The following is a 131080-nucleotide window of genomic DNA, read 5'->3' on the forward strand; positions in this document are numbered from 1 at the left end:
ACAGAAGGATTCTTCCTGTATCTTTCCTCTCCCTACTCAGCGTACATTTATCATGATTTATGTATTCATAACTTCATATGTGTTAGCAAATTTTTACACTTTTTTTTTTATTTTTTTTTTATTTTTTTTTATTTTTTTATTTTTTTTTTTTATTATTTTTATTTTTTTTTTTTAATTTTTTTTTATTTTATTTTTTAAGATGGTTGGCATCTGAATGAAATCACACTTTGCTACACAAGACAACTTCTAAACTTATTTACCATTGTGAAATACATTACTATTGCACTGGTCCGCCAGCTTTGCAAACACCAGAGTTGGTGACCAAATGAAACCTTTATAATAGCTGATTTTTATAGTGCTTTTCTGCAATTATTATTCCAGAGAGGGAAGAATAACCAAAACAGCCATAAAATCACTATCACTGTATTTCCTAATCTTTCTAACATGCAGTGATATCCAAGGAGGAGGCAGCTGGGGCAATACTCCTGGATTTCATCAGAACATTTACTCATGTACATTACCAGCTGTTTCATCTCTAATCAAAAAGATCTGGGCTTGGCTCCACTACAGCTAGATATGATTACTGCTTGGGACCTAACGCTCTTTTTTAAATCCATGTGTGAGTAGTTTTTTCCCTAAATTAACAGTGATGGATGGAGAAATGAAAAAAAAGGCCAATGTTCTTGTGATCAAACTAGTGATTACCTATCATTTGTTAAGCATATAGGTTGCTGATGACAATGCAGTACGTACACTGATTCTGAAATCATGCTGCAGGCCAAAGATCTGCAGAAGTGTTTTTATAGTCTTCAAAATGGCATTATGAAAGTAAATTACTTTTGAATAGTAAGAAAACTAACAGCATTATCTGGCATAAATAATAAAGTTCACCATCTGGTGTTTTTAAAATGAAAACCTTTGATAGTAATTACTTAGAACGCAATGAGGGTTTCCAAAATTTGGATTTTTGGCATGATTCTCTCCAGAAATTTAGCACTCGCATAAGTAATTAAGGCTATAAATCTTACACTGGTTCGATTGTGAATGATGAATCACTGTCTCACAATTACAGCAGAAGAAGAGGCTGCCAAACTTGTATATTTATCGATACATGCTTAGAAAGCACTGGCTTAGGGCAATCTTAAGAAAAGTGCTGTAATAATGCATAATGAGATTTTGTTATTTGCTCTAGAAGCATAAATTGTGATCATTGTTATTGTTTTCCTGGCGCCTGAAGATGGATTTGGGATTGGACATTCAACTGATGTAATCTAAGATTAAGTGGCAGAGCTCTCTTTGGAGCCTCTAGCCTGCAGAAATAGTCTAGCTGGAGTTATTAAAGTATTGTATGTGTAGAGCAAGAGTTTTGCCCTCAGTGTAGCACATAATGCATAAAATAGGTTTTCAATGAAATCCAGTAACATAGCTCTGGGAAAGGCCACTGATGCTCCACATAATCCAACAGCAGCGGAAGGGGAAGTCGCAGCTGGGAGCGGTGTTGGGGTATGAAGCAGACCTGGGCACCCACTGCTATACCAGGGCTGCTCCAGCCCAGTGTATATCAGGCTCTCACAGGGGCCCTGCTATGTTTTGAAACCTCGTGCTAAAAATCTGCACTGAGTTTGGTTACAGCGCAATGCAGTTCGAAATGTGGTTTGCTGCATTTGCCACGCACATACATAGTTGTCATGCTTTGGGACATAATGAGAGAATGATTTCTATTTTCTCCTTCCATGGGCTTTTCATCAATCCTTCTTCCTAGCCTCTATTTCTGTATTTTTAAAGGCCAGTTCATCTTTCTGAGAAGCTCCCTTCATGGTGACAGATCTACCATCAATGAGCCCATTATGTTCCCTGTGAATCCTGACATCCCATGCAGCAAAGCCCAGGGCCACATGTGGCAGACCCACCAAGAGACAAGTACTCACCCACTTGCCGGTGCTGGGATAGTTGTGCTCTGGATCGAAAAGGTGCTGGTGCAGCTGGTACTCCCTGCTGAACTCCGCGGTGTCCGGGGTGTTCTCTAGGCACCCATCATCCACTGCAAAAGCACATTAGAAAGCACAGTGTTGTGTTTAGTGGTTTTGAAATACTGTGCCACTTTTAGCAGCAAACTTCTTAAACGTGGTTTTGCAGTTTAAAAAAAAAAATAAAATCTAAGCAACTGGACAACTGGAAAGTACCTATTTATGTTGTTTGTTTCTCTGTTTCTTTTGAAAAGAGTTTGTCAGGATGTACGTAAACCTTTTTTAAAGAATACAACTTAATGAAACTCTAAAACTAAACAATCTTATTTTCCAAGTTCTCTCTCCTTTTCGTTTCTCTTTTAAATCAGTGATTGAGATTAATTTTACATAGAACTGCATGTTCTGCTGATTTGGATGGAATCCTATTTTCATTTTTTAATGCCCACAGGAGGTGGTAGAAATTGTTTAGGCAATATTTTAGAATTTCATGGTGAAATGAGTAAGAAAAGGCAGCTTCCTGCACTAAGTAGCTCTTGGTAGAGCTACATTTCTGGCTTGCTACTTTGTTGAAAATGGCTGAGAATTGTTTACATGTCTTAAGTTACCTTTAAAAACATGATGTAGCAGAAGTTGTATGCCCTGGCCATTTCTGCAGATCAGTAGCAAACGTAGTGAGTGCAGAAACCTCCTTTATCACAATGAATGATTTTGCAGACAGTATCACATCAAGAATAATATCCTCTTAAGAACTCTTCTTATGGACTATTTACTATTTAAGCAACTTTTCAGGACCAGACCAGCCCTCTGTGCAGAGACTGCTTGTGGGGCTCCATTCCCACTGCCAGCATCAAGTGCTGCAGCCCCAGCAGCTCCCAGCCATGGCCAACCAGATCCCAGCACTTAGAGCATTTTGTGGGGCATCCAAACTGCTGCATCTGCAGGCACAGACATTCCAGAGGGGACCATCTCTTCTGTCCCTGTGTGATCATCTAGTAAAAAACTTGCAGAGGGACTGTTTTTCCTTTGGATACAGGAAACAGACAAGACTAGACTTAAAAATGAATTAATGTAATCCTCTAAGGTTTATTCTAAATCCAGTGGATTCTCCTTTCTCTCTTTTCTTGTTAGGAAGAAAAAAAAAAAAAAAAAAAAAAAAAAAACAACACATCACTAGTAAGAAACAGGGCAAAAGTAACCACGAAGGTTAACTAACCCTGAAACCACTGCAGTTTAATAGTTTCTTAAAAACTGTGTCAGTCTCAGAAGGGTTAACCAACCCAACACACAAGAAAGTGACAACAGAAACATGGATTATCTCCTCACAGTGTGGTGTCTGTGCCTTTGTGTCTTCTACCCAAAGAGAAGCTGGACATGTGTCTGCCCTCTGTGACTGCTAATCAAAAAGTCTTCAAGCTCAAGTGCTTGAGGCTTATGTATTCCTGCTGTGGAATGTGCATGTGTAGACAGTGACTGGAAAAATTGTTTTCCATTAAGCAAATCCACAGACCTGATTGAGGAAGGCCTCCGGTAATTTGTATGCATAATACAGTTTTAACAGTCACCACTTGAATTTCCATTTAAGGCTCCGAAAAACATTTTACTCTAATCCTAGCAGATGCTATCTTCACCCACAGCATACCTATGGCAGAGTTTATCTGCACAGACCGCACTTCTCGAGGAATTCCTCCTGTGCTCAGGTCTGACTGTACCGCTCTGAATAACAACCTTTATTTCGCTTAAGAAAGAAAAATTGAAGGGATTTTCAAGTAATTTCTCTGGAAACCATGCTTTTATTATTATTATTATTTTTTTCCTGGTCACTAATACAAGTTGGATGGGCAAGCAAAAAATGTTCTTCTTTATCTAAGATGCATGTCACTGTGTGTGAGGAAACCTAAAAACCATCATTTGCAACCTGTCAGACAACAGCTACATTGAACAAATGGAAGATGATATGTTCTTTCAGAAAAGACATAGTCATATTACCAAATGGGCTGTAATAGAAGTAAGTGGGGAAAACTATTCCATTTTTTAGTATTTTTGAATGAAATGTAAAAACACTGTTTGCAAAACTTCCCATGACTTTTTTTTTTTTTTTTTTTAAATCAATTCTAAGCTAGTTAGAACAGTTTTAATAAAACTACAGCCAACTGTTCTGCATTATCCAAGGAACGCAAATGAAGACTAAACAGAAAAGATTTTGAAAAGATCTCTTAGCTCACAAATAAAAAATGAGAGACAAAAAAAGAAGTGCTCATTCCCATTCCCAATTCCAGCCAATGGGCGTTTTACTACTACTTTCAGTACTGGAAATCATTCCTTGGCTCAAATAACAGGAAAAAGATCAGTTTCCTTAGGGTATGTCTATATCATGCACACAGAGTGCTGTTTCCAGGTCCTTGAGCACTATCCACTGTGGATGCATCCAGCCTTGAGGTGTGGCAGGGACCCATGGGTGTCCCAGGTGCTGCACCATGATCACCTTCCCCAGCTACTCTGCACTGCTCGCTGACTGGTAATGAGTTGGGGTATGGCCACACAGTGCTCCAATTCTTGGCGCAGATGCACCCTCAGTGAGCTATAAAGCCATGTGGATGGGAGCCAAGGTATCTTAAATATTGACTCATGGTCTGGTTGGAGATCAGGGCAGACATTTTCATTCCTCTTGGCAAAATGAAAGCCTCTAAAATAAGGGTAAACCTCATCTGTACAGAACGATAACTTTTTCAGGATCCAGCCTAAAAATGAACTCTCTCAGGAACAAGATGTTGTTATAAATCTAGCCATCTTTTCTCCAAGGTCAGGTTGCTTTCTTTCTCCACATCTTTTCTAGCAGTCATATATCAGTACAGGAAGTGCACATATTAAAAGAAATCTCATCTTGAACACCTGATTGCTCTACAGGTCTGTTCCTGGCATACAGAATGAAAGGAAAAACCCACTGGTGATAAGCGTTGTGCTGCTTAGTATATCACTAGAAAGCCCAGCAGCACAGCCCGTACAGAAGTGTGAAGGTCATGGCAGAATTACCTGTTTTCCCAATAGGACAGGGGTTTGGAGGGTCAGGATAGCCTTGATCTTCACTGAAATCCTTTGGTATATTATCTCCTGTCAGTTCAGCCACGATGTTTGGGATATTGCCATAAGGACCCAGGTGCTGGAGACCCTCATGTGCTCCGCCTAGCAAAGATTTGTACACAGTTGTTTTACAAGATGAAAGGCATAAGACCAAGTAAAAAAAAAAAAAAAAATTAAATGGAGACAGATCCTAGTTTAAGTTTCAAGACTCTGTTTTTGAAACATTGGCCATGATTTAAATCAGATGACTTCGGTAATGATAATTGAATCTAGGAAACAAAGTCAGCCACTTATTATAAACCTCATTTTCTCAATTTTTAAACTATGCAAGTTGTAGGTAAGTAAATGCAAAGAAAAAGGAATATGAGACAATAACAGAAATTAAAATGTTTACTTCACAATCATCCTCACTCACTGATGATGTTATGGTTCAGTGCCGCAAGTAGTAAATGAAGAAGATACAGTAAGACAGCATTGTACCAAGTTAATGACACTGTAAAAAGAAATGGTCCCATGCATACAGCCTAGAGATACCTTAGTAAATTCAGTCATGGGAGGGGATCTAGGATACTGTGCCAAATTTTGTTGCATACACTCATAAAGAAATATTTTAACATTGAAGCACCTATTGATTACAAATTTGAGTTTCCTGGTGAAAAGAGGTAAAGTGCCCAAACTGTTAATGGAATTCCTGTGTACACACACCTACGTTGTAGTCATTTTGGTGCCTTTGGCACTTTTTCTTAACAGATGAGTTATGCATTTATATTTGCCCTATGGGACTCGGGCACCATGACAGGGTCACTGCAGCAATGTGCCATGCTGTGGCAGTGCAGCAGGTCACCATAACCCCGCAGGGCAGGGCAAGGAGAGATGCTGCCTGCTCCTGGGCAAACACAATGCAACCAGTGTCTCACAGCTAGTGGGAACAGAGAAGGCAGAGTGGCTCTCCTCCTTCCCATGCACCTCAGCCTGCACTCCTCCACTGTGACTTCCACGAGAGGACTGGGAAGCAAGCTCAGGCCAATCTCTCTTTATTCTTTTCTACAATCACTCATGTGCTCAAGGTTGTTGTTCTGTGTGCACACATTACTGGTCAAATGTATCTAAGTATCTAAGCGAAGCCCAGCTGCTTGAGGAGTTTTCTAAATGCTATTGTAGAGCATTCTTTTGAATTTTAGACAAATGAAAACTTAGTTTCAAGTATGAGCTTTTGCTCTGCCATAAAACAGATGCCACACACGCTGCAACAGCTAATGTGGCTATTGAGCACTGAGGCAGCTGTGTAATGGCAGAGCAACACATTGTACAACTCCAGATACGTAAAAGTAGCAACACACAGCCCCCTGATAGACTCCAGCAACAGTGAATGAGAAGAAAAGGAATTCGTACAATGGGAAAACGTGAATTAAAAAGTAAGCGCAGATAAAATAGGGTAAGTAGCATGATCACTGTCTGATCACTATAAAACCTTATTTTCAATTTATATAACTTTCATAGATCCAAAAGGTAGGAACAAAGCTTCTCAAAATGCATCTCCTCCAGAAGAACTCAAGCATTCCTGCTCTGAGTCACAATAAATGCTACCTGCATAAACGGCATCCTGTATGCAGCTAAGCGTTGTAAGCTAAAACTCTGCCTTTCAGAAACTGCTAACTTTAGGCAGTCTTAAGAAATTTCACATCCATTTCTACACTGAGAAGTACTAGTTCTGTCAAGTTATTTGGAGATTGCAAATGACCAATTGGAAGTTGGCATTATAGTACTAGTTAGTGTATAAGCATATGTCTTTCAATTTTATTTGCCTATTTTTTCCCTTTAAATACAAGTTTCTTATTTTGCAATGCGATGCTGAAAGTAAGTTTTACACAAACATAGATGTAGTCCTGTTAAAACTGTTTGCAACTGTGTTATATGAAGTTCTCCCTTATAGCCGACCACAAGACCTGACACTAAAGCCAGAAAATTGTTATGACTTTATCATACATTTACAGTTTATAATCAACACAAAGATGATGCTTGTAAGAACTGTATAGATTCACAGTCATGCTATGGTTATGCATTAAAAATCGTATAACATACATGTAATCTAATGTCACTCAAACATGTAGTGTATAGCATAAATTTTTTCTTTTGTACTGAGCTCCTTCACATGAAGATTGATTGCATATCTGTACTTAAAAGCATCAGATTATGATTCTGCTGTAAACGAGAGAACCACATAATCAATACGTGTTTGAACATCCTATATACAATGTGATTCACTACAGGACAATCCATCAGATGCAAGCATATCTACCCTTGCATGTGGTGCAGACCTCTTGGCACCAAAGCTCCATCCATAAAGAAAACAGAGGTACTTAGCAGGCTCCAGTGTGCTATATATACATGCAAGTTTAAACTGACTGCCAAGAATCCCTTTGACTGAGTGCAAAACAATCTTTTTATATTAATATAAAGGATTGTTTCCTTTAGGTATAAATGTTCAGGATCATTTAAGGGTTTTTCCTTTCTTTCCGAAAGAACTGGAGACAATAGCACCTGCTCTGGTGCCATAATTTAGCACACTTGAATGATTTAATAGCGTTAGTGAAGTTCATTCCTCATTAACTGTGATAAATAGCACACTAAGTCAAGACTGCAATAATAAAAATGAAATGCTATGAATATACCAAATGGGAGTATAATGTACGGTAATGCACAAGCTGCATTAATTTGGGTATTGTGATGTTACCGATCTGAAGAAACATATCAGAATTAAACACGCGGCAGCTAACAAGTCAAAACATTGTAATACAAACATATACACTGCCATGTAAAAAATAGCATGAGATGGCTCTCTTGAACTGGGACCAAACCTCGAGGTAGAGACTGAAGGAAAAAGACAAGAAGACTAAATATTGAGGAACTTTTTGTAACTCCCTGTCCAAGTGCAGCATGAGAGACACCACTGATGAACTGTTTGTAACCAGAATAGAGAAACCCAGAGGAATCATGCAGAGAACACTCCCGTAATGAGAAAGAGCAGACTGGAGAGACCTATGTTTTTCCCATCACTGCTTACTTCTCATATGAACTGGTTTTTGTGCATACCGTATTAGCAAAAAAGAAGAAGAAGAAAAAAAAAAAAAAAAAAAGAAAGAAAAGAAAAAGAAAAAAAAGCAAAAAAAGCAACGGACTCCCTTTTGTGCTTGGGATGTCTCTGAAAGCATGTGGTTATTTTAGCTCCCTACAGGATAATCTGGAAGTTTAGGTCTTTTAGACTGAGGTCTGTATTGTCATAACTCAGCTTTGAATTTCATTTAAAAGATATGCATACACACAGCCACCATCTGATAACGGCTGTGAACTGTTGCAGAGTGAAGAAGAAAACATGGATCGGTGCATCCCTGCATTTGTGCAATTCTGGAGACCTCTTTGATTATCTCACCAACTGCCAATGTCATCGCCATTGGAGATACTTGGAATGACTGAAAATCTCAAGTGGTTTCATTTTCAGCTCATATCTCTGTAGCAGCAATACTATTCATGTGTATGGGAGGACAACACAACCGCTGCACTCTTGGAAGGAAAAAAGAAAAAAAAAAAAAAAAAAAGAGGGGAAGGAGAAAGAAATAAAGGGGAAAGGAGTAAGCAGCCTCATGCCAGTATTAAATACTTTCCCTGATGAAACAGATCTGATGGAAAAGCTGAAATTCTGGTTGCTGCTACTAGTGGAAACAAAAAACAACTGATCAAATCTGTTCTCAGAAGCAATCCTTCACACTGAATACAAACAGCCAGCCCAGCTCTCCGAAAGAGCCATTTTAACAAAGCCAGAGAATGGGTTTTCAAAAAATTTGAAACAATTATAGAACATTTCAAGAGAAATAATGGGGCATGCTTCCTTTTCAATCTGAATAGAACAGTTTCCTGCATCATTGTATAGACAAACTTACCCCATTTATAAATGCAAAAAAGAGGTGGTTTGGCTAATCAGTGTAGGAAAATAAAATAGAACTGATTTTGAGTGTCAGTTGTGAGTAAACATATGCCAGGTACCAAATTAAGACTTTTTATTAGCAGAATAATGCACACTGTCCTAGATTTCACTTTTTGCTCTTAAACATCCATTTAGGAGCAGATTCCTGAAGTAGCCAAGCCCTCCCCAGATACATGAGGAAACATTCCCCTGAGTGAGAAGTGCTCCTCTTACCATCTTGATCTGCACAAGCTCCAAGAACTGTAAGCTGCAAGGCAGGACGGCCATACCTTCTCCCCTTGTGCGAGGCTCTTGTGGGCTATCAGGAGATGAAGTATACAAAACCCGTCCGACATGTCCAACTTTTTGCCATTTTTCCTCCACAATGGTGAGTACAGAAAATGATAGACAATGAAATGCGTTGCTGGAGAGGAATTCTTCACATGGGGAGACTCCTGACAGCTATTTGCAGCCATCTTGCATTTCACTAGGCGTGTGAAGCAAACTGACCTGCCCAAGAACTCCAGCAGAGAGCATCCCAGCTTTGTTATTTCTCAGCTGTGAGTTAATCAGTGATATTTTTAAAAGTGTTAAATAGAGATACATTATCGCCTTTGCTAGTGTGCAAAATGTTTTGCTAATCTAGACTATTAGTTCTTATCACTGGTAAAATCTTCAGAACCTTTTCCAGTGAGCCCTCTCTGATCCAGAGATAGTTAATTTTCCTTCTGTTAGCTCTCCATTCCATCCCGCACTTTTGATATGAACCACTCTGCTCTGCCTACTTTCCTTGTGTCACTGTGTCATTCAAAAGGGATGTCTCATCCCTAATCAAAGGTAAATGTGCCAGTGTGCTTTCTGATGCTCTTGCATCTTAAAATTGTACACCAGCCTCTAACATCCTTTTCTTAACTGCAAGACTCCTCACCATTTAATCTGGTAAAAAAATCCCAAAAGCGAAAAAAAAGCAAGCAACACATTTTCATTTTCCTTACCCTTTCCAACATCACCAAAATCTTTAAAGCCCCTAGTGCTATTTTCTCCTGCATCTTCAGCTAGCTTCATCCAAGAGAGTCCCACACTTTGTTGCTGAGACTTATTAAGGTCAGAAAATAGAGGCAAAGAAGAAATTGTAAATGACCACATTTTCTCTATTCCAGAGAAGTTGCTAAATTAAAGAACAGGTAGAAGAGCTCTCACAGGAGAATCAAGAATGGGAAACCGCAAGCCTAGCCAACTTCCCTACTCATTCAAGAGCAAAACCCAAGAAAACTACAGCTGTACTCGCACAAGTATCCTGAATTTCAGTCAGCTTCTCCTCTCCCTCATGGTACAAAAATAATTATAAAGATTGTTTTTTCTTTTCTCTGCAAAGGAACACATTTCTTTCAATGTCTTTTCTAAAGCTTTAAACACACACATCACACAATTACTGATCTTATTTCCAATGAATGATTCACTTTTATCCCATATTTTAATTACAAACAGTACAAATAATTAATATATGAAATGCTTTTATTGTGAAATAGTTGGAACAAAGCAACGCCCATGCCTCTCTCACAAAGAATTTATGACAGTAGCTTATATGCCATTATTAGTCATTACTCAAATTGCAAAGACAATACAAATATCCAGCTGCTCACTTGTTGACAGAGCACAAAAGAAATCTTACATCTCCTTCAATTGAGCAGTCCTGTAATGGTGATATTAATTTGCCCCGCACCCTGAGCAGAAAGCTTTCTCACTTCACCATGTAGATAAGCTCCTATTTATATGAAGTGCAACCTGCAGCAGCAGGCAGTCCACACTGGCTTCCAGCTTCTGTGCATCATCAGCAGGGCCATGTCCAGGAAGCAGCACACACCTGCACCTGGCATAGAGTGATCTTGCCAAAAACCTTGTGAGGGGCACACGACTTTATGAAACAGAGAGGAAGCAGATGGCCTAATTTATCTCATGAGGTACAGGATGCTATTTCTTTCCTATGAATGCAGTTGTGCCAAATAAAGACCAGAGGCACTTTATTTACTGGCACTGATGTTGGCTCTGTGAGATGTCCAAAAAATCCCTCACTGCCAACCCACCCAGGCATTGGCACCCACTGGAGTAATCAGAGCTAGGAGCAGGCCAAATGTTGCTCTTCAGCACTGTGATAGGGACTTGGGCCAGCAACCTGCCGCACTTGTGCATCCCTGTGGGAGGAATTGGCTTCTTTCAGACACTTGCCCAGTGGCCAGGAACATTCTGCCCCTCGTTCATTCCCTAAGCAGCTATGAGGGCACTGCTGAAAGCATGCACAATGGGAAGCGCAAGGAGAATAGTTTTGGAAACCCCTGGAGCATGCCAGAGATCTTATCTGCTGCACACTGCACCACAACCAAGGAAAGCAAGAATCTCCTCTTTGTCCAGAAGTTTATAATATCTTTTCATAGAACTAAATAAATAAAGGAATATTTTCTTACTGCAAGTTAATTTAAAATCCATATGGAAGCAGGGGAAATGCACATGATGTGAGAACAATTACAAAAAGGTATAAATCCTAATAAATGCACCCAAAGACTTGTTTTATTCATGAGAAAGAACAAACAGGGAAAAATATTAGTATACAAGAACTCATCATAATTTAACTAATCTTCACTGACAGATTTTTAAACACTTCTGGGCATTTTTCATTGATACATAAGATTTTATAATCTTGTGTTAAATTTCTACATATCATCTGCCAACACAAGAAAACAGTGTAATGCAAAGCATCAGATAACCAGGAGCTATCATTTTTCACCTTCTCAGATTTCTTATCTCGCTTATCAGCAATTTCTTTGTAGAACTCTGTTGCATCACTTGCTCAGATGAAGAAAACACACTCTAAAGCACTGCTATCATTTGGCTCCTAACTTTTAAATACAGAATTAGCATTCCATACTGCTTCTCCTGGGGCGTGCACCACAGCCCGATATCATATTTCTGGCTATATTTGACATCATAATTCTGGGAGTAAAATGTAAAGAAAATAATAAGCATTTTCAGTAAAGCCTGTACAAATTAGTATATAGAAAAGCCTTACCAATTTCACTTTACATTACAAATCCAAAATGCCCATATTAAATTTCGAAGTAATATTTACTGGATATTTTCAGTAATATGAAAAGAAAACAGAACAACTACAAATCCCTGAGGGCAGGGACTCATGGAGAGATGCTGAGGATCAATTTTGTTTGTTCAATGTCAGACCCATAGCGCACTGTTTGATGAAGCTCTTGTGCGCTTCAGCAGAAGACGACCCACTGTGAATGTAACTTTATGTTGAGCTGCAGCAGGACTTTCTCTATAGAACAGATACAACAATCCAAATCCCGAGCTATTGTGTGGTCCCTTTGCACCAAACTGACACCGCAAAATAGCCCCAAGGCAGCCTACTGGCTTGTGGGAGGTCTGCTCTAGTGCAGTGGCACTGAGCCAGCCCAGCGCTGGCACTGCTACACAGGCTGCTGGCATGGGGGGTGCAAACAGAGCAAGGAGAATGCAGCCATAATGTGGCCATGTGCATTGATAGGGTGCTCACACGTCACTGCCTGTGCATATTGCACCTCATCACCCAAGGAAACACAAATGCATTGCGGTACAAGCACAGCACACAGCAGCCAAAAAGCAAGTAGGTGGTGGTCAGCCATTCCTGCGTTAGCTTCACAAAGTGCCTTCACCAGCAAAAGTTTGGGGATCTCTCAGGTGAGAATATTGCAGTGTCCTCCTGGGAAGTGAGTGGCAGTCTTGTAGGTGCATTGCAGGGCGGATAGCAAGGCAAGCAAGCAATGTCCCTTTTAATTTTCTCATTAGGAAAATGTAAACTGAATAGAAGTTATTAACATCTGTGAGTATACTGCATGATTTTTCAGAAAGCATATTTTGTGCAAAGTGCCATTTGAACAGAGTCTGTACTGTCAGTTCTTAGTAAAAATATTAAGGTAATGGTTCTTAGAGTTTCATCACCTCAATCAGGCAAACACTAACTCCTTTTTTTTTTTTTTCCTTTTTTTACGAAACAGAAACAAGCATATATTTCCCTTCAAAAATAACTAAACAAAAGCCTTCCTTTTCTCAGTTGCTATACGCAGTCTCTGCAAGAGTAAAGAACACTGTGTTCCCAAAGACACATCATATTTTCATATTCCTACAAAAGATCAGGATTTAGGAGACATTATTTCAATGTTTTCATTGAAGTTTACAGTACCGTGACTCTTTCGCTCTTCAAGCTTCTAAGAAATAAAACCAAAACTACAAAGTTGAACCAAAACCAACAACGAAAAAATCAACAGAGAGGCAACGAAAGACTTTTTACCACACTAAAAGACTTCTCTTACCATTTTGAAGCGCTACGAACTGCCCGAGCTGGACTCCTGGTGCCCCCGTGTGTTTAAGTGAGATGTTAATGCTTTGCTGCTGTCAGATTCCTGTCACAGTCGCACATATGTTCACCTTTCCGTCCCTTCTGCCCCCCGACAAAATGGCACCATTCATAAGCACACAAAAAAAGCAAAAGAAAACAACGCAGTCTCTTGCTCCATAATCTCCCTGCCTGGCAGAAAAAAAGCTTCAGTTTTTGAAATGCTGAAGGCATCTATTTTATTCTTCGATGTTAACAGAGATGCAGCCCCGCTATTCTCAATAGGAAATCTGAATGTTGTATGGCGTTACTCATGCAGTACTTTAGTTAAAAAAACAAAAAAATAAACAAAAAAAAAACAAAATAGTAACCACAGAAACACAGTTACTCATTAAATACCAGCTTGATTTTCTAGATTTGTGTTTTTTCCACTTCTCTATGCAGCATTGCTCAGCCTCTGCCATGCTATTTCTAATCAGATAAAGTAACAAAGAGAGAGAGAGTGTTACTATAGAAATGACAGCAGTTAGCGTGGGGTTGCTGCCCAGAAATGTGGTGAATGCCTCATGCCTGGAGACATTCAAGGTCAGGCTGGATGGGGCTCTGAGCAATCTGACCTAACTATGGGTGTCCCTGTTCATCGCAGTGAGGTTGGACTAGAGAACCTTTAAGGGTCCCTTCAAACTCGAACAATTCTATAATTCTATGTATTTATAGGCTTCAGTATAAGAAAAGACAGTAAATTCTCTTTTTAATTAACAAGTTGTGCATTGCTGGGTTTTTTTGTTTGTTGGTTGATTTTTTTGGTTGTTTGGTTTGGTTTTGTCCATCAGGAAGTAAACTATCTGGTCATTCTGCAAAGGGAAAGCAAAGATGAATGCATTTTCTGAAACTCATCCATCTCCTAGCTATCCTTGGTGCTCAGCAAGTTTGTGACTGTGTTGACTACTGCCAAGTCAGCCCTAAACTTTTTTAGGGGGAAAAAAAGACCATATATAGTTTCTTAAAACCACCAAAAAACAGTGTTTCAAGTCAGAATATCATGATTAACATTGGAAAAAATGTAGATACCAGAAATGGAAAATGGGCATAATTAGGAAACCTGTTTATGAACTAACAGCAATAGCATTTTTATGGATAAAATTAAGCTCTTATTCAGCTGGAAAAGGTTATGATGATAATCACTCAGAAATTTGAAAACATTTCATTATAATAAGGCAGTTAGCATAAACTTGTCTATATTATGGCAGCTTAAATTTGTTTCCAAATTCCAAAGCTACACAACTTATTTTTTCTTGACAGCACCTCGTTCGCAAGAGTACACATGTAATCGGTGAAATGTTGGACTTTTGGAAATCTTTTGGAATCCTGGCTTTGCTGAAACTGATGGCATGTACACTTATCAACACAGCTGTGGGTGTACACTAGAGTTGGTGGTGCAATTTCTGACAGAAACATTTTGTTAGGAAAAACATGTTCAGAACAATTTTCTGCAATAACACAATAAATTTATTAAATTGTGAGTGGCAAACTTTGTTTCCTTTTTTTTTTTTTTTTTCCTGAGGTGCAAGATCTGGTCAAAATGAGAAACAGATGCACTCTAGAACAATCTGTGGGCTGATGGTGATGACACCGGCATGCGATGAGCCATCTTTTAACTGTCCACATTGGTCACTGCAAACTGCAGTCTGAAAAATGGACGGACGTCAACACTCTGGGCAGCTCAGAACTTCTCTCAGATAATACCACTTTCATACCATTTCCACTACTTTCACAAAAATTCCCACTGAAGACAGCATCTCATGAGAGCAGTTAGTGAATTACCATTTTACTACTGATGATGTTCTTTATGAAAATCCTATGAAATATTCCAGTCCACGCCTTTCCAACTCAAACTAAAGAGAAAACTTCCACTGACATCTTTTGTTGAATCTACAGAACTTCTGCCCTTCTCTTTCTTCGTTTCTTTATCTCCTGGTTTTCCTCCTATTATCTTGTAGATCTTTAAGAGTACTTGCATACATTACCAGTGAGGATCCCACTACTGCATTAGGGAAAGCCCAACTGCGTGCCCCTAAGAACATGAACGGATGCCATCTAAAACCACATGCAGCTATCTCTTCCTTAGCTCAACCATAAATCATTTACCATTGCTACATGTACTTCTGGAAATATTACTTACAGGGTCTTTCTCTACCAATCAGACAATGCCACTGCCAGCCAACACCAGCTGGCAGACACCAGCACTGCAGACGCGGGCTTCATGGCTTCCACGTCTCAACCCAAGCTGCAGCTTCGTGTGCCACTGCTCAGTTCTAGTCTTTGTGTGATGGCCACACGGCACCTGATGCACAAGTGAGCATCAGTCTCATAGCTTTGGTGGATCAGTGGGCAGATGGTGGGTCATAAATGCAGCTTTTCAGACATATACCACCTGTACGACTATTGTGCATTTCTTGCAAAACTGGACTATTTTGGATCTCACCATTACCATGCTGGTAGTTTGTTTCCAAAGTAGAACCTAAAAGTCCAACCCACGCTGCAGTTTTCACTGACACTATGCAAAAACAAATATACAAAAAGAATAAAATAGAATACTGTCAACTCTAAAGTCTTTCTTAAGGCAATAGTTAAAATCACTGGAGAGAACAAAATTCTAGTTTTGTTGGATTAATTGTTCAATAATGCGCAGACTATATTAAAAAGAAATTCTCAGTGAATATTTACTGAATTATATGCACCTTTCAAAAAGGCAAGGTAAGAAAATATCATGTATAATGACAGATCATATTAACTTTATAACTGGAATTAACACTTCTGAAACATTCTGAAGTTTTTTTTTCTTCAGCTCCTGTTGTTTTAGCAGATGGCTCTGTAACTCTCCATACAGGCAGACTAAAACCACAAGAAAAAAACAACAAAAGGGCAAGTGGGTGCTATCTGAAAAACTTATGGCAGAAGAACTGATGAAGAAAAATGTTTGACATGAAGGTTAGATTTACATATCTGTTCCAATTTCTCTACTTAAAAAAATATATATATATATATAAATACATATAAATATATATATATACACACACACACACACGTTTGTATCTACATATAGAAAAAACTCAAGAGTCAGAGATTTGCTATTTCTTACACTTCCAAAGTGGAAAGGAACAGGAAAAGGGAAAGGAGAGAAAGAGAGAGATGGAAAGGAAATTTACTAGAATTTTACCAGAAACTGTCCCAACACTGCCAAAACTACCAGCCTGTTTCTCTGCACATTAGCCTTAATAAAGGAGGGAATAGCACAGACCAAATATTACTCTTTATCCTGCTCTCTCTCTCATTTAAATCTGCAGAAAATCAGAAAGAGATGAAAGTGTATTTAGGTCTGCAGCGATCGTGTAGAAATGCACATTCGGGTTTTATCGTCTCCTCAGCCTTCATTAGGGCAATTCTATCTCTTTGGTGAGGACAGTCATTAGATCTTAATGCAAAGAAAAGAAATCGATGCAGACTTTCTACAAACTTCAAAGCAACTACATTATGTGAAAGGGGCTTCGTGTTGAGAAAGAGAAGGGCTGAGATTTTCTGCTGTTTGGATGTTTGCATATTAACAACAATATTCTGAGTTACATACCTTCAACATTTTACTATAATCCCAAAGTAAGGGCCAGTTCATTACAATTCAAATAGCAATGCATTTTGCAGTATTACCCTAATACCCTAACATTTAAGCCAGATGTTTCAGATGGTTTGCATAGTTAGAAAAGACTGATTCCAAGGAAACTTTACATGCAGAAAGTGAGACCAGAAAAACTGTCCAAAACAATGAACCTGAGCCTGTTGCATTCATCACAGCAACACAGTCTTCAAGTGCTATTGTTACATAGCACGGAAATGGGCAGCTGTGCTCTTCCCTCCTCCTTCCCCCCCCAGAGCACCGGATCGCTTGTGCTTCCCCTGATGCTGTAGAGACCTCTGGGAAATGTCCAATCCCCCTCTGTAAGGTTTCTCCCTTTACCTTTCGTGACATTGCAAATGTTTGGTCTCCTGTGGTCCTCAAATATTTCAAAAAATCCATGAGATCTGGGGCCTACAGCTTACATTTGTGTAATGTGAAACATACACATGATATAGATATATTCAATATTAAGGAAGAATTCTGCAAATTGTGTTATTATGAGGTATAAGAGATCAGTAATTTCCAAGATAACGTAGTTCTTTCTACAAAGCTTGTACATAGAAAACCACTGCTTCTTCAGCCCTAATCATTGCTTTAGAAAAGGTGGAAGATAGCTGATTCAAAAGCAAATGCTGGACAACAACACGGTGCAGAAGCCTGTGGTTTTGAGCTTGGGATATTCTGCATAGATACATCTGCAAAGCCATAATTCTTTTTAAAGCATACCAAAAAATTCACCATAAGCAGAAGAAGCCAGATACCTTCAATGTTCTGCGGGCCCACCAAGTTCATAGCCTGGTGTGCTGGGTACTCCACACGGGGCCGGGCGATGCCCAGCTGCTCCATCACCCCATGGAGCAGCCTCTGTATGTCGGCTTCAGAGACCCTGTCTGGAGTTCTGGTGCTGTGGCTGTATGCCGAGGTCAACCCAAACAGCAGCAGGAACATACTGGTACAAAACAGGGTGCTTGCCATCCTGATAGCCAACTGCAGCCTGGGAAAAATAAATGGATCTGATTAGAAATGGTAGTGAAAACAAAGTGGAAATAACTCTCCTCTTGCTACTATACATCACAGCTTGTTACCCCCAGCTTCTAGAGGCAGTTGAAGGTCTGCGGGGGACAAAGGGGAACGGCAAAAAGCTTGTTCCCTTCAGAAAAGAAAAAAACAGAACTGTGAATTGCCCAAATCTGTCTTTCCACTCTGCGTTTCCCTGCAGTGCTCATTAGGCAGCCACTGCAAACAAAATGGATCCACCGCTTCATTTAATGAAAATTGGTTTCCCCTCACATATGTGTTTGTTACGCTGTTTTATAAATCTCTGGGCTCAATATGAAGCCTTCTTCAGATGGGAGATGCTTCCCAAGCTGTACGCTTGCTCTGCCTGAAAAACCAAGCAGTGGGAGCAGCAGAACAATCTCCATCATGGCTTTATTTCTGCCATAAGACAAGAGGCTGCCTACTGCACATACATCATCTTCCCACCTGAAACAGAGAGGGTTCATTTGGTTCCCCTGAATGCCTTTCACTAGACGGCTACAATGTACAACTTAATTAAACACAAAAATAAAATTAAACTAATCACTACTTTCTCAGATTGAATTTTATTCAGAGCATTTGGTTCCCAATGCTCAGATTCCCATCACACTAAGATTACAACGCCTATCCCCAATCTCTTAACCAAACAAAGACCCTCTCGCCCCCCCCCCCCGCCCCCCATCCTCACCCCCCCTCCTTTGGCCGCCCGATTTCCCCGCACCAGACGTCAGGATGTTCCACCGCCTCTCGCCAGGAGCCTTGCAATAACTTCGAGGCAAAAATGGCTGAAAAAAAACAACGCCGGCAATATTCCCCTCTCGCCTGCGCGGCTCCAAGGCACCGCACATCCCCGTCAGCCTCTGCAGGAGGCAGCCTCGCACAGCCCGAACCGCTGTTTGCCGCCTAGAGAAAATTGCCCTTTTTCTACACATAACCCGCGCTACAAGGCGGAGGGCAGCACAACCCGCCGCTGTCGGCGAGGAGCCGGAGGAAACCGGGCGACAGCCCCAGCCCTGAGCCGCGCCGTCCCGCACTCACCTCCGTCCCGCTGTCGGCGCGGCTCTGCGGATGCAGCGTCTCCGCGGCCGCGCATCCTCCGTGCGCAGCCCCGGCCCCCCCGCCGGCCACCTGGCGCCGTGTTTGTCTAACGGGTATTCAGGATATCCTCTGCGACAAGCCGAACGCAACGCTCCGGCAACTTTCGGTTTATGTTTGGCAGATGGACGCCGTTACAGGGATGTCAGCTCTTGTTTCCGACGCCGCGCTCGGCTTCGCACCCGGATTTTTCTCCCAGAATAGGATGCTCCGCAGCCGAACTGCAGGCCGGCGGCATTACGTAACGGCAGGACACAAAGCGACGGCACGGCAGCTTCCAGCGCGTGCAGGTAAAGAGCTGCAGTGTAATCGAATCGGCAAACAGCAGCTCGAGCTGCCGCTAATAGAAAAGACTCTAAAGGGATCTCTCCGTATCTGGTCTGTAATTCTTAGCACTCAGCAAAACAATCATTTCTAATGACTGTTTTATATAATGACTGCTTCGTGTAACTTAACTGTTGCTAATGTGAATTTCATGCCTTTCAATTTTAGAATGGAGATATCTACAGAAACCCCCAGCCTCGATGCTTCAGAGAGCACAATAGACCCAGGAATCGCTCTCAGCAGGTGACTGATGCTCGTTTCCTACCTTCTGGTCCCTTTCTACATATCAGTAACTTGCCCAGTGCAGGTCTCTACTGCTTAATCCTGAACCTGCTATTTTGTCAGCATTTCTGGGAGTAGAAATAACTTGGAATTTGGATTGTAGCATCTTACTGTACAGATGAAAGTTCCGAAAGCTTAAAGTTTCTGAAGCACAAGAAGCAGATCAGTTGCAACTGATAGACTTCTGCAAAGATCTGTTGTGCCTTCACATTACACAAGAACAACTTTCAACACTTACGGAAGAAAATAACGAATAAAAGCAGCAATATATACTCACAAACTACACGTTCCTCCAACTCTTTGCATGACAGCTTAAAACAGAATCTAGAATAATTGCTACTGTACACTGAATAATTGCTACAGACCCCTGCTCTGACACCCACCCCAAATATGGGAAAGAAGGGGGACCAAGAAAAGCAGCAGAACCAGACCTGCCATTGATAGATCACTGTAAAAGCCTACTCTTGCTGAACTATTTTATACCATGCCTTTTGCTAGTAATGAAAATCACCAACACGCATCTTTGAGAGCCAGAATAGAACTATTTCTGATTTCAGCACTTTCAGACTTACTCACTGATGCTTGCGCAGTCTTTGTGTATATGACAACATACGCTAAACTTTTAAGTCACTATAGAAGAATGGGCTCAGAGAAGGAACAAAACCCATGGTTTTATTAAAACCAGAAGTATCCAGTGCTTTCAGCTCTTATATTTTGCCAAACAATTTGCACATACAGAAAGCTAACAAGTTTCAAGTGTTCACTCTTAAATAATCTTACAACTGATGACAAACAGTTTTCATTTTAAAAGATGTAAACAATTGCTTGTGCAAATCGACTTTTGACAGACTATGGCTTCATACAGTCATCCTCCCTTGCAACATCAGCATCTAAAATTTTCTTCTGCTCCATCTAGTTCACACTATTCTATTGCTCTAGAAATAAGTTAAGACTGTCTTTTCGTTGTAAAACATTTTACTGCCCACAACTGAAGATTCTTGGTTCATATTGCAGAAGGCGTCGCCTGAAGAAATTAAGACTTTTCACTGCCTGAGTTTCCACTCCAATAGAAATAAAGAAAATTTCTCAGAAGGAGAATTGGTAATAAGCCCAACTTAAACATCAAAATAGTGCTACAGTATGCCTGAAACTAGGAAGTAAAGGAAATCAACAAAATGCAGCACCAAGATGTGTCTTTTACATGTCTGTTAGGTCTGTTTGTAATTGGTGTTCAGGCTAAATGCCGCAAGATTTGTTCTGGGACACAGTGTGCTTTCAGAAGCTGAGGTAAACAAGCAACAAATGCAAATATTCATAAAAACACTAAAAAAAAAAAAAAAATCAAATCAATTTGAACAAACTGACTAGCAGTTATAAAAGAAGCATAAGTAAAAAAACCTCAACTTAAGCCTCAAAGTGTTACGTACAAGGTACAGACTTGTACAAATCACAAAAACAAAGTAGATTTTCCCAAAGGTTAACCAAGTTACAATAACCCCGTTTCACAATCATAATTAATCCTACAAGTCTACTGGTTTTGCAGTTGGTAGCAGTTTCACTTTAGATATTGGATTCTTTGGAGAGCCTCTGTAACGAGCTTTTTCTTTTCCTGGAGCACTTCTTATGATTGTAGATTTTTCTGGAGCAAAATCTGGAATATTTACATCTGTATTAACTTTTAAGCAAGATTTCACTGTTTCCTGATTGGTTAGATCTTCTAGAACAGACTTTGATGGATGAACAGTCACTTTCTGTCTGTAGATTCCAGCAGTTCTTACAGAACCATCAGGCTTATCTAACAGATGCAGATGTCTGCAGCGTGGTTTGGATGTTAAGTCAAGCTGACTATGAGATGTAGAAACTTGGTCAAGTGTACTTTCGCTCTTGAGTGACAAAGCATTGGAATTCTTATTGGGTTTTTCTGTGCAGGAAGAGAGTGCAGAATCACAGCTCAAAGATTTTACAAGTGGTGAACCAACATCACTAACTATACTGAGCTGAGAGCTTATAGGTCTTTTGTTAGCCTCCAATAAGGAGTTAATTCTTCTTACAGACTGTCGGACAGGAGTACGTTGGAATTTAAGAGGTGGTTTAGTTTTGCTTGTAGAACTTGGGTCATTTAATGAAAGCCTGTTAAACCACTGTATGTGGTCAGAAACCTTTCCATGGTCAGGAACAGTTGATGCCTTAGTTAAAGTTTTAGCAGAATTATCAGCTTGCAAGTATTGGTTGCCCACTTCATTTCCTGGTACAGGCAACTGCAATGCAGGAAGCTGTCCTGTCCCTGGAAGTTTAGCAGTACCTTCTTCTGAACTACAGCATTTTACCGTACCGTTTTCAGCTGTTTGTGAATGTGGTAGCTCTAGTTCCTCTTTTCTTCCAAAGGAATCTAATTTTAAGTCATCTTTTGATGAACTGTTCTGAACAGCCAAATTGTCTTCTTCCTGTGACACAGGTACTGGCCAGAGATCTATTACATTTCTTATATCTGGTTTCTGGACCTGAAGTTCAATCTCAAGAGAAGTTCGGAAGCTTTTTTTCTCCAAAGTTTTCATTTCATCTTTTTTTGGTTGCTGTTTATCAGTATCACAGGATTGACACTGCTGGTGGAACAGCTCTCTGGACTCTACCTTTGCTGGACTCTGAGAAACTCCAGCTACCAATTCTTTCTCTGGACTGAGCCCTGTGAGACCCAGAGTTTCCTTTAATGCTTCATCTGTTACACCTGAGAAAGACGACTTTCTATCAGCTCTCAGATGGTGAAGATTACTTCCAGACCCAGAGAATGCCTGTTTAACTTTTAGTAATGTTTCTGCAGTTAAATTATTTGCTTCTTCACAAAGCTTTAACCTGCTGTCTTGTTGATCTTCAGCTGCAAGTCTGCATTCATCTGGAAGAACTGGTAGCTTTTCAAATACAAAAGCACATTCTGAAGAACTGTTTTCTGGCAGAATTCCCTCATTGCTGCTGATCTCCTGAGAATCTGTAACAGTAGGACTATTCCATGACATTCTGTAAACAACTTTGTTGTGGCATTTTGGAGTTAACAAGTTTTCTTCTGACTTGCTCACATTCTTTGAACCTTAAAATAAAGATTACAGGTGTTTAATGACAACGTCTTGCAATTAAAAATGGCCATTATAGGAAAACTTTTTGCTAATAAATGTTACTATAGCAGCATTGAATTTAAAGGTGCCATTAAACTCTGTCATTTTAGAGATGTGAATTTCAGTTCTTCTTCAGGATGATCTTTTTTCACATCTCATCATGCTTAACCAGAAGAGAACTAAGATACATTAAAAACAAAAGCTTGTCCTAAACCAATTTTTCCCCCACAGAAGCCACTAACATTCACTAGCTTTTAACTTACTTGCTAGAAACATTTTTAATCCAATTATTCTCTATATGAGGTTACTTGTCCTTACAAAAATTTCACCCTCCCACTGTGTTATGTTAGATATTTACCTTTCCTAGAGACTTTTTCATTGATACATGGGCTGAAGAGTACACCTCTTTTTGCACATTCAGCTCCGCTTTCCCAATTCTGTTGACCGGCAAGACGCCTTCCAATATTTTCAGCTCTATTACCGACTGCACATCCTGATGCAACATTCTTGGAAGAAAATTAAAAAAAAAAAAATAGAATTCCATTTATAAAGACCACCAGGATAAAGATATGCAGCAGCGTTTTCCTGGCCATACTTCATCTTTCCTCAGTTCTCTGTAGACCTACACAGAAAGAAGCCTACCTGCAGCAAGGTAGGCTTAACCACTCTCTAAATATAGTGACTGTAAACACAGCCTCTGCAAAATCAGAGGTTCAGAAACGGTCAGAACTACTGATTGCAACTGCATTGGGTTCACTCCAGCTGTCAGATAAGTCCCTATCCATTTGCTTGCTCATTCTATCTCAAGCAGGTCACAAGAGAGAATTAGAATGGGAAAAGAGAAAAAAAATACACCATCATAAAACAAACAAAGCCTCACAAAAACTCTCATAAGTGATGCAAAAGCAATTGTTCACCAACAGCAGACTTATGACCAGTCACTTTCTAAGCATTGGCCACTTAGAAAATATTTCACCTCATTTGTATTGCTAAGAGTGACATTATATGGCATGGAATACTGGTCTTTCTGGTCACTTCAAGGTCAGCTGTCACAACTGTGTCCCGTGCCAGCCTCTTGTTCCACGCCAGCCAAACCCAATGCAATGATCACTTACTACTATGGAAACAAACATACAGCTTCTTGCACTAGATAGCAGATCCAGTTGTACTCTTACCCCACCATTCACAATCAAATCCTTCCAGCTAGTGAAAAGCAGAGCCCAAGACTTCTGATTAAAGTTTGCACTGTAATAAAAGCAGGATACTTACCACATCCCTACTGCTTTTCCCCAAACCAAACTTCAAGCGTAATGACCTACGAACCATTTCTTTTCGGCTAATCTTTGGAGAAAAGCAACCTGTTTTTCCTGATTCAGCCCTGGGAAGACAAAGAAGTGACACTGAAAACTCTTTAGGAGAGCAATGACAACATTCTTACACTTCTTTCCTCTGCTTTGATGACTTCTATTGCCCTCACATCAAGCTTTTTTAGTAGGCGCAGAAAGGTTCCCTTTGAAGCCACTATGATACTTTTTTTTTTTAATAAATATTTTGAACTAGATTTTACTGCCTATGATGATTTTGAAAAATATTATAAAAATCTGTTGTGTTTTTTTTAAAAAAATCATTTTAAAAACTGAATGAGGTTTTTAACCTCCTCCACACAGTCAAGGAAGTTAGATCAATTTGAGAATTAAGGTTAATCACCTGTACAACTTTTTGCTTGCAAGTCTTTTACTTCTTCTGTTCCCTGTGCTAGACAAATGATTTTCACCACACGTTGAAGGAGATAACGAAGCTTGAGGTGACTCGAGAGACACACTAGGGCTTGCTTCAAACTGAACTGCAGGAACAAAATACATGACCTTAGAATAATTAAGTTTTCAAATAGATACTTAACAGATAACATAGCACAGAAAAAGAGTCTTAGTAGACAGACAATTTACTTATTTTCTGCAGTGATGACTTGAAGTTACTTTGACTTCCATTTTGTTTAATATTAAATGGGGCTTTTGCTTGAAGCATTCATAGAAGAATTGGGTTGTAATAAAACGTGCACTACAGAAAAACAACCACTTCAAGCAGCAAAGGGAAAAAAATTAAGGCACTGTATTTACCTGATGCTGGTGTGGAGTTGCTGTTAAAAATACTGCTTGGTAACAGCTCAAAACCAAAACCGTGCTTAAAAGATCTTCTCTTCTTGCTGGACAAGCCCTGAGAGCAATCAGCTGGAAGCTTACGCTTAGTACTTGGAGTAAGAACCACTGGAGTCACAGATGAAAGGACTGAAAATAACAAAACCAAAATTTTCAACAACAGCTTGAAAAGGTAAGAGTTTACTACTAGAACACAGCATTGTTCTTTACCCCAGTAGTTGCTGTAGAAACTTGAAGTGCATGCATTTTGAACAGGCGGAAGCAGCTAAGTTATATATAGCTAAGTTGGTTCCATTTTGTTTTTTGGGGGGATTTTTGTTTAGTTGGTTTTTTTGCTTGGTTGTTTTCTTTGCAAGCTAGTGTACCAGAAGTACCAGAAAGGAAAATCCAAAGCCACATATTAATAATGTAGGCAGTACAAAAAAAAAAAAAAAAAAGCACAGTCATTTTCCTATAAGTTAAGAAGGACTAAAATTGAAGGAAGTCCTTCAATTTTCAAGTCAGAATAAAATGCTACTGAAGCCTTAATGCAAGTTAGATGAAAAGCATAAAGTACTCATACTAGAACCAGCCCACTGCTGCAATAGCTAAACTACATGCAGTATCTTGAACAGAAATCTATCTATATTCATAGTTTCACACAGTTGAAGCAATCATTTCTCTTTAGTTATAATTCTTGAGCGGCACTGTGGGATGTAGCATACAAACCCAGGAGATACTGCATGCGCTCTATTTAGCACAAATACACCAATACCTACCGCTTCTGTCTTGCTGAGGTGTAGTGGAGGGTGTTCTGTTAGATTTAAATTTATTCAATGCTCCACTAACAATATCTGAAATGCAAGACACACCGAGCAATCAAATTCAAATATGAAATTTGTCTTGCTCTACTTTCAACTGAAATTTATATCTCTGAAAGAATGCAAGTTAAAACAAATCAGTTAAATGGCTGTTTTACATACAGGAACCCGCAGCCTAGATCTTATCAACATACTTACATTGCTTTTGCAATGGCAGAAAAATTCTGCTTAGAAAAAAAAAAAAAATACACAAAGAATTCTACTGAATGTTATACTGATCTACGGCTTCCAATTTCTTGATTTGTTATAGGTACACTCAGAAGGTATTCATTCAAGACTTTCTCACAGAACTCACTAAGCCATTCTCTTGTATCTGAGAAGAGGTTTGCACTTTGACCCAAGGCCCAAATAACAGAATGAAATTTTGGTCTTGCAAAGAATACACAACTTTTGTTTTTTAATAAAGGCAAAATGAATCCCAGTAGAATACACATGAGCTTTTACCTTTTTTCCTGTTTCCAAGAGTGTAAAACAGAAGCATTTTTATTAAGCGCTCCTGCAACCTACAGCTGCATTTCTATGTGCTCCTTGCCAAGCTCAGCAAACTGTAATGCTGCAGTGGGAGAGCTATGGTGACAGGTAGCTGTCAGGCAGTTTTCAGATCTCAGATTTGGATAAGTGTACACTGAAATGTAGTAATATTATGTTTTATCACATCTGGAGAAAACAGATGTTGCATATTACCAGAACCTATTCTACAGAATGTTTTAACAAATTCTAACTACTTCTCCTCAAAATTTGAACATTCACAAACATTTCTCACTTTGTAACTTGGGTGACATCCCTTCTTCACAAAATATTACACAAAAGCACGCCTTGGCTAAACATACACAGCAACAAAGCCTTAAAGTCAATTGTTGTCAGGTTAAATATTCCAAGCATTAGCTAAACATACACTCATTTTTATAACAGTACATATAAGATCCATATTATAGTTACAATTAAATTGTGTAGTTCTCGTAATTCTAATGACCAATGTAGCTTCTTAGTTTCAAGGTAAGAAACACAACATCATTTTAAACAAAAAAATGAAATACAAGTCTCAGTGAAATTCTCCTCATCCTTACCTTTTTAAACCAATAGAAAACCACTTTCTTATCCACCTAGGTATAGAAATGGTTAAACCAAGAGCTTTTAGAAATGCGCAAACTCACCGAACTGTATTTAAATCTCTTCTATTAAAGCTGCATTATCTGAAAATAAAATAATCAACTAAACTAGCTCAGCAGGAGTTGTTTCAATTTCAAGTCTCACTGAAATCAATGTTTCCCAATATAAAGATTTGCTTTCCTACATTAAATATTTCAGAACTCAGTAATAATGAACTGTATTCACATAAAACACGTTGGAAAGTGCTTAGAAATTAATAAAGCGGATGAAGAAAATCTGCACATATGCAATATATGCCAAGTCTATGGTGCATTTCCCTAAACACTCATGATCCTACATACACAAGACACACAACTGTGACAATGTCCAGTATATCACATCTGACTCTGAGTTTCCAATTTACATAGAAATACTGTGCTTTCAAAAGTCTAATCCGCCCAGCGTCAGCATATCTGAAGCTGCAAAAAACCCATTTCAGTGGCTAAACCTTTCACACAACTTACTTACCCCCAACGCTTCGGTGCCTCCTCCTCTTACATTCACTGGGAGATTCATTTTCACTGTCTTCATAGCCCCTCAATGAGGGAGTAGACTGAAAGGCATCAACACCTAACATTGCAGGAATCTTTTCCAAGATAAACTCTGGTACCTGTCCTGAATTTATTAAGAAATATTTTTAAAAATTATTTTAAAATTTGAAAAAGTTGCATACGAGTAGGTACAAGATAACTTAATAAACATGTATCACTTACCAATTTCTTCTGCGTAATCAATGAATGTCTGCACCACAGCAGCCTGCAAACGAATTTTTTTTTCTGTACTTGTTGACAACTTTTCATTTTCATTCGAGTGCAAGAGGTTGGGAGCAAAAATCACTGCCAGGTTGCCACTATCCATTCTGTTTTCACTAGATCTTAAAAAAAAAAAAAAAAAAATAGAGTGTACTTTTTAATGCAAATTATCAGGACATAAGCAGCAGAGAGAGAAAGAGGGAGAGAAGGGCAAGCAACAAACACTGTTGAAAAAAAAAAAAAAAAATGGAGCCACTCATTTGTGTGCTCACATACCAAGATTAGCGGGTATGCTTATGCAACCTAGGCATAGCAATTGTACTTGTTGAACTCAGTACGTTATAGCTGCCCATCAGTTTTTGGAAATGCAAGGTTTGAGATTACATTAGTTTAAGTTGCTCCTCAACTTTCTGAAGGATAAACACAGCTATGAAAGACTAAGATAAATTCCAGCATAAGAAGGTTTTGTAAGAAAGCCCTTTAGATTTAGGAAGGAAAAGACTGTGCCAGTTATAGTAAATGGCTGCAAGTAAGAAAGTTTTCAAGTCAAAACCAAACACAGGAAGTATGCCTGAAAAGGGAAGTTCACTGAATTTAGGAATATTTACAGTCACTGCTTTACATTACACTGACCTTAAGGACACAGTTCTCAGAAAGTTGAAGAAGTATCTCAGAGCTTCGATTGTTCTGTCAGTCATTAAGCACGAAAGCAACATAGTTGCAGCTTTCTTCCCCTTTGCTAGCTGCTGAGCTTTGAGAAGGCCATCTTGTAGATGAGGTGGAAGGATTGGTTCTGGCAGCTCTCTAAAGAACTGCTTAAGAAGCCCTGCAACGTCACACGGTAGTGCAGCTGAGAGGCAGTCTTCACCTTGATCCAGCTTACTCTGAAATTGTTCAGAAGAAACATGGTTTTAAGTATTCAGTATACTGCCAGATTTTAAGATCATGCATTAATTCTGTAGGCCACAACAGCCTTAAATAAATATAAATATAAATATATATATATAAATATATATATATATATATTTTTTTTTTTTTAACCCAGCTACACTATAAAGAGATACAGATGATGCTATCAGACAAGAAGCTTTTATTTATTGGTTCTCCACTATTCATATCCTTCTGGGGAGAACATCACTAAATCCCATCACAGTGTCCAGCATCTATACCTGCTAACAACTTCGGTCAGTCACAAGCTTCTTCTGCTAATCTGGGAAGATGAACAATCTATTGAGACATAAGTAATAAAGAAAAAAAAAAAGCTTTAGAGAATACCTTTAAGGCTTTTAAACGAACCAGAGATCCAGACTTTCTAAAGAGTCCTTCGGTATGAACATGCTTTTCCAGATATTCACAGGCATCAACGAGAAAGCTAAGGACAGAACAGCAGTATACTTCTGAACTTCAGAATATATTTTTCAGAGAAAAGGCACTTTATGACAAATAGATAAAACATAATGCACAGGACTGTTTCCCCATGACAGTAAGTGTAGAGACATTCAACAAGGGCAGCCAAGGCTCTGATATCCCCATCTAAGTACTACTTCCCTCCTCTTCCAAGTGGAGCTGTTCCTATTCCCACACACACTTTAACAAATCTGGATTATACCTCCTCCGACATAATTATATATATCATAATTATAGATCATAATTATAGAGCAACCAAATAAGTGTAATTCTAAATAACATTAATTTACCTGGGAATATATCCATATTCTGGCACCAGAGATTGTGGCAGCGCATAAAAAGATGTTCCAAAGACTTTACTCTAAAATAAAACAAACTCAGTGTTACGCAAAGTTGATGGGCTTGTTAACAAGTTATCACAGAAACACACGTATTCCACAAATAGAAGGATAGACAAAAAAAACCTTTCAGAGGATACAAATAAGAAGTATGTTCAGGAAAAGCTCCATCAGCTGTAAATGTTAGAGCCTATGTTGATTCTAGTTGCAGCTAACACCCCAGGTTACTGTAAAATAATATACAGGATTTTTTGCAGCAAGTTTTGCTTATTTTTAGTTTGAAAAGAGTCCGTTTTCTTGTAAGACCACAAAGTTGGTAAGGGTACTTACTAACAGACTCTTCCAGAATCTCACCTTTTCAAATTGCTCAAGTCAAATTTCCCTTTAAAAATACATAAAACAAACAAAACAACCAACACAACAACTTGGAATAACAACTTCCTTAAAAGAAACTTTCTCTTCATTTGAGGCACTCAAGACTGCTCTTTCAATGAGGGTTAATCTTAATCCAACAGTCGAGAGAGAACGTTTCTGAGTTCTTGGGTTCAGTATGCATACTTAAGAAACCATTATAAAATTATCACCTTGTTACAAGACAGAGTATTTGTTACACAGTAGAAAGCATGCAATCTCTTCAGTCATATTACCAGAATATACCTGCAGGATTCACCTTTTTTTTTTTTTTTTTTTTTTTCTTTTTTTGTTGGTTTTAAATGTTTATCTGAGGTAACTACAAAGTTGCCACATTAAATTGTGAGCTTCTATAACTGAAACAACTTATATTTTTATTTGTTTACTCTACCTCTTTTCTACTTAAAATTACAGAAAACACAAGCTCACCCCAACCCAAAAGGATTACTGTCATTCTCAACTTGTACTTCTATTATCATAAATGAATGCAGACTCTCAGTTATCTATGCCTGAAATTCAAAGTGCTGACTACATAGGGAAAATAGTTAATAACTAACCCTACAGGCCACCTTTGGCCTATCTGTCCTACAGAGAACAAACATCACCTGATAGATAAGCTGCAAAAATGCTTCTGTTGTTGCAATCTATGTAGCTACCATAAACACAAAAAGAAAATTAACTCCAAGATAAAAATCTATTTCTGTGTTTACGAAATGATGTAATAGAGAATTCTGGCATCTTGCAATTCAGTACTTAAAATTTGTAACCAATATCTGGACAGTCTGATCCAGTGGGTAGCAACCCTGCAGTGGGTTGGAACTGGGTGGTCTTTGAGGACCCTTCCAACCCAGGCCATTCTATAGTTCCATGACATCACTTGTTTTACTAGGCTTTGGTTGTCAAATCAAAAGCCATGCTTTATTATAAGAACTGAATTGAAACTACGTCTGTTTCCTTGCAATAGGAGATACAAGGCAAAACAAATGTTATTCTCTACCACCTCCTACCTTGCTCATTTATTACTTAATAATCATTTTCTTCCCCCTATAATACTTAAACTCTATAGGCATACATCAGTACATGTTCAGTCTTTATAACCTCTTCTTCCAATACTAAGGAAAAAAAAAAAAAAGCTAGATCCGTTCAATTGACTTTGAAAAGGGGGAGGAAGTTCATTTTGGCTTTACTCTTCCTCTCTCCTTTTCCACATACCCCAACCCGAGCACATAATTTTGCAATATCTTCAGCTGACTTTGACCACGGGTTACTACATTTCATAGCACGGGTTACATTTCATAGCATCCTTAAAGGAAACAGTGCTACAGAAAGCTGACACTGTTAGTGCTACACTACTTGCATGGGGATCTTATTTAGGTTTTGGGTAGTGATGACTGCTTCCCTGATATGAAAAATAGATTCTAGGAGATTAATGTTCTGAATTAGACCAGGAGATTAATGTTTTGAATTACACTTCTGTGGTGCTCAGATCGCTCTCTACTGAGACAACTTACGTTTTAACTCAGAAGTACCAAGACAGAAAATTCTTTCAACGATTTTGCAGTAGGCATTGAAGGTAACAGGATGGATTTAATTCCTCAGAGTGCAGGCACAGGAAGGATAGACCTGCACCAAAACACCCACTGGCACGTCTTATGCCAAGAAACCACGCAAATAAAGTCCAGCAGGACACAGTTCCAAGAAGTCGACTTTAAGAAAAAAAGCAAAGCTTTTGGAAACCACGTAATACCTACATACTCCAGCAAACGGCACGGCGATTAAGCTTTCACTTTCACAGCGAGTAACGCTAAGGTGAGCGAAACGGGGGAACCTGCGGAGCTGCTGCACGGCCCAGGGGCACGCAGCAGGCCCTCAGAAGCACGCGTGCCGGCGGGCACGGCAAGCACGCTAACCGCGGGCACAGCAACAGCAGGCGACAGCAGCCGCCAGCCGCCCCTCAGCCCCCGATCAGCCGGGCTCCGCGGGAGCGGTCCGAGGCGGCACCGCGCAGCACCCACCAAGCCCTCTCGTGACGGCCGCCACGTTCCGTCCCCTACCTCTGCGGCCGCCGCGGGCTGCTTCGCCGCCGCCAAGCAGGCCCCGCTCTTCACCTTGATCCCGTAGGAAGCGCGCAGCTCCTGCAGCACCGCTAGCCGCAGCAGACCGCGCCGCTGCTCCGCCATCCCCGCGCCCACCGCCCCTCAGGTCCCGCACGACACCATAACCTCAACGACTATCCGCCGCAGCCTGGCTCAAACCCAGCGCCAACCCCGTCCTCGCCTCCCATTGGCCGCCTCCCGTTCGAATTTAGGCCCCCGCCGCCCAACGGCCGGGCAGGGCTGGCCCCGCAGCGCCTGCTTTCCGCGTCGCCTCTCTGCCTCGAGCAGCGCCGCCTTCAGGCGATCGCGCTGGCCGCCTAAGGAGCCACCCTCGCCGCGGGACGGCCGTTGCCTCAGCGCCCGCACGGTGGCGCTGTCACCCGCGGAGCCCGGCCCCCGGACGCAGGAGCGTTACGGTTCTCTTTGCTCCCTCTCGCCGAGTTAGCATGTTTTCGAATAAATTTCGGTTAAAATACCAAAATAATAAGCCATAGCACTTTTTTTTTAAACCGAATTCTCAGGAAAGGAAGGCACGCTATCAATCTTGATTATAACTGCACTGTAAATAGGAAGGTCCCTCATACCTTCAGCCACTGACGCCTTTTTCCTGAGTTAACTGTGCTCGTTTTATGTGGTGAGAGCCGCAGTTCACCCCAGGGTGTAAGTGGCAGTTGAAACATAATGGCAGTTTAACCACCATCCCCAGCCTTGTTTGTGCTTTCCAGACTGGGGTTTGCCTACCTGTTCATCACTGCGTCCTCCTACACCTCCCCGGCTGTGCTTTTGGGGCTTTACTCTGTATTGTTATTGCAAACATCTGGAACTTTAAAGTTCTTATTTCTAAGGTAGCTCTTGAACTGTTAATAACAGTTAACAGATGAGCAAAAGTAATAGTTCCTGTAAATATGATCTTAGTGCAGATTTACTGTGTTATTACCTATGCTGACATTCGTATCATATGAAAATACAAAACTCAAAATCCTGAAGTATCACTGAAAAGAAGTACAAGAGTAAAAATAGTAGACAGATAAACAGTAGACTAATTTTAAGGTTGCTTTAGTGAGGTGTATGCAATAGAAAGTAGTCTCATGGACTTCTAACTGGCCTGAGTAAGAATCAGGTAACTAAAACAGCCCCAGTCTAAGTTGTAGAACACAATTTAGTTTAAGCAATCACGATACAACTTGGCTTTCTGTAGTAATGCCAAATTACACAAGAGGGAGCTGTGATCTGCTAAATATTTTAAAACTCATAGTCTTTTTTATTCAGAATTCACATTGAAGAAACCACGATGGTAGCATATTCTGTTTGGTGTTTTTTATTTTTCTAAAAAGCGATGGAGATCTTCATGCTTTTTCCATTAGATATTTAAATATACAATCCTATGGATTTTGTCAAAAGCATTTATCAAGTATTGTAATATCCTTTAGGTGACTATTTCAAAACATTTCTGCTTTATTTACACGTAGGGACTGAGGAAGAAGCAAATAAGAAATAGGCATCTAATTTATGAACCAGTTCTAGCATCTCAACTCAAATCTATTATGCTCTTTCAAAAACAAACTGGAAAAAAAAAATCTATTTGGCCCTTTTTTTAACCTATAGAAATGTCTAAGAATTGACATACCCAGCTTCTGCTTTTTAAGGAATTCTAGTTTTTAAGGTCTGTGGTGAAAAGCCAATCCTGAATGATGCTTATGGCAAAAATCTGTTTTCTCAACAAGGGGGTGAGGTTTACATTCATTTTCACACAAAACGTGTCCAAGGGCTGTCTGAAAGTAATACCCCCTATTTTATTATGTTGGCCCATGACATCAGATGCGGGAGTGGAGATTTGGCAATAGAAGTTGAACCTTCTCACCAACATTCCATTACATGTTATTGTAGTGTGACAGATGGCAGCAGAGGAGCAGTCTGACAAAATGGTATCTGACATGGAAGTGCATATGAGGCAAAGCATGGCATTGAATTCCTCCACTTGGAAAAAATTACACCCACTGACATTCACTGATACTTGCTGAATTACTTTTGGTGCAGCCTACATGAAACACAGATATATTTTTTCATACATGTATGCTCTTTTTTACAATCCATATACAGGAATCTGTTTACATTTTAGGAGGATAAAAGCTCACCTAAATTTATCATGAGGCTTTGTGAGTTTTGAAATCTAATTAAAAACTGAGAGCTCTGGAGTCAAATGTTTATTAAAATGCTTGTTTCAGTAATCACTCAGAACATTCAGTGGTTGAAACAACCAGAAACTCAGCCATAGGAGATAGAAACAAGTTGCATCAACAAGCAAAGTACCAGCAAGGAACAGGGAAAACAGAACTCACTGCTAAATAGTCCTTCCTGAACAAACTCAGAACCTGGGGGGAAAGGGTGCAAGCATCTCTCACTCTGGTACAAGCTTACCTCCTCATCCAAACAAGTTTGGGACAGAAAGATAAGCTAGACCAAGAGAAACTGAAATATAACTGCATGAGGGATATTTACATATTGATGTCTTCAGTGTCTTTTAGTGTAGTTTATTCTGAGTATCCTTCCTCATTCTAGTCTATTCCTGGCTTTATCTCTCAATGAGAAATTATGCACCCAGTTCACAATCATCATCTCTGCAGATTGTTCAGGCTGCATTTATGTTAGTTATGTTTTGTTTCCCTCTTTCACTCCCACCACTACTCTGTCTTGTCATCAGTAAAAACTTTTTCCCAGGACAGAAAGTATTGGTAGAACTGCCTTGTGCAAATATTCAGAATTATGTCAGAAGGAAAACATTATTTCATGTCAGAATACTTTTAGAATTTAAGGCTGACTATATCCCGTGCCTCTGCAGGGGAATCTTGACGAGAACTAATTCAAAAAAATAGTAAGGAAGAACAATGTATCTGAAGCAAGAAAAGCAGAAAGGATGTCTTCTAGACTGACAACATGAATTTCCTCTGAACAGCGAGTTCAAGATAGAGTAATTCTGTTTAACACACCTTCCACTAAGGCTGTGAATTTGCTCTTAGATTACCATCTTGTCCCTAAATGATTTTGAAGAGATATGACAATCTTAAAACCTTAGTTGCATAAATTGTTAACTCTGTGTTTGAGCTTGCTCCTCTTACTGTGTTCCTGTTCCTGAGAATAGATAATCAAAGCTATTTCATTAAAGCTTGAATATTCCACATTAAGAACCACCTGTATTTTGTCTGAGAAATTCCAAATCTCAATTTCTTGATTGGTAGTAATTGAATTTATTATTTACAGTCATTAGTACTATAGGCATGTAGGTTTTTCAAATGAAATTTTGAGATAGCAGAGAACAGTGTTATACAAAACATAATATTCAGAATAAATTTTCTCCATTTACTCTGCAAGACCACATGTTTGAAGGAGCAGAGAAATCATTATATGAGACAAAAGACACCTGCATGTCTGGAATAGAGAGGTGAAACTTCAGAAAAGTCCAGTGATTTTATAGGTAGATTCGAATATATAAAATGCTAAGATCTTGATTTAGTGAATATAGTTCCAAGCTTAATTGCACCAAGGTAATGTTTTACATATGGGCTGGAGATGTACTTCTAATGCACTCAAATCTGTTAATTGCAACAAGTCAGTCTAGGTGAGCAGAATTCAAGTTCACAGTGTCAAATGGAACTCAGTTAGAAAATAAAAAATTGAAAATAATGAAAGCAATAATATTTGTTGATCAGGCTGATAAATTTGCTATCTCCCTTTTACCACATAAGGGGAGAGAGGACTTCTTTGAAGCCACATACTGTCTTGGAAATCAGCCTCTAAAATATACGGGGTGCTTCTAAATCAAGTCAGTTTAGTTGCTGATGATGTCACACCACTCAATTCACTATAGACACTTTCTGCTGTAAGTGCTTGATGGCTGAAGTGCATCGTGGCAGAAGCTAAGATTTTTCTCTTGACACTGTGCATGACATTTTGCACTTACTATACATTTCATTTCATTTTTAACAGCATTAGTAAGAAGCCTGGTTTTTCTCTTCTGATTTTCTCTCACTTTCAGTTCTTGTGTTTGAATGGTTGAATTATCTGAAACTGGCAATTTGTCAGTAATGGAATGATTTAAAGATCACATGTGCTATCTTCACTCACTCTCTTCAACCCTACAATACAAAATGTAAAATAATGGTGTTAAGATAACCCTAACAAGGGCAATGTTTTACGTTCTTCTTCAGTGCAGAAAATTCTCCAATAAAACCAAAACTTTGATCTGTACATTGAGATATATCCTGTACCTTTAAAACAAATGAGGTGTTCAACATGCTTTCTAAGCAAGGTCATGAGCCTTCACACCTGCCGCTTATCATCAATTAACTTCATTCATGAGTTAAAGTATAGATGGATACAAACAAAACAAACCATAAAATAGTTACAGATTTCTGTTTCAGTGACATCACAGACAGCGAGACAGCTTAAGCAACATGGAAGGAAGGAGACCAACTGGTACTGCCAAAAATGGAAATAATAAATAAATAATAATAGTAATAAACTAGTAGTATGCATCTCTGAGTTGCAAATATGGCATTTTAACTAAAAAGATAAAAGAGCTACTTGGTTAGCTTCCTAAACTGTGAAGTCACATTTAAAACAACAGAAATACCCCCCCCAAAAAAGTGTTGAAATGGGAAGGCAGTACAATGCATAGACTGCAGATATGAGATAAGGAAAAAAAAAAAAAAGTTCTTTTTTTTTAGCATATCCCCTTTACAAACTTCCAGGTAGTGAAAGGAGAACTTGATTTTTTTCCTCAGACTCATTCCTCTCAATATTAAATAAATCCCAGATCTTGAGAGAATACTCTGGTAATATCATATTTTATTTCCTTTTTCTAAGCAAACACTGTGCTTAAAGCATTTTGGAATGCTTCTGGCAAGGTATTTTTATGTAAAAATTATAAATAATTAAATAATTGAGGGGCTGGAAAATTTATATCCAAAATACAAACGTTGGGATTTTAAAATCTCTTTGTGTCACGATTCAGTTTATTTGGATAACCACTCTTTCAGAATACAATTGTGTGACAGGGACTGGGGTTATAAGAGACACAGACACTTGGTTGTGTCAGGTTACAAATGGAGCTGCTGAACAATATTGTCACTATTTGCTTTGTGGACAAATTATTTCACATCCATTCTTAGAAAAGAATGATGTGTTGTATATTTTTTCTGCTTGTGCATTAGATTTTCAAGTGTCTTACCTCTATTATATGCATACCATTGTTCAAGAGAAGTATCTCTTGGTTCCCACTTCAGTTGGAAAGGTATGAGTGCACTTCTTATTTAGCTTGAAAAATGAACCAAAGGCACCTCTGAAGAGATGTGGTTTTGATTCAGTGAAGTAATCGTGATAAGAATGCACTACTGAGAAAACTCATTCATTCAGTTTTACTATGTTTGTAGAGTTTAAGAGTTAAAAAAACTTGATTTGGAAGAAATAGAAGTTTCACACAACTATAATTCTAGATCTGGAAAGGAAATTAAGATTACTCATGTTACTTTACTTTTATAGAATACTATTTCACACAATGTTAATTAGTTTTAAGAATGCTTCCGATTCTCATCAAAATGATAAACCCATCTGAATTTACACTTGCATCATTTTAAGTGGTAAGTTCAAAAGGAACATTGAACATTTTTAATTAGCAAAGTAAAAATAAAGATACGATTTCCTTTTTACTCTGAGTTTCTCATACATGCTGTTTATTTTTATATATTCTGAACAATACATTTAATCAACTTGCTTAGAGTGAATTCCAATCTCTTTCAGCTATAAGTACCTACAGCTAGTGGTATATCTTTATAGCTTTATATATCTCTAAACCTTTTTCTTGAATCAGATGGTCTAGCAAATACTGGAAGATAAAGCTCCTAAAACTCAGGACTGCCAGTCGTATATAGCACTTAGGTGCTTGGTACAGACTGGAATGCAGAAGTTTTTGTTCATTTGTATTTCATAAGAAGTATAAATATTATAAAAAGAGAACTCTGACCACTCTTTCAGAGGCAGATGCCCTACTCACTTTTTCCAGATAACAGCACAGCTTTCTTTTATTCCTTGTTTTTATCCTTTGGTGTAAAGCACTTACAGTGAAACCTTTAAGTATGTATTATTAATTTTTCTTCTTTGGGAGAATTCAGATCCACTTGACATACTCTAATTATCCATTCTGCTGCATAAGAGAGGTTATTATTTATCTGCTAGAATGGTGACCAGAAGGGAGGTAAAGAAAGTATGTGGGTTAAAAGGAATAAAAAAATATATAGTTATCTTTTAAATGCTGCTTTTTTTTTTTTTAATCCAGTGTAGAGTTCAGTAAAAAATTAAGTATCTATTTTTCTTCAGAGATGGCAGCCAGAATATCCTAATACTAACTTGATGAATGAGTCATGCTGCTGCACATAATTTTTTTTTCTGACTCACTGAATCTTTTTTTTTTTTTTTCCCCAGTATGTTGTGGAGTAGACAGTCTCTTTTGTATTTTATTATTTTATTTTTTTACTTCCCCCACTCCTTCCCTGTAGACTAATTCTGGTGGTTGGAGAGGTTTTTTCTAACGGGAGAACTATATGTGTTTGACTCTTGGAACACAAAAAATGAAAATTCCATTCCTTGGATAATGCTGTTGTCAGCATTATGAAATTGTATGAAAGAAGGGTATTAACTCTCCTCTGGTTACACTGATAGTAGAACAAGAAGCTTAAACCCTCATATCATCTTTATCATCTGCCTGGTCCAATCAGGAAAGCCTATCAGAAAACTATTGAGAGACAGTTTTGGCAAAGGTTTAGATTTTAGGCCAACCTATAATATGAAATTAAGTAGAAGGAAAAGAAAAAAAAAGCCTTTTTTTTTTCTGGCACATTTTCTAGGCAGATTCACGTCCTTACTTTAAGGATGTAAAATCCAAAGAGCAGGAAGTCTATATACTTCTAGTCCTAGGTGGAAGCTGAGTGGGGCTTTGAAGGGATATTTTTCAGTCTTATGCCTGAGGTGGGACCTCAGCTGGAATGCAGCTGCTCAAATCTTATGTTAGGCACCCAAGCCTAGTCAGATATGTGTATCTGTTCACAGCATGTTTGAAGTGAAAGACTTCTGAAATTAGAAGTGTAACTCCAGATCCAAATCTTGTTTTACTTTCCTAATTTTTGCTCTTTTCTTTTCAATCAGTGTGGCAAGGAGAAAAAAGCAAAGCAAGCTGTGTATGGAAAATTAAAATGAGAACAGAAGTCTATCCAAATTATGCAACAAGGATCATTATGCTATAAAATTTCAAGTGTGGCTGTCATTGAATGATATTAAGGTTTCAACAGTTATTTTCTTGATGAAGACTTAATTTCTTGCATAAAAGGCTTTTTAAGCTTAAAGCCGTGCCAATACATTAGTGTCCTTCAGTTTTTCAAGTCAGTCTGAAAGATGCTGAAGGATTTTAATGGAATGGAAGCATTTTTCTTTGTTACAGATCAGTTGTCTCAGGCTACTTTCACAACAGACTTAGAATGTAAATAATTTACAAATGGAACCCATCGTTGGATACAACGGTCAGTAGATCGTTTTGCAGTTTCCTGTTAGGAAGCAGCCTCTCAATGCAGGCTTAAGGCTTGTGTTGCTGGAGGTAGGGGCAGTGTTCAGGCTGGACAGAAATAACTGTAACTAACTTTCACCTGCACATTCAAAAGAAAATTTTTCTGTATTGTAATACAGCAGAGAACAGAAGCCACAGATTCCCCTTTTTTAAACTCTATTCCCTGTTTCTTCTCTGGAACGAGGTGTTTCTGCATGCAGCGTGGCAGAAATAAGCTATTTTAATGTACCAGCAGTGGGAGTGTTTGAAAAGATAAAATCATTAAATAAGAGTCTCACCTTGATGGTGAGACTCTTGTTGAGACTTGCACAGTGCATGGTGATGGACACATTGCTGGAAGGCTCCATAGTGCATTTCTGGAATCCAAGGGCACCTTTTGACCCCAGGAATAACAGATTGGTGTTGTGTGATTTTGTGCACACTTATTTTGAAGAGCACACATAGGCTTTCCTTCCTCAGTTTTCCCCAGTCATCCAATATGCACCTGATTACTTGACTGCTTGTTTGTTGTTGGGTTGTTATCCCAGTTCTTGGGATGGCAAAACTGGGCCCTATCCTTCTCTTGTTGTGTGATTCTGGGCTCCACTTAAACCTTCATCTGTTAAATGCTCTCACTCTACTGAATGTTTAGAGGACAGTTAGTAAATGTTTTGTTGGTTTATTTAACATATTCCCTCCAGTTGTATTCCATTCTTTTAATATCTGGCATTTCTTCAATCTGAATTCTTTATACAAATCCACATTTTTATTTTCTTCAAGTAGAAAAGACCATTGTTTGTGAACAAAAATCATCATTCTTATTATTATCTTCTTTATTTCTCCTCTTTCCTTTAAAACAGATGTGTCTGCTCAACTTAACTAACATTTTAGCCTATTCACACCAGATGCTGCATAAATCCAATAAGAGACAGAACCTATTAGGAAAAGCCTGGAATCCAAATAAACAAGGCAACTTGTATTCCTAGGTAAATGAGACACAGATCAATAGATAGCTTGTCTAGGACAGTCAATAGCTGAGCTAAGAATAAAATCCAGGTCTCTTGAAATTCAATCCCACTAACCTCCCACTGACCTATGCAACCTCCTTTTTATAACCCATCAGTAATTCAAACTAAGTAGAAACGGTGTTACTGTGTGACTAAGACACACATTTGTCCCATAGAGCCTCATCCTATTACTTCTGTAATATATACAGTGACTTATAATGGCTGTTGAGTCCAGCTCAATTTGAAGAGCGTATCTGTGTAAGGAGCATACTTTAAAAAGTCTTATACAAACAATTCCACCTGCACAAGTGCTTTTTCACAGATCAGGACATGTCAGTAAATATGATTGAGAAAAATATAGGCAGACTTCAATTTTGACAGTGGTAACTGTTAAAAAGACTGAAGAATAAATATCATCAGTTTTTGGATCTGAATAGCCTATTGATGAACTTTCACAGAAAAAAAACATTTTTTTTCTCTGAAAACCAGAAGTTTTTAAACAAAAAAAGTGTTTTTTTGAAGTTTTTTTTTTTAAGTTGTTTAAACAGAAGCTCTGTTACATATTGCAGTGTGCACACTGCACACATATAGTGTGCACGCTGTAATCATACGTAGCAGAAGTGAGGCCACAAGTATTACTCTTGTTATCAAATAAATGACATTGATATCTCTCTGTCATAAATGTTATATGTGAATGAAATTAGAAGTAGCCTTGTTGCCTGCAAAGCCACAGCACTGAAACCTCTTACGCATATAGATACCTTTCTGTTATTTGTGGGTGGATCTTAACTCATTTTATAGACTGAGCTTGCTGTGAGTGCAGAAAAGCTCATACCACCTTGCTGTGCAGGAGTATTAGAACTGGGTCTCTACAGACTGCAGCACTGGTAATGTCTGGCTTGGTCACAATTCAGGGGGACAGGGCTTATTGCTTGAGAGCAATGCCATGCTACCATGGCTATGCAGTTTCCTTGGCTGGTAGATATGTCAGTGGCCCTCCACGTCACACGAACTTACAGGCTTTTGGAAATGTCTGCACTTCTATTAAATTAAACCATTAAATGTTCAATGGTTTATCTCTTCATCTTTATATCTTGTTGTGTGCTATTCTAGCTTATAGCTTAAGTATTGTACAATATATATTTTAACTGTCATCTCATTTCTCATCGTCTTAGATAAATTGAAAACTGACCATATTCAATATTAATGCACTCATCAACCTTACTAACACAGAAAAACTTAAAATTCTAGGTAGTAGAACTGTTTATCTGGTGGCATTATGTCTCTGTTCATCCAATTTTTTTAAGAAGAAAAGTTTAAAAAAATAATGAGGTTGAAGAAATTGAGAATGAGAACTTAAGACAAGGCAGCAACTCAGAAGAAGAAGGAAAAAAAGCTGCTTAGAACACCTAACAAAAGAAGCAAATAAAAACACGTGTCTGTTTCTTTAAATTTTCTCACTGTTTTGTGACTTCAAGAATTTTGTACTGTTTGTCACATGACATTTCCAATTTGCCTTAACGGATTTTTTTATTTTTTTTTTTCCCACTAGCTTTACTCTGCTAGGTAAGCCAGTTATAATTGTTCATATAGAAATAATATTTATATATGTTGCATTATAATGTATTGCAATTTTAATTACTTCTACTCCTAAAAAATACAGAAGATCAGCACTCAATTAGGAAATGTTGAGTTCACCTGTTGGTTTTTTTTTTTCCTGGTCTTGCGACTACATTAATTTTTGATTCTTACTGCGTCTGAAATAAATTACCTGTCTTCTACCTGGAGATGTCAAGACATGTCAAGATCTTTCACTGTTCCACCTCCAGTGAAAGGCTGTCAAGGTAAAAACACTACATGTCATTCTAGCTTCCCACGCTCCATCCAATTTTAATCTATTCTTAAATTTCTATACTACCTTGTGAGCACTGTATTTTTTTTTTCAAGTAAACGTTTATAATCCATTCCTCCTTCAAAAATATAAAGGATAAGGCAAAATAAAGAAATGTTGCACTTTTAAGACTAGTATTTGTAACTATTTCAGGCAGAAGTTAAAGTGAAAATGAGAAATGTCAAATAGAATCAGACTATGAGTTGATGTCAGAAAAAATTTTTCCAGTGCCAGGAATTGAAGAATGGGTTCCATCAGTTCATGTCCCAGCTGCTGGACAGATCATCCTCTTTTCAAATTAGATAATTTTCTCTTTACTAGTCAGATACGTCTTCAAATAGCCAACATCCTGTAATCCCCCAAATGAGCATAATTTCCCTCCTTTGCGTTTTAGAGGAAAAAAGTTGTTTGCATATTATTGTGTAAGCATATTATTTCTTCCATTTTCAGTCTGTCAGAAATACACAGGTTATTTAAATAAGCAAATGTAGAAGAAAATTACTGCAATGTGAATATGTTCTTATTTCAGTAATTTTTATATTCATTTACTTCTAGTTTTATGAGATGTTTTGAGGTAGCTACAGAGATTCTAAACTCTTTCCATTGACTATATACAAAACCATATATTTAAAAACCTGCAAAGATCAAACAATTGCTACACTAGTTAAGTTAGCTGTAGGAAAACCACCAGCCCTGAAGTTGATTTCCTGCTTGAAAAACCCTAAGCTAATTGCAGCACAAAAGCTGTGCTTTAAGAGGTCCTCCCACTTACACCAGTTACACCATTAACATGCATCTGATGCAGAACTGCTTGCATATCTCTTGCATGTTCTGTGAAGATCATATTCTGGTTCTTGTATGTTGTTCGTACTGCTGGATGGGATGATACAGCACGAAGCAGAGGAAGCTCCATACTTTAGTGTTAAAATTTTCAGTTTCAATTGCTCCAGAGAGCATGCATTTAGGTAAAGAGTAGGCAGCTGCTTTTTTTTTTTCTTCTTCAGTCAACTGTCATCTTTACCAAGTCACTTTCCACCTGGTGATTTCTGAAAAGTTAAAATCCTTCCCACTCTCTTCAGGTTAGTTACCAAGATTCACACACGTGGTTCCAGGACAATTCTTTTATGCGACTGACAACGAAAAGCAATATGAAGCGAGCAACAGGTAACTTATGATATTTAGCAGAATTTATTTATTGTTTATTTATTGTTTGGGTTGACTCACTATTTATTCATTTTCGAAGTCAAGACAACAGTTTAATTTGGACATCAAATACACCGTTTTTTCTTTTTTTCCCCACAATTAAAGAGGTGAAGATTAATTGAAGCAAATAACTCAGACTTTAAAAGCTAAAGAAATACAGTCTCAGAAACTTGCTTTGTTATCTTAGGCAATGAAGCGTTCAGAGCTGCTAGGTCTGACGCTGATGAGAATTTTATTTCCAAAATATGATAGGATGCCCTTAAACACAGATGATATCCTCATTATGGGTCTCTGAATCTTACCATCCTCAGGAATTTTTCTTCATGTCAGAGCAGAAAGTCAGTTGTTTTGCTTTTCTAGCTGCCTTCATCTTCTCTTTGTGTCTCTGCAGCTTTTCTGTTTGTGAAGGCCTGAGCATTAGATGCTGTGGGGATGCAGCTCACAGCTTGCTGTCTCTGAGTTCCTATCCTTAGACACTTTATGTGCTGCCCCTCAAAATACAACTCCACAGTGAAGAACAAGACAGCTTCGTAACAGAGCCAGGGCAGAAAGAGAAGGTGCACACTGAAAAGGGACTATGGGGCTTCAGGTGCTGATAAAGATCTCAAGGGCAACCTAACCATTAGCACAGTCACAATGCTACAGCTCAGCTTCTACAGCTAAGATCTGGGCTGGTAGATTAAACAGATTTAGTATAGCTAACTGGAAGAGTATTTAATAATTACAGAAAGGAGCTATGAGTTTTTCTGAGCTCTTTGAATCTAAATGCTCAAAATAGCTCAGACCTGATGCACAGCAGGAGTCAGTGCAAAGAATAGTTGATGTCATTGCTAATGGGCACCCACAGAGATCTAGATTTGCAAATCAAGTATACAGGAAGCTGAAATATCCAGAGTGACTGGCACTTTGGGAAGCATGTTAGTTTAAATTAAGCAAGATTAATTTTTTTTTTAAATGAATATTTGAAGATTTAAATATTGTATAGCAAAAGTGGTGGATGGGAGGTTTTATATAAAGGACTGATTCATTGGCTATATGGCAAATTTTAAAAGGATAAATGTATTTATGTTCTCAGCCAACATATAAGCATAAATATTGAGGAGAGAGATAAGAGAATGCACAGACCAAGTTTAACTGCAAATAAATACAGCACAGTAATAATGACAGAGTGGTTTTTATTGTTTTATGCCTGTAAAGTACATACCTACATTTTTTTCAGTGCATTAGAAAGAAATTTTAGTATTACAATTCAATGCACATGCATTTACATTAAGTATACGGATGAACAGGCTTTCTAAGCAGTGTGCATTAATGACAGAAGTACAATCTTCCATGATTTTCCATAGTGCAATCCAGGCCACCTAAAATTGAGCATCAATTTAACTTCTGGCACAGATAGTCTGAATAACCCCTTAAAAGCGCCTTCCTCAGTCATTGGTTGTAGAGCATCAATTTTGTCTTCCAAACTAGAGGCTTAAAACTGAGAATGAGAATATAATTCTGCTAAATAAAACCTTTACTGCACAGCTACAAAGAGGAAAATCCCCTACCCCGAGCACAAGAAGTCAGAGCACTTAAAACATTTTGATGGCCTGTATGCTGATTTACACAAAGTTAGCCATTTCCAGTACAGCTCCAATTATTCTTTATTAAATTGGTTTAGCCTTACAGAATTTTAAAAAAACCAACATATTTTTGCAAGTATTTTTGTATCACCATCACTACATGTATACCTATGGTAGTGAGGAGATGTAGTTTTATGTATTTTTGAGATGGGACATAGTTTTAAGTAGATTTCTCCAACAGTAATGCCTCCTGTTTATTTCCTTGGAAACTACAACACATACAATGAGCACAATGCCATTATTTGATATGGAAAACTCTCGCTACAAAACACTACTTTTCAACGTAGTTACCACCATTAGGTATGCCTTTGTTCCAGCGATGAACAAGAGCCTGCATGCCACACTCAAAAATCCATACCAGTGGAGGTGACCCATTGTTTCACAGCTGCTATTATGGCAACCATCTTTACGAGGAAAATGTTGCCCATACAGTCCATCTCTCAACAGTCTGAATCGATAGAAGACAGAAGGCATCGAATCTGGACTTACGATGGATGTAGGTAGGACAGTCCAGCCAAGACTGGCAAAGTGCTCCAAGGTCTTCAAATAGCTATGAGGCCTGGTGTTATCACATTGCTATGAATTTTAATGTATAGGCATTGTTTCTCTGCACAGAACACTATTTTTTCTGATCATTTTGCCTAATGGGAAAATGAGACCCTAGAAACAGGGTTCAGGTTGAGATGGAATTTCCACCCAGTAGTATTTCTCCAAAGCTGCTATCAGGCTTTGAATCTCTCCTTTTCTACTGTAATAGAATCCCACACTCAGCCAGTAGATACTAATGATTTTAGTTGCCTCTAGTACTGCTTATGACTAAGTGCAAAACATTCTGTTCTACTTCACTACTCTCCACCCTGCTGAACCACAAGTCTAACAAGATAACCAAGCCATTTCTTTCTCAGAGCTTCTTCACAGTGGAGCTAATTATATACAAAGGCATAAACACTTCCTTCAAGAGGTAGCAATGAAGAAATCATGTTCTCTAGCGTGCTCAGGAGCTGTAACTGCTATACAAGTGTCTAAGCTGGAAGCGAGTTCTTCCAAATAATTTTACAGTCTGAGGCCTGGAAGAGCAGAAGATGACAAACTTCAAAAAAATCTCAATACATTCTAATACTTTTTAATGTTACACATGCACAATGTCACCCAGTGGTGCCAGAGTAGGCAAGACTTCTCTAAGAATTGCACTCATTTCCAGTCACATCCAAGAAATTTCCAGTACAAGAGCTTCTGTTCTACAAACTCTTCACCAAGAAGAAAGCTCACCTGCCTTTTTTTTTTTTTTTTTTTAAAGTTAAAGATTGATCATTCTTTGACAATACAGTGCAACTTCAGTTCTGCCCCACAGACTGTTCTCCTGTGAGTTTGCCTGTGAGCTTGGAAAGTTTTTTCTGGTGTTTCTTGACCCTACATGCATTGTATCAAGTATAAAGGGTAAGAGCTTCTACTGAGCTTCAGTTTTTTAGCTTTAGTTATTCACCTAATTCATGTAACTACTCTTGGGCATGTTAGTGTGCCAATATAGTAAATATATCTTTTCATTTTTTTTTTCCAAATTGATTTTTTTTTTTTTCTTTTCTTGATTTTTTTTTTTCCCCCCATTGAAAACACTAACTGGATTCAGAGAACTAATCTTTAAAACAGTACAAACCTTTGGTAAACGTTATAATTGCAGCTTTTAACTTGAGTAAAAACGCCTTACAGATAGGCCTCATAAATTTTGAATTGCTATTGCTTTTAAGATATATAGTCTGATGGTTTAATGTAATAAATTGTTATTTTAATTATTTATTATTAATTATTTATTATATTATTATTATGTTATTACTCTTTCATTTTTGGTAGCCCCAACCATTTTTCCATGTGCTACTGTCCCTGTTTTTAAAAGATCTTTCTCCAGTGGCCTTTGATATTTCTTTACAGAATTTTTTATTCTTTTTCTTTCTTCACCTTTTAAAGCCAACAGATACCCAGGCTATGTAGGGAACTGGGAACTGTTTCAGTAAGATATGTGTTTTCATATTCCTTAGTGATGTATGCAGCATGGATCTCTACTACTTTCTCTCTGTCTGATAGTTTGTTCAATGACTTCACTAGATTTTTCCTTTGTAGAATTTCTTTACAAAATTTCTAGTCTTATTCATTAGATGTTAGACTCTACCTTTCTGTTTGTATGTCATCTATCTGCTAAAGAAATGTAACTTTCACATCACAGGAAACTGCAGTTTTAGCTAGAATGAGAGAAAAAGATTTTTCATTCCATTAAAAGCTTTCATCCCTGACTACTTCAAGCACAGCTGGCATTCCTATACACAAATCCTAGACTGAGAATTGGACTTAAGATGCTCCAATATTTTTAAAAGTACTTGTAGATTTTATGATTCAACATCTACATTTTCAATTTTTATTTCATCTTCAAACCAGAAATAAGTGCTTTCTAAATCATAAACTCACAACTGAGATAAAGACTCTTAGCTGCTGCAATGTTGATAGCTTATAGTATTTACAGTTGAGTTGAGTTAGGTTAGCTAACTCATTTGAAATCACTGTCACATGTGAGTTTCTCATACTCAGTATGAGACCATAGCTGAGTTATCAAGGAAGCTGACGAGCAATATATGAATAGACAAATTTGAAGCACTGTTTTATCCTCATCATTTCCCAATTCCATAATTAAAATAACTTGAAGGGCAATTCTTTGACTGATCACTCACTGCTCAACACTGAGTAAAGCTTTGTGGTAGTTACATCTTATGTGATATCTATGAGAACTGTATGCAAAAAGGAAGATAACATTGCATTATAATTAGCTCATCTGCTAAAATCACCAGATTTTTAAAAATTTCTTTGAAAGGAACAGTAAGAAAGGCAGAATGACCCCCCTTTGTGAAACCATGTGGCAGGTAAGCATGATAATATATCTCAACACAGAATTCATTAACATAAAAATTCTAGATTTAATCCAAGGCTTCAACAAACATCTGAGGGAAAACACTTCTCAAATGCACCTGTGCAACCTGAAACACCTTAGTGTGAGAAAAGTTCGGGTCTGACTGTTCAGGAATTCTGATTAAGTAGAAGCTTTGAAATAAAGATGAAACTGGTAGTTGATGATAAGATTAACACTTTTTTTTTCTTGGGTTTCATAAAATCACTACCTGACAGGCATAGGTTTCCCAGAAACTCACTTTTATTATGTATCATAGCACTTTTATTTTTTAAGTGCTCATACAGGCTGTCAAAAGCAGAGCATAAAAGAACAGAGTAAGACAACAGTTCAAAAACAATATTACGAACTTTATTTGTATATCCTTATAATTTTCAACTCTTTCCTTCATAAAGCTAGCAAGCATCAACTATTAGAGCAGAATTTTTCCAAGCCACTACTTGCTACCAGATTTCTGCATATTTCAGCTAACTTAATGAAACCATTCCTGGTAGTAAAATTAGGAGAAAATGCAATAAATTATTATCTTCTCTAGATGGAGAAGATGAAACAATAGTATCGAACTATTAGCAGTACCAGTAGATATCAAAGCCATCTTCTCTTGTCAAATTCACCAAGATGAGAGTGTGGATTTGCTTACATTGATAATTTCATTATGTCTACAGCCTATTCACCAAACACCTATTCACAGTTGAACACTTATTTCCAAGCAAAGTTCACACATCTCATGTCCAAAGCAGATGTACCCCTCTGTTCTGTGACACAGCATCTCAAGGTGCTTTTCAGGTTGTTTGTTCCTGCACAGGTGGTAGGGCATGTGCCTCTTCTAGGTGAAACCAGAGCAACAGTTTGTGAGTCATTATGTGAACTAGATGATTGAGCTGACTTGCGTTAGAAAGAAAGCAAGCATGCACAAAAAGATCAGATCTGTTGACTGACTTAGCACACAGCACGGTCCCCCAACCAGCTGTAGACATACCAGGCAGATGTGAGCTGCAGTGCCGGAGTAACCAAAGGCCAGGCATAGACATGACAAAGATGCCTTAGCTTGATATTACCACTGAAACCCTGTGTATTGAAGTTGGAGTCTGTGGAAGTTGTTATCTAAACCCAGACTTGGGATAAAAACAGTGCCAGGCAGAGCACTTAAAGAATGGTATTAATTCAACCATGTTGTATAGTCACGTATTTTGCATAATTTGTGTATCAGCATCATTTCATTTTCTTTCAATGTTTTAACAGTCAGCTTGAGCCACAATACTGCTGGATAAACACCTCTACTCACAAGGAACACCTCAAGTGAAAACAAACAGGGTCTGCTACAGCAGAACGCTGGACAACATAACGGAGAATTTTAGTTTAAACTGCTTCTTCCTTACAGTTCCTCAATCTAAGTGTCACTCAGAGCACACACAAAAAGGCACCTGTGACCTGAATTGCAACAGAGCTGATTTCTCTCAGCTGAGTTGGCAAGTATTATTCAAATACAAAATTTTAAATATTGTGAAGAATAGCTTGTAGTTACCCAGCAGAACCTAATTTAACTGTCTGAGTTTTACTCTCAATACTTTGGTACTGCATATATACAACATAAACAATCTTTCATTCAATCTTTGCTAAAATGAATTAAGTAACAGAAACAGAAGTTGTAAAAAGGAAGCTAATTGTTCTATACTCAATATAGACTGCTGTAAGCTGTATATAATGCATAGAACAACACGATACTGAAAAGGCTTACTCTTCATAGAGCCATAAAATATTCAGACTTAAATTATGATGTATATCACTAAATCTATTTCTCTGCAATTCCAATCAACCACATAATCTTTTCCCCAAAAGCTCAAAGTTTGATTTAAGCTTATTGGATTGCTTGCCCAGAATATGAGAAGTCATAATCTCACCATCTCCAGAATTCATAGGACACTTTACCAGGAAACTTCTAGTGTTCAGTCTGAATTTGCACAGGGGCAGATGATACCTGTTCTCATGCTAATATTTTCAGATTCAAAGAAATATCATAGAGAAGAAGTCTCCTGCAAATCAAAAACTACAACTCATTTCCAGCACTATGATAATCAACCTCATCTAGTACACCTGTCTCCTCTGGGGCTGTACCTGGGACTTATAAGCATTGTGATCAACCACCCACTGCAGCTGTCTCCTCCACAGCTGTTTACAGTCAGCATGCTAACAACAGAAACTCTCTGAATTAGCGCTGGATGGTATTTGCACTATACACTATTCAGTTTTTCCTTTATATCCCTTATTCCAGTCCTTACAGTCATCCAGTTCTTCCTGAATCTTGCAGTCTTCTTCTCTATTAAAAATAGATGCATGTTTTGCTATTGGCAAATTCGATCACCATGTATTTTTATCTCCAGACTAATCTTTTTAATGAAGTTACTGAACAGAGTTTGTTTGAAGACATACCTCCTGAAGAGTTCCACCAGATATCGCTAGTAACAAAGCTCTTTCAGTGCTACTTGTAATCTTTCTCCCAGCTAGCTTCCTCCCTCACATTACAGTTCCCTTACTGATTAAGAGCATTGATTATCAGGTACAGAATGCATGGTTTTTTTTTTTTTTGGCAAGAGTCTTTCAGAAATAACATGCTCTTATTTAGGTAAGGACTGTCTAATAATGTATGCTTACCTAGAGACTGTCGTGAGGACTTATATAAACTTAGGGATTATTTTGCAGTTTTAGTCTTCCTTAAACACTTTTTTTTTTTTTCAGAACACAATATAAAATTAAACAGCAGAGTAAAAACACAGTTTAGATCTGACTGAACCACTTGCTTTCCACTTTCAGAGGAAAGAAAGTAGTTAATGCAGGGACAAATACTTAGTGACATACACAAAGAAAAAGACTGTATAGTTCTAAGGTGAAGATATGAAGTATATATCAAAATCCATGTGCACATAAGGAGCACTGCTTTTGCACTGATCCTCAAAAAAAGCTAACAGAAGCTAGAAATAAAGATAAAAACCAGTTATAGACAAGCAACAAGGCTAACAGAGTGTGCCAGCAAGGGAAAAGAGTCAAGGAAAATCACACAAGAAAAATTTCTTGTATGACACACATATGGCAAAAGTAAAAAAAAATAAGTCAAATTTATCAATTAAGGACTTTATAGAACATAACTCAAAATATATTTGAAGGCTTAAATAGCCTGTTCTTTTTTGCATAAGTACCTAATAGCAGAAGAATTTATTAAATTAAAAAAAAAAGAAAAAGAAAAAAGAAAAAAAAAAACAACTTGCAGATTTATTCCTTAAGCACTTAAAGACTACTTCTAGCAAATAGTTCATATGCCAGGGTGATCACACACCCTCATACAATTAACAATTGTACAATTAGAAAAGTGGTGTGGTTAGGACAGCTTTTCACAACAATCAAAACCAAAACACTCACCCACATCCTCAGCTCACAGCAGAAAACTCCAAAAGGAAGGATCTCCAGAAAGTGATCCTTCCCCCATGGCAGTCAGCACTTAAATGGAGTCTAGGAGAGGTGCAGCCAGGCTCCATCCCTGCAGGTCAAAAATGTGAAATGCCTTCACCTGTGCTCCCATAGATGACTCAGTCCTTGCTTCAGGTGGTCAATCAGTGGTTCAGACCATAATTCAACAGTTCCAATACAACCCTAAAAACCAGGATGCTATTGAAATTCTAATTACATGTGCACAAGCCATTTTAACAGATGCAGTAAGTTTAATAATGAATGTTTAACGAACTGCAGAATCAGCACTACAAGCTAGGTTTTATAAATGTGCAGAACTAGGTAAATTAATTTTGTTCTTAAATGTTCTAATAAGAAAGGTAAAACTTGGTGTCTTTTAAGTCTGAGTAAGCGATATTTTCTATTTTGTTATTTCTCATATTTATCAACCGAAGTTTTTTTGTGCAACAAGCTCATTTTTCCCTGATGTGTGGCTTTATTCTGAAAACATATCTACTTTATCCTGCCCAGAACCTTAAAAAATGTTCCCTATTCCACATAAAACTGTGTAGGTACAAATGACATATTTAAGTTATGGAAAATATCCATGCAATATATTTAAACACCTTTCTTGATATCAGTTTCTCAGTTCCTCAGTTCAGATTTTTGATATAAAGACACATTAACCATTCCAGTAAAAAAAATTCTGTAGTTTCTGCACACAGTCTGCACAATGTGCTGCTTCATAGTTCATCACGAAGCACTTAAACAACAACAACAAACAGACAAGTGGGATCAGAATTATATCCCAAAGTTCTTTCCACATAAGGGACCTGATAAGATTTCATGACAGTACCGTTGCATACATTACCAGGATAAATTCCAACTACTTGGGATTTTTTTCCTAAGCTGCAATCTGACTGTAAAACAAACTATTATAAAGTCTACAGAACACGTTATAGAGATGTTTGCTTAAGCAAAAAGTGAAAACTTGCTTTTTTTTTTCACTTAACAACATGCTTGAAGTATTGAATGTTTTATATACAAACAAGATTTGAGGTTGAAAGACTGTTGATGAATTCCTCAATGACCGTTTTCAAATTCATAGCATATACAACGTGTTTGCTTTTCTATGCTATTCCAGCCTGTATGCTTCAGCATAAATGTAGTCAACAATTTTGTTTCATGCCAATTTGCAGAAGATGAATTAATGCCATCTCAAGGATTTTTTTTCTCTCCTAAGTATTCAGCTGCTAATTGATGCTCAGTGTTCTAGGCATGTCTTCTTGTAAAAGTTTTTCTTAAAATTCCTTTTGTGGATCAAAAACAAATTCTGGTTAATTACTAACTAGAAAAATTAATCAGATGTTTCTGAGTATTGGAAATTCCTAGAATTTGTATGAAAGCAAAACAGGCCTTTGTAAACACATTGTACACAAGAAGAACCACAGAATTACAGATCTACAACTGTAGGGTTTGGAAGGGACCTCTGGAGATCATTTAGTCCAACCCCGCTGCTAAAGCAGGTTCCCTACAGCAAGTTACACAGGAAAGTATCCAGGTGGATTTTGATTATCTCCACAGAAGGAGACTCTCTGGGCAGCTTGTTGCAGTACTCTGTCATCCTCTGTAAGAAAGTTTTTCTCATGTTCAGATGGAACTTCCACTGCTCACTTCCTGAGGATGTTGAATGAGACTAGACTAAATATCAATGCCTGGGGAATATAGTACAGGCCACCAACTAGACTGTGCTGCTGATCATAAATCTCTGAGCTTTGTCAAAGTTCTCAGTTCACCAATTCCACACCTCGTAAGTTTACCCACAAGGTTGTTATGGGAGACAGTGTCAAAAGGATTGCTGAAGTCAAGATAGCCAAAATCCACTGCTGTCCCCTCATGTACCCAGCCAGTTGTGACATCATGGAAGGTTACCAGACTGGCAAAGAACAATTTTTCCTTGGTGAAACCATGTTCCCCATTCCTGATAAACTTTTATTCATCGACTTGCTTGAAGATTATATCCAGAATAAGCTGCTCCATTGTCTTCCAAGGGACAGAGGTGAGGCTGACTGGCTTGTGGCTTCCCAGTTTCTCCTTCTTGCTCTTTTTGAAGACTGGAGTTACTCTACTCCAGTTCTCAGGCATCTCTCCCATTCCCACAACCTTTCAAAGATGATAGAGAACTGCTTGGCAATCATTTCTGCCAGCTCTCTCAGCACTCATAGGTGCTTCCCAATGAGCTCTGTGGATCTATATGCACTGAATTTGCCTCAATTATCTCTGGTCAAATCCTATTTGACCAAGGGGAAGTATTCCTTATCCCAAACTCTTATGTCCAGGGCCTGGGATTCTCAAGGGACAGTCTTAGTAACAAAGAGTGAAGCAAAGGAGGGCATCTAGTGACTCTGCCTTCTCATAAGGAGATCTAAAAGTATTGGAGGAAAGAGGTGGCTTTCCCAGTATAAATCTTGTTACTGATTTATTACAAACTGAGAATGGTAGACCTCCAGTATGAACTAAGATCAGGTTTCATTGACTGTTTCTTTAAATTTGCACAATTTGGGGTACCGTTGTTGCATTAATTTGGAGCATAATTTTCATAGAAAATGAAACTGTCTCAGACTTAAGGATGATTTTTAAACAATTTAGGACCCTTATTTTAGAGCTGCTAAACCTGAGGCACAAATGCAGTATTTTAGTTTGAACCGAAAGGAAAGTAAAGGTAAACAGCATCAAAGAGATCAGTGTGGATGAAAATGTGTCACCCTCTCTCATGTAACTGAATCTAGGGCGTGGTGTAGGCTTACTCTCTTATCACAGAACCCATCCCTCAGGCTGTTTACAGTAAGGTGCAGAGCAGGCCAGGCATTTGTAACTCTTTTTAGCTCACTTCAAGACCTCTGCTACAGTTATCAGCACCTTGCATCATCAGTAACATCAAAACTAGCCAGAGTTTCTTGATGTAGCATTGATTCTCAATTCAGAAACTGGAGAAATGATAAGCAGGACCATTACTAACTCATGATTTCCGTGCTTTTCTAAGAAGCCAAAGAAATGTCTGCTTAAGAATCCTATCCTATTCTACCCAATTCTATTCTTCAGAGTAGAAAAAACTACTCTGGATTCACCTTCCATATTTATCTATTTATTTGCTTCCTTTAGCTTAATTATTTATTTATCTGCTTTAAATGATCCAGGGGAAAAAAAAACATCCAAGTTTAGAATTGTCAGCAAAATCAATAATAAATTTCCTTTGATCTGTATGCTGATTTCAAAAAGTTACCTGCCTACACCTCTCTTCTTTGATGTACTTGATGTACTTTTTGTTACTGAAAACCTCAGATATTGTTTCTGTTCTGGCTATTTGTATGATTATTAATTAGAGAAATGCAGCCTATGTGTTTCTAGTCATCTGCAGATTCTTTTGTGGGCAGTAACATGCTAAGCACTCCGAAGACATGGAGAAAGCACTTCCTCCTGCCTGACCAAACTTTGTTTAAGCAGGCAAAAGGAGAAATGGGAGAGAATTTAACTAGAATTACACAACTAATGGCAAACAATGAAATCCATATTAACTGCATTTAAATCTAACAGGCAATGGATTGTACTGCTTTTTGCCTGTACAGGAGAAATGAAGAACTCAATCTATTCACTAACTACAATGTATGTGGTATATTGTACTGGAATACAGGTTTGAGTTCCCTATTTGTGCCTTCTGTTTTCAGCCTGGTTTCCTAAGGAAATGAAACTTGTGCAATCACAGTGTTTGTGTATGCGTACATGCACAAGAGTTCCAGTAGTATCTTTTCAACCTGTTGGCAAATTGTAACAAGGTTTGACACATCTCAAAGTTAATGTAATTCCTACAGGCCCTGTGAAAATACTGAAACAGTTGTGTATGTCAGACTGTAGCTAGGGTGCAAATATCATCAGATTCTTGAAATTTTTTGTGGTAGAAAACATGCTACTTTTGTTTTGATGTTAACAGAACAACATAGATCCCTTCAGTTAAGTTTTCACGTTTTTCTCTGTGTTAGGAATTCTGTTAATTAAAAAGACAAACAAGAACTACTTGTCCTTTCCAGATGCTGCATTTGAAGAAAGGAAGAAGAAAGATGAAGCTTTGTTCATGATTTTGATTATTTATGCTAATGATGTCAGTTGTTATATTTAGACAAAGTTTGGGAGTTGTAATTACGAAAATATCAGTGTAAGCAAGGCCTCATTAAAGCCTAGGGAGGGGAAAGACTCAAGCTCTAATGTTAGAATATACAGCTTGAGCATCTGGATCATACTGGGACTTATTTTGCTGCCTACTTGGTTTGCTCCACTTCCTAGCTGGTGAAATGCTTTGCCAAGAGTGTGTGAAGGAAGCTGGAGAAATAGTACACTTACTTAATTTGAGTCCTACTGAGCAGATCAGAAGGTTTTCTTCCCTTTTTTTAATAACAAGTACTGCAGGGAAATTTAGCTTTCCACCCTCACTAACTTGAGAAGCCTTCAAAGCATGCAATTTTCATTGTGTCATACACGTTCACTCAGCATATGCATAAAATTGAAGGAAAGTGAAGACCTTTTTATATGGGAAAAGCTGAAGAATGTTTTTATTCCAGTTGCTATAGTAATTAATAGAGATAACGATTGCACAATCACTGCAATTATGCATTTAAAGAGGGTGATACTTTCAAACAATAATAATACAACTGCAATGCAAGGAAGTGCAGTAATCAAGGAAAGGTGGGAGCATAGGTCAATAGCATGCTTATGTCTAATCTGTTGGATTCTGATGAAATGTGATAGAGGGAGGTTGATTTTTGGTTAAGACTTTTGACATCTAAATTCCATATTTTGCTCTTCACAGCTTTTTTTTTTTGTGACCTTGAGTGTCTCACAGCTCAGATCCACAAAAAAATAGCATTAACTAGATATTATAAGCAATAGCATGCAAGTTAAGGTGCTTAGTCACAGTTTATAAATATATATATATGTATAATTATTTATATATGTAAGTAATTTTAAATCACTCAGATTTACAACAGGCTGCATTCTGAGCTGGGAGCAGTTTAATGTAGGTAAATAATTCCTAGTGAGAGATTCTATCTTGACTTACAGCACATGAAGTACATCAATAGTCGTTGTTGAAAGAAAGCAGTTCTTTTCCTTTAGGTTCTGGATAGGTTCTTGAGACTTACCTTTCAAAGGGCAAGGAAGGCAATACCATTTGCAATGCATAAGGTATTTAAATGGCTTAGATGTTACAGCGCTCTCCTAGGATGTGAGATGCCTCAGTTCAATTCCTTCCACTGTTTATGGAAATTCAAACCTTAACTCCCACATCTCAGTGGAAAAATGTCTTAAATGGCATGCTATAGGATATTTAAAAGGGAAGAATGCTCTCTCTCTCCCCTCTTCCATAATTAAAGAACCCCTAAGCTACAGGGACTACAAACATGAACATGGCCAACTATCAAAACACTTTCTTGGGAGAGGAAGAAACTGAATTCCACTTCTGTTTTATTTAGTATTTAGTACTTAGTACTATGTACTCCTTGGATCAAGATTTTCAGCAGCAAACCCAGAGAACCAAACAGCTGATAGACTTTGATGAGGTTGAGATGGAACAGCATTGCTGAGTGCTTGGAATTCTGTCACAGAATAGAGATGCCACCAGGGTGAGGAAGCAGCTGTGCCAAGATATTAAGAATTTAAATTGAATCTAAAGAGTTTGGAATACAAAATTATCTGTGGACTGAGATGTCCATTAGTACAATTAACATTAAAACTTTGAGGAATTATCATCTCATTTAACAAGTGTAATAAAAAAAAAAAGCTGATAATCATTTTAAGAAATTAAAAAGCATCAAATAAAAACATCCCCTTATGCAATATCTGAAGTATCAAAACATCAAATGGATTAAACTTAAGCATGGTATTTAATCAGTCAAAAGATAGCACAAGGGTTTTTTACAGTGGGAGATTTTGTTGTTTTTCAGAATACAGTTGCATCAAAGTAATTGTCTTGTTAAAAATTTCTTTTTGAATAGTTGTCTTGCTAAATATATTTTTTTTTGTGAGAGTCAAAAATAAACATGAAATAAAAAGAAATTTAAAAAAATGAAAAAGCCATTATTTTCAAAACGGATAAAATGAAATTAAAACCAAAACATTTTTAAAAACAAACAGAAAGCACCATCATGTATTCTGTACATAAACAGGGAGAAAATTGAAATATAGAAGCCATATGGCTGAGATAAGTTTGCTGGATAGCTGGATAACTTCCTGAATTTCCTCATATCCCTGATGGTTTCAAAAACACTGAAATTAAATTGCAGGGAACAGGAGGATCAGGTAGATGGTATAAGCAGTGTTGAGGGATACATGCATGCAATGCTTGAAAATGTGGCTGCATGTTAACTTGAACTACATATACATAAATGCAGGCACGCAGAGTAAAACATGAAAAAATAATAATAATAAAAAAACCCCCTATCTTTATCAGTTTCATGCATTATACTCAAACATGTTCTGTGATTTACGCAGCACCTATGGAGCAACTTCTTATTTAAGCATATAAAATATAATCAAATTGCATCTGTTAATTTCAGCATCATTACCACAATTATCAGCACAGCACAGTTTAGAAAATCTGCATGAAAATGAAATGGTTCAGCACATCTACGTGTGCTTGACCGCCAGCATAATGTTAAGCCACCGTGGCATACAGTGCTTCTCTTTGGTGGGTCAAAATGAATCCTCAGTAGAGGATGAACTGTTTTTCCATTGCCACAACAACAGAGATAAAAGATCTTAAATGGGCTTGCTGCCTGTATACAGCTAGTTTACACCTTGTAAAACCATGATTTGAATATTGGTAGAATCTGACTTTCATTTATGCACATTTTTCTTTCAATATTGTCATTTCCCTGCACTGTGGAAACAGTATTAAAATTTTGTCCACACTTTTAAATAATATCCTGTAACTGATGCTATTAGCACTGAGAATAATAATGTTTGGCATGCTCTAAAATGTGACGTAAGGCAATCTGCATTAGAATATACTAGTTCAGTTACTCTGACTTATTAGTCATGCAATTTATTGACAATGTTTTTCCCTCTTCCTCTTTGTTTTCTGACTTTTTTAAGATTGATACTACTAAGCTTAAGCTCAAATCTTGAAACATGCTTGGGTTTGACAAGGAAATAGCACAAATCCCTTTTTAAAACCTGTTAGTCACCCTGAACAAACATTGACAACCGCCCCTTCAAAATTCCCAAGAAGATAAAATAGAACAGGTAGATAGGAAAACAGAAAACACACCCAGGCAACCATGTTCAGACACTGCCAGAATCTTTACATTTCACTAACGGGTTATTTCCAGGTTGTTGTAAGACCTCACTGTTCAGATTCATACCTTTGGATTTTAGAAACACTCTGAAATATCAAAGAAAGATACAAGTAATTATTATTATTTTTTAACAAATCATTGAAAGGACAAAACAAAAGCTGTAAACTGACAATTTAAAAACCAAACACACAAATTCCAGTTGGAGCTACTAGAAGTTTTGGAGACTTTTCCTAGCCTTCTTGTAGCCTGACTGCCAGAAATCTTAGCACTGAAGGTGCTGAGCATACATAGACAACTATGCATTGTTTTCTAAGGTGAATGTTTACAAATACAGCTATAATGAAAGTAGAAGATCCTTAACCTAAAAACGTGCTTGCTCTGGGGCTCTGTAAGAACCCCTTAATGTTGCTCCTTGAGTTGTTCAAAGCAAGTAAGGATTTTCTTTAAACCAGTTCAATTTTCAGCATATGACTATGCCTCTCCCTGCCTGTAAGAAGAGCGGGTTTAAATGTGTTTGCTGAACTAGTGCCAAAATATTTTTGAATCATAAGACTGATACACTAGTGAATATTTATTTGGGTATATATTTGTATTTACCTTATTTTCAGTATTGCTACAGCTATTCTCTCTGATTAAAACTGAAGCCAGCAACTGACAATGTTTCTAATCCAGAAAGCGACAGTAATGTTTGACAATACTATTATTTGATAATATTGTCATTCAGCAATATTGTTATTCTGAGCAGTTCTTTGTAACAGAAAGTAATTCACGGTGCTTTAAATCTAGAAAGGTAAGGAGACATAAAACCAGGAGGTGGAGGAAAAGGTTTTAGCAGCTGAGGAAAAACTTGCAGGATTTTAGATCCAGGTATCTGACAATTGACCTGTATTCATTTTAAATGTAGCCAAAATGGACTGTTACAATTTTGTTCACTCAAAATGTACAATACTGTATTCATCTGCCTGATTCTGTTCCCAATGTGATTTATCATAAAGTGTCTTTTAATTCCAGCAAATTGAGGAGCAGATTTTACGATCCCTTCATGAGAACATGATTGCCCTAGATCACATATACATACACGCAAAACTCACAAAGTTCAGCCTATGGCTAAGCAATTGCCCTTTCCTTTCCTTTCCTTTCCTTTCCTTTCCTTTCCTTTCCTTTCCTTTCCTTTCCTTTCCTTTCCTTTCCTTTCCTTTCCTTTCCTTTCCTTTCCTTTCCTTTCCTTTCCTTTCCTTCCTTTCCTTTCCTTTCCTTTCCTTTCCTTTCCTTTCCTTTCCTTTCCTTTCCTTTCCTTTCCTTCCTTTCCTTCTTCCTCTCCTTTCCTCTCCTCTCCTCTCCTCTCCTCTCCTCTCCTCTCCTCTCCTCTCCTCTCCTCTCCTCTCCTCTCCTCTCCTCTCCTCTCCTCTCCTCTCCTCTCCTCTCCTCTCCTCTCCTCTCCTCTCCTCTCCTCTCCTCTCCTCTCCTCTCCTCTCCTCTCCTCTCTCCTCTCCTCTCCTCTCCTCTCCTCTCCTCTCCTCTATAATGGCCAACTTTCCATTAATTCTTGTATCAATAACAACAGATGACAGAAAACCCTTGGCAACCACTGGTATTAACTGTAGCCACTCTGCCTTTATTCACAACCCTGTTCCGCTGATCCCCAGCACCAAGAGCTCCACAGTGCGCTGGGGTGTGTTTGCGAGAAGATGCTTTTTCTCTCCTGCTCTCTTGCTTCCACTCTTCCTCAGTTGTTTCATATTGAGCACACCAAGAGGAGAAGAGGGAAGAGTAAGCAAAACCAGGTTGGAAGGGAAAAGAGCATTTCCCCTAAGGCAATACAAAAGGAAAGGTGGTCTGGAGGAATCTGGAATTTACTGACACACTGCATTATGTCCACCTACATTCATCACTCAATCAGTGTTCAGTTCAAATTAGCACTAGCTTGTACTTCAGGGCAAAATCCCCTTGGAAATGTTTTCTGCCCTGCTTATAAGATCAGAAAGGCAGCAAAGGGCAGAGAAACACCATTCCTAAAACATCCACATCCTGTGAAACCTCTGTGATTACTTCTTTCTCCTTATTTGTCACTCTTCCTTCTTCACACAATCCCTACCATGGCAAATAGTGAGGGCAAAATCATTAATACTGGCCTTCAGCTCCACAAAAGCAAAATCAGATTTTGTGCATTGCGTTTGAAACTTTTGAATCAGCTCAGTCTGATGGAAATCATGTATCTACATTTCTTTCCTATTCAAAGGATCACTGCAATTTGAGTTGGTATTTGAAAAACAGTATTACATTAAACCGCACCGCCAAAACACCAAAGAACCCACATTTCACTGAGCCCAACTTTCATCCTGTCACGCTTTCAAAGGTACTGTCTGAGCCACAACAATTTATCTGTGAAAGTACTTTAAAAAGGTTAAAACAATTCACTTCTATATTTCTAATAAACTGTGTCTCTCTTCTTGGTGCTGACCAAGAGATATCCTGTAAAGGAAGTAGCTAATCACTGTCTCCTTGGAAAATGTTTACAAAGGGACATAGGGGATGATGTTATCTACATCCTGTTCAAGCAGCTGTTTTGTTCTTTTAAGCAGATGGTGAACTAAAAGAGGCATTCTTAGTAGTATTGTTATACTTTTCCTTTCTGTGCTTTGAGTCTCACCACTTCTGGACAGTAGTTTGTTCAAAGGTGTCGGATGTTTTTCACCTCATTTATCCATATTTCACACACATTTTAAGGAAAAAAAAAAGACACTGCACCATGATTGGGGTTTTGTGAGGGGTATATGAAGTATGGGGAAGGAGATTTGTTTTTGTGCAATTCTTATCAAAATCAACTCATAAATTTATTTATATCTGAGCGTCCTGGTGACCTAAATCAAAACTAATAAAATACATTAATTCTGAAAGACTGTAAAGGAAAACAATTTTGTTATGGACTTCTGTAAGGGAATAGACGTTAGGAAAACACTGCTCCTGCACTCACAGTACAAACAGGCTTTGTATGGCAGAATTAAGTGTACTTCTGGTTTCAGCAGTACAGAACACAGATTTCAGTTAGTAAAATCATTACGTTTCACTGAATGTTACTGTATCATAATATCTCAAAGATGTTGGCTACTGCTGAAATGGCCGGACATTGATGCAAGGTAGTTTAGTTGTACTTGTAGGCAGACAATCAATGCTTGCTGATTGCATTCTTTTAAATAGGAAAACATTGAAGTGTTTACTCAATAGAAAGGCCAAGATGTTACTTTCAGGACAGAGCCTCAAAGCCACACAAAACCAAGTGTGGTCCTATTCAGAAGAATTCTACCAGTTAATAGCACTTCCTAGCTTACTAGACCTGATGTTTTGCTATATTATCAAGCTGGTCTTAATTAAACAAGTAATTTTGCTCCATTCTTTTGAAGTCTTCTAGATGAAAACCAGAAATATCTAACAGTTTCAACCCTTTAGTTATCTTTTAGTTAGTTGCAGTTGAAAGTTCAAGACTTGTCCATCAGTAGCTTGAAAATTGTCTGCACAAATAAATAATGATAATTGAGACCTATCTCATCTACCAGACCAAATCTTTACTTCTACAGTCCTTCTTCCTTAATGATTACATGCCATCTAACTTCTGGAATAAAAGCTGCTGAAAATATCCTTCACCAGTGTGCCTCTTTATGTGCCCCTGCCTACCACATACATATCCATACTGGGATCTGAATGAAGCAGGAGTGCTTGTGAAGGGAATTGCATCTTGCTCTATAGGCTCAGGCAGTATCAACATCCATACACACACTGAGACAAATCCATCTCCTAATTTTGGATTACACAGCTCTCCAAGGGACTTCAAGGCTTTCAAGAGTAACCTGGATAAAGCACTCAGCAGCCTGATCTGGTCTCCCACAGCTGGCCATGCTTTGAGCAGGAGGCTGGACTAAATACTACCTGAGGTCCCTTCCAAACCTATTCTTTTTTTTTTGCTTCTGTGGTTCTCTGCAGAAACCCTCTTCAAGTCATGCTTTTTCTGACTGCCAGTTGGTCTAATAGAAGATATTGTTTTTACCTACAAACTATGCCTTCTCTGTAATTTCCAAGACTCAAAACCACAGACGTTCCATCATGTGGCATGTTCACACCCACATGGATCATTAGTAGGACTGGAATCATTCAGTCCATCCCACAGACCTTTAGCATTCAAACTGACAAAATGACTCACAGCAGCTGTAATCATCAGCCTAATTGTTCACTGAGGGTGGTGGGGAATTCATGACTGGCAAATACCTGTAACAAAATAGACACCATTAAGCATTGGATGATTGTATAACACTGCTTTATATAAATTTCCACATTTTTTCACTGATACATCCCTCCCCACTCACTGTGTTTAAAGGCATACAGATAAAAGAGAAACAGTTGTATTTAGTTTGTCTTACAGCCTTAATTCTAAAAGTAAGATGACCTATATATGCTCAAGGTCTCCCAAGACACAAGAAGAGTCAGTTGATTTGCACTGACTTTCTGTAAGTGAATTCCTCAGTGGGCTCAATATTGACAACTGGCCATTGAAGTGTTTAACAGAAGCAGCCTTTACAGCCTCAGAAACCTCAGTATAGAGATAGATTGGATAGCTATACTTATTAGTAGCATAGCTACTAACTTTTAAAGTTGTTTAACATGTAATGTATTGAAACCTGTGGTTCTAAACTTAAGGAGCCAGATGCTACTGGGTGCTCTCCATATTTTCTGTTCTAACAAAAAAGCTGGAGTCTCACAGTCACATTATTGACAACGCAAAGCACTCAAAATTAGTGCAGTCTTTCTCAATATGACTTAAAAAACACGTTTTAAAAACAATCAGTTCTCACCCCTCTTAATTTGCTATGTACTCTCTGAATGCTTCAGTTTCGTATTTTTGAGTCTCATTCTGCAGTCATAAGGATGAATTTTACTGCCACACCCTTTTGTTTAAAAAGCTATAGTTGTCCAGAGAGTTGTCCCAGAACATGCACTGCTGAAGGAAGATACTCCTATCATGACACAAGTGTAAAGTCACAAATACTAACTGCTATCAATCACGTTTCTTTAGAAAGGGCAACACTTCATCTCTGGCCCCTGTGGCAAAGCTGCAGGAGGAGGAAAACAGCAGAGGGAATTGCCATTTTCTGATAACCTCAGTAGGGTTATCAGATCAAATTCTTCACTAACATTGAAGCTTTCTAAGAATAGAAACTTTTGGTAAGGTAGTGAAAACAATCAAAATTCTAGATAACCCTGATTAATATCCTGAACCAGGCTTGGAACGAGACACTAGAAGTGCTCTACTAGCTGCAACACAGGTGAAATTTCATGCTAAGAAGAGGCATTTTAACAGCTACAAACTTCAGTTATAATAGGGAAGCACATTTACATGATGTTGTCAGTAGGGAGGCTATTTGTAAAAGCTGATCACACATGATAGCCCCACTTTTGGCTTATCACCTTTTAATTATTTTTTTTTTTTCCACATAGAATTGCTAGCAGCTCTAACTGAAGAGAACTTACTAAACCCAACTATTTTGATTACTACTTGTTTTCATAATGTAAGTTGATCCAGCAGAGGGTTTTCATACTTTCTATATGCTGTCCTTCATTCCAGTTGTATTAGCAATCTTTTCTCCTCTGGAGCTGCTTCCCACACTGGATTATCTGGCTTGCCTTCCTAACAACGTCTGCTGACCCCACCATCCTGTAGGGCCCTCTGTTACCACCAGGGAACTTTCTCACTCGCCATTCCAGCAGGACACTTGAGTACCTTTGTAATCGACCTGGGATTCCACAGAGATATAAGTAAAATGGGCTTAGGCGAAAGCTACTGGAAGAATGCATGCATGACACCACAAGTTAAATGTAAAGTAGTTGCCTACTTCAGATCTGAGAAGAAAAAGAAAATTATCTTGCTCTTCAGCAGAGCAAGCCTGGTTTGGACACAGACCAGGTATTAACCTACTTCACAACAGGAGGGCATGTCGCCTGGAGAATATTACATTCATGGATCAGCACATCAGGATGTTGTACAGGTAAATTGCAAATGTATTTTTGTATAAGGCTGTGTAAGATTCCTTATGGATTAACTCCTGATAAAAAAGCTGGAGAGTACTCATTTGTCTATGAGTGTATGCATGTGCATGAACTCAAGGGAACTACAATTAAAGAAAAGCAAAGAAAGCTGGGATATACCTGTCTAAAGTAGAAGCAGGCAGGGATATTGGCTTACCGACATACATGCTGCAGAGAACATTGCAGACATGACTCGTGGTCTTGGATGTACATTACGTATTTGTATTTCATAAAGCACAGTGATCTTCAAGCTGGACATGAGCTCAATGCTTACTCAGAGGAATGACACCCGGTGAATCACAGGGGTGATTTCCAGAGGCATGCCAGGTTTTCCTTCCACTTGCAGGTCTGTAGTCAGGTTTACACAGCTGTGGTGACAGCCAGAGTCACCATGAACCTCAGGAAATGGCAGCAAGCTGTGGCCTTGGTGAATGTGGTCATTTTGGACACCTGGAGAGAAATGTGTCCTGATTGCTGGCAAGGAATTACTCAGAATATCTGAATCTTACCAGTTAAAGAAACAGTTTATGAGAACCACCCTCGTCTCAGCATGAGGTATGATAGCATTTTGATGCTGAAGTAACTTCCACATGCAAACAGAGCTCTCAGAACAACAAAGCCTGGGTGCCCTTTGACTTTCCTGCTCAGGTACCCGTGTTTCTCAGTACAACACCTTTGAGTTTGACTTTCACCCTTATTGTCGGGTCATTTCTTCTCTGAAGTGAGAAGAACAAACGGCTGAAATGGGACACTTAATAGTGCAAGCGCTTAGGAAATCTAGCAGTTAGGCTGGAAGGACGGTAAGAGGTGGCAGCTGAGCGCAAGTGCTTTAAACCGGTAACTGTCGATGTAAGAATCTCAGCTCGGCGCCTGCCCTGCGGCAGCGCACACCTCTGTCCCAGCCGCCCGTGCCGTACCGCCGGCAGAACCGGGCCGGGGCCGGACCACAGCCGCCTCCCTCGCAACTGCCTCCCGCGGCGGCCGCCGGGTTTTCCACGCGAGTGGGGCCGCCAGGGCCCTTTCCCAGCCCTCCGCCGCCGCCGCCGCCGCCGAGCAGCCAATCAGCGCGCGCAGGAGCGGGGCGCGTGCGGGCCCTCACCGCCCGCAGCACGCCGGCAGCAGCCCCACGCGGATGGGGAGCGGCGAGGCACGCGTGACCCGCAGGTCCGGCCCCCTGGGCTGCCCCGGGTGAGAGCCCGCGCCACACGCGAGCAGCGGAGCGCCTCGGGGTACCTGGTAAAGCCGACGGTTCGGAGAAAAGCAGCGCGATAGCTCGGCACTTCCTCCTGCCGATAAGATCTCCGCTGCGCTTGTCACGGGCGGCGGCTGCTCCGCTCGAGCCGCTCTAAGGCTTCTCCTGAAGCGGGACGGGGGCGATGCGCGGGGCCTCCCCACTGTCCCCTCCGCCCCGAGCAGTCCGGCTCCCTGCGGCCGCGCGGAGCCGAAACTTGCGCCGGCATGGGAACCTTGGGCAAGAAGAGAGAAACTCAGTGAGTCGGCAGCGCGGGGGCCGAGGCGGCGAGAGGGGCGCGGGGCTCCGTGGGGCTGGGAGAGAGGGCAAAGCGGCGGGACGGGACAGCGGCTCGCCCATCCGAGCGGGCGCGGGCGGCGCGTGTGCGGAGAGCAACCTGAAGGCGCGACCGGAGCGTGCGGCGCAGCCGGAGAGGCGACCCCGCTACCTGAGCAGTGCCGCCGAAGGGATTGGAGGCTGTGGGCCGTCCCGCTGTCAGCGCTGCGGGCGGCTCCGTCCCGGTCCCAGCGGCGTACCGGGGAGCCCGGCGTGCTTTTCGAGTGCCTTCTCCGCGCCGAAAAGCCGCTGTGCGGGGATCCGCGCTAATTAACGTGGCGATCGGTTTCGGATGTGTCACCCGCGGAGCGTTGCCAAGTCGGCCACGGTGTTATTGTTGTAAACTTATTGGAGGAGGACGTGGATGATTTTCCTTCTGCTCACTGCTCGGTATTGACACTGTTGTCAAGACCTAACATTTCTGCTGCTGCAACTCCGAGCGTGCCCTGCACCAAAGAGCCGCTGGAATAAAGTGTGGAGGAGTGAGGGTTAAGCTTGCAAAAAGAGAACCCTGAAAGCTAAGCAGGCCTCTCTCTTTTTTTATATGAGAACAGGAAGTCAGATCGCACAGTGACGGGGAAATCTAGAGAAAAGGGGAAGGGAACAGAACATTCTTTGCATAGCCAGTGTCAGATTCGCTTCAGGAAAGTTAAGTGATGGCCCCTACCTCTGCAGTCAGGTCTGGGTTCTGCTGGCCGTGTGTGGGCCATCAAATTACCTCATCTACAGTTTCATGACTTTTCCAGTGTGAAAAGTGAGTCAGAAATTTTAAGCTAAGGCCTGAAACTCACTGAGATTAGGTGGGTCTGATCTGTCTTCATTAGGCATCTTTATTTCCAAACTGATCCAGGAGTACAGGATATCCTCGCCACCTCTGCCTGTCTGTCTTATGCACACTGGATACATTTCTGTGCCTTTTCTTCTTGGGGCTGTCTGTTTATTAATAAAGTTTTCAGCAGTGTTCTGTCTGAGGAAAGTCATATGAAGGCTTAAGATAGCAACATGAAGAAGCTGCAGTAACTTACTTAGGAATATGGTGGACTGCACATTGATTCTGAAAAGAACCCAAAGTTTCACTGAAACAACAGTGGCTGTTGCCATTTTGCAAACGACAAGCGTCGTGCTCTCAAGTCAGATTTTGAATCAGTTCCTGTTATTTGCACGTGAACATGTATCAGAACACTGTGCTTCTTTAATATTTCATACAGAATGATGAGCTTGCATGCAAACAATGAACACTTAATATTATCTGTAAATGTACATTCTTATGCTCTTAAGGCATTGCAATAGGAGCAAAGTACTGGCCTAAGCCAAGGTTCATTCTCCATTTTTATCTCTTAAAGATGTGTTTATTTATAAAACTATTAATTCACTCATGCATGCACTTTTAAAACAATTTAGTAGGAATTAATAATATAGAATGGATAAAAACTCACCAGCTTTTTTTTTTTTTTTTTTTTTTCCCCTTTTTTATTTTATTTTATTTTTTGTCTTTTTAAATTGTGAAATGCTCCACTGTGAAGTTGCAATAATAATTTGGGTACTTCATTTCATTTGGAAAATCACTATTAATGCAGCTGGTCTGTCTTGTTACAATGTGTTTCCAATAATGTTAGATTAAGCTATTTTTTTTTTCTCCTTTATTTTTATGATCACACAAACATGTGGTGGCAGATTACTGTGTAACATTGTTCCTGTTTTGTAGCTTATATAGCATTGGAAACGTAACACGCAAAGAAATAAGATTTGCGGCAATCTGACAGATCATTCGCGGAGTGCTGTAACTGTGCTCTACTACCTGTGTTTCTACCTGTGTTTAGCAGGAAAAAAATGTCATTTACCATGCAGACTCTTAAGTACACTTAAAAGTGGGAGGGCTGTGTCTTTCACTAACCTAGCTACAGGGAGTTCATTGCCCTTTAAATCTCTCCTTCTTTTTCATGTCCTTTAAAATTTGTCACTCACCCTTGTACTTACTTCACTATTGTGCTTTCTTCTAGGCAACCTGCCCAGGGATGCAGCACTGCCCCTGAATCCTCACTTGAGCTGAAGCAGATCACTCACTGTCACAGCCATTCAAATCTTACCCAAGTCACTATGGTGCCTTTGGGGCACTTAGCCAAAGGGGCGACTTTGGAAGACATTCTTGAAACCTGTATTCAGTCTTTTGGTGAGTATTTGGAGGTTTTTTGAATGGTGTGAATGTGTTTCTATACTGGTTGCTTTTAAGCCATTTACCAGTGAATTACATTGATGTATTAACGAAGTATAAAAGCTTAACTGAACATGACCTATTCTATAAGTGCTGCCATCATATGGGTTTGTGAATATGTAGGTAATATATGCTAAGAGATCAATGTTGGCATTCACCAAACCAATACTTGAAGGAACAGAAAAAAAAAAAAAAAAAAAAAGTAATCTTTATAATCCAATAATATGCAATAAATCTCACATGTTTAATACAAAAATGTTGAAATGAGCAGAGCTGTTTTTATAAGGTAAGTGAAGTAATACTAGATTACCACTTATGTTATCAATATAGATTTAAAGTTGCCTCTCAATAAAGAATCCAAATAAAAGTTGCATCTGTATACTTTTTTGAGCCTGTCAGTTGTTTCTTTTTACTGCAAGAATCATAATACATGGACAATGATGATTATTGCCCGAACCCTGTATCCTTAGCCTCCTTTTTATTTTATTTTTTTTAACTATTAAATGGATTTGGTTTTTATAATATGTGTTTTAGTACTGAAGGTGCTCAAAAGGGTTCTGAATATTTTGCAAATAAGGCATTTGCTTGTAAACCTTCTTTCAGTGTTTAGAAACACTGTCTTTCTGAAAGTCTTACAAGGTTTTCTTGCAGAGTAGTCCTTAGGTGCTAAACACACTCAAATGCCTACTCACCTCTAGAATAATTAATCTGAGCAGTTAAACAGTAACAGAGCGCTGATCAAGTGCTGCAACAAGTACTATATAAACAGTGACTAATCTTTCACACCCATTGGAAATGCATTAATGTTAATATACCATAAGGTCTTATATTCAGTGTGTGCAGAGAAATGCACATCTAAGAGAAGTTAATAAAACGTGCAATTATCATTTCTTTCTGTCTCTTTTTCTCATTCAGTTCATTATTGGGTAAAGAACATTTATAACAGTTATAAAAGCCCCAGTTCCTAAAAAAATGTTGATTAATCTGTAAGTTTTGGTTTAGTGGAAGTGAGAAGGCATCTAAAGCATATGTAAGACTATTTTATAGTTATAATATTGTTATGGTACTTATTCATATTCATGTTTTTAAGGAGGAAAAAAGGGACTATAAATACAACATCTAGTAAAACTATTGTGAATGTTGGTTTCAAATTCAATGGGAGACTGAGTGGGAGACTGCTGTTGACTTTTTAGTTTTATTTGAATAATTTTTTAATATTCAGAGTATATATGTCAGCATGTAGTTTTATACTGCTAAGCACCCATGTTCTATGAGGGCTAAGTTGACAGAAAAAGAAACCTGTCCAGTTAAGCTATATATGGACAGAATTATATCTAAAAGATTTCATACTTCAATTATCAAGTTTACTGTAAATTCTTGAACTTTGACAAGTTGTACATAGCTCTAGCAAAGTGAGTAGCAGTGTGCCTGTGCTCATAATCATAGACTAAGTTAGGACTTCTAGAGTCATGATATGTTGGCATTTAGACTCTTTTTGGCAATTCATAACAGAAAAAAATAGGTACAAAAAGAATAGTTGCTGATGTAAATTGAATAATTAGGCAGGTTTATTCCCATGCATAGTGTCTAAGAATAGTTTCCACCCTGTATTCTAATAGTTCTATTTAGATTAAAATTGTATCGTCATTTTCAAATACACTGATTTATATTATTACAGAAATTGTTATTGTGTTCTGAGCAAGATTTACTTCAGTATTAAAAGCACAGAATCTCCCAAGACTTGAGCACAGATTTTCTTACTGTACTTTAAGTTTGCTTTCTGGAAAAAGCCCTTGATTTATTTACTGTCAAGGGATAAATAAAACAGTATGTAGTAAAGACGGTGTGTCAGGCTTGTGAACACATACTGTTTTATGCTAATGCTATACTGCACTTGCTAATGTTATGTGTACAGTTACAAATACAATTCTTATATAAAGTACACAGCCAAATTTATTTTCCTGAACTCAATTAGAAATGCTTGAAAAAGCAAATACTGTGTAAGAGAGGCTGCTATCAGCAATGGATATAAGGGGAGATCAGCAGCCTTCTGCCATTTGCATGGGGAACATCATAAGATGGCCTAGCTAAAATGGTATTAAGGATTAACCCACAAACGTACAGTATAGATAAGGAGAAAGTGTGAATCTCAGCTAATGAGTGAAAGACTTTGCCAAAGTGTTGTAAATGATTCTAGGATAGTCTGTAGAAAGACAGTGTATGTCAAGAGAACTGAGGTAATCCAAAACCTGTACTAAAGACATGTCACAATTTGACAGTTGAAGTGAGGAGCAAAGATTGCATCTTGGAATTTGTGATATTCTTTGTGGATCTATGAAAGTGCTGAATAGAAGATGGTACTAAAACATGTTTTCTTACGTTGGCTTGTGATGTCAGACTTGGATATTGGTGGTATGACAATAGAGGTTAAACCTTCTCACCAATATTCCATGACACGTTGTTGCTGTGTGGCAGATGGCAGCAGAGAAGGCAGTCTGACACAATGGTGGCTGTCATGGAAGCACGTATGAAGCAGAGATGTGGCACTGAATTCCTTGATGCAGAAAAAGATTCCACCCATTGACATTCATTGACACTTGCTGAACATTTATGCAGACCAAACAGTAGATGAGAGCACAGTGAAGTGGTGGGTGGTGTGTTTCAGCAGTGGAGGCAGCAACGTGAAAGGCAAGCCATGTCCTGGATGATCATACAGATTATTATGAGTGAAGCATGCAGGTTCTTGTTAATGGCTGGTGAGTGTGAATAGTCAGTGGTGGTGGCTATGTTGAAAACTACTGTTTTGGGTGTGAGAACTTGCTCTATCGAATATTGTTATTGTGCTTTTTGTACCTGTTGTAGTTTCCATTTCCATATTTAAAAGGCATTGCTTTTGGAGTGACCTATGCATATCTGAGTGGAAAGTGTTACATCAGTGCTTATTCAATAACACAATTTTTTAAAACAAAAATAGGAGATACTAAAAGTATAAGTTCAAGTGTCATGAAATATTGCATGAGGATGAGTAGGCTGAACCCAAAAGTTATTTCCCACAAATTAAAGCAATAGAAAAGCCAGGACATGAGTTGGAGCAAGAGTTCATTAAAAACAGTGTGATGAGCTATTGAAGGCAGAAAACTTAGAAAGGAGCATAAGTTCTGAGATAAGTCTAGAAGAATTGTAGAGACTTGAAACAACTCTCAACAGTATGAAGAGGAAGAATGCGATTATATAGGGCAATTATTCCAAGTATTTTATGCATCTTGAAAGACCTTTTCAACATGACAAGTAGCTAAAGGATACTGTTGCAGCTATGATCTAGATTGACAAGAAGAGCTGCAGTGTGCAAATGAATGAATCACATTAGATTGCCATAGAAAGAGAAGCATTGCATGTAAGTGGAGCCAACAGTAAAATCTAAAGATGAAAAAATGGTTACGTGGAAAGAAAGAGAAGTCGTAATAGGGAAGTGGAGTAAAAAAAGAAATCAATGTGAGGGGAATGCATAGAGAGGAAGAGCAGTGGGTAGTGTAAGGTGATTGAAAAGACTTGAAAGTGTATTGTGCAGAAGGGCTGGATTCACTGGAATCTCTCCACCAGAGATGGTTCTTCATACTTTTTACCATTGGCTATTCCCAGGCTACTGTGAGACTGATAGTTACTTCTGTTTGTTAGTAAGTAAATTTCTGTTCTAGCAAAGGTGTATGTAAGATACCTTTCTTTTCCTTGTCTGTAAGCTTCTGTCTTACCACATAAATGAAAGACAAGGGAAGAACAACTGATACAATCTACCTGGACTTCTACACCTTTAACTCAGTCTGACATCACATGCTCATCTCTAGTTGGAGAGAAAGAGATTTGAAGGATAGACCATTAAACAGATAAGGAATTGCCTGGATGGCTGTGGCCAGAGAGCTGTGGTCAGTGGTTCTATACTCAGGTGAAGGCTAGAGACTGGTGACAAGCCTGCCCCAAGCCAGTCTATGATTCTATGTTACATATATTTTCATGCTTATATTGAATAACATTGACATGTACTTATTTTTTTAAAATATGCTTTTCAAAGATTTAGTGAAGTGTTTTAACATGCAATAAGGCTTATAGGCCATATAGGGTTAAAGGGTCTTTCCCTTGAACACAAAACATTTGCTTAAATTAATTTTTTTACAAATGTTTAAATTTTTTTTTGCAACTGGGACAAAATATATCTTCAGCATAGTGTCATTTTGCTATTTCCTTGTTTTATCAGTGAAGCACTGAAAATTTACTCAAAACTACCTAACAAACAATCCTAAGAGCACACTTGACAGTACTAATTTATATAAACACTTGTGTCTTACTGAAAAAACTGAGGATCATGAACGAACTAAGAACTCACTAAAATAACACAATTTTAATATTATGGAGGTATTTATGTCTTCAGCCTTCAAGTGGAGGATGCTATGTAATTATCTCTTAGATTTAAGTGTTGCAAGCACGCATGCTGTAGCACATGGAAGAGCTGTGCTATCATACAATTCAGGCACTTCAGTTACTGCTAGGCAAGATGAGTATGCACAGTGAAAAAAAGAAATCATTAAACATCTTTTTAACTGTCTGTTGCCATGCAGAGTCTCTGATTTCTTGATAGAAGTAGGTACAGAGTTTTAGGAAAGTAGTAGATTTTTTTTCCCCTGGAGTGCATGTATATTAATACACTTTATGTAATGTAATTCTAGGTGGAAGCTCAGATATGAAAAACTGCAGTGGAGTTATTTATACTGGATCTTCAATAGGAAGGAAAGTATATTTAAAAAAAATGTTTTAAAACCATGGCTACTATTTTTGAAATACATTAAAATACTACCTTTATAGTTTAGCAACGTTCCTAATAGAATTTATGTGAACTTAATACAATTTGCAGCCTCTAATGGTCATAATAATCGTAACATTATGATGTAAATTTTTCTGTAATGTCTAATCAGTGCTAAATCAGCTTGTTTCCTCACTGTAGGATAAAGGGACTGTTTGTAAACAAACCTTAGAAATTCAGTAAACCATTTCAGGACTGATCTGTATGAAAGATGCCACATAATTACTATGATAGAACTGAGAAATCTGGCAAAGGATCTGGTTGTACAAGTACTAGTTGATTATAGTTAATATTTTCCAGAATATAAAAGTAACTGCATTAGTGAAGACTTATAGTTCTGTGACATCCTAGTATTTCCACTGCTCATTTTTGCATCAGTATCGTGCAAAAAAAATTGTTGTCTTAGATTGCCTTCTAAGAAAAACTTACTTTGCTCCCAACATGAGTACGTTCTTCCAGTCTAGATGCAACATTGAGTAACTAATAATACAATCAGAGCTCAAATACCAAATTTGTTATTATCTTTGTTCAAAATTTACCAAATACCAAGCTACAACAAAGAATTCTAATTAGAATGCAGTTGTATCTTTTAAGGCATATGTCTTTTAAGACATACACATACCCACAGAAGAGAACTTCTGTCATTTACATTTTTTCTGCAACTTATTCCTGGTCACTCATTTCTTTTTGTCTCATGCTCCACAAACTTGCAGGGGACACAAATGTGCCCCCAAAGTCTAGATTGAATATTGAAGTTTCTAGTTCCCCAAAGAGTCGTTAAAATTTGTACAGTTTATTATTCTGTACTAAAATGGTGTTGATCATTGTGTGTGATTTGGTAAAATGCAGTTAGGAAAAATCTAGTGTTGCTTGGCAATGGAAACTATGTTAATGAACAATTAATGACATTGTGGGAGCAGAAGAGTAGCTGCTGTTCTGTAGAATGCTAAGTGCTATTTAGCTAGCTGTTAAAGTTAATTGTGATTGCTCTAAAGTGAAAATGGGTTCTTTTTTTAACCTGATGACTGTAGAATTTTTTCCCAAAGAAATGAAACTTTTTAGATTTCATTGTGTATACTTTAAGGTTCTAATTAACTAGTTTGATTTCAGTCTTTACAACGTAGTTGTCCAAAGTCATGAAATAACAAAAGAAAATGCATAGAACTCGGACTACTTGCTTTATAAAGTCTCCCACTTACTAATGCTTACCACAGGAGTATGACAGAAAATTATATCTTCAAACCTCTAATTGTAACCTCAGAAGAGCAATATAAGTTCTATTTATCAGTGCACAAAACTTAGATACAATAAGAAAATAGTTCATTCTACTGAGAATATTTATGAGTTTGTTTTCTTCTCCTCAGTGTATGTATGAAATAGAAGCAAGCAATAGTTTCTTCTTTAGGCTTCCCCGCGCATTTTACTTTCTGTTACTTAGTTTGTGTATGCTTTAGTGTGAAATCTGTCAGTATTTTGCTGCATTTTTTTAAGATACTTTTTTGCATTACATTTTTATAAGTCTGGGAAAGAAGGGACTCCACTTGAAATATTACACAGTACAATAGATCTATACATAATATATGCTTAAGAAGAAAAGCCAAGATAGTTTTCTAAACATTAGTTTTTTTTTTCCCCCCCACTTCCATTGCTGAGGTCAGAATGTGGAAGTGCAAGAGCTGGGAGAAAGCAAAGATAGGAGAGCACCCATTACAGCTGCTCAGATTATGCTTGCATTGGGGCTGACTTTCATGAATCCCCAAATGCTCAAGCTGTCGTGCTTGAATAGATATAGAGATCATATTAAGAATCCAGTGCCTAGTGCCAGCCCTATTGTGATCATTTAGTGGCATGCCATGTTAACCTTTACAATATGGAACTCCTCTGGCAGAGACCATAACGCGAGATGTCAAGAGCTTCTCTTCTATGTTAAGTTTCAATATGTAGATTCTGATTGTGATGAATGGTGTTTAGGTACATTTAAGTTTGTGAATTTAAGTAAGTGAAGCTGCATTGTTGTCTTTTTTCTTTGTTTGTTCTGTGGGTTTTTTTTTTTTTTTTTTTGTAAACCTCGTGTTCTTGGTCTATGGTTGATAAGGGCTGTTCCTGTCTCAGGATGTAACAAAGGCATGTCCCCATCTAATGAGTTAGAAGATAGCTTGTCACCATAGTCTATAAACATTAATTTCAGAAATATATCTAGAAGTTAGACCAGAGACTGGGAAGCTGACATATGTAAGGAAGAGAAATGTGAAAAAACAAGTCAGGAATTTCATAACAGGATTTAGGGTAGGAGTATGAGTCAGCAATGAAAATTAAGGCCAGAAACTGGGGCTTAATCTATCTGTAACATCTTGAGGTCTCTGAGAGGAAAGACACTTGGTGTCTGCTGGTTTGTTGTAGTTTGAACCTTTGGATGTGGCTGACTTCGTGCTTCCTCAGATCTGATGATTGGCTGCCCCAGGATCAATCATGTAGTTAGAATATCACTGTAAAAACAATGCAGTTGTAGGATGAGTAAGTGCTGAGCGTGCAGTTGAGTTTAGTGGTTATCTAGCAATACTGGGCTCAATTTTCTGATTCCAGAAGTCTTATTTGTTTATCCACCAGCACTTAGACTGGCACAGTTGTGTTGCCAGGCACTACACCTGAATTATTCAAGAGTTGCCTGTAGCTCAAAAACTACACATGGCTCCTTCAGTAACATGATTCATAGCTTTGAAAAAAGAAAAAAAACACTTAAACTACAATTGGTAGGCTCTATAGAAAAAGACCAATTAAAAAGTTCTCATTTGCCAAAATCAATACTTCAGCTATACTATAGAACAATGAAAATTAGTGCATGGAGGGGGTGTTAACATTTTACTTTTTGTACTTGATTTGAATTTCCAAGGCTAATGGAACACTTTCCACCCACATTTCATTTGGTTTCTCTTGAAGAACATTTTAATTTCTCAAAATCATCCCATTTCCCTTTGACGAGAACGTTTATCCTCTCGTTTTCGTTTCAAAGAACTACCCACCCAGAGCTTTCTGCAACAGGTAGTTCTCCAAAAGGTGTTTCTGAGAGGCTAATGTCTTTCCCTTGAGGCTTTTACTCCCTGATGTTCTCTACTCTCACATGGTAGAGAGTAGCCCTGGATGCATATTAGATTTGCTTGTGCCTTGGTCAAATCTGCATTGTTAATGAGTATGTGGAAGAACTTTTTTTTCCTTCCCATTCTCTAGGTATCTTGAAGTGTGAAGTAGACTTAGAGAAGCATCAAGTTTATACTGTTTCTTCCAGAATCTGTTTAACTTGTTTAGGGTTCTGCTACTAGTACAGAAATTATAAAAATTATTAATTTTTTTATTATTAAAAAAATTATTAATTATAAAAAAAAGCAGAGTTCTCATTTTAATTTTGGAGTTTCCTCTTGTACTATCAATTTTTTTTTTTTTTTTTTTTAATATGAGCGACTTAGTGGTTACAAGCACATTGCTGCATGTTGGGGACAGCCATTATTTGTATAATTAATTTTAAATAGGAGAGCTTGAAGATTCCAGGTGCTTTCTGCTGCATCTAGAAATAATTCTTTTGCCTATCTTCATAAGATCATTGTAATTAACTTATACTATTTCTGAAAGACATCATGTGGAAAAAAATCCCAACAAATAAACAAAGCAAAACAAGAAAAAAAGAACAAACACCACCACTCTGCAGAATACTATACTACATGGAATACTAGTATAGCAACCAATGACTTTCAGCTTTGCACTTAAATAAGACTGCTTGGCAATTGCCTGATGATTTGTTGTTGCATTGCTCTTGGTGTTAGGTTTGATAGTGACTGGAAGACTTCAGGTAGCTTACAAGAAATTATTCATATTCTTAGTAGTTTAGTCACTGATCATGTGATATCAGTGTTCTATGATTCACTTCTTATGCTTTTTAAATGGTACACCAGATGACAGAGTTGGAACCTGATGATAAAGAAATGCTTGTAAGATAAATGCCTTTTAGACCTAGGAAAAACGAATTTCTTTCTTGCAAAATTCAGCTCAAGATCTTCCTGGCATTCTTCCTGTTGCTTTATAATTGCATTCATATGTAGGAAGGTCTCAGGACCATGGTACTGCCTATAGAACGTTTCCTAGTGAGTACATTTACCATAAGCTTGGGGTTGTAGTGAAAAATAGGTAGTTTGCTCTTAATGCCTTATTAGCTTTTGGATACTTATATTCTTCTAATTATTCCAGAAACAAGTGATAGTTCAGTTATATCTAAGTCACAGATTGGAGGAAGCAACCAGTTGGATCATGCATAAGAATGGCTGATAAACCTAGGTTAGGATGTTCTTACTTTTGTGTTTTCTGATTTTCACCTATGAAATGGAACTCTGGTAACGGTAAATTCAAGTGACCTTGTGTTGCTGTTTAAATAAAGTATTCAGTTCTGTATTTCTTTGTATTCTCATGCATGTAGTTAAAGACTGGAAAAGTATATTCAGTTCCTACTACCTTGTTTGCTTCAGAGAACTTTTATTAAAACATCTTAAGGGCATTTACAGGAGAAAAAAAATTGTACCTTACAGACTATTTATATTTTTCTGCAGCGAAACAAATCTAAGGCTTATGAAGTATTTTGCAGCACTCTATTAAGGTAAATCAACTAACTGAAACACACCCATGCTACTTTGTTTAGTAGTCGCTCCGGTTTTTGCTCAGCAGAGTATGTGGTTAGAAACACATATACAAACGGAAATCAAAATGAGTCTCAGACTTAAACAAAAAAAAACAAAAAAAACCACCAAACCTTGTGGAGGTTCAAGAGAATGCTGTAGAGGCATTCAGAGAGACTCTCCCAAGTGAGTCAGGAAAACCCCATAATCACCTTCCCTATTTGCACAAAGATAGTTTACCGTAGCTTTTGTAACTTCCTTACACACAGTTATGTTTGGCAGGTCAGCTCTCTGAAAAGAAACTGCCTGCTGGTCAGTGGCAGTTCTGAAACTGAGCTGGAATCTCTTCACACTTAAGGTCAATTTTTAGCTTTTATTGAATTAGGAATTTATGCAGTACAAATAGAAGAATCAGACCTGATGTTTTTCTCTTTACTAACATTATTCATTAATAGTGTACTCACGTAAAAAGCATTTCTTTTATAGATTTGGCAGGAAGGTTACATTAAATATTTGATAATGGTTATTTGTAAAATTATCTGCTGCTACAATCTCATACAGGTCTGCTACTTTGTGCTGAGCTGTACTGGGAACCGATAAGACTTTTGTCTGCAGTGCATGTTTTGTACTTGTGATGTACTAAAAAACAAAGCTTTTCCTAGTTCAGATTAAGCCTTTTAGTCATGGGCGCAGGGTAGGAATGGATAGCTTGAAGTTTAGTACTGTTTCATTGTGCGCAAAATAATTACTCTTTACTTTAACTACATCCACCTCTGATGTGAGGTAGCTGGATCTGGATGTTTTAAAGCATAAATTCACTTCTGTTGGGTGAGAAATTAAGTGTGTTGACCTAACCACTAATATTAGGTAGCATGTGCTGTTTTTTCCCCACACCTTTACAGTGCAGAAAAAAAGTATTTAAAACATCGTTAAAAAAGATCCAAGTTCAATTGGATGCATGGTGCCATGTAATACTTATGGTAGAAGCCTGGAATATGCACAGATAGAAACTGTTGAGATAGACAGACTGTCTTTGTCAGCTGAAGGTGATTCCATATTAAACACTTCTGAAAAAGCAGATGATTTAACAATAGCTGTACACAATTATATACATGCAGATAACTATTTTGGCTTTCAAGTTAAGTGTATACAGAACTGCTTTTCTGGTTAAAAAAACTCTGTTGGATGAAGGGCCTCATCAGAAGAGGGGTGGCCAGTAGGGGCAGGGAGGTGACTGTTCCTCTCTACTCTGCCCTCATGAGGCCCTAACTGAACCATTGCATCCTGGTGTGAGGCCACCAATACAGGGAGGACATGAATCTGTTGGGGAGGGTCCAGAGGGCCACAAAGATGACTAGAGAGCTGGAGCACCTCCTCTATGAAGGCAGGCTGAGGGAACTGAGCTTGTTCAGCGTGGAGAAGAGAAAGCTGCTAGGAGACCTTTTTGCAGCCTTCCAGTACTTAAAATGGGTTTATAAACAGGAGGGGAATAAGCTTTTTGCTTGGGTAGCAAGTATTGTACTAGCAATAGAACAAGGGGGAATAGTTTTAAGCTCAAGAAGGGAAGGTTTAGATTAGATGTCAGGGTGAACTTCTTCATAGAAAGACTGGTGAGGTATGGGAACAAGCTGCCCAGAGAAGCTGTGGATGCTCCATCCCTAGAGGTGTTCAAGACCAGGTTGGATGGAGCCCTGTATAGCCTTGGCTAGTACCAAATCTGGAAGTCGGAGTCGGTGGATCTGCCTGTAGCAGGGGGGTTGGACCTTGGAGTCCCTTCCAACCTGAGCCATTCTATTTTGTAAAATTTGGTATGGACCTCTGTGTGCTATATTTAAAAGCATTTTAGTCTTCTTAAAAACACTTGGAATAAGACAAATTCTAGAGAATTTAATAAACATTATGATTCCTGATGTCCCAGGCTTTATTTGCAAATTCCATATTTCTCCAGCAAAACTTACACAGCAGCTGTTTTAATGCCTAAGCTATTTACATTCCATTAAGAACAGAAATATTCTGTAAGTAATAAATTAAATTATGCGAGAACATGAGTATAAACTTTGGTTTCTGCTTTAAAACTAGGAACTTACAATAAAAATCAAAAGACAGATGAAGAAATTTTTTTGAAGCATGACCTGGATGCTTATTCACCAATGTCAATTTTTATTTCATATTGATCTATTACTTGAACTTCTGTATTACCAATGCTTTTTTTTTTTTTTTTTTTGCTGGTCAGTAGTCTTTCCCAATCTGTCTTCATCTGACTGCATTTTCTTATGTCATTGCTCAAGAGTCCTGACCCAACTGTTTTCCAGTATAAGCAGCAGCCTGCTTCTCTCATCTCTACAAAGAACTGTGGATAGTTAATAGGGAATATATTAATTGTATTTAAAGCAAAGGACTAGTTCCCCATCTGTGACTTTGTGGGAAGCTAGATTTATACTTCAAAATAATGATTGATGCCAACTATTTACCTATTCCTTGAAAGGAAAATAGTCTGTAGTGTAGCTTTTCCACATTACTACCAAAAGGCCCTAGACTTTTAAGGACGTGCCTGTAGTCGGTAACAGAGAATTTGTATGCTTTCATATCAGCTTAGTTGAACCATATGCTAAGCTAAGCGCTCTGTATTTCTCGAGTAGTGAATGCACTATCATGACTGTGAAACTCAGTTAAGATCTGAAAAACAAATCTGGAAGGATTGGTAAAGAGCACACATCTCTAGAAGTATCTGCAGCTGCTCCAGTTAGAGTAAACCTGTCACTCTAGTGAAAGTATAGAATAACACTACAGAGATTGGTCTCCTGGAATTTTATGATCTTTCTTTCTGTAGGTACAGGATGGTTTGGATGTTATGTTTTGAATGCTCTGCTTTAAATTCTACATTGACTGTAACTGTTCACAGGAGGTTTTTTTTTGCTAGCTCCAAATGGGAGTCAAGTAGTGCAACTTATTCTCCTAACTCTTCATTGCTGCCTCTGTCAGTATATTAGACTGAGGCTATAAGCAGAATTGCCTCTTATGATGTAGCTGTAACTACAGAAAGTGGTCTCTCACATTCATTGTCAAAGATGACTTGATATATAAAGTTTCTGTTCTGGTATAATAATGCTGAGTGGGTTGATGCCAGAATCTACTGATCATGAATTTTCTACTTGCCTTTCCTGAGGGTCTGTCTGTCCATCATATTGATTTTCCTGCAAACTATACATACCATTTCCAGAATATCTACATCAGTGCATGATAGATATCCAGCACATCCTCTGCTGCTAAGGGCTCAAAATGAGAGCTTAAACAGTAACTTCCTTGTAAACTACAGGCTTAGGTCATTCTGAATCACCTTCCTACCGAATTACATCTACTCTGCATGAAATAATTAAATTAGTCTGTTTGATGATGGAAAGATCAGGATCTCTAAAGGATTGAATATGTTGAAGGGAGACATCCAGATTGGTGCACGTGTAGGTAGCAGTGTGAACCTAGCATTTGGTTGATGGCTTTCACTTTCTGGCCAATCAGCCTGGACTCAGGAACAGTATATTTTGTGTTACCTGCTGTAAGCACGAGTAAGAGGTTATTGCACTGATAAAGGGAAGAGAAAGCTTTCGGGGAGGGTAAGAACTATTGTTGAGTGAGTAGTAGGAAATAAATCAGGAGGAAGCTGGGCTTTTAGTTCTACTACAGATCTAATGTATTGTTTGGCAGGAAAGGCCTTGGCTTTGGGGTCCTCTTCATGTGTGTTACCCACCTGTATAAGGACATGGAAATTGTTTCTCAGTGGCTAACATGAATTATATTGTTTTATGAATGGGATGAGTTTAATATTCCTTTTTACTACATTGTGTAGTCTAAAAAATGGCTTTTTCCCCCTCTTGTAGTAGATATCACTTCATATGCTGCAGATCTGCTGTTTTCACCTACCTCTTCCTTTTTGTGTTATCATGCATTGCTTTTGCATGCTGTTCTTGTTTCAGGTGGTAACTACATTTGTCTTAGTAGAGGAAATGATGCAAAAAGGTAAGTTTTGAAAGGACATAGAATTCTATTTCAAGTTACCTATTTTGTCTCAGGGCAGCCAGTGCAAAACCACCATTTGTTAATATTAACAGATCCAGTAGTTAAAATGTGTAAGAGAAATGGAAACTTCATAAAACATTAATACATTTAATGTCCTTGATCTTTTCCTAATATGGGAAAGAAGCACCTACAAAGCCCACAAGATAGATCTAGTCTAAAAACCTCCTTCAAGTTAAATCCTTGTAATGCACCGTTCAAGGAAATGCATTAGGATGTTTAGGTCCCCCACAGAGTATGCGTTGGTTACCCCTGAAATTCTGCATACATTGTACCTCATTCCATGCATTTCTAGATGCACATTTACTTCAGGATTACATGTCAGCTACACAAAAAACCTGCATAATCACTTAAGAATATCTCCATTCTGCTGAATTCAGTCATGCCACTGACTAACATGGATCAATAGCCTAATTCCTGTGTAACTCAATTCACTAATTTCTTAAGTGTTACATTCACCTGATCATTATGTACAGCTATCTGAATATTTTGTTTTTGAAACAAAGCTGTTTTTCTTTGTTATCTCTCATCAGAAAAAAAAAAAAAGACAGACCTACTATGTCAGTAGCTAACTACCATCTTTCTAGTAGCATGATAAACTGGCCTGCTGAGAACTAGGATTCTGAAGAGGCCTCTTCCATGTTTGTGAAGTCATATGACAATTTCAACATGAGTGCTCTTCCCCCCCCCAGATTTAGAAGGAAATTCTTATCAGAATAACCAGCTGCTAAAGATGATTCTGACCATGCATCAGTTTATCATCTCTTCTGCAGATATGCTCCAGAAACTCAGTGATCTATATCCTTTGCAATATTCACCTGCTCATAAGATAAAAATTAGATATGCTTGACTACTCTAAGATAGGTAAGTAGAGGATATTTAAGCTAGGAATACATTACTTTTCTGCTAATGAAACAATAGACTTTTTACTTTTTTTTTTTTTTGTCTGTGCAGTGTGGCTTTTGTTTGTTTTAGGGTATGTGTTTTTTCTTTGCCTGGTTTAGCCTACAATCCACGTAGACAGAGATAAACTCCAGTTCAGAGTTTAAGTAGGATAAATCATCATCTATTGGCTGTGAAGGGATTATCTAACAAGTGTTAGATACTGCAAACCTGGGACTGCTACATATCTGTTTTTCCCATCCTCAGTACAAGTAGAGCAAAGCACAAAAGCGTAGTTTTAGTAATATTCTAATGTTATCATCTGAAGACGACAATTCTCAACAAATATTATTTTTCAGGCACTCACTCAAAATTCTAGAGTATTTAAATCAAACTTTTTCCTCCTGATTTGATGCTATTCTAGGTGTCTGCTTGGACTCATATACATGTGATTTTCCTTAACATTTTCTACTTATCTTAGCGCTTTAGAGAAGAAGTCATCCGTGCTGTGTGTAAAGATATGCTATTTTGTAAGGTAAGAATACTCTTGCTTGATAGTTGTTAGTCAGCAGTTGTCTCTGTGTCACACAAAAGGATGGTTTTACAAATATTAAGATCACACCAAAAAGAAAGTTGCATTCCTTTAGCTTTTCAAGATTCACATTAGCAACTTGACAAAAAAAAGAGACTCACACAGATCTATTGATATCAGTGCATGAATTATTGGGTCATACTTTTAGACTGATTCTGTATGGACTTGCTCCTTAAACAGCAGTAAGAATTGACAGTGCTCAGGAATCAAGAGCATTATGTCTAATATTATAGAGGTCTACTAAAAAATAGAGTGGATATTGCAGCTACTGTTACGTAAAAAAAAAAAAACTGTTTTATATGTAGGCAATTTTCCCTAGTAACTGTTCTTAGTCATTTGCAATGATCACAGACCACTTTTATTAAGCACAATAAAGTTTGAAATCTTAGTTTAGAGAAGTGTAGAAATGCACTCAGCAATAAAAATGGGAGTTAGCCATCCTGAAGTAGCTGTAGCTTGACTTACAGCTGGGCTTTGGTCTGCTTGTAGGGAGATAATGAATGACTGCCTTTGCATTTATTTGGTGGTGGGTTTTTTTGTTTGTTTTGGGGTTTTGTTCTTTTCCTCTCTCTTTCATTCAGTTATTAAGTCTTTACTGTGGCTTACAACTTTTTTTCCTCCCCAGTCCCACTGCAGGGGGAAGGAGTGAGTGAGCAGCTAGGTCAGTATTTAGTATTGAGGCTAGGGCCAACCTATCACAGTGGGTGCCAAGTCACATGAGGAAGCTGAAATAAAATGTATGACAAATAATTTGAATGCCTAACACAGAGAAGTATAGTCCTTAGAAAGTATTTGGTGCATGTAAGAATGAATCACTAGTAAACAAATATATTTAAATAGTAACTTATTTTTTGGTTAATAGTTAAAATTCTGACTAGCATAGTGCATTTTTTGGCAGAATAATTTCAAGTTTTAAAGGAATAAGTAAAATTGTTTACTACCTTGTGTATGCTGATTATTTTCTTTACATTATCTAAATATAACATGAGTCTAGATGCTTTAATTTTGAATTATTGCAAGTTCTATAGTTCAATTTTATATAGAACTATTTTTTTTTTTTTTAATCTTATAAAAGATTAAAAGTACCCTAACAATAGCATTTAAAGAACAATGATTATCTCCCAAAGTTGGTCAAAAAGAAATCAAATCATGAACATGAGCAGTTATCTAAATTTCAGCCTTACTCATGGTAAAGCAAAATAATTTTTTTTTTTTCCATTTATAATAGGTATTGGATTACAGAGTTTTGGATTATGTTCAAAATGGACTCTAAACTATCAACAACCATGGAGGCATTTCAAGAACTGGTTAAAGCTAATGGTGAGGAGTTGCACTGTCGTCTAATCGACACAACTCAAATGTGAGTGCCAAAGTTCCAATATAGTTGCAAAACAAAGTTTTGCTCTGAATTTCCTTTATTTAAATATAACTCTCTCTAGTATAACAGGATAAGGATACCATAATGAGTTAGTTTTAGTCTACAATAAGTTCTATGTTATTAATTGTTAGCAAAGCATTAATACATTATACATAGAAGAACAGAATGCCTTTCAAGAATGGGCTAAGTTGAACTGGACTGTTTTCTAGACTTTGTACTGATTTTCTATGCTAGTTAAGCATTATTATATCCAGGGAGCCTTACTTACTCAGTCAGTGAGAGAAAAGAGTGCATTTTGATTGAGTAGTAGAGGAGGTACAAGTGTCAGTGAGATATGTTAAGGACTATTAAAGGGAATATTTTATGTTCAGTAGATCAGAGCCAGGGAGAGCAATTCTGAAAGTGCAGTATGCGATCTTGTCTTGCTTAGTAATGTTGTTGTACTGTATTTAGATGCAACATAAATGCTTACAGAAAATATTTTGTCATGTAGTCTGTGATTTATGAAAGATGCTTGCTGTTTAGAAATCCAAATAGTAACTTTTTAATGCAGTAAAGCATGAAAATAATGCAAGTTTTCAATTAAGAAGTTTCACCTTCAGATGGTAACTTCAGATAATTCTCTCTTAAAATTTCTCTAAAAGAAATTCCAGGGACTGGTCTAGAAAGCTGACACAACGTGTAAAGGCTAACAGCAGTAAGAAACGGAAAGTTTCACTCCTTTTTGATCACCTTGAGCCAGAAGAGCTGTCAGACCATCTTACCTATCTTGAATTTAAGTCCTTCAGAAGAATATCAGTAAGTGTTTTATTTTATTTTAAATAGAGGCAGGAAGGAGGTAGTAAAGATGGGAGAGAGGTATCATTACAGGTTTAACCCTGAGGTGCAAGCACTTTGACAAACTGACAAAATGATTGTGGTGGAGAGCTGGCAAAAAAAATCAAGGTCAGCTACAGAGCCAGATGGGAAAGCTTACCTGTGTATCAGTAAAAATAAATGAAGTAGGTAAGGCTTGTTTCTTTGGCCCCGAGGTCAAGTAGAACAAGCACAGCTCAGCTTGTTTCACTATGACTAAGCTATCATGTTGTGCAGAGGACACTGATGCATGCTCTGCACTGAAAATATTCCTTAGTTTGTTCTATACCCAAACCACCATCTCCAACTATTACCAAGATTGGTAGTGCTGTGAGCTAAAATTTTATCCATTTCTTTGCTAACAATGAAGCTAGTGTGGACTTACGTGCCTGTGTCTTTGTCCATATTATTTTTGTTTTACTAGACTGAAACTGGACAGTGATACTTATTGGCTGACTACTTATTATCTGACTACCTTCCTTTTTGCTGTAGTCAGTTCAGAGAGGGTGCAAGTATAGAAAATCTTAGGTAACTACACAATAGTTTGAGGGAGGGGGCCTTTGGGGAAGTGGAAGAAACTACCTGAACTTCTTCCAAATAATAATTTTCTACTAGAAGTGGTGGTGTAATTGCATGCAGAAACAAGCAGTATCCTCTGGCTCAGATCAGCAGTCAGGCTCGAGGGGGATGAAGGAAGCCTGGAGATCTCCTAGAAAGCCAACTTCCAGTGACAGTAGGAAACAGCAATGCAATATTCTCATGCAGCAGATAAGTGCTTCTCTGCATAAACTGCTGCCTGTAGATAATACTAACATTCAAAGGTCATAACTCCTAGCACTTTCAAACCTTTGTGCAGACATAAAATTATTGAGTAACACAGGTATGATTGCAGTCAGTTTCAAATTTGTCATGGGATTCCAACTATTACATGCATACATTTTGGTGTAAATTGAAACTTCTTAAACCTCAGATCAGAAAACAATGTGCATTAGTAAGAAGTTCTATCTTTAACTCTTCATACAGTGTATTCATGATATGTGAAGCCACAGAATCCTTTCCTAATTCTAACTTGGCAGCAAATACTAGAAGAAAGATTTTAAATAGCCTGCAATGTTATCAGTCATTGGAATAACTACTCAGTCATTTGAAAGTCAGAGAGGAATAGCTGATCCTCAAAATATATATGGCATTTAGCAAAGACTTCCATGAAACACTATGCATCTTGCAGCAAAGAAAGTGCAGAGAGCAGTAATCACAAAGGACTGACTGCGAGTATGAGCATACCTGCAAAACATTTCAACATAAAGCTGTAGAAAACAGGTAGTCTAAGCTGTCTAAGCTGTTCATTCTGATTCTGCTTTGCTCTTGAGGCTTTTTAATTAGTCACTGCAATATCAGGCTGTTGCAATATTTAAGTACCTGGACTTCTTCACTGTATCAGCTGCTAATAATCTGCTTATATCTAACCAGTCTAATAAATTCTTGCACCAAAGTTTTCTGGAAGTTTTAAGAAGTACTAGATATGATTTTTTTTTCAGCATTAGAAAAAAAAAATCATTTTTGGAAGAAGAGAGCTACTGAGAACAAAATATAACCTAACCAAACCATAATTGTACTGAAACTGCTATGAGATTGAATAATTATCGTACAGTGTAATTGCTTAAATTTCAACATCCAGCCAAATCTGGATGTAGTTCAGAATTCAAACAATAACTATGAGTGCTGTGAAATCTTAGAGACAGCTCTACTTATTGTTTTCTTACTGTTCTTATGATTTATCCCATTTTTCATTTAGTAAGAGGATTAATTCAGGTATCTGCTGCCACCTCTGACTTTTAAAAAGTGTTATTAGTGTTATTTATTAAATGAAGAAAGGAAAAAGTTAAAGCAGAGGGAGAACAAGCAAGAAACAAATAACAGTTTTACCATTTATGATATTTCCTTAAGGATCAATGCCACTCAGTGTCTTTCTTAAACCAAAGAAATATAATACATATGTAGAACACATCTATTATAGCTATGAAAGTTTTTAAGATGTCAATATTATTGTCCATTATAAAAAGTGTACATACAAGTATCCTATCATGTTTTCTGATTATTCACTTTGTGTATCCTTGCTAATAGAATTAAAAAATAATAATAATAATCAAGGAATCAGATAGACACTGTATCTATGAAAACAAACATTTGCTTCTCTTTGATCTTAATGAGAAGAACAGCTTCAAGGAAAATATCAATGCTTTGTCACATACAGGGGTTCCCTGGACTATTTTAGGTCACTTGGTTAAATAAGAAAACTTCACAAGGTGCATCAAAATATTAAGGAATCTGTAGTCCTCTTTTCTTAAGAAATCTCATCTCAGTTTTATGTAAATCTGATAGAACTCATTTTGTTTGGTTAGAATAGTTTAATGTAGAAGTGCTATAGTTACAACGTATGTATCTAAAACTATCACTGAATTACCAGATTAAACCAAATTTTAAGCATTATCTTCCTCATAGAGAACTAAATTCAGTGATTCTGTTGAGCCAGTGACACTGGGACAGTTGAGACTTGTGAGATATGCACAGTACAATGATACAATATAAATTATGAAGAAAAGATTCTTTTAATTCCATTACTATGAGCTTTCTGCTTTGAAAAGAACAAAGGAGAGGTTTCAAACCGATGAACATTTATGGTTCACTAATTATCTTGTTCTTCAGCATTTCATTTGTATTTGCATACAGACCATGAGGTAGATGATTTTTTTTTTTTTTTTAAAAGTTCTCAGATTATCAGAGCTACATTGTGAATAGCTGTGTGAAAGAGAATCCAACAATGGAAAGATCAATTGCTCTTTGCAATGGTATCTCTCAGTGGGTGCAGCTAATGGTTCTCAGTAGACCAACACCACAGCTTCGAGCTGAAGTATTTATCAAGTTCATTCACGTTGCACAGGTCAGTTAAGTTTTGATACACGATACTTTGACTTTCTCTGAAACAGTCCCTTAATTTCTTTTCCCCTTGCCCCTGCTGTCAACTGAGAAAGAGAAGCTGGCAGTGGTCTCCTATTTCATACATACAGTATGCATACTTGTGCCATGCTATGGTCTTATGCAGGTATTTACATATTACAATGTAAGAATAGGCAGCAGCAACTATAGTTACCTTTAACCAGCTTCAGAGCACCCAAGAAAATCAGCAGCCAGTCCAATAATAAAGAAGGAATCACTTACCCCTTTCCAAGATCAGGGCCCGCAGGAAACTCCCAAAGGAAGCAATCTCCAAGTAGAGATAACATCTTTGTGGCTGCCAGCCCTTAAATGAGGTTTGGGACTGAGGGTCCACCCCTTCTGATCACACAAGTGAAATGCTTGCAGCTGTGCCCCCAAGGCTGGTCACTTCTCCAAGTGCTCAATCACTGGTTCAGGCTGTGACCTAACAGTTCCCATACACAGTATCTTCAGTCTCTACAGTTTTCTCCTATTCATTCTGAAGGAAGTATTTTCACAGAAAAATGAGATTTATATATTCTTGAAATCAGTTTGTGAAGTGTCAAGTTGAAAATGCCTGTCATTCCAATGTATGAACTGCTGTGATTATTTTGGCCATAAGTACAATTGCTTCTACTTATGCTTCATGTGATAGAAGCAAAGCTATCCTTCTACTGATGTTTTTTGCATACTAATCCGTCTGTTACCATAAACAAGAAATTGGACAGTGCTGTTGCAGACTGTGGGAAGAAGGAGAAATACTGAGGAGTCCTTTGAAGACTTGCTGTATATGTGGAATTATTGTTATTTAGTAACAAATAAATGTTACACTCACCAAAATCACAATTTCAGTACTGGAGTGAATGAAGTCAAATAGACTGTGGTACAAAACTTCTAAGACTTTGGTCCTGAATAATAGAGGAAATGCGGAATTTGGATGTACATATGGTACAACTTTAAAAACAACAACAGCTTTAAATAATGAATACTATTTGTTTGTATGTCAACGCAGAAGCTTCACCAATTGCAGAATTTCAATACATTAATGGCAGTGATAGGAGGTCTCTGTCACAGTTCCATTTCCAGACTCAAGGAAACAAGCTCATGTGTTCCTCATGATGTAATTAAGGTTGGTATTGTAACTTTTACGAATCGTGTAGATTTAAACTTTTTTTGGTCACTTCACACAAAAGCAAACAAGTTTGCTTTGTTAGACATGACATAGAGCAGATGGAAAAAAAAGGAAGAGTTCCCTCACTCCTGTTTTTTTTGTCACTTCATTTTACAAACATCAGTTACTCCTACAATTTCAATGTCTCCTTCATAGATTTGTAGAGCTACTTTAAAGTTTTTGTTTAATATCTGGATACGAAAACACCTGTTTTCATTTAGAAGCACACAGAAGTACAGAATAGCATTCAAATGTGAAAGCAGACAATTAGTTCCTACAACATCTGAGAACAAAACTTTTGCTGTCCATAGTAACGCTGACTAGCTTGAGTCTATAAAACACAAACATAGACATCTGCAGTTTAATACTGGAAAGACCAGTTTTGTTTATCTGATCTTTCCCTGTGATAGACTTTATCTAGTCAGACTTGAACAAATTTAGCCATAAGAAGCACATGGTCATAATTTTGCTGAGATTCCAGCTACTAAAACTAAGAAAACGTTATTATTGTGGTTTATTTTTTAAGCAATTAAATGGCTTTAATCATTTGCTCTTAAGAGACTAATACACCCCACTTGGCTCCTGAAAGAATTCATATGGGCATCTAACAAACCTGCTTTGGTCACTGAGTATAATGAACAGGTTTAATGAACAATGCATATCTGTAATATAGAGCAGAAATATCCCCTTCCACTGATAACAGTTGCATTTCTTAAAATCCATTGACCCAGTTTAGCAAGCTTATTTTAAAGGCTTGTTTTGTTGTTGTTGCTTGTACAAATTTACTCACCATGAGGAATGCACATTTACTCATCATTTGGAAAACATTTTGCATCATTTTATAGAAATATTAATAAAAACTCTGAAAATAAAGGCTGATAAGTAGTGGCTTTACCAGTTTAAAGTTTACTTTGAAATTTAATTAAAGGACTGATTTCTGAAGGTTAAAAATTAGTGAGTAAGCAGGAACTTCCACAAAGAAAAACAAAACAAAAACAAAAAAGAAACCAACCAACCAAAGAACTCTACAAATCACAGTAAAACATTGTCCTATTCACTTTATAATATTAAAATGCAGCTTTATGCCTGTATAGTTTGAATTAAGGAAGGTATTCATATTGCTATATATGTATTGCTAGACTTGGGATTCATTTGGCTTTCACAACAAGGTACAGTGTATGTTTCTTTCTTCTTTTCAAGGAAAAGTTTTTCTTCAAAGCACTGACATGCCACCCTGAATTGTAGGAATTCCGGCCATATTATGATGGCACAGTATAGGGTTTCAGGTGGCAATTCCAACTGGTGACTCGGGAGCCAGAGAATTACATTTCACATTTTAATGTGAAGACTCTTGCTTCTGGGAAGATCAGAGACACGACATCTGCAGACACATCCCCTTGATTTTAGAGGGTTGTATTTTTTTTCCCATTGTCTAAATAGGGAATGTAGAAAAACTGGCATTACAGACTGGCATTAATAGGTTATTAATTTAAGTGAGGTGAATAACTAGATTTCATGTGGAGCCTAAAGATTTACATTTAAAAAGTCCACTTTGGGAGCCGCTGTGAACAAACTACATAAGAATAACATGGGAAATTACTGTGGCGTATAAGTAGAACAGAAAGAATTTTGACAGTTTGATTTTTATTTTATTTTTGACTATTTTCTTTTCATTTTTAGGTGTTTAATGAAATGACAGAACTGCTTTCATCTTGCAGAAACTATGACTGTTATCGACGTGCTTATAATGAGTGCACTAACTTTAAGATCCCAATCCTTGGGGTCCACCTGAAAGACTTGATATCACTTCATGAGGCTATGCCAGATTACTTAGAGGACAAAAAAATTAACATATGCAAACTGTACTCTCTCTATAACCACATAAATGAGCTAATACAGCTCCAGGAAATGCCACTTCCCCTGGAGGCTAATATGGACCTTGTTCATTTGCTTACGGTAAGTCTATTGGAATAGAGAAATACTTCAGTATTTAAAATAATTTTCAATTGCCTCAAACTGAACTAAATAGAGAATTGTATTAATTATAAATACCTAATGTTATAAGATTCTATATTTTTTTCCTTATGGAAGTCTACAGTCGCAGAAGAGGAGAAAAAGCTAGTGATGCTGATTTACCAAGCAGCAAGGGTAGAAACGCCACGAGCAGTATGCTTCCAATTATTTCTATAAAAGAAGAAAACATTCATATTTCTGTTCCATGACAATAGCATACACTATCTCTGATCTTTCCCTAATGAAACGCTCTGAATCCTCTGCTAACTGAGCCTAAGCAGGAAGAAAGGTAGAAAGTTTCCCTTGCTACATTATGAAAGCAGAAGATTGCATATAAGGCTGCCTCCTGTAAAATATATAAATTTGGGAAGTTTATATGGAGGGGATTACTCAAGAAAGGGTTAAACATGCCACATTTCCAGCAAGGTTTCTTCTGGTACTTGTGAAACTGTCTGACATAAAAATCTGTCATGTTGTTTCATTATGCTTCTAGTCATCTTTAGTCAGTGCTATCTTGGGAATAACACTAACACTACCTAGCACATGCTACAAAATGGATTTTGCTTCTCCTTTTAAATTTAAGTACTATCTCTTTATTAAAATAGAAATTCTACCTTTCTTGTTTCTTAGTTTTGTTTGTCCCTATCAAGCATCTCAGATTGGATAAGCTAGATAGCATTCCTTTTGGTTTGTGGTTACATGCTCTGTTTCAGCAAAATCTGGTAGATAACATGCACATGCTTGTGCACTTGAGATTATTTGTTCTTTTAAGGAGCAATCAGGGCCACAATTTCATGTAAGTATGTATTACAGGACATAAAATAATTACTTCACTTTAAAACAAGAGTTTCCCATCAACTAATATTCCTGGGCACATAGTGTTCCTGTTTGCTTTTTGTTGTTTTCTTCCCAACAATCTGTATCCTTTGCTTTCCTATCAACAGGCAATCAGTTTGAAGAGACACTTGAACGCGTTAGTTAATTATTCAGAGAAGTATCTTGACACTGAACTAATTTTTGAGTGTCAGAAACTACATTTAGATTTCTGAAAGAAAGAATCTGAAATTATTACTTTACTATACCAGTAATTCTTTCAGTTATTCACAAGAAAGCTGCACATCTAAAAGTTGAGTAATGTTATTCGGCTATGGTCTGATGTGTTATCTGGATTAAACAGTATATTTTATTTCTTATTTTATGTGACTGTCACCATCTTGACTGACACTTTGGGATAACTTTGTTATGGAGATAGTGTTTCAACATTTTACGTCCTTCAAACTTGCCACAGAGCGAAACTTGTGATGCATTTGCCTGTGGCTTTTCTATTCAGTCACATTTCTAACGTGATTATTTTCATGTAAATATTCAGAAACTGTCATTACTAGTTTTTAATCTCAGCTTGAAATTGTTTCCAGTCAATACATTATTATCTATACTATTTTGCAGGACACATCCATAAACAAAGGTGTAAATTTGGTAACTTTTTCAAATTCCTGAACTTATCTGAGTATAATGTTTCTCACTCCGCAGAACTGCAGCTGATAGTTAAATTCTAACTAAATATATACATGTCCATCTTTCATCCTCCTCATGCACTTCTTGATTCAACCTGGTTCACACAAGTTTCATGAGAATTAAAGTTGATGTTGAATTTCATGGGCTGGTGATTACATTGCGTGAAAAACTATCGATATATCATGGCAGTAACAGGTTTTTTTCAGGTTACTTACTAACACGCTGATGCTTACAGTCACTTGCAATGTTAATGTTACAGATTTCCAGACAATGGCAACAACAGACTGGAACTTAGAAATGCATCCATTTCAAATCATGATCAACACCTGTGCAGCGTTGTTTTGTTTTCTTTTTCCTAGGTGCAAACTTGAAACACCAGTCTACCAAAAAATATGAATGCAGGCCAGGAACAAGTAAATCAAGTAGTAGTAACTGCTCTGGGATTAAGCTAATGTTCTGTTTATTTTCAGCTGTCCCTTGATCTGTACTACACAGAAGATGAAATTTATGAACTTTCATATGCACGAGAGCCAAGAAGTCACCGAGCTGCTGTAAGGACCTTTCCAGATTCTTAACAAAATAACTTTATGAATAATGCAGTTAATATCCCTTGCATCCATCTTATTTTATTTTCGGCAAAACTGAAAACGGAGCAAAACTGAACAAAATCCATTACAGCAAAAAAATGTTTGTTTGATAATGAAACATAAAGGAGAGTGCATGTGAGACTTGATGCTGTATCAGGTTTCCTAAAAAACACAAATGCAGTTACTTGTACAGAGGCATCAGGCTTCCTCTTGAAAATCAATACTGGTTCTTTTAAGTTAAGAATTCTTCTGCGATTCAAATGATCAAATTTGTGAGTTTTATGCTGTAGTTTTTGATTTTGTTTTGGAAAAAATCGTGAATTTATAGGGCACTCAGTGAATTGTGACAATTTAAGAAAAGACAGTTCAAGGAAGTTGAAGTATGACAAAATTATGAAAAATATGACTTTGTGTCAGAGAGGCCATTTCTGCAGTCCTTTATTTCATAGTCCATTGTCACAATTGAAAGAAGTATAATACCAAAAATATTTTAGTGTGGTACTAATAAAGTTTCATTCAATTTATTGTAGCCTTTGACACCTTCCAGACCACCAGTAGTGGCAGACTGGGCCTCAGGAGTAGCCCCAAAACCTGATCCGAAAACAGTCAGCAAACATGTTCAGAGGATGGTGGATGTAAGTATGGTTGGACCATTTACCTTATATCTCAGTTGTAGTCTTAACTGCTGGGTACAAAAGGATGCAAAGAAAGAAACAAGCTATTGCTACATTCAAAACTGTGCTGAGTTTGTTAACACTTCTGTCTGCACAAAATGGATATTTCTGCTACCTTCAAACAGCATTAGCAGTGAGGTATGAGAGGAAATTCCTTAAATAACTAAGAAGCCAGCCAGGAATGTGAAAGTTGATTTGTATTCTTCCAGAGTCATTCTTTCAAGCAGCCAGGTATTCCCACTCTAGCAGGGTCTTCAACATCACGTTACTGGTAGAATCTGAAAGCAGACCTCTCAACAGCTTTGTTACTAGCAGCCATTGCTTTTTTTTTTTTTTTTTCTCATTTGGGTCATCAGTTTTATTGGTGACTGATTTCAAAACAGAAACATGGAGAGAAGTAAAGATTTTCTTCACATTCCTGCATCATCTCTTTTTCTTCTAAAGACTTTCTTGTTATCCCTTGATAAATACATACTATTTTGGAGTGTATTTCTAAATTTGTCCTACATATGCTCCTTGCTCCAGGACCAACCCAGTCAGTAATGTCATTCCACAAGTAGAAATAAGTCTTCATATAACTGATTCTCACATAACATTAACCTGATCAAATAAACCAGGCAGCTGCAGCGGTTTGTCGAGAGACCATCATTGAAAACATTAATACAAGTTGTGTAAGTAGACCTTAGTGATGATCTTAAAGAGAAACTATGAGGTCCGCTCTGAAAGTAATGCCTGCTACTTTATTATGTTGGCCCTTGACATCAGTGGTGGATGCTGGTGGTATGGCAGTAGATGTTGAACCTTCTGTCAACATTGTGTTACATTTTGTTGCCAAGTGACAGATGGCAATGGAAGAGATGTCACACAGAGTGGCATCTGACATGGAAGTGCATATGGAGTGGTGGTGTATCACTGATTTCCCCCATGTAGAAAAAATGGCACCCACTAACATTCATTGATGCTTTCTGAATGTTTATTCAGACCAAACAGGGGATGCAAGAACAGTGAGGTGGTGGGTGGAGTGTATCAGCAGTGGCACTGTCATAGCATCTGTGAAACAGTGGGTTGGCTCTGCTGTGCAGATTTTTACGAGCATGGCATGCAGGCTTCTGTTCACTGCTGATGAAAATGCATAGCTAATGGTGGTGAGCAAGTTAGAAATAGGGTTTTGTAGCAGAGAACTTGTTCTATCAAATAGTGCTATTGTGCTCTTTCTATCTGTTGTAATTTCTATGGAAATACATAGAGGCATTACTTTTGGAGCGAACTGTGTAAATAAGAGCTAGCCTTGTGTAGTGAACCATTCAGTTGTGTCTGTGTTGACCTATCACCTATCTGCATTTTCCTAAGAATCAGGAAATCATAATGCTTCTTTAGACTCAAGAAAAAAAAAATTATAAAAACTCTTATATTATTTAATAGATATTGAGGGAAAGTGGGAGAGGAATGCTCTAAATATTGTGGACAGTTTCTGAAGTGCGAATGTAATAAGCTTCTACCCTTGTAATAAACTATTCTATTATTATCTTATACAGTCTGTCTTCAAAAATTACGACCATGATCAGGATGGTTACATTTCTCAAGAGGAATTTGAAAAGATAGCAGCCAGTTTTCCATTCTCATTTTGTGTAATGGCTAAGGACTCGTGAGTACTCATACATCTCCTTTCACCCGGTTCTGCTTATGAACCCTGGCTTGTTTGTTTTCTCTTCTTCTATCACTAGGATCGTAAAATCATCCTCTTCACCAGCAAAGTAAAAACATAACTGACAAAAGCATCATTCAGATGTTTTGTGAATGAGCTCACAGCAGTGGTTGATGTAGCAGGAAGAATAAAGATAAAAGAAAAATAGAATATTTTTGAATGACAGTGTATACCACTGAATAACTTTCAAAAAATGAACCTGACCCTCAAAAACAGAGAATTGGCAAATATATATTTTGGAAAAATTAAGAACGTTCTTCTTAGCGCCTTAAAACGTGGAAAAATAAAACTGATAATAATATCAATAAAACTAAGAAATAGTTTTGAAGTTGCATCTCATATGCAGATTATTCATTTATCCTTACAGGCTGAAATTATGATGTGCAGAGAAGCTTCTGTAAACTTTGGGAGCAGTTGACAAAATTGTTGATATCACTGTAGGTTTTGATAAATTAAGATATTGCCATTATAAACTGTAAAGAAAAGGTATGTTTAATTCTTTTGCTTTTAAGAAAACAGATGCTTCACAAACAACTTTTCTTGTTTATTTTCAGGGAAGGTCTGATTAGCAGGGATGAAATAACCGCTTACTTTATGAGGGCTAGCTCAATCTATTCCAAATTAGGACTTGGCTTTTCTCACAACTTTCAGGAGACCACTTACCTAAGACCTACTTTCTGTGACAACTGTGCTGGATTTGTAAGCTCTCCTTTTTTATTCTTTTTTTTTTTTTTTTTTTTTTTTTTTTTTTTTTTTTTTTTTTAATTGAAGGCAAATTATGTTAGTATTGTCTGGACAAATACCTGTTTTTATCAGATAATTACCTCATGTGACCTACAAAAACCTATACAAAACATCAGTGAACCTACAAAGAAAACAAGGCTGCTGCCCATGTAGCTATGTAATGTGCCCTTTCATACATTCCCCTCATGGTAGTATTATGTGCTTAAACACAGCTCCTTTCTTGTTTTTGGCTATGTCACTTAGACAAGACTTCCAAATTCAGAGATTTCCACTCCACTGAGCTGTTAGAATTTGTGCTATTAGAGACCATCCAAAGGAGGGCTATGAGAAAGCTAAAGTGTCTGGAAAGCAACAGATAATGTGGAGTGCCTGAGGCCCCTTGGTTTATTCAGCCCAGAGCAGAGGAAGCTGAGGAGAGGCCTCGTGGCAGCCTGCAGCTCCTCAGAGGGGCAGCAGCGGATCTCTGCTCTCTGTTGACAGTGACAGGACCTGAGGGAATGGCATGGAGCTGCAGTCAGGCAGCTGAGGTGTTAGGAAAGGGTTCTTCACTTTGCTGGAATAGACTCCTCATTTGGCCAATGCTGTCAGAAATATGATTTGAATTCTGGGTGGTCCTATACAGAGCAAGAATTCGGAGTCAATGATCCTTGTCAATCCCTTCCAACTCAGGGTATCCTATCATTTTATGAACTCGTGTTTGGTACAGATGTGACATGATTCCTGCCTAGCACAAGAAGATTTAGTAAAACTGAGTCCTACTGCTCCCTAGCTTAGCTGGGATCAAACAAGAGTGATGATATGAAATTCCCCATCTACTCCAGTTCCACAGCTTTACTTTGGGCTATCAGATCTGCTGATGTATTCATTAGAGACTAGGTCAAGCTATTTTGTTTGTGATTAAGGAGCATACATATAAATATTGTCTGCTAAACAGAATATTTATACTAAAGAGGTAGATGGTTCGTTTTTGATTTTACCATTAAAAGAATAGAAAAACAAAGTATTCTGCTGGTGCTCAGATTTCAGAACTGAGTGGAGCTTTTAGCGGATTTGTATATCTGAAGGTATAAACCATGCAGAAATAAATACTCTTTCTGTTTGTCTGAATTTCAGCTATGGGGAGTAATTAAACAAGGATTCAGATGCAAAGGTAAGAATCTTTATCTTTTGTTATATTTAATCTATAATTAACGGTGAATGACAAAAAGGAAAAAAATAAACAATAAAAAAAAAAGATTTATTGTTGTAGACCTATTTAATCTGGCTCCTAAAGGAGGAGAAGGCTGACTTAAAATTAAGATGACAGACTGATGCTCCAAAAGAAATGCAAAGCTGAATGAACTGTTCTATTCTTTGCAAATCTTCACTGAATCCAGAGGGTTGAGGAACAGACCCTTCTATTCTGATGAATGAGAACATCAACTCTCTGTGACAACTGTATATCAGACTCAAGTATTTTGTAGGGTTTTCCACCTCATGCAGTTATCTGCTTTCTCTGCAACTCTACAGTCAGAAATCTGTTGCAACCGAATGTTGCTATTTGATATTTTCAAAATGAAAAGGCCTTTGAGGTGTATAGCAAAGGAATACAGCTGATTTCTTAGTTTATGTTGTTTCAGGTAATGCATGTAGGGATCACAAACATTTCCCTGCTTCTTGGGCAGAAAACTCAGTGTGGGAGTTATCTTAAGCACAACAGAGACACTGAATTGTGTATACTTTCATTTGTTTACAGACTGTGGAATGAATTGCCACAAGCAATGCAAAGACCTGATTGTGATAGAGTGCAAGAGAAGACACAAAACTTCTGTTGCAGACAGCAGCCCAACATCTGCTCTTGCTTCAAGCCTCTGCACAGTAGCAGTTAAAGAGCAATTCCATGGTGAGGAAAGGTCACATTAAAAAGCTCAAAAGATCTAGATAATTTTTAAGTTGTTTCTTTTATTTTAAAGATAAGTTGTACTGCACTGTTTTGAGTTTTGTTAGTTAGTTACAGAGTTTTATCAGCCTAATAACTATAACTAAACATTCCAGTTCAAGTCTTAGGTGAATAAATTTCTAGGAGACCTCTCCTCACACCAAATAAGGTAAGGTGCACAAATTCCACAAGAATTCAGTAAGTCTTCAGCCAGATTCTCATGAGAACTTAAATGCCACGAAATGAAGAGTTGCCAGCTTTCCCTAACTCTCCCATCTTGTAAGAAGCAGGTCTTGGTATGCTTGTTTTTACTGCTGTTGTTACATTAAGAAGCAGCTGTACTAGTACAATTCTAAAATTTCAATGTGGAATCTATAAAGTAGATACTTACGTATCTTTGTGTTAGGAATCTACAACTCCTCTTGATTCAATTTACCATATATATTCTATAGGACAAGAAGAAGGACCATTCACATTTCCAAATGGAGTAGTAGAACACAGTGAAGACAGCAAGGACCGAACTATTATGCTCATGGGCTCCTCAGCTCAGAAAATCTCAGTAAGATTGAAACCAGCCGTAGTTCATAAAGGTATACAGACAGACTCCACACTGCTGGCTGCTGATGTATCACATAGGTCAATGGAGAAGAAAGAGAAAAGGATTCTAGAAAATCCTTATCTCCAGCCCATCCCACCATCCCCACGTCCAAGCCCATTACTAAGCCGTAAAAAAGCATATGTTAAATGGGAAAACAAGGAATCCAGTCAGAAAACGAAGGAGGAACATCACGAGCATCACAGCTATAAACCCTCATACCAGGAACTTGAGCGGGTACGTACATAGTGGAACATATTTGGTTTTACACACCAGTACTGTAAAGAGTGTGAGGATGTGGCTGGATGGGAAGATGTCATTCTGTCACTGTTCTCAAGTATAATTAATTGCCAGAACAATCCCTGAGGGACATAATGAATTCTTAGTCTCTTTACCTCCAGCAATGCTTCACTTCAAATAGAAATTTAAGTAGTAGTATAGGGCTTAGGGAATGTGTTCCGAAGACTTTACTATGATTATATTGATTCCTGTCTTCCTTAGAAGTGACAAGGAAGTCTGTGACCACAGTCCGACTGCTTAGGAAAAGGTATTACTCCATAAAACGAGTTATATTTAAGGAATTGTCTTCCACACGTGTAATACAAGACTGGGAATGCTGAATAAGTGTTTTAACATGTTTGACAGTCTTCTATTTATGTACAGCATAATGTTGAAAACAGATAAACACTTCCTTAACAAAAATACTTGTAGCTAAAGATAATGACTTCTAATACAAATTTAAAACAGCAATGTTAGACAAAACCAGAAATTCACAGCACTTTAGAGAACGCAGAAGAAAAAACATTCAGGGAGATGCACATGAGTTAAATAAAGAATTGTAAATCTCACAGTTTTAACATCCTTAGTTAAAAAATAAACATTCTTTACATGAATATCTCAATCTACTTCGGAAACAGCTGTTCTAGATAATGCATGGGGTAGTTGCCTGTATTCATTTCCTCATGGATTACAATGCTGGCAAATCAGCTCAGTGCACTAGCATCAAATTTTCTACAATATAGTATAATCTGTTATATGGCTTCATTTCTCCTATATAATGAAACAATGTGCTAAACCAGTCTAGAACAATTTGATTGAAGCTCCTTATTTGGCTTGAAATAATAAGCAACAGGAATATACCAAAGCTTCTAAAAGGAAGAGCTTTGAAAGGATAGTAAGATGCTCCTAATACTTAGAAGTATTTCTTTTAAGAAAGAAGATTTTGCATAATTTAAATTCTAAGAGCCATATAAATACTTGCAGATTTGCATATTCTTAAAGGAAATCAGAACAAAACAGGGTGAAATAATCGTATCTCCATCAAGTTGCTCACTGTTTATTCATCTACTTGAAATTTGGATTTTCAATGTCATGTCTGAATTCCAGCCCAGTAAGATCAATAAGCAGTGACTACTGCTGAATATGAAAAGCAGCAAAGCTATGTCTTGACACCTATCTTATATTTGTGTTCCTGGTTACTTAATTACTCATGGCATGGTCTCATTTTGGATTAACATGCTATAAAAATAAATTTGTCCTAATCTAACTGTTGTGAATATTTTTAACAGCTTCCACAAAATTTTAACATGACCCATCTTAAAAGAAACAGTGAAACTGACATTTTCCTCCCAGGAGCCAGACCGCTATCTTGAGTATCTTCATGTGCTCAAAACATTAGCTTCATTTAATTCCATCTTGGATTTTGAATACCTCACTAGATATTTCTGTAGCTCAGGTTCAGAATAGTCTATTTATTGTATTTGCCTTTAAAATTCACAGTCCACACTTTTCAGTTTTGCATTCACAGAGCACATGTGATCTGTATTTTTTTTTTTTTTTAACTGCTATAGCATGTAGTAGACAGTCCCTAAATCACTAATCTGTGCCATTCTGTAAGCAAACAAAATGACAGTCACATTCCCATTGAGTTTTCTGGACTTATTACTGTCCAGAGACAGATAGATACTGTCTTAGAGACAGATAGGAAGAGAACTATAAGAATTCGTTAAGATAAAATTATTTTCAGTGCATAGTCCCTACATATTATCTTTCAGCATTTTGGTTTTGAAAAAAAAGTTATGTAGGTAAACGTCTAGGCATGTTGCCCTCTCCACTGCCCCACCTCACCCCCCAAGAAAAACAAAACAAATATCACTTTTGCAGCCCTGAATTTCTTTCCAGTTTAGAAAGCAGTCAAATAACATACTGCTCCCTGCTGCTAAGAGCTACACCAACTGATCTTTATGCCAGTCAACCTACATGCACAACCAGACAATCCTGAAACAAATGTAAAATCAAATACCATTATTTTTTTTGTTTCCTTAGGAAAGAAATATTCTAAAGGCAGACAATGAAGGTTTAAAGATGCAACTGGAGCAGGCACATAAAACAATTGAATCTCTTACGATTCAGAGAAAAAATCATGTTATTGACAATCTACAACACAAAGACTGCTCCTAGCAGATGAGGGGAAGCTTCTTCTGGAAGAATGTAAGACTGAAGGGAACAATTGTGAAAAAGCTGCTTTACCAAGTGAACTGGAAAGACACTCCAAAAGATTTTAAAACAGAAATACTCTCTTTATTCTATACATTTCCCTACTGAAAACACACTCCCACGTCTATAAATGAATTCCTTCAATTTAAGGTATGTTAGCATCATCTGCACAATGAACACAGTATCTTCTGGGATTGTATTTGAAAGGAGTGGCACTGTTCCTGAAGCTTATGTACGTGATGACCATGTGGATTCTACAGTGACTTGGCTGCACATCTCAGGCTACAAGTGCTCTAAGTAGCTACTCATAAGACTGTCACTTCAAATTTGGCCCAAATTCAGGTTTGTAGAAACAAACGCTCAATAGAGATAAGCATTTAAGTAAATCTGTATTCCATTAAGAGGGAGAGTTCTTTCTCATTGTGGCTGAAACCAATTAAAAACATTACGTAGACAGTCATCTTTATTTCTAGAGTTTAGCATACTGAATATTAATACAAGTAGTTAAGCTGATTTTTAGACTTTGTTATGGCATACTGACAAAAGTTTTAAAACTTCATTAAGGTAAAACATGAGACTAGAGAGACTAGAGAGACTAGAGAGACTAGAGAGACTAGAGAGACTAGAGAGACTAGAGAGACTAGAGAGACTAGAGAGACTAGAGAGACTAGAGAGACTAGAGAGAGTGAATTCAGCTTCCATTTCAGTGTTCCAGTTTACAGCTTGGAATACTACTCATTGGGCTTAAGGGATAGCTTGCTGTCCCTGTACTGTAGATAACACAGGGATAACATTGACTATTTTTTTTAATGTCAAAGTGCATACTAGTGTTGTAACTTCTGAGTCGTATCATAAGGACCATATTATGAAGGAAACCGCATAGCAATCTCAATGCAATGGATATTGTATTCCAGTTTCTAACATCTTATGGTTCTAACCAGGATTTATTCAGTTTCCCTCATAGATTTCATACGCACTTTAGGTGAAGAGTCAAGGTGACTGTGCTCTTACGTGTGTAGATTTTGTACAGTGAAAGGTGCTAGGGAGGTAATGTAGTTTTCTTAGAACTACAAGGTGTACATACTGTTAGATGACAAATCTGTCTTTCAAGTTACTGGTGAATCTTTTAGTCATAAGAGCCAATCTTAAAATTTATTTGCATTTCACAGTAATTCTTAGAATTGTATAAAACTCACTTGCTTTTATAAAAAATGGATGGCATCGAGCATTTAAACAGCAGAAGCTGAAATTAACATATCTATTTACAACATACTTTCGTGCTCCAGCAGGGGGGTTGGACTAGATGATCTTTTGAGCTCCCTTCCAATCCCTGTCATTCCGTACTTCTGTAATATACTTAGTGCTCTTCAAAACTTGCAAATTAGTTTACAAAGTCCATGACAGATTAAATTTTTAGTTGACCCCTTACTACAGCATGTGTGCTTCGTGTTCAGTGGCTTAGATGTATGCTCTGTTTCCAGCTTACAGTCATTAATTGTCAAGCATATTAATACTTTATTTATTTTTTTAAAAGTCAATCTGAAACTACTTACAAATCTTCTGGTTCTAAGTTCCTGGTTAGAACTTGAGTTGTGTCTGCATCCATGACTAAATAAAGACAAATATAGGGAGAGAGTAGTAGTAATAGTAGTATTAGACTTTCTGTTATCTTACTGTAAATAAATATGATCTGTGAAGAATTTAAATGCATATGACAAATCTAGCTGTTGTGAAGATTGTGAAACTTTTGTTCCTCATACACTAAACCTGAATTATTAACAGTTAACATGAAATTGCACTTTGATCAGTGAAGCAGCCAGAATGGCTCTCAGATCATATTTGCACATTTGCTTTGCCAATTTTCTGTGATCTTCTTGATTTTTGTCCTCTCTGCAGGACTACAGTGAGAAGTATTTCTAATACACACTTAGCAGATAAAAAGTCTATTTCTACAAAAAGTCTATTTCTACAACCATTAAAAGGAACAGCATGAATGTTGGAAATGTTTCAATGTATTTAGAAAATACCTTAGAAGAGCAGCAAAATTTGGCAAATCTTGTGCATCTAAGGAAACTCTGCTTGCTTATGGTTTCAATTCTAACAGAATTTCTGTATGTGTGTGTGTATGCATACATATATACACACACACTTTGCCTATTCTAGGAGGGTGGAAGAGGGAGAAAATTAACGAATCAGTATTTGGAAAGTTCCCTAATGCCAACACTGACCCAAAGGTTACTGTGTTAGTAACACTGAGTACTTAATGCTTAAAATCAAGTCAAGACTGTAGACTTGTACAGTCTAAAATTAAAACTTACTTTTCTGTCATGCTGTTCCTATAAACAGAATGATTTAGACCCAATCTGTTTGCAGGATCATCTTGCAGAACCCATACATGATACTTCACGTATGCTGAAAACTTACTGCTTCAGATGAATTTGTTGATACCTGAAAAATTTCAAAGCTCTCCAATTACCTTCAGGGTGTTTGCCCAAAGCCTCTTGCAGTGTTTTGTTGTTGTTGCTTTGTTTTGGTGGTAATCCCTTGTTATTACTTTGCAACTTCCTTTTTGCTGCATGAAATAATAGTGTTAATAGCAAATACTGACTATACAAGGATACTGATAAAACTGACAAAGCTACTGAGCAAAAATCACCCACATCTCTGTTGATCTTACTGCTACTTTATGCTAGGAAAAATGATATAATGACAGTACTAAGTGCTGTTTAGAGGACTCATCAGCAAGCACTGGTACTGAACACCATTTAACTCTTATCTTGTCACAGTTAACATAAATGAAAAGCACTCACCTTTATTCTTTCTCCAGGCTCAGCTGTGTTTCATATACGTACAGAAAGGAAGAAAAAATGAAATGTTCATATCCCAACCACTGTTTATTTTCTAAGTATGAATTCTGATCCTTAAAAGATGAAAGTAAGTAGACTGAATGATCTAACAACGAAAAGGCCAGAGCTAATGTTAATACTGAAGACCACTGCCTTTAAAATAGCTTACGTAAACTTTTGAAAATACAAAACAATATTACCTTTTGGAATTCTTTGCTACAGTAGCAATCTGTTATCCTGTGGGAACTGATCTCTACTCCATTTTTGTTTCAGTGCTACTAATGAAGATTGAAAAAGTGTACAGACTGTAAACATTTATATAAAGTGTAAGAAATCAGTTTAATATTTATAATAGAAAAAAAAATGTTAAAATTGTACTTTGCCTCTGAGTTTGTATCTAAAAGAAAGAAACCTTAACAATATATATTCATTTTCCTCGAGTCTGTCATTTGGGACACTTCTGCAGGACTGACCTGGTATATGTGAGTCTCAAGTTTACATTCTTGAGCCTGAGGACACCAAGAGAACTTGGGAAGCTGGGCATTTTCAGATTACTTTTTCAGAATTTAGTGGCTGAGACAATACAGACACTGTTTTGCGATTACACTGTTCAAGGTATTCCCAAGCACAGTTCTTCATTAGCATTATCTCTTGCTTTTGTTAAGAACATTCATTCACAAAAGATGTTACAGCACGATAGGTAAGCTTAAACAAGGCTTCTGCAATTTCTACTAGGGCTCGTACACAGGCAGCGTCACGTCATCCTGAACCTTTGCTATTCTTTACCTTACTGCAGAACTCAAAATACTGTATCTGATGCATGTTTTTAAGTCAGGTAGTGAACATCAAAATATCTGAGGGAAGGGAGGGAAGAAGAAGAGGGTGCTAACTACTGAAAAACACCACTCCTACTTACAGGCAAATCTGCTCTCCCAACTTTGCACATACAGAGCAAGGTGTGTTTTGCTTCAGAATTATAGAAGCGGAAAAAAAAACAAAAAACAAAAAAGGAAACCTCCAATTATTACTTCAGTTCACTACTTGTGAAGTTTTTCCTTAATTTACATAAAGACAAAAAGTAATGATCACATAAACATATGCATTTTTCTTTTTGTATTAAGATAAATTTTAACTGAGTGTCCTTCAATGGAGACAGATTCCTTAGTAACTCCAGATAATGTAATCAGGATATATTTGGGACCTCTCCTGTCTGGTGAACTTTTCCTGGATTGTTATTGACTGCCTTCTCTACTTTTGTCAAAACTTGTTATTTTTCCATGGTCATAAAAAGCACGTTTCATCATTATTTCAAATCACCAGCAGGAAATCTTCCTTGCAAGCACAGGAGATATGAACAGAGAATCAAAATCACACTAGACAAGTGATGCAAATAACTTCAAATACAGTACTTTATTCCTCAGTGTTTACAGCTGTTAACAAAACCATGTCTCTTCAGTCCTGACACAAAAGTTGTCTTCTTCAATTCTTGAACAACCAAAACAATTCACTTAATTTGAATAAACACAGAAATAATCATAGACATATAAAACAGCTTTTTTCTTACAACAGAATTTTTGAAAATACTTTTTTCAAGACTGAAACAGAAGGGTTGGAGGTTTAAATCAATTGTTTTAATGGCATTATTGCATCTTCTGACAAAATAAGAACATATACTCTGACAACAGAGAAGACCGAGAAAGGGATACCTCTATGAAATGTGGTGGTGCTTACTTTGCTTTTCTACTACTGGCTTCACACTTCGGAATTACTCAAGAAAATATGAAATGGCTCAAATAATAAAAAAAAAAACAACAAATATCTTCCATAAAACTTCAACTTATTCAAAGTTTTGTCTTTTGCGATGTCTACATAAAAAATAATTGGAAAACAGTACTGGAATAATTTAACTGTTAGAACTGGATGGGGGCACAAATCTCGTCTACTTTACTCTGAACTATTCTGTTACAAACAGCACAAACTGACAAGGTAAAAGCACTGAGGCACATAAACAATTACTACAGTTCTACCAGCCCTACAGGTCAACTAACCCAGTGCATCTTCACATCTTAAGACTGATGAAATCTTTATGCACAGGTACACCACTTGAATTTCCTAGCCTACATCCTTGGTGAAACTGAACTCTTGACTGCTGTTCGTTTGTTACTTGTAGCAAAAATAACAGCACAGGATTAGCAAAGAGAATTTTAAATTAAGGCTTTGTTTGTTAAAAACTGCTCTCCCTCTTCCCTTGCTGACCAATGCTTGTAACCTCCATGGCCAGAAGTCTCACTCGAAATGTCATTTGTGAGCTACCTCTATTAGCACTATGCGAAAATCAGTCTCTAAAGGAAGAAAATGAGTACTATGCTTCCACTTGAAATTCCTCTCCACAATGGCAGCAGAGGCTGACAACAGAAATGACTGTAGAAACAAAGTGATAATGACACTGCTAGAAGGGGGGTGAACTTAAGCCAGCAGAGTACTTCATTATATTGAGTTCACATTCAAGTCAACATGTACAAGCAATGAAGTCTCCCACTCTCTTTTCTTAGAAGCCTACCGGAACTGTAAAGTATGCTCAAGGCTGTACCAATCACACCATAAAGCAGCATTCTTAGTCAATAAGCATACAGAAAAATCACAAGAAGGAAAGTTTTAAAGTTCATCTAGACTAAAATTTCAAATCAAGGTGTTGGTAGTAGCTAATTAATAAAATCTGACACATGTTTTTAAACAACATGCCGGAAAATCACTTAATTTTAAACAGAGCTCTATGTTCCTGCATAGATCTGCCTCTGCAATTGAGGGCATGATGCATGTGTCCCTGAAGACAGGGTAACAACTTAAAAGCATGCCAACACAGACACCAACAGCAAGTTTGTGGGAAAAAAAAAAAAAAAAAACAACCAAAAACTCATAACTGTGGTACATAAAAGCAAATTTGAATCTTAAAATTCAACTGCAGATAAGTCTAAGCTACATACTTCTTGAAAGCGCTTCAAGGTTTCTGTCAAGAGATGTGCCCAGCTTTATCAGATGCCTTCCGGAATCTCTGCAGTAACACGACCCTGATAAATACTATCATGAATACATACTTGGGCATCATCTCTCTGTTTTACCTCTACTCACAAATGGCATCACAACAAAGGAGGGACCTAAAGAAGCTAGATAACAGACATAATTTTTAGCTGACAGCCCTGAACTTAATGTATTTTAACAAATGTATTTACAGCCATGTTTATACAAAACCCACTTCCTCATCTAGATGCTCTTTTACTAGAGTAACACTATCTGCAAAGGATAAGGTATCCATGCATATTGAGACAGAGTATCTTTCAGGTTATCAGACCAATTGGGTGACAGAATAAAAAAGCAAAGTCTTCGAATGCTATATTGGAACTTTTTCCAGGAACCTCAGTGGGGAGCAGCAACTGCTGCGTGCGATAACTTATCAGCTGGCAGTTGCCAGTTGCCAAATACAGAGAGTAGGAAGGAGGAAAAAAAGAAATAGCCCGCTCTTTCTCAGGCAACTGAGCTTTGTTGACCTTTCTTTTTAAAGGCTGATGCAGAAAGAATATATAAATGAACTCCTACTGGACATGACAGTAGTAGAAAATGCTTTTATGAAATACCAATAACATGAAAAGCAAGTAAAGTAAAAAATAAACATCAAAAGTCGCCATGATTCAGGTTTTGTGGTATATGCTCTGACCTTCAACTAATCTCCGATATATTTATGAACACACAAAGCCACCTAATTTTACTAGTATCTGTAGAGAACTAATTGAGAATATTACTTTTATGTGAAGTTCTGAAAGAATAGGAAAGCTCACTGAATAACTCTGACCAAAGCCTTAAGTGACAACTTGAAATTGAAGTTCTTCAATATGTCAAATGCGAAAACTGGATAAAGAAAAAAGCACAAAAGCAGCATTCTGGACTTTCAGAAGCACCTCCCTCAAGTTCTTAGGTCTGACTTTTTAATTACTTTTTTTTTGTATCCAGCTTTTGGAGCAGAATTCATGTGCAACATGCAATAATTAGAGAGGCCTGAACATCATCTTTATTCTGTTTCTTTAAAAAGGTTTTTATTCAGTTTTCTGAGACTTGTTTTAAATAAATGAACATAATAAAAAAAAGCCACAACCAGTACGAAAAGCAAGGACTCTAGTCATGATATTTTAATATAAAAAGTTCTGTTCGGTTAACTAAAAGAATTCAATGACAACATCAGTTGGTCGAATGCAATGATTCACATGGTCATACTTAAATCTAATCTAAACCAAAGGTACCATATCTAAATTCCTGACACCAGTAAACACCACCACTATATTTCGTCTGTTACTCTTTCAGTATCTCCGGTATCCTCCACCTCCTCTTCCACCATACGGATCTCCATAACCTCCTCTGCCACCATAACCACCCCTGCCACCATAGTCCCCCCTGCCACCTTGGAAACCACCTCCACCTCTTCCACCACCTCTGAAACCCCCACCCCCAAAACCACCCCCACCTCCAAAGCCACCCCCACCCCCAAAGCCACCCCCACCTCCTCCTCTACCCCCTCCCCCACCCCAGCCACCCCTCCCACCCCCACCTCCACCTCCCCAGCCACCTCTTCCACCACCTTCCTGTCTTTTTTGCCACGGAGGCATTTCAGGAGGAGGTGGTTCAATCTCTGTTGGTCTGCCTCCACGGTCAGGTACTCTCCCCATCAGAACCTATATTGAAAAACAGAGGGATGTAACAACTTGAAGGGACAGAGGATAATTCTTTTTGGACAAAGACATGCTGCCTGCTCTTCAGAGGAAATAAGTTTCCTATCAGAGTGGAGCCTAATTGCTGAATTCCTATTTCCTTTCCTTCTAACTTGCCAGCAACGTGGCAAGAACTACAAAAGTGATCCCATTTCCCATCTGTAAAATTTAAGCAGTTACAGCTAGCTAACTAATAACAGTGTTCTGAAATAGTTACAAAGAAAACTGCATGCCAAGTATTACAACAAAGTAGCATATAACTCAAATATATACATACACATGAAGATTACTGTGCTGTTTGCTCTTTTACTCTAATTTCAAAAACAGGTTCTAACCTAATCAGCCAGTAAAACCAAAAATTGGCAGACTGGCATGCAGCTCTTAAAAGTAACACTAGTTTACCTTACAATAGGAAGTAGTGAGGAAAAAGGCAGAACAGAAAAAAGGCACAACATGCTGCCATAACACTTTCAAGAAAAGAAAAAATGATCTTTGTGGATATTATCCAGTGTACAAAACAGGAGATTGTACTTGACTAAGCTTCACAAAATTTCAAGTTGAAGAATGAAGAGGTATTCAGGTATGTCTTTTTGTTGTAATTCCCAGATTTCCTAAACTCTTTGTATGATGAATGTTAACTGACACTGAGTCAGTCCCAGGCACTCCAATCAAAGACCTCTTACAAAACAAACAAACGACCAACCCAACAAACACACAAAAAAAACAGAGGTCATACAATAATTAGAAAACTTCAGAATCTTCAGGATAAGAGCATATTAAAAAATAGCTAAGTGGGGCAACAAAACTTTAAGAAGTCTGTAAAACAGGATTAATAATGACTCGCCATTTGAATTGTGAACTTAATGAAATTACTTGCAAGCTTTGAGGTTTTGAGTTTTTTTTTAATACACAAGAAGGCAGTGCAATTTTTTCTTTTTTTTAATTACAGATTGCCAAATAAAATGTTACTTTGCAGAAAAAAAATGTCCCTTCTATAAAAACTTCTGTGATTTATAATATACCAATAAAGATGTTTGTTAACAAACAGAAATAAAGTCATGCATTTTAGTTCTTCATTACTATGCTTGGCATAATAAGCTGTAATGAACTGAACAATGTAAACCTGACAACATGTAGTCATACCAGAAAGAATAACACATATCCCTAACTTGAGGTATGCAATTCCACTGAATTCAAGTAGTCATCTACACACACACACACACACACACGCACACACACACACACACACGCACAAACGCTTTTGTCAATACATACCCCATACTGGGGGTTTATAACCCCAAAGTAAAACAAATAAAAAACAAAGCCAATTAATAATGAATCCAAACGTGTTAAGTACTCTATTTGTCTACTAATCCTAACATAAAGTATAATAAGCCAGCTTGCGAGGCAACCCTGAAGCACAACTTCCTCCTTTGCCCTATTTTAGCAAGTATGCTCTACTTGATCTCTAGTAGCTCTAAGGAATGTTAACAGTTCTCCAGTTAACACATCCTGTTTCTGTGTAGATTAAGCAAAAGAAAGAACTACTATTACTACTGTTTTATGTTGAATGAATGAAGTCTCCTTCCTATGATAATAAGGATCCCAAAACAAAAGGGTGATTCTTATCTTTATCTTGCTCTCAAACAGTCTAATCAAGTTTTTATCGACCCTGAGAACTGACTAGAATAGTCCTGTGTCCTGAGAATACTGTTTGAAAAGCACAACTCTGTAGGAAGGGAAAAGTAATTCTGAAGTCTGCCTACCTCCTCCATTGTACCTGCTCATCTAGATGACTGTTTTCTATGATTGACTGTATTATAAGGTAATAATACAAAAAAAAAAAAAAAAAAAAGTTGTTGCATCGTTTACTGGAATGCTGCAAATTTTCCTCTTCTAAAGTACCGAGCATACCCATCTTTCAAAGAGGAATAAAAATCTTAAACACAGCGTAATCCCAAATTTTTGATAGGTCTGTAAAATCCTCTTATCATATCCCAGAAAGAAAAGTTACCTTGTTGATTGCGCAGACTGTATTCTCTCGTGTTGATCCACTACTTGTTCTTATGATCTTTGATAAATCCTCTCGAGCAGCAAGAAGGTGAGCTAACGTTACTGTTGACTTTGGAGATAACGCATAGCGCTTGGGCTGATAGATTCGTGCTATGTCATCTGTTTTTACCTAAATGATAAAAATCAAACATAACTTACGTGTGAGACATACATATAAACACACTTACTGCATGCAGGCTGTAAAACACACTTACTGAACAGGTCTCAGTAAGTTGCAGCGGCTGTGATGTCTGAAAAAACTAGGTTAGCTTACAAAATACAGTGCCAGTTGTCACCAATTCTCTCCATATGGTGATGTACAAAATATGCTGGTGAAATTCAGATGGCTACAACAGAAACTCTCCTATCCATTGGCAGCAAACATTCTTTGATGCTTTCCAATATATATAAGACTAAAATTTAGACTCCTCACTGTAAGGGAGGAAAGCAAGCTAGAAAGTGAAGTAAAAAATGAAAATAACTTGCTTATTGGCTTAAAAAAAAAAACCATGAATATCAAAACATTTTGAATCCCAAATCTCCTCCCAAAAAGTGAGGAGAAAAGGATTAAAAAATCATATGCAGTTTTTAATCAATATATAATAGAATCATTTCTGTAACTGCACACTACTTCATATCAACAGTTTTTTTCTTTTGCGACAAGAAAGCGAAATCTTACTATTTTAGAATCACCAAAAATCTCATTAAATTGTTATTCTTCTGTGAAAGTATTCGTCGTTTCAAATGTCATTTGAAATAACATCAGGTGATTTAAAATTTTAGTCTAAGTTAGTATCAGCCAACATCAGCTACATCCTAGAAGTACACTCTACATTTGAAAATTTATAGCTGTATTGCCACAGCAACGAGAAGTTGCACACAGCGTGAAATCTGACAACTTCAAGGTAAACGCCCTCTCTTTTCTTTTTTTCCTGCATAAAAGAATTCATAACCCCAGCAGATGCTGAAGTGAGCCGTTCAGAAACAGCAGTCTTTGACTCATGACTTTCAGTGGTACTCAGTGAGCTTCATAAAAAAGATTGTGTCTGCATGCGTCTATGCCAAATTTTGACACTGCTTTCAGACCTAACTTTCTACACAAATCTTGCATCTTCTCTTGAAAGAAAAATTTATCCTGCAGCTCATGAGGAAAAATATCTCCCTTTAGCTTCCTGCATGTATATTCATCATATTACAAACTTCTAGGATCTTCTCTTCTGATGTTACTGGGTTGAAATAGTATGCATTTCTAGGTCAGAAATATCAGACTGGGTTAAATCATTACTATTTTTTTTTAATATACAGAGTGCTAGGAAATCATAAAAATGAAATTACTGCCATTAGATATTAAGAAAAATTTCTTCTCAAACAGAGAGGTCAGGTGCTGGAATGGGATACCACGGGAAGCTACCATCCCTGGAAGTGTTCAAAAAATGTTTAGATGCTGTACTGAGGGATGTGGTTTAGTAGGGAAATACTGGTGATAGGTGGACAGTTGAACTAGTCTTAGAGGTCTTTTCCAACCTTGGTGATTCTGTGATAACAAAACAATACCAGCAGACAAAATCCACAGCAGTGGTTTGGAAGTTTCAGCCATCTGAAGGAGCAGAAGTAATTGTGTGCTTTTCTCATACAAGCTCTTCAGCTGACCATTTGCTTATTCAGTTGTTTTGCATCCCAGATAGATTACAGTCACTGTAATAATCTCACTGACCTTGTGAGTTATCTATGTTAAGGCCCAGTGTTTGGCTTTCTCTTGCATTTCTAAGAGAAATGTTGAGGATTCCTCTTACTTTATTTCACTGGGGGCAGATGAATATAGGAAGAAAAAGGGAGGTGTGGACTTACAGTGAAAAACCCCAACAGAGGATGCTAGAATTCCTATTTTTGGAGCTATAGACACTCACTCACAAAAGACAGCCTGTGCTGCTCAGTCAAATTCTTGCCCTTCCACAGCATCTAAGATTCAGATATTATAACCCAGGATGAGAAACTGCTTGAAAAGAAGACAGCAACAATGGAATTGTATTTACACAGTACGTGTATTTGCTAACAAGACCTACAAAATTGTACCAGACTCCCACCTACAGGAAGCAAAGAATGCAGCAAGCTTACCTTTGCTCTATCAGACCAGCCAAAAGACTGCACTGTCACATCTAGCCTCTTCATTAACATACGACGGCGACATTCGTATTCACTGCGAAGAGCATCATTGATTTTTTCCAATCTTTCCTGCAGTGTCACAGTACAAAAATCCAAATGTTCAATTCTATACAGGTATGTAAGTCAAATGAAATGCAACCCCGTTCAGCAAATAAGATGGCCATTCCCAGGTAACTTCTATAAACTACATAAAATTAGGGGTGCATCTGTGCAGTGCAGCAGCAGTCTATAATTAAAAGTATTTTAAAAGTAAATACATGTATCAACACAAAGAACATTAATTCTGGAAGTATCTAATTGTTAATAGCGTTATTAATGCTTAGTAATTGAATGTTAATTACCAATAGTTAGAACAGTGACTGTAAAATGTACAGTCAGATAAAGCCATAAACATAAATTTCAACCATCCTGTGAAATACAGAAAAAAAATTGAGTTGTTTTTATTCTTACCACTTGATCGGAATTCAGAGGTTTTGTTAGCAGTGATTTCCCCACGTGGTTTTTTTGAACTTTTGAGAGAATGTCCTTTATCTGAAACAAAACACATAACACAAATTATATTTACACTTACTTCACACAACCCATTCCAATCATAAGATCAAATACAGCACAAGCGTTTTATCAGACTCATAGAGATGCATCTTCTGTCTTATTATCTATTTAAAAGAAAATAAGAGTTCCTGAATACTTTTATTACATGACTCTTTCTGCAACCTTTGTTAACCAAAGTAAAGAGAACCCATCTGTAATTTCATCCAGTGACCAGTATGTTCATCAAGCAACATTTAAGGAGGAACTGGATTCACACACAAACTTTACAGCTTGTGACACGCTGCAATGCTCCTGAATCTCTATTAATACTTTATTCCCTCACTTGCATCAGCAGTACACTGAGTGCTCACCCTCCAAGTACAAGCTTTGCTGCCATACAGTTACAGAATACATTGTCCAGCCTCGACCAACACAGCCATAAATAAAAGACTTTTGGTAAATATCCTGTTTGCAGGAAGACAGGAATACAACTGTCCTCTTGCATATATTCCCAAATATTATTTTCAAAGATAGTGTCTTCATATTTCAATTGAATTCTGTTCAAGTTAAGCAACATTCTAATATGCCATACCAAAATACAACGTGTGATCTGTCCCTTTAGCAGGTTGCTGTTGCACAGCTGAACTATTCTCAGAACTATTCCCACAGCTGCTGACAGTGCTGAAGATGCTAGACAGAGGCAAGAGCACACAAGTTGAAATGCTGCTTTCAAACTCTGCTTACTTTTTCCAATTCAATAAAAAATAGTAGATTTGTTTGTAAGTTTCTGTTACAAATTATCTAGTAATATTTAAGCATTAAGTAAGCATTAGCAGTGCAATTTTACACAGGATCCAATTAAATTAGAAGCAATAAAATGTTTGGAAAAAGACATTGACATTTCTAGTGAATTTTTGTAAGGATCTAAAAAAGTAACAAATGGCACTGAAGAAAAATTCATGAAGCAAAGAAATCCAATTATTGACATCACCATTCTAATGCAGCCACATCTTGTAAGTGCACATACCCAACTGGATACTACTACCAAAATGAACTCTGAACCTGTCCCACATGAAACTAAAGGATGAAGGACAATGAAACATACAGTAGAAATTCTACAGCATCTCCTGAACAGTAGGAAAAAAATTCTTCTCTTGTAAGGGCCAGAAAGTTCAGAGCACAAATTACACTATTAATTTGTAGTAAAAGAAAGTGAATGAACTAGTTTTGTCACATTTCTACACTGCGAAGTGAGTGCAAGTTGTGTAAGTACAGCAGAGCTGATGGATCTGGAAAACACCAAAAAACAGCTCAAGGCAGTTTGGGAAGGTAGAAACAGAGAGAGAACACACTTTTAAGACTCACTTTAGCACTAATGAAACTGTAACAGTAACGCCCTGTGCACCAACTCAAGCATGTGATCCTAACTTATAGGAACTTCCGGACTTCACAAAACATGGCAGACAAGAAACCCTATAACTCAAGAAAACCTTCTGGGCTCATAGGTGTGTAGGTGAGAAGCTAACCCAGAAGGCCTGCTGCTGCAGAACTAGAGTCCTATTCCTTTACCTTGGCATGGAACTACACCTGTATCAAAGAAGAGATACAAAGCAGCAATCAAGGAAGGCCACTGGCCATAGCTGGAGCCTACAAAGCCCTCTGAATATAAACAGGGCTTACATCCATCTGGAGGAAAAATCAACAGTCCTAGGCAAGTGTTAGTTGATCAGCTGGAACTCTGTTGTTTTAATCCTCAGAAAATAGCACCAGAATTGTTTCTCCCCCATCCTCACAAAAATGTTTATTAGCAAGACTAGATTTAAACATTCCATTTGAGCTAAACAGATCAAGCACAGTGGCATTATGGGAATGTAGATGTTTTCACCACCTGGGTGCTTGTTCTTGTACATGAATCTATTAAAGGTTCTGCACTGCTGCACACGTAAGAAAATCAGGCCCTCTCCACAAAACTTCCAGTCATTCACCAGCTCATTGAGCAAGGAGGAAGGAAGAAAATAATCACACAGAATCACAAGGTTGGAAAGGACCTACAAGATCATCTAGTCCAACTGTCCTCCTATCACCATTATTACCCTCTAAGCTACCAAACCACATCTTGTAGCACCTCATCCAGACACCTCTTGAACATTATTATATAAAAACGAGTAAACACAGGCAGCATTCATCTCCCACAGTTCTCAAGAAGGGACTAGTTCTCCCCAGGCATCAGGAAGGAACGAACAGTAAAACTTCTAACTACCTGACAGAGGAAATAAATTCTGCAGTGAGAAAGACAAATATCACATCATCATCATTAAATGAGTTAGAATTTAGTGGGATATAACTGAAATACCTACACTGCAAGGTTTAAGTTTAGATATTGACTGATCTGGTAATTTGGGCATTTTCATCCTATTTACAGCTAAGGAAACGGCACTAACAAATCAATACTTGCAGTTAAGATACTCATAAGCTAATGAGCAAAAATGTAAATTTTGGAAAACTTTATTAAATTTAACTACTTCTCAGAATACAGGTATATAAACTGTTATCAGACTAAGTCTTCTGCATTTAAATAGTAACACAAAACACAGAAGTTCAACTCATGCCCTAAGTTTGCATGGCAAAGCATGGCTCTCTACATACCTCACCCTCAGGAAGCCACTCAAATATTTCACCTCATAACTGAAACAGTAAAACACTAAGCAGTATAAAATGAATCATCCTGTTAGGCCCTTAACTAAGATGGATGCTTACAGGCATGAAAGTTAACAACAGAGAGAAAACCTGTACCTTTTGTTCCACATTGTTTAACAAAGGAGGAATATCGGATGAGGAGGAGTTTGGTAAGCCCAGTGCATCACAGATAGCTTGTACTTCTTGATTGATTTCGTTGTGCTTTTCCAAATGAGAGCTTTTACTTTTCTTGCTGTGCAGTATCTTTAAAGCTTGAAGTTCTGTACTTAGAAATACTATAGAGAAAAAGCATCACAATGGCAGATTTAGAGGCATGACAAATTTTGTATCCATGTTCTTGTAAAACGAGATGGTGATAAAAGACCCTTTCTCAGTCCTCTCCTGACAGGTCAGCGTCAGTTTCCCATTTGTTACCTGAACTTTCATCTAGCTTTCTATCTTCTGTCTGCACATCTTAACTACACATACTTGACTGCTAATACCCTTCCCCAGGCCAAGTTCCTTGGCTAATTTCATACTACCACACTGCTCCCTGCTGTTATTCCATTCTTCTTCCGTCAAATCTCAAGTGTTTGCCACCATCAGTTTCCCAATATAATTTTTCTGTACTCAATCTCAGCTGGTGCTGCTTAGCCCAGGTCTAGCTTAAACCTAGATGTTGCTCTCCTCAATCTTACTTTCAATCTCCCAATCATGCTGCATTTTTTTTCAAGCTGCCCCAAGACTTCTCAGAATCGAGAGAAGCAAGGCCTTAGTTTTGGCTAAGCTGGAACTGGATCAAGAAATTACCAGGAGGCCTCAGTAGGTTGAATAATACACCACAAAGAAATATTACTCTTGCCATTTTCATTCTTTCACAAGTTATCTGATGCATGCACAGGTAAGTTGTAGTGATTGTAGAGATACACTTAAAAACACATAAAGAAATATTTAAATTGTATCATAATTACAGAGCAGTCATATAAAATATTGTAAGGGGGAAAAATGTTTTCAACTTACAGAGGAGTTTAAGGCAATCTTCTTTCTCTTTCAATCTGTCCTTTATGTCTCCAGATACAAGTGATGAATATGGGCAAGCCATTTCTCTCAGGAAGCCACTAATCTCAAGCTGGAAACTCTCTATATCTTTATCACCTGTAGAAATAAGTAAAGACCATTAATTGTTTTTCTTTTAATTTAATTTTCTTTTTTTTTTTTTAAATAGAAACCTCCGACTAAGATTTTATGATTTATACATTTAGATTGCAGTTTTCAACACCACTGACAAACACCACCTGCCACTCCAGTAACATTTTCTTTCTTCTTAAAGAGACAGACAACACTTTCAATATCAAAGGCAATATTGCATTCATGCTTTAAACAAGAAACTGATGCTATAGCAGTCTGAAACCATAATGCAAGTATTCAGAGTGAATCAGCAGCTCGCATCTAGCAGAGAGGCAGGAGCACTTACTCCTTCAGATCACAGGAATACTGCTGTCAAGCAAACAGCATATGCCACAAAGCAGTGGGCAACTGTCATTCATTTTGTGATGACCAAGTTCCAGGAGTTAAACTAACCTAATGACACCTATGTGCCCAGATGTATTGACAATGGTAGGTTATCTTCCCCCCCCTCCCCTTTCTTCCTTTTGAAAGAATTTTCACCAGGTTAGACCTTAATCTAGCAGCTACATACATCAGGCTCTCTTTGGCTACTTCTTAGCTGCCTTCTAAATTTCAATATTAATTTTATTACTAGCTTAAATGTCAAGTGTGAATCCCCCAAACAAGTACTACATAGCTTCAATAAATTAACACTAATTTACCATCTGCTGATGTGATGCTTTCTTCCATGTCACCAAGTGACTTTATTTGGGAACCTAACCAAACACAGAGGTCAAAAAACTCCGGTGAAGACAATCCACTTTGTGCTGCTTTGTTCAGGGCTTCCTCCTCCAAGAGGGGACCCGCGTACCTGTACAGGGAGATAAGGCTTGATAATACGAACAAGGTTTAACAGAAAACGTGTGTACGTTTAAATACGCTGAGCGCTCCGTCACAGCGGAGGCGCCCACCAGCACACGGCCTCAGCGTTACAGGCAGGGCAGCCCCCGCACGGGCTCCCAGGCGAGGCAGGATGCCCCGCTCGGCCAGCGCTCCGCTCCGTCCCCAGCCGCGCGCAGCCCCCTCGCTCCAAGCACAGCAGCGGCGCCCCTCGGCCCCTCCGCACCGCCGCCGGAGCGGAGCAGGGCCGGCCGGGCCGCCGCTTCCTCCAGGAGCCTCCCGTCACCCCCAAGCCTCGCCGCAAAAGGAGGGCCGCAGCCTCTCCCCCGTTACCTACCCCAGGGCCTCCAGCGCGTCCAAGATGTCGCACTCCATCTTCAGGCCCGGCTCCAGCTCCCTCATGCCGCCACAGCGGCTGCCGCCGCGCTGTGCCCGCTTCAAATCGGCCCCGCCGCAACCTGCGCCCGCCGCTGAGTTCCGCGGAGCCGCCAGGCCACGGTGCAACCTCTGCCAGATACGGCAGGTTGGGCAGCCCCGACACGCTGCTTCATCTGGGTTCCCAATTGAACCCCGGAACGTGTATCTGAGAGCAGGGAGTCTGGAAAGTAGACTCTTATTCCTGCTTAAACAACAAGCAATTTGTTACACATTGGGGGAGTTCAGTTTCCCCACACTGTCTGGCAGCGAGGAGCTTGCACTGAGTAGCATTAATATTAATAGCATATGCAAGATTTCAGGAGAGCTTCAAGAATGACAGAAGCCACAGAATTTTGTGGCATTGCCTGCTTTACGAGAAGAGCGGTTCAGGGGGAATTTCCTTGCCCTTTTGTCTCCTCCTTGAGAAATGGACTCAATCCTAAAATAATTTTTATCTTTATTTCTCCCAAGGGTTCCATTTGCATGTGCTGTTTGAAATAGAACAAGGGTATTCCTGCAGCAACGAGAAAAAGTACTGTGAAGTTCACTCAGGAGTGGTGCAATCAGTGCACCGGTGTCCCATGTTGAAAGCAGTGTTTCATTAAGAAAACATTTCTGCTGAAGTGTTGAAGGCCTAGTTATGCCCTCCCCTATCTGCTGAAGCAGCAATAACATTATCATGCTTTCTTGCCTCTTCATTTTATACTTGAAACTCCAGGCTTTTGCCACACTCTCTCAGAATCATCTGCTCTTATTTGGGGTCTAAATAAACACCTAGTAAAGAGAGTAGGAAAGAAAAATATGTAGAAATAGTTTTCTTTCTCATTCTTTTCTGTAACCTTCATGCCACGCACACAGCAGAGTACATTAAGAAAAACAGAGAGCAACTGAAACTAACAATCTATAACAATCATAACAATCTATCGAAAATATCGAAGGCAGTTTGATAATTGAAGAAGTACTATGTGGTGCAAGTAGGTGGCAGCATTCTTCCATGGGTCTCTAAAATTTGTTGTGTCAGAAGTGTATTTTGCTTTCTAACTTTCCTGCATTATATCAATATTACATGCATGAGGAAGAACAAGTCCAAATTTCATAAACAACATCTTGAAACCTGCAAGTGAAGGATTCTTGGTTGTAACCTTATAGGCGTATTGCCTAACATCTGCTTACAGCTTTGCCGTTAATTCAATTCACAATTTTCTCTAAGTCCATTCATCCGTTTCCTATCCATTGGGAAGGAATACATGAAATGGTGATATAGCTGGCTAAAAATGCTTCAAAACAGTTTACTTCTAAAGGATTGGGTTTTGCCCTTGCCACATGTTCTGTGAAATATGCAACCACCACCAACGGAAAAGGCCCCAGCATATGGCCATCACCCTCATGGGAAAGGCAGATGTGGCTTCTTGTTGTCAGTCCTGTCCTCAGAACCCTACATATTTGAAACCAGAACAAGGTTTTTGACAGGATTTCTTTCTCACTAGTCTGGCAGCTTGCCATCACTAGCAGCCAAGCACATTCTAGTGCTAGCATGTGAATGGGGCAGAAGCACACAGCTTGGGTTAGAAAATGGGGATGTATGTATCAGGGCTGACCCGAATCCACCCAAACAGGTAGGAAATGGCATCTTAGAGTGTGCAGCAGCAACTGTCTACACCTCTCTTAAGTATACTGGAAAGCATCTTGAGTGGAAAGCCTAGCGAAGGCAGGAACACTTGTGTCTCCTGCCAATTTGTATTAAATCTCTACAATTATAAGGTGTCTATAATGTTATTTAAATTAAAAATATATTTCTAGTCAGCATAGTGACACTGGTCACAGATAAAGCAGCTGCATGTTTGGGAAGATTCCCTTGTTTTGTCCTTCTAAATTGTGGCCCAAGAATAAGAACCAGATATCTTGAATTTGAACGAGAGGGAGATGCCTCTATTTTAGTACAGAGAAGGTACAAAAATTCGTAGCGCTGAGAAACATGCAGCAAGCAATTATTGACCACTAGAGGGACTCAGAGGAGCAAAGAAGAAATAGAATATACCACCTAGTAAACTATCCCTTCTCACAAGAACTTACCTGCATACAGCACTGTGCTGTATATGCACAGTTTAGAAATGAAAACAGCATTTTGCACATGCCTAAGTCAATGTGAAAAACTTACATGAATGGAGCATAAAACAGATCAATAGCAGGATTATGTTAAAATGAAGCCATATCTTTACTTTTTTATGCATCAGTTTAAAATCGCCCAACTTCCACCTGTAAAATAGCACAAGCCTATTAGACAAGAGATAGATACTGTTCTACAGACTCAGTGACATCTAAACAACAGCAGTTTGCTACTTTCAAGCCCAATATTAAAATACTTTTGATCATTCAATAAACTCTTTCTCATTTTTAAGGATTATTTGCAAGTCCCCACCCAGGCCACTATCACATTCATTAGATCACTGTAGAATCAGGCTGCAAAGGTGAAATTGGCCTGTATATAAATTACAGCAATCAGTCTTGGGAGCAATGTAGATGTGAATGATACATCTAGTGACTACGTAGAGTCTTAATGGGTTTGTACTGGGTACAAGAATCTCACCTGCCACTGTAAGAGCTGCCCTACTTTAGCTGAAACTGCACTCACATTACAAACATTTGATTTAGAAACCGTTCTCCCAGACTAAACCAAGCCACCTGAAGTGGTGACTTGGAAGTTCCCAGTCCAAAATGAACTCCTGCTCAAAACTATCTATAATGAAAAATTCTGAAGAATGAAAGTCAACTTCTGGAAAGAGGATTGCTCTCAAAGTACTTTCCTGGGGCACACAACTGCACATCTGCTGAGGGAGAGCTCAGAAGCAGGCAGCCATCAGCACACTGCAGACTGCCTGCAACATAACTGAACATGCCTCTTTTTCCAATGCCTGTCTATGGAGCCAATGGCACTTCACTATCCACAAGGAGGGATAAAAATCAATAATGCACAGTCTAGCTCTGCAGTATTATAATGTTTGTTGCTTGTAGTTGAAGTTAATGATATCTTTGTCATTTGCTTTTAAAGGAGTTGTTGTGCAACCTAAGGATTTTAGTGAGATGTTCCTATATCTTTCAGTATTGTTGACAACAAAACCCCATACTTTACAGACCCAGCATTCACATTTGTCTGCTCCCATTTCTTTTTTCTGTGGTGCACTGCAAAAGAAGAGTTACGAATGTTGAAAGAACCAGTTTTTTATTGTTACATTTCTTCTTGCTTAAGTGGAATCTCATGTTGAATGTATACAACAACATGCCAAGAAAGGTGTTGAGCATAAGTAGCCTGAGAAAATGGGGAGGCAAGTGACTCATAGAACTGACAGCATCTTTTGCCTCTTGTGAGGGCTGAATTTAACTGGCTTCTCACTATCAAGGTAGTAATTGCCTTGTGAAGACTACTTGCTTGTCATGGGTAGCATCATTTAAGAGAAAGCGAGAGGCAATGCAATCTCTGGGTGCCCAGTGAACATATCTCTGCAGAAGATGGGGCTGAGTACTGCTTGTAATTTTGTAGGCATTATTCCATTATGAGCAAGACTGAAGCCCTGAACTGCTGCAACATATACTATTAAGTGAGCAAAAGAAGACAGACCTGCACTAAGTCTGGCCTCTGCTGCAGCAAATGTTCAGCCTGGCAGGACAAAGCAATGAATATTCCAAGTTCATATTTCTCATTCTTTAAAAATAAACTGTGCCCATTTTGCTCTTCAGACCATATGGCATGAATCATTTCAGTGAAGCATTCATCACATCATGATTTACACTGACATTATTTCTTAGAAGTTAAGTGGTAGGGCTTCTCTGAGAAGAGCTGTGCGTATTGCAGTCTTTCTTTGTGGTTTCACTGCCTTCACTGAAAGGTATTTTTATTCGTCTTAGCTGGAAACTGGAATTACAGGAGTGAAAAACCAAGTGCAAAATGTTTCCATTTTTAGGTTTTCTGATGGAAAATTGATCTCCTCATGCTTGCACACAAACTTACCTTAATCTTTTATGCTCGTATATGATGTATTCACATGTTCCTGTTTGACACCTAGCCTGACCTCCTTCTAAGAAGGAATAACAGAAAAGTCTTAGGATAGTTCCCATGCATACCAATGAAATTAACATACAGTGAATATTTGAATGGATGAATAAGCATGTGGCCAGGTGTGCGAGTTACCTGAGGGATCTGTAGGGTCAGAATCCTGCTACTGAGTGCCACAGCCTCAGGAGCACCAGCTGCCTGCAAAGATTTCTAAGAATATGCATGTACCAAAACAAGTGTATAAGATCGGGCAAGCATATAGACTTGCAAAAGGTCCCTTTTTCAGCTTAGGAATGTCATTATGTCATTTTTCCTCACTACCAGTTACTTTATTCTATGGATTTGCCATGGCTAAGTGAATTCTCATGACTTTTTTTTTTTTTTTAATCTTCCTTCTGAGGAGAGGAAAAGAAATTTTGTCTCTGGTAGGACAAAAAGATTTCTGTCCTTGTAACATGCAGTGGGAGCTTTGGAATAAAACTTAAATCTCTCCATACTTCAGGTGTAAAAAAAACCAAAACAGTGTTATCTGGGTAGTAAAGATTGTAGACCAGAACTTCATGAAGTAATCATCATACTCTCCTCAACTGACAGTGTCAGAGTACCTACTGTAGTTGAAAGAAAAGACAGGAAATGTGGGATAGCTATTAAAAATACTGGAATAGTTGACTTCTAAAAAAAAAAAAAAATCCAGAAAAACAACAAAACAAATCAAAACATTATGAAGTGGCAAACACTGGGTCTTGAACATAGAGCAGAGTTTCAAAGCATAAGACATCCGTTCCACTGGGGCTTGAAACACAAGTCATACTTCACAATTTGCAGCAATACTGGTTTCTTAACATATTGAAATAAAGATTTTTAACAAGCTTCCATCTGTTAAGCCAGCAAGTTGGCTTGGTCTGATCATGCTTGCTGTTTTAATAAATAGCCAGCATCGTTTTTCAAACCACAGCTTTCAAATTATTTTGGAGAATTTCAACACGCACCAGTTGTGGGTAATCCTGACAGATTTACATTGCTTGTTCACCACAGCGAGGGCCCAACCTTGGGGGTGGTGTTTCAGAAGAAAGGGCTGCAGTGCCATTTGGAAAGGGTGGGCTCAGGAGTGACCTCAGGATAGCCACTTCCTGGACTAACAGCATCGCAAATGAGATGGAATTGGTCTCAAACAGGAAGGGAGTAAACCACTCAAGTCCGAAAGCAACTCCCTGTCTGGAAGGTGTGCTTGCCACAGAGAAAAAGCTACTCTGTTAGTATGGGGAAAAGGAACTGAGAGCATGTTTGTCTTCCCTCCTCCCCCTCCCACCCCTCCACCCCCACGAAATAAAAATGCCAACAAAAGAAGCGGGCAAGAAATAAAATTCTTGCCTTCTCCCCTTTAAAAGCAGGCACTTCCCTAGTTTAAATGCTTTAACGGTGCTACACAAGCAGTTTTCTGGAAGTCTGGTAGAGGAAAAGCTTAACCAAGCAAAACTAGAAGGCTACACTTCACATTCTTCAGCAGAAACTCTCTCCTAAGGAGGTAATTATGCTCCAAATCAGTGTGACTTGAGTGTTAATTATAATAATCTTGTGACTCTGAGACACTAAGCAAGCTATGTACCTCTGTATGTGTTAACTTTGTTAGTAAAGATGTATTGGTAATGGGCAAGTATTGATAATCATCTTCAGAGAAAACAACAGATACTCCCCCCCTAATTTATCTACCTAACATGATTATCCCAGCTCTCACAACCACACCAAATTGCCTTTCCTTTCTACTCACTGCATCTGAGAAAATGAATTCAATACCCTAAATGTTTTTCTTTTTTTCTTTTTTTTTTTTTTTTAATGGTTGACAGGCATCAAATTAATAGCCTGTTGTAATACTGCTCATTGAAAAAATGGAAACTGGCACTATTTGAGAGAGACCTATTCAATTTCATTCTGCTTGTGGATAATGTAACCAAAAGAATCTGAAGAGAGGCAGCAGGAGTTTCCAAGAGGGCGAGAGGAGGGATATTTAGGGTGTGTGTATGTATAGATATAAATACATATTTTGTCATTTTATATGTTAGTATTATAGGCAAAGTATCAGGAAAGTCAAAATGAATACATGTGCTCCATAATAAAGCACTCACAAAGCCAAAGACAATTTATGATGGGGAAGGTGTTTAAGAAAAGATCAAGTTATTAAACATTCATAGTTAAAATGATACACCAGCTAGGAAGGCTGAGCATGTTCCTTTATGTCACTTGCCTCCAAAGCTTTGAGCATGAGGAATTTCCAAAATAGAAGAGGTGAGCACTGAGACTGTAGGTTCAAACCCACACTACATTTTCTTTCAGAATCACCACCACCACAAGAACAGCAGAATTGTTTTATTGTCAATTCACTAATTTCTTTATTTCCTCATCCAAGCACCTCAGTTTCTCAAGTATGCTCCCCTGGGGTGTTTGATCCAGACTTTTTCTTGTCCCCATCTCACTTCCTCTGACAAATTTCAAAAGAACTATTACAACTCTTGGTAGTGATAAGGGTACAGTGACATGGTTGCTTAAATAATTGAATCTACATGAAGCAGCTGAGCTGACACAGCTGAAGTAAAAAAAAATATGAAATTAAAGATACATGAAACATTTGAGCCCAGATGACAGAGTTCTGGCATTAGGACCAACTAAGAAATATATAGTGTGGACTTCTATTTAAGTAGAAAAAAAAAAAATGAATACACATGCATGTACATATATGTGTAAAAGCAAGTGGCTAACTTCTGTTTGGAGATAGATTTTGGTTCTAAGGCTCTCTTTTAGACGATTCACCTGTGTATTGCTTCTGTTAATAGTTCCTAACCTAGTTCTGAAGGATTCTCCTAGGAAAAGAAATGAAGTATTTTTAGAGGGCTTATTTTGCCTTTTTTTTTCCCCCCCTTTTTGAATGGTAGGACTTTTTTTTAAAATAGTAACTCAGCCTTTTGGTTTTCTTTCACCCTTCTCACCCCCTCTGTTGCTATTCCTTGAGAACTGTGGGTGGCCGCTGAAGCGGTGAACATCACATGATGTCACTTAGCAACCTGATGTTCATAAATAGCAACAATCTTTTTTTTTTCCTAATGGCTATTTTTCCCCATCAGGAAAAACACTTAGACCCATTCCGTTCTGACAGTGCTAAATTCTTTCTTTGACCTTCCAGCTTATTTATCGCTTATGCTTTCTTTTTTGGGGGGTCTGATTCCAATGGTAACATCAAGGCTAATGCTTCTTGAGGGTATCCAATTCATTTCTGAGCTTAATATTAGCATATAATAACAATAATTATTAGCACCCGTGAAGCACTTTAAGAATAGTTCCTTCTTTTCCATAGATGTCTCCATTGCATAAATTTCAGATGACCTCAATATAATGTTAGCAAGATGAAATCAGAATAGTTATCCACAGATTTTTGTAATCCCTTTTGGGAATACTCAGGAAATCAGACATTTTTCAGTTCATTCAGATTGAACCTGGCAGGATTTTTGTGTCTCGTCTTAATATTGCAGTGAATAAGTGTGTGGCCAGGTGTGCGAGTTACCTGAGGGATCTGTAGGGTCTTAATATTGCAATGGGCCTTTAAAATATCAGCTACGCTGTTCAGGACTCTCTTTTTCAGAGTAGAGTTTTGCCAATAGCATACTGTCACACGAGTTAAGATAGAAATCAGAAGTCAAGATTATAAACTAAGAAAAGCAGGCTTGTGAAAGGCTTTGAAAAGGGTCTTGCAAAAATTGCTGAGGAAACAGCAAAGTTATGGAACAATCTAAGCTTGGCTTGTCCTGGAGATCTGTCTGAGAGCACAAAAAAAAGCCCAACAGATCCTATCTGCACAGCACCACTCATGTTCTCAACCATATGGCTGCTGCTCAGAGAGCTAGGGGGCTCCGTACCCTGAGAAGAGGGAGTAATGTGGGGGAAAGCAAAATGCATCACAGCTCATGCAAGATGGCTACCATCACTTCTCTCCCTCACTCTATTTGCATTGCTAATAGTCAACTAACTGGTGGCTAAACTGTACAAATGAGGAAGAATACCTAGATTTCTTGTTCCCTTTATTGGCTTCTTGATTTGACTCTTTTCTGGATTAACATACTATGAAACAGAGAAGACAACTTTTTTTTTTTTAGTTATTTCTGAGGCACTTCTTTGTTGTCTGTGCCTACATTCTCTGAAACTGCATTTCAGTTCTACAAAACTGGAAAAAAGTTACACCGGAATCACTCAGCCCACAGAGTCTTATGTAGCTTTTCTATAACCTTATCTCTCACTGATACCAGCTTGTATCAGCAGCCTATTTCTGTCTGGGCCACTTTGGTGGATCTGAAGAGTGACAGCAGTAAGCCACCAAGAGCAGCTGGGAATGACATGTCCCACTTGCCTGGGAATTGTGGAGCACAGCCCTTTCTGTGCCAGAAGTAGGGAAAGACAAAACCCCTCATCACTAGCTCACTAAAACCTTAAAGTTGTCTTAAGAGAACAGGCAGAGACAATGATCCCTGCCATATAGTATCTGCTACTGGGTCTTCTCAGAGGCAAGCTAAGTTAAGGCTGCTGTCATTGAAATATCAATTCAGCAGAGCTGAGATTTGGTGTGAGTAATGGAGGCTGAGACAGACACACTATGGTCCATCCAGATGTCTGTTCTACTGACGGGCAGTGCAAGAAAAATATCTATCTACATAGACAAATGTTGAATTTCAATGTATGCCTTGATGTGAATTACAGTGCACTATCAGACCATCTGGAGGATAGAGCAATCATGGGGAGCTGGGGTGTGGATTCAAGCTCACACTGACAGGGACCAACCCAGGGACCCAGACCCAAAGGGATGCTTAGGCTTAGCTGCTGGGACCACATTCTGTATCTATCTACCTAGGGAACTTATAATCATGAGTAAAAACAAAAAAATGAATCCTTTTGGAAATCCTAGCAGACCTCAGGAGCTGCCTGAAAGATGGTTAACTGGTATGGTTGTAACCTAATGCACCAGCACATCTGTCCAACAGATAATATGTCTTCACAAGTTAAATACTGAGTACCTTTAAATGCTTCTTAGTGTTGAGCAGATTAGGGAAGAGAATGCACATACACAATGCTGTAATGTGATGGAAAGTACAGCAGTAATAGCAGGGCAAGAAACACCTACGTTACAGCAAACATGAACAAGCCCAAACACAACAGCCATAGACACAACAATGAAGAAAATTTGCTCACCTTCAGAAGGCCTCAAGTAGACAGGGATCTCCAGGTGAAATACCCCCAACTCCACTGCCAACACTTAAATGAGGTTGGGAAAGGGGCGGATCCTGGCTCCAGCCCTTTCAGTCACTCAGGTGCATTGCATGAACCTAAGCTCCCCTGGATTGGCCCCACCTTCCCACCAGGTGCTCAATCACTGGTTCAAGCTGTGACTTAGCATTTCTGCTACAGTACTTACAGTATGTAAGTACTCACAGAGACACTGCTGTTTATATGAAAAATCATCGCTCTGAATTTAGCCCACAATCCCTCAGTCTCAGTTGTCTGTCCATAATGTGGGAACACCATCACATCCTTACTTCCTGGAAGCATAAAAAAAACTCTTGGAAAGATGGGGAAGTATAGAGACAGTACAGTTAGAGAGGGATGGAAGAAGGGTAATGTATTAGAATATGATACTTTCTTGAAATGTATGTTTCAGAAGGAGAAATTATATTTTTTGCCAAAAATGCTAAATAAGTTTCTTCCTATGTACTACAACTGTAGTAAACATTCATAAAGAAATGACCAACTCTAGAACCGAGAGGAAGATTAACACTATTAGTTTTTATGCTGGTGGCCAGCTTCTTCTCTCACTCAGTGGAATTCTTCCAAGCTTCTCTTTTAACTTCAGTGAGTTACTTCAGATTTAAACCAATGCAAGCAAGGGCAGGTTAAAAATACTTGTGCCACAATTGGCCTTGGAAAATTTATTTCTCCATGATAGACATTAAACTGACTGCAGAGGTAGACAGCATGTCTTGCCCATAATCATTTTATATTTGCTTCTTTTCCTCAGTCCTTAAAATGAGTTCATGACTTCATAGCTCTGAGAGTAAATATATTATATAATGAATACGCTTTTTATTCAATACTTGGAGGAAATTAAAGTAAATGCCGTATGTAATAATACTGAATGGAAAAAGCTGTGATAATTATTTGATGAGAGAGTTAATATGGAGGGTGCTCAGTTAATCCTGTGGTCTGAGGTAAATGGAAGACAATCAAGTAAAACTAATGAACATCATAAAACAGAAATAAACTGCATTAGTCCACCAGCTTTTGACTAATCTATTATTTTCTTATGAATACCATTGCATAAAATGGTTAGAACATACATTGTCAGTAAACTGAGTTTCATAAATGAATCATCACATTGTACTTGATGTAAAAATACCAGTCAAAATCTTAGGCTGCATTTCTAATACGTTCCTTATTTGGGTTTATTTTACATCTCAGTTTAGAAATCGAGTGTTTTATTCTTGTTGTAAATGAGACTATGAGGCATTATTAGAATTTGTCCCATACTGTCAGGTTGCACTGTTGCAAGCAAGCCTTACTCATGCTGATGCCTACTGGCATTTCTTCTCCATTGGATGAATATTGCACGAGGAGAGAAAGACACTGTTCTGTGAGAACAGTGGTACGTAAAAAGATTAGTGAACAAAGAAATCATAGGTCCATTGCAATAAGGATGATAGGACATTTTGGTGCAGACTGTTAATCGAGAGTAACTTCTGCTTTTAGGTGCACTGCACCATTTTCTCCAGTAATCGTTGAATCGTCAGCACCTGGATGAAGCTCCATCACATTATTGGTGATTGTACTTTAATTTTGGGAATGTTGGAGGGGGCTTTGACCTTTTTTTGCATGTGTGGGTTT

General features: G+C 38.0%; 3 protein-coding genes and 2 long non-coding RNA genes across 20 annotated transcripts in view; 2 read left to right on the forward strand and 3 right to left on the reverse strand.

Moving 5' to 3' along the window:
* LOC125694725 (neuroendocrine protein 7B2) overlaps nt 1–32269 on the reverse strand; it is a 39936-nt gene extending 7667 nt beyond the window's left edge. Inside the window, exons 1-12 of one of the 5 annotated variants that reach the window (XM_048948322.1) lie at nt 32034–32269; nt 29521–29591; nt 29099–29195; nt 28457–28707; nt 27785–27945; nt 27540–27686; nt 25821–25895; nt 25024–25191; nt 24614–24749; nt 24176–24284; nt 23265–23412; nt 20451–22881 (exon numbers count right to left, since the gene is read on the reverse strand). In XM_048948322.1, the coding sequence (XP_048804279.1) occupies nt 21320–22881; nt 23265–23412; nt 24176–24284; nt 24614–24749; nt 25024–25191; nt 25821–25895; nt 27540–27686; nt 27785–27945; nt 28457–28707; nt 29099–29195; nt 29521–29591; nt 32034–32159 (3051 nt within the window). In that variant the 5' untranslated portion in view covers nt 32160–32269 and the 3' untranslated portion in view covers nt 20451–21319. Of the gene's footprint in view, nt 1–1928; nt 2042–4997; nt 5148–17821; nt 18055–18819; nt 22882–23264; nt 23413–24175; nt 24285–24613; nt 24750–25023; nt 25192–25820; nt 25896–27539; nt 27687–27784; nt 27946–28456; nt 28708–29098; nt 29196–29520; nt 29592–32033 lie in introns of those variants that run through there. The other 4 variants (XM_048948323.1, XM_048948326.1, XM_048948325.1 and 1 more) reach the window with 4 other exon arrangements.
* Nucleotides 19370–22366, forward strand: LOC125694728 (uncharacterized). Its single transcript, XR_007377680.1, has 3 exons — nt 19370–19483; nt 19686–19760; nt 22255–22366. It is a non-coding gene; the product is annotated as an uncharacterized LOC125694728 (long non-coding RNA).
* A 14728-nt stretch (nt 32270–46997) lies between the features above and the next one.
* Nucleotides 46998–67693, reverse strand: LOC125694441 (uncharacterized). 5 transcript variants are annotated; one of them, XR_007377561.1, is made up of 6 exons: nt 66884–67693; nt 66438–66670; nt 65362–65654; nt 63325–63389; nt 51757–51987; nt 46998–49168 (listed from the first exon to the last, which is right to left on the reverse strand). It is a non-coding gene; the product is annotated as an uncharacterized LOC125694441 (long non-coding RNA). The 5 variants fall into 5 exon arrangements; XR_007377563.1 differs by having other exon boundaries at nt 46998–50375; XR_007377562.1 differs by having other exon boundaries at nt 46998–51987; nt 66972–67693.
* Nucleotides 66304–108424, forward strand: RASGRP1 (RAS guanyl releasing protein 1). 8 transcript variants are annotated; one of them, XR_007377558.1, is made up of 18 exons: nt 66304–66392; nt 68772–68941; nt 83257–83362; nt 83919–83981; nt 85267–85398; nt 86061–86214; nt 89039–89212; nt 90260–90376; nt 92099–92374; nt 94417–94497; nt 95064–95168; nt 96743–96852; nt 97467–97611; nt 98770–98806; nt 99392–99538; nt 100027–100406; nt 102495–103007; nt 105493–108424. XR_007377558.1 is itself a non-coding variant. In XM_048947662.1 (18 exons), the coding sequence occupies exons 3-18, from the start codon at nt 82495–82497 to the stop codon at nt 102627–102629; spliced, it is 2175 nt and encodes a 724-aa protein (XP_048803619.1). In that variant the 5' UTR covers nt 68830–68941; nt 73702–78474; nt 82465–82494; the 3' UTR covers nt 102630–108424. The 8 variants fall into 8 exon arrangements, 7 of the variants coding, with proteins under 7 accessions (XP_048803615.1, XP_048803618.1, XP_048803616.1 ...); XM_048947662.1 differs by lacking the exon at nt 66304–66392 and adding exons at nt 73702–78474; nt 82465–82507 and having other exon boundaries at nt 68830–68941; nt 102495–108424; XM_048947664.1 differs by lacking the exon at nt 66304–66392 and adding exons at nt 73702–73760; nt 82463–82507 and having other exon boundaries at nt 68830–68941; nt 102495–108424.
* A 1162-nt stretch (nt 108425–109586) lies between these two features.
* Nucleotides 109587–120168, reverse strand: FAM98B (family with sequence similarity 98 member B). Its single transcript, XM_048947665.1, has 8 exons — nt 120035–120168; nt 119520–119668; nt 118711–118845; nt 117808–117986; nt 114934–115014; nt 114436–114552; nt 112283–112450; nt 109587–110232 (listed from the first exon to the last, which is right to left on the reverse strand). The coding sequence occupies exons 1-8, from the start codon at nt 120097–120099 to the stop codon at nt 109861–109863; spliced, it is 1266 nt and encodes a 421-aa protein (XP_048803622.1). The 5' UTR covers nt 120100–120168; the 3' UTR covers nt 109587–109860.
* Nucleotides 120169–131080: the final 10912 nt, after the last annotated feature.

Source organism: Lagopus muta, chromosome 6, assembly GCF_023343835.1.
Source record: "Lagopus muta isolate bLagMut1 chromosome 6, bLagMut1 primary, whole genome shotgun sequence".
NCBI lineage: Eukaryota > Metazoa > Chordata > Aves > Galliformes > Phasianidae > Lagopus > Lagopus muta.

Excerpts from the sequence above, each read along its gene's own strand:
- RASGRP1 (XM_048947658.1), top strand. The coding sequence starts at position 66,337 with ATGGGGAGCGGCGAGGCACGCGTGACCCGCAGGTCCGGCCCCCTGGGC. Across the intron at positions 97,612-98,769 it reads GTGACAACTGTGCTGGATTT|CTATGGGGAGTAATTAAACA; the intron begins GTAAGCTCTCCT and ends TCTGAATTTCAG. Across the intron at positions 98,807-99,391 it reads ACAAGGATTCAGATGCAAAG|ACTGTGGAATGAATTGCCAC; the intron begins GTAAGAATCTTT and ends ATTTGTTTACAG.
- FAM98B (XM_048947665.1), bottom strand. The coding sequence starts at position 120,099 with ATGAGGGAGCTGGAGCCGGGCCTGAAGATGGAGTGCGACATCTTGGAC. Across the intron at positions 115,015-117,807 it reads TAAACAATGTGGAACAAAAG|ATAAAGGACATTCTCTCAAA; the intron begins GTACAGGTTTTC and ends GTTTTGTTTCAG. Across the intron at positions 110,233-112,282 it reads CAGTCTGCGCAATCAACAAG|GTTCTGATGGGGAGAGTACC; the intron begins GTAACTTTTCTT and ends TTTTCAATATAG.